The sequence below is a fragment of the Toxotes jaculatrix genome, chromosome 6 (genome assembly GCF_017976425.1).
Source record: "Toxotes jaculatrix isolate fToxJac2 chromosome 6, fToxJac2.pri, whole genome shotgun sequence".
Lineage (NCBI taxonomy): Eukaryota > Metazoa > Chordata > Actinopteri > Toxotidae > Toxotes > Toxotes jaculatrix.
Window position 1 is genome coordinate 10,435,312 of NC_054399.1, and position 121,023 is coordinate 10,556,334.

At 41.0% G+C, this 121,023-nt stretch overlaps 8 protein-coding genes across 19 annotated transcripts in view; 4 read left to right on the forward strand and 4 right to left on the reverse strand.

The window, feature by feature from the left end:
• rx1 (retinal homeobox gene 1) overlaps positions 1 to 482 on the reverse strand; it is an 8,354-nt gene extending 7,872 nt beyond the window's left edge. Inside the window, exon 1 of the mRNA XM_041040597.1 lies at positions 376 to 482. The gene's annotated coding sequence lies outside the window, so the exon portion shown is untranslated. The remainder of the gene's footprint in view (positions 1 to 375) is intronic.
• Positions 483 to 5,790: 5,308 nt separating this feature from the next.
• On the reverse strand, positions 5,791 to 23,324 carry matk (megakaryocyte-associated tyrosine kinase). Its single transcript, XM_041040648.1, has 13 exons — positions 23,054 to 23,324; positions 22,706 to 22,753; positions 21,199 to 21,312; positions 20,935 to 21,050; positions 20,400 to 20,619; positions 18,999 to 19,092; positions 18,719 to 18,784; positions 18,468 to 18,567; positions 18,211 to 18,295; positions 17,623 to 17,696; positions 17,240 to 17,435; positions 16,400 to 16,486; positions 5,791 to 8,512 (listed from the first exon to the last, which is right to left on the reverse strand). Exons 2-13 carry the CDS (start codon positions 22,712 to 22,714, stop codon positions 8,285 to 8,287), a joined length of 1,389 nt encoding a protein of 462 aa, XP_040896582.1. The 5' UTR covers positions 22,715 to 22,753; positions 23,054 to 23,324; the 3' UTR covers positions 5,791 to 8,284.
• A 1,295-nt stretch (positions 23,325 to 24,619) lies between these two features.
• On the reverse strand, positions 24,620 to 43,314 carry zfr2 (zinc finger RNA binding protein 2). Of its 6 annotated transcripts, none has more exons than XM_041040363.1 (19): positions 43,180 to 43,314; positions 39,709 to 39,949; positions 39,274 to 39,388; positions 38,058 to 38,285; positions 37,189 to 37,514; positions 36,695 to 36,883; positions 36,198 to 36,441; positions 35,567 to 35,775; positions 34,778 to 34,897; positions 33,897 to 34,042; positions 33,205 to 33,331; positions 32,846 to 33,048; positions 32,255 to 32,423; positions 30,796 to 30,970; positions 27,627 to 27,715; positions 26,557 to 26,652; positions 26,094 to 26,205; positions 25,729 to 25,826; positions 24,620 to 25,122 (listed from the first exon to the last, which is right to left on the reverse strand). In XM_041040363.1, the coding sequence occupies exons 1-19, from the start codon at positions 43,230 to 43,232 to the stop codon at positions 24,949 to 24,951; spliced, it is 3,114 nt and encodes a 1,037-aa protein (XP_040896297.1). In that variant the 5' UTR covers positions 43,233 to 43,314; the 3' UTR covers positions 24,620 to 24,948. The 6 variants fall into 6 exon arrangements, with proteins under 6 accessions (XP_040896297.1, XP_040896296.1, XP_040896295.1 ...); XM_041040362.1 differs by having other exon boundaries at positions 39,274 to 39,391; XM_041040361.1 differs by having other exon boundaries at positions 38,058 to 38,282; positions 39,694 to 39,949.
• A 2,300-nt stretch (positions 43,315 to 45,614) lies between these two features.
• Positions 45,615 to 59,665, forward strand: atcaya (ATCAY kinesin light chain interacting caytaxin a). Its single transcript, XM_041040529.1, has 13 exons — positions 45,615 to 45,744; positions 52,264 to 52,363; positions 54,561 to 54,619; positions 54,719 to 54,967; positions 55,320 to 55,493; positions 55,702 to 55,804; positions 56,070 to 56,201; positions 56,442 to 56,528; positions 56,858 to 56,956; positions 57,207 to 57,242; positions 57,447 to 57,518; positions 57,647 to 57,696; positions 59,469 to 59,665. Exons 2-12 carry the CDS (start codon positions 52,287 to 52,289, stop codon positions 57,675 to 57,677), a joined length of 1,119 nt encoding a protein of 372 aa, XP_040896463.1. The 5' UTR covers positions 45,615 to 45,744; positions 52,264 to 52,286; the 3' UTR covers positions 57,678 to 57,696; positions 59,469 to 59,665.
• Positions 59,666 to 63,543: 3,878 nt separating this feature from the next.
• Positions 63,544 to 67,300, forward strand: LOC121183780 (muscle-specific beta 1 integrin binding protein). Of its 2 annotated transcripts, XM_041041024.1 has the most exons (8): positions 63,544 to 63,738; positions 64,594 to 64,684; positions 65,262 to 65,310; positions 65,583 to 65,757; positions 66,303 to 66,374; positions 66,521 to 66,627; positions 66,743 to 66,828; positions 66,994 to 67,300. In XM_041041024.1, the coding sequence occupies exons 1-7, from the start codon at positions 63,713 to 63,715 to the stop codon at positions 66,826 to 66,828; spliced, it is 606 nt and encodes a 201-aa protein (XP_040896958.1). In that variant the 5' UTR covers positions 63,544 to 63,712; the 3' UTR covers positions 66,994 to 67,300. The 2 variants fall into 2 exon arrangements, with proteins under 2 accessions (XP_040896958.1, XP_040896959.1); XM_041041025.1 differs by lacking the exon at positions 65,262 to 65,310.
• Positions 67,301 to 72,705: 5,405 nt separating this feature from the next.
• Positions 72,706 to 77,450, forward strand: loxl5a (lysyl oxidase-like 5a). 4 transcript variants are annotated; one of them, XM_041040310.1, is made up of 7 exons: positions 72,706 to 73,864; positions 74,624 to 74,732; positions 75,397 to 75,534; positions 75,941 to 76,097; positions 76,266 to 76,361; positions 76,506 to 76,621; positions 76,714 to 77,450. In XM_041040310.1, the coding sequence occupies exons 1-7, from the start codon at positions 72,847 to 72,849 to the stop codon at positions 76,715 to 76,717; spliced, it is 1,638 nt and encodes a 545-aa protein (XP_040896244.1). In that variant the 5' UTR covers positions 72,706 to 72,846; the 3' UTR covers positions 76,718 to 77,450. The 4 variants fall into 4 exon arrangements, with proteins under 4 accessions (XP_040896244.1, XP_040896243.1, XP_040896245.1 ...); XM_041040309.1 differs by having other exon boundaries at positions 72,720 to 73,864; positions 76,711 to 77,447; XM_041040311.1 differs by lacking the exons at positions 72,706 to 73,864; positions 74,624 to 74,732 and adding an exon at positions 75,174 to 75,251 and having other exon boundaries at positions 76,506 to 76,619; positions 76,711 to 77,435.
• A 5,244-nt stretch (positions 77,451 to 82,694) lies between these two features.
• Positions 82,695 to 91,585, forward strand: mydgf (myeloid-derived growth factor). Of its 3 annotated transcripts, XR_005894234.1 has the most exons (7): positions 82,695 to 82,932; positions 83,945 to 83,995; positions 84,274 to 84,335; positions 84,709 to 84,790; positions 88,794 to 88,866; positions 89,519 to 89,652; positions 91,354 to 91,585. XR_005894234.1 is itself a non-coding variant. In XM_041041128.1 (6 exons), the coding sequence occupies exons 1-6, from the start codon at positions 82,771 to 82,773 to the stop codon at positions 89,596 to 89,598; spliced, it is 510 nt and encodes a 169-aa protein (XP_040897062.1). In that variant the 5' UTR covers positions 82,695 to 82,770; the 3' UTR covers positions 89,599 to 91,585. The 3 variants fall into 3 exon arrangements, 2 of the variants coding, with proteins under 2 accessions (XP_040897062.1, XP_040897063.1); XM_041041128.1 differs by having other exon boundaries at positions 89,519 to 91,585; XM_041041129.1 differs by having other exon boundaries at positions 88,800 to 88,866; positions 89,519 to 91,585.
• A 12,978-nt stretch (positions 91,586 to 104,563) lies between these two features.
• tnfaip8l1 (tumor necrosis factor, alpha-induced protein 8-like 1) lies at positions 104,564 to 119,759 on the reverse strand. Its single transcript, XM_041040934.1, has 3 exons — positions 119,459 to 119,759; positions 107,984 to 108,263; positions 104,564 to 107,116 (listed from the first exon to the last, which is right to left on the reverse strand). Exons 2-3 carry the CDS (start codon positions 108,253 to 108,255, stop codon positions 106,828 to 106,830), a joined length of 561 nt encoding a protein of 186 aa, XP_040896868.1. The 5' UTR covers positions 108,256 to 108,263; positions 119,459 to 119,759; the 3' UTR covers positions 104,564 to 106,827.
• Between the last annotated feature and the right edge of the window lie 1,264 nt (positions 119,760 to 121,023).

Sequence of the window (121,023 nt, forward strand, 5' to 3'; positions counted from 1 at the left end):
AAATAAATAAAATAAGTAATTTACTGGATTGGAATTGGAAGTGTTGTATGCAAAACCGATTCTCTATTCTTTTATCTATTATTTATGTTCTGCTATGTAATAAAAACAAAATATCAAACTTCAAATACTCAGGGGACGAGCAGCACGAAAATGTGGTTTTAATAAAAAGATTTAAAAAAAAACGTTATTAGTTTCAAGAGTATCAGCTTTTGTTTGTTCAGTCCATCCCATGATTACCTATTGAGCCCACCACTATCTTTTTGGACCCACATTTCTCCAGTTTCAGGTACTTAGGTGACAACTAACATAGTTGAACTTCAGTGTCAGTGAAAAGTATGAAAGCCTACAGTAAACTGAAACAGTGGCAGAACCTACCTCTTTGAAGTAAATACGCTGGACTGTTGAAGCTGCTGGTGCCAGTGCTCCACCTGTTCACCCTCCAACTTCAGTCTTCTACAGATCCGCTATATGCTCCGCTCACAGTCACTCAGCTGGCTTTGGTTACCTTGCATCCCTCTAAATAATTCTCTGTGTGTGACAAGCAGTCCTGACAAAAACAGTCCAACAAAGTGCACGTAAACAAAACCACCCGCAGCAAAGAACATTCAATTCAATCAAATGAGTTGAGACGCCATGCACTCCAGCTCAGAGAGGAGAGTGGAAGAGGAGAGAGACGGACAGGGTGAGGTGGACAAAGCGGAGGGGGGCGTAGGAGGTGAAACAAGGGGATTAGGAGAGGGTTATTAATTGGAATCCTTCCCCTTTAAGAGTGATTGGCAGCTGTTTTCTGCTCAAGTAATTGTTTTAAATGTCATTTCCATTCACCCCCACAGGAGGAGGCCCAGGCTAATGAAGCCAGGACAAGACTTTCTTTCATAAATTTATTGTTTTAAAGACAAAAGAACCACTGAAAGTTTTCACCAAGCACACCCAGCTTCCCCCCAATTATTATTATCATGTGGAACTACATGAAAAAAGAAACTTTGTAATGATAATATATGAGCTAAAATCCAGTACAACAGACAGCTCATCTTCATATAACGAGATGATGATGACAAAAGACCTATTCATTTATAAGGACATTTCACAGAAATGCATCAGGTGATTTAAACAATCCACAGAATCATTTCGTTATTAGCTTTACTTCATTTACTAAAATTGTAAAAAAAAAAAAAAAAAAAAAAAAAAAAACATTACCAAAGATTGGCAGTGAGGTGAAACTTCCAAAAAAGCATTTTATTTTCTGTGACTTTCTGGGTTTAAACTCTGTCTGTTCTGACACAGCACACACTGTAACATTGACCACTTGAGTTTAGTAGTAAGTAGTAAGTGTAAACTTAAAAATAAAGTTGCCACATACATCAACTCAATTACTGATATTTTTAAAAAAGAGGAAATTATCAATATGTATTATTTAAAGTAGATCTTGCTTCACAGTTTTAAAATCAATTACATTACATACTACAGCATATATAAATAAAAAAATGTGTGAAGCCTTTTGTGGCTCCAGAGGAAGTTAGAAAGAAGTGAGCTCACACAATCTCTGTAGCCCACTCCTCACCTCTGACTGAGGCTACATTAACCGCTACTAGCACAGCTGAATCAACTGAATCTACCGGCTGAATGATAAAGAGTGAAGGATAGACTGTGATGGGTATAAAGGCAGGTTATAGGAAAAAGCTCAGTGAAATTTCAGTTTCAATGTAATACAATGCAATCAAAAGTCCAAAATATCACTTTCAAACAAAATCTAAAAATAACTGAAATGAATAACCGCCTAAATTTCAGAAAAAGAAGTATAGCATAATAAGAACATTATTTTGACCCAGCGGTCCTTCACTCCCACTAGTCACCAGTTGTTTGACAATATGACTCTCATTGTCAATGGGTTTATGGAGTAATGATCATCTAAGGTGTTCATTTATCCCCTCATGATTTTGTTAATACATTTTTGTCCTTCCACTGTTTCTGTTATCCTAATCGAGCATAAATTGGTTAAGAAGGAGCAGTGTAGTTATCAAGCTGCTTAGTTTTATCAGATGACAATGTAAGTCCCCTTGATCCTATTAGAGGCAAAAAGCAGCTAACGTGTGGATGCACAGTGTCAGCCTACTGAGGGAGGTGCAGAGGAGAGAGAGAGAGAAGGGGGGCAGAGGGAGGCAGGGAGGGAGAAAAGAAGAGCAACAAAGGAGAGAGGTAGAAAGGGGGAGAGAAAAGGTGAGGTGGAGGGAATAGTGAGGTGGTGGTGTGACAGGGAAGGTGGATTCATGTGATTCCCTAACTCTCTGTTTTGCAATGCTTTTAGGATGAGGACTAATGGGTTTGGGGAACGTAACAATGTTCCATGTAACTGGTGTCAACTGGAAAGTTCCCCAAATCCAATAAAGGGAAGGGCAGGCCTGCTAATGTAACCTAAACTCTGATAGCATCCAGGATTGGTTTCCACACAGTGGGTCTACTACAATGGATGTGAACAATGCTGTTTTTAAAATAACCTATAACCACAGAAACCTATGTAGTGAGTTAATAATATGCTCCTTCGTCTTGCAAGTAGCACTCAATTAACATTGCATGTAGTAAACTAGCTAGCCAGACATCCTGATAATTGTAGTGTATGTTAGAGCACACAAATGCACTGTTTAATCCATTCCTTACACTTTCAGAGGTTAGAAAAGAATGGTCATAATCAATGTTACAGAGGCTAAGACTGTTGACTTTAAGTTGATAAAGTTTAACTTTAATTGTGACTTTACTTTTTGATTTTAAGTTGTTCCAAAACATGTCCTTTAGTGTGACTAAACAGTGTCTTTTGTTAGACCCTTACTGCTCGTTAAACATATGTCTTTCACAGTCAACAATCAACAGATTTTGTTCCACTACACGCTAAGATAATTAGATCCACTATCATGGCTTAGAAGTCATGGTTAAAGTTGGACTCTAACATTGCAGTTAGCCCTTTAACGTTAATGGCATCTCTCAAGACCGAAGCCAAAACAACATCCTTACTCATCTGTTGAGGTGAATGTCCGGACAATTATAGGAAGGCGCGTATCAGTGCTGTAGTGGTACACGTGCCAGTCACACAGTAAGCATGGTAAATTTTCCAACACATCCCATATGATCATCTAGGTCTGTGTCTGTTCAGTATGCAGTTTTATCTATATCCAGACAGTTAGCTGACAACAGTAAACATACATACATTTAATATATTTAATTTATTTAAAATTTCAGTCACACACTGAACCCCCCCCCCCCCCCCCCCCCCCCCATTTTTATGTTCTCATCACGTAAGCACCTCTAATGTCAGACTTTGACCAAGAGACAGACGGCTGCTCTTAACCTTATTTTCATAATTGAATTAGTGCTGCCCCCCAGCAGGGTAAGCTTTCACACTGTTCCCAGTGGCAGCACGTTTAGCTTCGGGTTCATCCCATCTTGTCTTGTCTACTGATATAATGACTGACAGCAGCAAAAATATTTAATGTTGTTGATGCTGATATCTCAGTTTGAGTAGCCACTGTGTCCACAGGACCATTAGAAAGACAGGTATTCATTTGAGAAAATGTCAAGAGTTTGAAATGAAGGCAATAAAAACAGAATGTGACAAAGATGATCAAGTGAAAATTGAAAAATGAAAAGCTCATTTACTTCCTCTGTTTGGTACAATGACCAGTTAACTGTTAAACGGCCTGCCCATTACTCATACATACTGTGTATGAGCCTGACCTACTTACTGACTGTACAGCATGTTCTGGGCCAAAGATATTTCACACAGTTCTTAAGGCATTTTTAGTGGGCAATGCACTTGTTTACTTCTTCTCAGGCTATTGATCCCAATAGCATTACCAATCAGCTACTGAGCTCAGTTAAACTGACCAACTATAGAAAACTTCAGTTGTGGACAAAATGTGTGTGCGCTTACTGAAAGCAGTCAACACAACATAATAATCAGCATCACAGCATAAGTATAATCTGTATTGACTTTACTAAAGCCGCCCGGTTAGCTCAGTTGGTAGAGCATGAGACTCAATCTCTCAGGGCCGTGGGTTTGAACCACACTCCGGGCGGCACCACCTCCCATGGGCTCACCACCCGTGGGAGGTGCCATAGGACTTCGGTGCATTGTGGACTGGGCGGCAGTCGCCCCTGCAACCTGGGCCTGGACCCAGATAAGTGGCAGATGATGACTTTACTAAAGTTTTTGATCTGACTGTTTAGATAACTAACTGCAGTGCTAAACAACATAGCACAGCCATTTTAAAAATGTTGAAGAGAACTGTGTGAATGTGCACCAATACGAGATGCAGAAAAGACTGAAGTGGTTCCACAGTTAATATAGTGCATCAATAACTATGTATGCCTTTACTGACCAAGCAAAGGATAGATTCACCAACCAAATGGAACCACGCCTGCAAAATCAGCAAAATATAAGTATGGTACATCATGATAGTAGTAATAACCAAACTACTTTAAAGTGTTAAGAGAGCTTTCACAAGACTCATCATCTCAAAGCTTCCCTCCCTGCCTTCTTTGAAGCTGTCCCTGCCAAAGTCCCTGACCCTCACATCTCTACGTCAGAAGTGGTGAGTACAGTCTGGCTATACAGGGTGGGAATCTTGCTTTCAGTAGGTTACAATTAAGTTTTTGCAGTGCAGGAAAGCAGCTCTCCAGGGATGAGCAGCTTCTCAGATGATACAGTTTTCAAGGAAGAGCATATTATGTACTTACATTGGCTCAGAGAGCTGGGCCTCTGCTTTGCTCTTAACCCCAGACCTACTGAAGTGACCACAATCCACTTAACCCTAAAAAAGATAAACCCCGTAAGGTTAGTCTACACCATTCCTCTTCACACTGCTGCAGGTCCAGAGAGTGTCAGGTGCAGCACAGCCTTTCCAGTCTGGACTGGAACAGACATTATTAGCTACAGTAAACAGGAGTGTGAGTTATCATGTCATAATATGCCAGCTCAGCAAACAATTACTACATTGGTGAAAAGCAGCCAAAAGTTTACATGCATGTATTGGACTCAACACAGTTGTTGCCTGAGAAATAACCTTGCCTGTAAAGGCCCCAAAAAAGCAAGCCATCATGAGGCTGGAAAATTAGATTACATTTTTTCAGAGGCAAAGGTACAGACATCTCAGACCAGACTGGAGGCAAAACCCTCCAAAAACAAGCAAAAGAGAGTGGCTGCAGTATAGGCCTGACAAAGCTTCACCACCAGAGAATGTCGACTTGTCACAGACTTCAAGAAAAAAGAACCAAATATTAAATATGAGGACTTTAAGGTGATCTCAATTTGTCCAATTACAGTTAATAACTGGGAGACTACAGTGCATGTAAAAAGTATTAGACTTTCTACATATTAAAATCCTAAAATTAAAGCAGAAAAGTCAGCCCTTTAACCTCTTAGTGATTGTTTCATTTCATATAAAATCTGAGTTCAGGCAAAACAACAATAAATGCTCAGTGTAGCCCTTTATGCACGGCTGTGAATGTCCACCTCTGTCTTTTCTCTCTCTAGGAACAGCTGAAAGCAACAGCTGACAGCTCTTTCTCTGTCCGTCCATGCCAATACTTCAGCAGATTATCTCTTCACTAGGTATTAGTAGAAAAGCACACCTTGGAAGGCATTAGACTCTCTGAGAAAAACATCTCAGTACACCCATTAACATATGGGTACCAGGATAAAAGCTTTGCCCCAGATCCCTCCACCAGTGCTGCAAAAACACACACTAACAGACAAGCAAGCAAAAAATCCTCCATTCAATAATGTATAACTCACCCCCATCAAAGACAGCAAATCTTTTATTATCAATTTTTTTTTTTACATTTGGTTCCTTTATAAATCCTTGCGCAGAAAATTGCTGCTCATCCCATTAGAGAGCTTCAGGAAAACACAGCAGATTGAACAAATCATGGTGGACTCTCGCTCACACTGTATGATAACAAGAGATAGAGGCTCAAGCCTCAATTTGGGGTCCGTCTCCTGGGACAGAGACAAATACCAGGCTTACGTAGACTTAAATCAAATGACATCTTTAATTTAGCCTTGTGACATGACAATAATCCAAAAGGCTTCATTTGTGTTGAGTTTTGAACTTGAAAAGTGCATTACTATTGCATTTCGTTGCATTTCCATTAAAAAGCAGCAGACAATTACATACTGTGAAATGAGTGATTCATGTACTGTCAAAAATGGAATAACAATATATGGAAAATAAACAACGGTAGTCCAAAACGTTTTTCCCCCCCAAGATTAAGAAAGCATAAAACATTCCATACCTGCAAAAAGCACAAGAGATCCCAAGTGATGATGGAAGAGGACAGCGGATAACACAAAGTTGCTAGTATAATCTAAAAATCCCAATAAAGAGGGAAGAGAAAGTAATAATAAATACCGTATTTCCCTTAGATTTAGTCTCAGGAAACTAAATTTGAATGAATTGAATCAAAGTCCACCCCATGTATACTGACCAATGGAGTATGGAGGAAGGCAAAAATTGTATTAGGCTTGATTTCCTTAAAAAGTTCATTTTTTACTTCTGCTTGTCATAAAATTCAAGAAAAAAAAAAAAGAAAGAAAAGAAACCCTGTACATTAGGGGAATTAACCAAAGGCCGACAGAGGATCTGCAGCAAATCAACTGTAAAATCCTCCCAATATTCTCTGCACACAAGCTAAAAACCTAAAAAAAAAAAAAAAAAAGCCTGCAAGTAAAATTCTTTACTTTCTATATACCAGAAATAACATTAAATATTTTTCATATTAAGCCCTGAGTTCATGGCATATTGCTGAGCTTTAATACTGGGATACAAGCAGATTTTGGTGATCTGTGATTAAATCCAGGATAAACATTTTTCCTCTTTCTTCATTTCTCTGTTCCATCCTCTTTCCTACATATGTTTAATCTTTTTGTGACATCTCTCACTGACATTACATACAAATAACGTGTATTTATCCTTCATCTGAGACAATTTATTTTTGATCATACAGGTACGATACTCACATGACAACAAACTAACTCTAAATCTTTTGCTCTTTACATCACTGACTGAACTAACATGTCGTGATTCAGGAGATTCAAAATCAATGTAGAGCATTTCAAAAACATTATGGCACTCTACTGTACTCATCATCATGCTTTCCAGTATTGCTTAAGGGTAGGACGGAAGATACTCTATATTTTATTACTGTCAACAAATCCCATGAAAAGACCAAAACCTGCAATGTTCGTTCATTAATACTTTCTGGCGTTCATTAATACTTTCTGGCTTAATCCACCCATCTATAGTCCTCTGCCTCAAACACATTTGTTCTTACCGGAGACATAAGCAAAGAGTGCGGCTTTTTGACCGACCTGAGATTGGAGGGTCGCCCGTTCAACCCCAACCCCCATGGCTGTGGTGCCCCTGAGCAAGGCACCGATCCACCCCAGCTCCCTGGGTGCCTTAGTTGGCAGCCCTCTGCCCCAGCGTCTCTACTGCATGTGCATGCTTGTGTGTGTGTTTCGTTTACTTGGTGTGGGTAAAATGCAGAGAATAACTAATTTCCCCAGTTTGAGGAATCATTAAAGTAATAAACTTTAACTTAAGAGCGTGTTTTTGCCACTGGTATTGTTCCACAAGGATAGTGTCAACAAACTTCAAAAGTAATGGCTGTGAATTGTCCTGTGGGTTGATTTTTAAATATTGTTATTACAGTGAGAGATTTTACCTTTGAGTCTGACTATGCCTCACAAAAAAGAGGAAAACAAGAGTCTAAAGCTAGCTAATTAGCACTAAACAGAAAGTACAACTGAGGCTGTTGGGAATGTAATTTTGTTTTGCAGGTATTTGATCATAAACCAAAGAACTGGACAAAGTGGAATGTGACCAGATGGCGGTGCTAAAGTTTAAAAAAAGGTTTCAGGGGGAACATGAACGTGTGTACCAAATTTTACAGCAATCCATCCAATAGTAACTGTGACATCTCACAACCTGTTGGTGGCACTGGAAAGGTAAAAAAGAATCATGACAATCCATCCAGCACTTTTTGCTTTGCACCCACAAAAGCAAAGTTAGCCTATTCATGGCTCCAACCATTAAACCTTTTCTCACTGGCATTACATGATGACCAGAATCATTGTTGTGTCCCATCCACTAGGTTTCTGTAATCCAGTCGGACTCTTTAAGCGTGTTAGATCATTTACCCGGCTGGTTCGTCTTGTGTGATGCACACAAACACAAGTGTGAATTAGCTCCAAGAGGTGGCACTCTAGTGAGTTCAAGATTTACAACCAAGATCAGAATCCAGATCCGGACCCAAACCCCTCCTGACACTCTGACCCAGGGCCCAGGCTGTTTTTACTCATCTCTCTCTCAAGTTTCTCCCTCAGTTTGTGGAAAGCGGGTCTTTTGCGTGGCTCCTGCTCCCAGCAAATCATCATTACAGCATAAACACCAGGTGGACAATCCTCTGGAGCCTCCATGCGATAACCCCCCTCCACTCGCTCCTTCACCTCCTTCAGAGACTACATGAACAGCAATGAGAGAGGAAGAAGGCAGAGGGTATGAAAAGGGTGAAGTGGAAAGTGTGGTGACATTAGTTTGCAGTACAATTTGAGAAACTGTGAATACTGAAGGTGAAATAAACATTTTAAACTCATTTCATCAGACTGGTTGTGTTGCAATTACAACACTTCCTGCAAGCCTAACAAAATATTATGGGCCCTGCTGTGTGAGTGAATAAAACATTTGTGCATTGCCTTTCTTATTATATATGTTCAAAGCACAGATACTAATCATACACACTCTCTCAGTTCATTCTCTCTGCCAACATATAGCAAATTACTAGGTGCACAGTTTAATTAAGGCCAATGATGGAAAAATAATGGGATGAATATACCTTACCACTATACTTTTGTGCAGCCTGACCTACAATGCCTTGAACTACAGCGAGGGGCACACATTGTTCCTTTGAGACAGATATGGAAGCCTGTCCAGTGCATATTGTTCTTCTTACACAGATACAGAGACAGACACTCAAGGAGACCGGCTTCATGTATGCATGTTTAGACTATGACTTTGATTATCAGCTCGAAGGGGAGGTGAGCTCGTGTGTGTATAAAGAAGACACAGGGACTTCTCTCCTTGGAGTATTACAAAGACACCATTCTTGATTCATGGTTGATGTATACTCCTTCTTGCAAGAATAAATTCTAAAAGCTCTGATCGTCTCTGAGTCTTGGCTGAATATGTTAGAATTTTTCTAACATAAATTGGTCCTTCGAGCCGGATCTCAATATCTCCTCTTCTCTCTGGATTTGGACCCGACTCTGTGCACATTTGGAAAAGCCCTCCACCCTGCACCGGTTACCAGGAGCAGTTTGGATATAGGGAGGCCGGGGCCTGCTGGAGAGGCGAGGGGTGACGAGATTCAGGGAAATTGAGCAGGACCAGGACGATTCAGGTGCAGTATTGATTTAAGTAAAGTTAAAGAAAGAGAAAAGGAAAAGTTGAAAAGCTTACAGAGAAGCTTGAAAGAGTCTGTAGGAAGACCAAAAACTACCTCGCGCGTTAGAAATAAAGAAAAGCTCAAGAGGAGCTAAGAAAAAGTCAGGGACTTATAAAAATAAAAAAGAAAAGCTCAAGAGGAGCTAAGAAAAGTCAGGGACTTATAAAAATAAAGAAAAGTTCAAGAAGAGTTAAAAGAGAAACCCTGTAAAAATAAAAAAAATAGAAATAAAAATCTCTAAAAGATAAAATAAAAAAAAAATAAATAAAAAGTACATAAATACTGAGAAGTAAAGTTCTAGAGAAATAGAGTAAAGCTTGGAATGTTCTGAAGTGTCTCTGATATATTCTGACCAGTGAGTGGAAACCTGACGGTGTCAACACAAGCTCACTGCGAAGGTGTATCATAAGGACCAGTTGCTCGGGTGTTATGCCATACAAACTGGTTGGCTGACGGACATTCCGATAAAATAAGAATAAATAAGCACAATAAAATAGGATAAAAATAGGTATAAAAATCACAAAATCTCCGAAAAGAATATATGAAATAAATAAATAAATAAATAATAAGAATAAATTAAATTAAATAAATTAAATGGGGCAGAATTACAGTGTTTGTGGGAAAGAAGAATCAGAAGGGGATGCTAAACGTATGCAACAACGCAATGACCGCAATGTAAAATATCTTAAAAAGTGGAGAACAAAATATGGGTTTATGGGGAGACTGCAGGTTGAATCCTGTAAGAACCTTGTTGAGGACATAGAAAGAAAGTGTAAGGGAAGTAAGGGAAAGCTGAAAAAGGAAGGATATGAAGCAGCAAAGGAGTGGTTGGAGGAAGCTGAAAGAAGGAGACAGGGAATGATGAAGGAAAGAGAGAGATGTAAGGCACAGGAGAGGAAAGAAAAAGAAAAGCAAAACAAAGAAATCCAAGCTTTTGAACTTAACATGCGTCTTGGTGTTAATTTTATCGAGGATGACATTGACCTCGTAGCGAAGACACACACACACACACATAGCGACACACGCACACACCGTGATCACTTAACCAATGATGTTGAGAGAGTGGGATTTGAAATATTGAATTTGAAAAAAATAGATAAATATTTTGAGATGGAGGAGAGACCAGAGGTTGTTTTGAACGTGGCAGGAGAAGATTTGAAATTTCTGTGTGATTCTGGAGCATGCAGTTCTGTTATAGCCTGTTCCCAAAACATTCAAAAGTATAAAAAATCATGTAAAACTATCTTTGTCCGAGCAGCTTATGGCAAGATAAAAGAGAAGGCATTATCAGTTGGACTGCCTGTATTGGATTCTCATACAGGCGTCAGGGTGACACATTCTTTTGTGTTATCTGAATGTTGCCCTGTAAACCTGTTAGGGAGAGATTTGATGATTATTTTGGGTATAGCCATAACCCCTATAGAGAGAGGAATGTGAGCTATTTATGTAACCCTATTTGATAATTTTATTCCCGAAAATTAACTTCATTAGAGACAATATCCATTAAAACCTGAAGCTGAAGAAAGGATATCGATACTTAATTCATTGCTGAATGATGTCCATATGTGTTATTAAATGATATGAATCCAGAACAGAAATACTTCTCTGATTGATTTGGAAAATGCGTTTATTTTAGTACCTGTGGCACGAGAACATCAATTCTGGTTTGCCTTTACTTTTAAAGGAAAAATACACTTATACTAGAATACCACAGGGTTATTGGGAAAGTCCAACAATTTTTTTCACAAGCTATGTCGGCTAATCTTTCTAAATTTACTCCACCATACAGTAGTTAAATTCTTTTGTATGTTGATATTTTGTTATGTTCTGAGATTCAAGAACAATGTAAACAAGATACCCTAGCACTGCTGACATTCCTTGCGGAGCAAGGACACAAAGCGAGTAAAAATAAACTACAGCTATGGAAACCAAAGGTTAAATATTTAGGATATGACTTGTCAGGTGAAGACAGGTCATTAGATGAGACAAGAAAAACAACCATTTTAAAAGTTCCTAAACCTAAAACCAAGCGACAAATGATGTATTTTCTTGGTATGGTGAATTTTGATTTTGTTTGTGTCATTTTTTCTTTCTTTTGTTCTTCCTGTTGGTGAGGAAGGTTTATTACCTTTTGGTCAAGAATCCCTAAATTTTGCATATTTATTTTGGAATATATCTTATTTCATTTTTTGTATTACTATTTTGGGTTATTGCAACTGCTGATCGAGAAAAAGGAATAAACTAAACTAAACTAATTTCTGTAATTCCACATTATGCTGAAGAAAAAGCATCATTATCTGAATTAATTTATAGCACACCTATGGCAGCGCATGATTTTGTTACTTGGATTCCAGAAGCCAACAGAGCATTTGAAAGAATTAAACAATTAATGGTAGGGACATCTGTGTTAGGATTACCAAAAAATGTTAAAATTATTTGAACAAACTGTTGATTGTAAAAATGGATATATGACATCAGTGTTGACTCAAAAATACAGAGGTAAAGATAGACCTTTAGCTTATTACTCTTCTAAATTAGATACAGTCTCACAAGCTCTGCCTGCATGTGTTCAAGCTGTGATTGCAGCATCCATGGCAGTACAGGCCTCAGCTTCTGTAGTATTGTTCCATCCATTAATACTTAAGGTACCACACGCTGTGTCAGTAATTTTGCTACAAAATAAACTTTCCTATTTATCACCAGCACGACACCTTTCATGTATGACAGTATTACTATCACAGCTACACCTTACCATAGAGCGATGTACTACCTTAAATCATCAACACTGTTGCCTACAGCTGCAGATGGTGAACCACATGACTGTATGGCAGAGATAGAAAAAAAAGGTTTTTCCAAGAAAAGATCTGACTGACATTCCAATTGCAAATGCGGATATTACTATGTTTGTGGATGGGTCATCTAGGAAGAATTTAGATGGGACTAATGCCACTGGCTATGCTGTAGTTACACTTGATAAAACATTAAAAGCTAAACCATTGCCATCACACCTGTCAGCACAGGCAGCTGAACTAATAGCTTTAACAGAAGCTTGTAAATTAGCGAAAGGGAAAGTAGCAAATATCTATACTGACAGCCAGTATGCATTTTCTTGTATACATGTTTTTGCTCAACAATGGAAAAATAGGGGCATGATTACATCTACAGGGAAAGAAATAACACATAAAAATCTTATTTTATCTTTGTTAGATGCAGTACAGCTACCAAATTCAGTAGCCATCTGTAAATGCACCGCGCACAAAGCAGGGACAGATTTCGTTTCAGCAGGGAACCGTAAAGCTGACATGGAAGCAAAACGAGCAGCGCAAAAACGAGTAATTAATCAGTTTACTTATAAAGCAGAACACTTAGATATTGACATCCTGAGGACTGCCCAACACAACTCTCCACAACATGAGAAAGACATTTGGATTAAACATGGTACAACACTGAATACGAATGACATATATATCTGACCAGCAAATAAACCAATTTTACCACGAAGTTTACATAGATACGCAGCTATTTTGAGCCATGGTATTAATCATGTCTCAACAGGGGGGGTGGTATGTATGTATGTATGTATGTACATATGGTTTTACAAATTACTCTAGTAAGTTGGAAAGCTGCCTGGGCCGGAGCGTGCAGACACTGCGTCCTAAACAGAAAACCTACTTCTCTGTGGTAGAGCCGCTGCAAAGGGGGGTGAATCCAATAGGGGCACCCGTCTCAACCCGGTGAAGACATACATCTCACTACCCGGAGGAATTAGAGGTGGTACTGTGTTGGGAGGAGTGTACTGCAGCACTGTCCAGGGGCTTAGGTAATATGAATCATATACATTGAAACCACAACTATTACCCAAATCATATATCTGTGCAGTTAAGACACACAGATAAAGCTCATAATCATAGTAGTGCGATGTCAGCCATCTAACAATCCTGTTACACCTGAGATACCAGTTGCCCTACCTACACCACCTGCCGACCATTCAGTAGTTAAGTATGTTACTAATCTGAGTCTAAAAGACACTCTTGCCATTGAGACTCGTTTCTCTGATAATAATGTGTGGATTGATTGGATTTATTATTCTGCAAAACAACTTCATGTTTCTAACTGTATGATTTGTGCTGTTTCCAGACCTACTCTTGGTACGACCCCAGTTAGATTGGATCCTGATAATGACCCAGAAGGCTTCGTCTGTCTGTTGCAACTGTTCCTCTCCCCTACACCACCAACTAATTGCGAAAGTTTACACTACATGTTGCCACCAGTGCCTGCTCGCCGACTTCCACCACATTTCACACCTTACAAAGCAAATTACACACGTTTTCTTAGATACATGCACAATGGCCTTTCTGTAGGTCACCTCTAGTGGTGTAACTCCACCTACAACATCACAGAAAATGGCACGGGCTCTTTGATCCTATCTGGTTTAACAGCCAGACCACGGCCAGGGCGGATGTGTGGTGGTATTGTGGCGGGAGATGCCTGCTGTCCATACTTCCAAATACCTGGACCGGTACCTGTGTACCTGTGCAACTTGTGATGCCTTTCTATGTACTTCCTATTGAGGCTATGGCTTTGAGTGATGCTAAGGTTTCTACTATGCATTGTATTAAACGAGAGGTGATTCCTGGCAGTCACAATCCTTCTGTGTACATAGATGCTATAGGAGTCCCCAGAGGTGTTCCTGATGAGTACAAGGCCAGAAATCAAATAGCAGCAGGTTTTGAGTCTGTATTTTTCTGGTGGGCAATGGTTAACAAGAATGTTGATTGGATTAACTACATTTATTATAACGAACAGCGATACATGAATCACACTTGGAATGGGATAAGAGGACTCAGTAAGCAATTAGACAAAACAAGCCTGATGACCTGGCAAAATCGTATGGGCCTAGACATGGTATTTGCAGAGAGAGGGGGTGTTTGTAAAATGTTTGGGGCTACCTGTTGCACATTCATTCCAAATAATACAGCACCTGATGGCTCTGTTACGAGGGCCCTTCAAGGTTTGGCCACTTTAAGTGAAGAACTGGCTGAAAATGCAGGTTTAGATAATCCATTTACAGATCTCCTGGGAAAATGGTTCGGTCGGTGGAAGGATGTGGCACTGTCGGTTTTTACATCATTCTGTTTCATGATATCTCTATTAGCTCTCTGTGGTTGTTGTTTCATTCCATGCTTACGAGGCCTGTTGCTAAGACTGATTGGCATTGCTCTAACAAGGAATCAGTTTGTGTTTAAGCAGGTACTTAAGGAGCTGCAGGGAGATGACCGCTACCCGGAAGGAGAATGTACATCACTACTTAACTATGACGACAACAACATCCAGGCTGATGACAGAATATGACCTAGCACTATTCATGGAAACTGAACTGTAATGCCACAATGAATCGCATATCGAAAATCGCGAGAAGTGATATGTTGATGAAAATGATGTCCCTTTCAGGCAAATAAAGACAGTTTCACTAGTGAAATTTAATTTTTTTCCATTTTGCATTTACTTTTTATATATATTCTACTTTATGTTAACATATTATAAGGGTCTATTTTAAATTCTGCAATGATTCATTTTTAAGTACTGTAAGGATTTTAATTGTAATCAGATTGATTTGATACATATACTTAATTGAATTTGATTCACTAGACACTAGAGGGGCACACATTGTTCCTTTGAGACAGATATGGAAGCCTGTCCAGTGCATATTGTTCTTCTTACACAGATACAGAGACAGACACTCAAGGAGACCGGCTTCATGTATGCATGTTTAGACTATGACTTTGATTATCAGCTCGAAGGGGAGGTGAGCTCGTGTGTGTATAAAGAAGACACAGGGACTTCTCTCCTTGGAGTATTACAAAGACACCATTCTTGATTCATGGTTGATGTATACTCCTTCTTGCAAGAATAAATTCTAAAAGCTCTGATCGTCTCTGAGTCTTGGCTGAATATGTTAGAATTTTTCTAACAGCCAATATAATCTTGACCCAGTAAATTAACCTGCATTTATGTTCAACAGGCTGTAATTAAGAGATAATCATCTACATTTAAAGGAACACCACCTTATGTAAGGTGCAAAAGAGACATTAAGGCCACATGGTGCTAACTGTCCCTTCGATTATTGCTGCCTGATCCTACTGTCCTCATTTAACCTGCCGGCCAGGATATAAATCACCTCAGCAGTCAGGGAGCAGGGATTACAAGAGAGGGACTAGTGTGACAAACTGAGCCTTGGTTAAGTAGCATAGTGTCTCTCTATTAAAGTGACAGCACAGTCAAGCCTTCGTGTGGCTCTACTCCTACTTTAACCTGTACAACACAGGTAAAGAGTAACTTCCACTTCATAAAGTAGATTATTAACTACCTGAGAAAAATAAGAATATTTCTATATGTTGTCCTGACACAATGCACAGTGACTGGAGAAAGACTTTCATCAGTGCCATCTCTCTGCTAAAGCTCTATCCTCATTGACGCAGTACTGTGATCTCAGTGACCTGAAGTTGTTCCTGCTTAGACACACTAAGTCAATCCAGTCATGACAGCCTAGTGATGAATCTGACCACTAGGTTTGGCAGCTTTTCCTCTGACACACCTACTATCTTATGAGACGTGAATCCTGACATGACATGGCACCAGACTTACGCAACATGCTTGAAACTCCTTCCTGTCGGTTTGGGTTGGGAGGGAAGTCAAGAATATGACAAAGATTTGTCAGAAGTCAAACCCTTATAGGGTGACCTTTCACTCATAAGCACAGAGAGAGATACAGACAAGACGGGGATCTACAGTTTCTCAGACAAAGAGTGGTTGTACAATTATTTGACTGCTAAAGACACAAACACACACACACACACACACACACATATATATACTAATAATGACATGTGTTGGGGCTACATACCATCTTAGGGTAAGGTAGACGGCCGTATGAGAAGATCTCCCACAGAAGAATGCCATAACTCCAGACATCTGACTTCGTGGAGAATTTCTGCATGATGGGAACAAATGTATGTACGAATAAAAACGTAGTACCATTTTCGAGTTGGAGCTACTTTGTAAAGGGGTTATAAGTTGTTATAAACCCAGTAAGTAGTGAAATTATGAAATCCTATGAAAAGAGCAAATTAAAAAGACAATGCAAGTTATAGTGGAGAATGATCTGCATTGGGTCCTTATATTAACCTGGTCCTTATTAATAGCCTTATTAAGGTGTTAATAAATGATCTGTTAGTATGATCTGTTATTAATAGGGTAATTTAAAAAAACTGATTCATAGCGACCCCTCTTTTCTGTATTCATCTTTTCCATCTTCCACTTCTACAGTGTTTCTTTTGTTGTGTTTTTGCTATTGCAGCAACATAATTCTAGGCTCATGCATGCACAATGATTGGCACTGTTCAGTGATCACAAAATGAAATAACTAATTGGCACACATTCCAACAAATGAGAAGAATAAGCTGTTGAAATTAGCTTCATTTAGTTGAAATAACCATGAACCTTGAGACCATCTTGCGATGGGGGCACAACACCAAATTGGTGTGTATGGTTCTGTGGAAAACACAACATGAGAGATGTGAGGTTGACGAAACAGGTGAACTGTGCAAGATTCATTCAGTATGCCTGACCATGTGATCCCACCGCAACATGATTTGTAGTTTTACCGAATGGATGGTTCAAACTGGGACACAAGTGATTTGCGACTTGAAGTGAATGTGGGCCAGGCGTGTTTATTCAAACCAACCTCTTTCTTCAGAGCTTCGGGGGCGGTCCATTTGATCGGCAGTTTGACATTATCTGACGCTTTAGAGTCCACCTTGGTGAGGCCAAAGTCGCTGACCTTGGCCACACTGTCGTCAGAGACCAGGATGTTACGAGCTGCCAAGTCTCTGTGAACCAGCTTCTTAGATTCCAGGTACTCCATCCCTTCACACACATCACTGCAACAAAGGCATTCAAACACACACAAACAATTTGCATTTGACTTTCATAAATCACACTGTGCAAATATACATATCCCTTGTCACAGTCTACCCTCAGCACACAGTATAATTTTTGCTGTGGACAACGTTGAAAAATGGAACGAAAATGATTAAAAGATTTTTTTTTTGGTAAGTTTGAACTCACAGTGCAAAGCGGAGCAGCTGAACTGAGTTTACAACTGAACGTCCCCTTGTCCTGAGAAAGTTAACAAGGTTTCCCTGCAACACACAATCAAATGAAAAAAGACATTAATAAGGTTCTATAAGAGGATTTCTCAGTCAGTGTCACGAGTACCACTACACTTAACAAGCTTGGGATAACTCTTTGGTGCTACAGTATATTAGCAAATAAACATAAACTAAGTTCTGAACAGAACTGAGGACGAGCCACCAGTGAACCTCTGGATTTTGGCCAGGTTGTTGAGCAGACTTGATTACGCAGAACTAAAATCTTCATAACTAACTGTGTTTTTTTTCTCACAAGATGCAGCATAAAAAAATGTTCAGAAATTAACCTGTGAATCCACTTGTTTAGATAAATTACCATGCTGCTATTTAGGAAACATTGCAGCAAGCATATTTAAACACCAATGACTCAACTTAGCACCTCAGGTTATATTGGCCAAATAAGGCAAGGCATCATGCTTTCATTTGCTTTATGGTTTTTTTATCGTTTCCTGTTGTTCTTATGAGAATATTTCCACTGAAAACTACTGATAAATGTTCCCTGTACCTTTCTCATGAGCTCTGTGACAATATGAAGCCCTTTGTGAAGAATGACGCCCAACAACCGCACCAGGTTTTTGTGCTGGAGTTTTCTGAAAGAAGTAAAGCCACATTAAACTAACGTAATTTGAGAATAAAAGCAGAAATGGAAGTATGGAGGTCATTTATCATTTATCAAACACACTGAAACTGTTACTAGCCTTTAAACTTCACAAGAATTTTCTGAGAAGTTGCAATTCAAAATGATGGTATCTTCAGACTCACGTCATAACTGCAGTCTCCTGCAAGAACGCCTGAGCCGTGACGTCACATTTAATGGTCTTTACTGCCACCCTCTGGCCCATATACTCTCCTTCATAGACAGCTGGAATTGAGAATCACACATGTGGTAGCACTTTACTCTTGTTGGTGTACGTGCTTTAAGTTTGATTAAGCTTTCTCATCATAAACCTTGTAAGGGCACAAAGATTGGTTGATAAAAAAAGAAAGGGCGTACAAAATAAAAGAAAGCTCACCACCAAACTCCCCCTCTCCAATAATCTCTCCCAGTGTGAGCTTTGCAATGTCCAGCAGCCATCCAGCTGGAGAAGAGAGAGACATGAACATCACTGTAGTTTCTTGTTTTTATAGTCATTACTATTACTATTTGATTGACTAAATAGGAGTATCAATGATTAATTTAAACCATTTTACATCAAAGCCCTCATCATGTCAAAATGTTTTTCAGTCCTACAAAAGAGAGACACAGTTGCACAAATACAATTCACTTGGGACACAAATCTCAAGACAACTTACTTTTAGACAGCTCTAACTCAGCTGACTTGGTTCCTTGTTTTCGTTTGGGCTTCAGTAGAATTGTAGAAATAGAGCCTTTGTTCTTTGAGTAGAACTGCAAAGGCAGAAACACGGAAACAGATAATCATCAAACACATTCAGTGATTTATAGCATATTTTATACTTATTTACACTATTTACACACTTTTAATAGAATATCCATTTCCTCTGGTATGTTGTGTAAACTGTATTGTACTGCACACATCACTGTTTTCTCTAGATCTGTGGAGAATAACAAGCTTATTGACACTCAAGCTTGAGCTCTGCACAAACATCTCCTTCTCTACTCAGGAAGCCGTTTGAACACTGTGGTCAATATTGTGGTGTGACTACAAAACAAAGAGTACAACTTACACCTAAATTTACCTCATCACAAAATGTGCAGAGACATTGCACATTGTCAGCGTAACTAACTAAGAAGGTGTAAGTATGAAATAGCAGCAGCAGAATTTACATATATTATAAATTATGAGCTCATCTACAGTGACACATTAAAGCCGGGTTTTGTGGTGTCTGCAGTCACTGGGACAGAGTAGTTACAGTATAACATGATTCAGCCCAAATATTAATCTGCACCGTCCTCCCTCTGTTTCCTCACAGGACTAAGTCAGCCACTCTGACTCAGGCCCTAAGCTCATCTGTAGCTCGCTGATAAGATGCTGCAGAGCGAGAGCTGCCATTTCTGTGGAGTCCTCACTGCAGCAGAGCTTTCAATGTGCCCTCACACAGACTCAGGCCAAATATGGATAAACCATAAAAGGGCAGCACTTCATGCGTTTTCCTCTCTGTGTTTTGTTGTGACACATGAATTATATTTGTACGCTGGCGGTTTTCAGAATGAAAAACACTTCGGGCATATTTATAGCAGTGGTTTTCCAACCTGCTTGGCTTGGCTGATAGTTAAGCAATAATAGAGACTCCTTGTCACGCTGTGGCCTTGGCGTGAAAGCGAGAGAGCTGCTAACACGGCTGTAGACTCTTCCCACACTGTTTCATTGAAAGGTTGGAGGGCTGAGGATGTGAAATAATTCAGTATTTTTTATGCTATTTTATGTTGCAATATCAGGCTAAATTCTGAGTGTGGAGGCCAGGCCCAAACTTCTGCAACTATAGGCCACAAGCCAAACAGCTTTGGTCTCACAACAAAAGGGGCTCTTTATGTTACAAGTGTTGGGGAAACATTTCCCTTCTCCATACACCTTAGATGTAGATGAAGCCATGCCCGAAATAACTACTCTGGGTTTGGAATATTTTTCTTTTCACCTTCACATGAACAATTTTCAGAGATGTTGTGATCACTGGAGACAGATTTTGTCCAGACTTTTTTGAACTTCCAAGAGCAGCCTGTTCATTTTCTCTTACCTCTATCATATCAATGAGGTTGTAGAAATACTGCGTGTTGTCGATGGTCAGCTTGTTGTTCTGATAAATCACTCGGTAGTGGATGACCTCTCCAGAGACACTAACACACAAGACGTAGTCGCCGGGATGGCGGATGGACTCTCGCACCAGGAATAGGCCATCCTCAGCTGGCTGCAGCTTACACACTGCCTCTGGACCAGAGATCTTCCCATGAAACCAGCTGATGAAAGACAGCACAGGGCGAACCACATGACCATAAACATAAAAAGCCCTTTGTCTCTGCAAATCATACTGACACAATATCCATTTGGGGATCCCAAAACAGTCCCATACATCTCACAGATTACAGTTTTTAACAGGCAGGAGGTGAACGCATAGAGCTAACCAACGTTCAGCAGCTCACACCCCAAAAACAGGAAGTTAGTGTGATTAATCCACAGACAGTGTAGTCACAAGATGAATTTATGTGAGCCCATGATGACACCGAATCAAGCTTTCCTGAGAACAGCTCAAGGAAGAGAGTGTCGAGACGTACGGCATGAGGCTGAGGCTGGGGTCGACACGTAGAGCCTCTCTTTCACGAACATTGGTGGAGTTGATGAGCCCCTCGTCTCCCGTGGTGTTGTGTCTGGCCTTGTAAAACCCCTTCTTCTGCAAAAGAGTGATCAAAGGCTTGATTGCCATACAGTGAATGAAAAAGATGTACGTTTAGCAGAACATATGAGCGGTGCCTCAGGACAAAAGAACAATCATTTGCTTACTAAACAAAAAACATGGCTTCATTAAAACATGACAGTACTGTGCTCGTGTCAACAATAGTGAAGATGTCGCCTTTGTGGTAAGCCAGCTCTCCAGGTTTAGGTTTTCTGTGGTCACTCTTTGCTACACACTGTGTACCAGCAGACCAGTTCATCTGCAGAGAGAGAGAGACAAGTGTGAAAAAGCATGAATTCTATAATATCTCTGGGACTGTCAGATTAATGGAGTCAGACTTTTAACTTACGGAAAGGACTAGTTGGCCATATTAAAAAATAACATTATTTTATATTTTATGTTACTGGTCTGTTATTAACTAACAATTTCTTGATTTTTCTTAAAAAGAGCAATGTAGTTTTGTACTATGTATAAAGAGAGGAGACTGAAATTTATTGTTGACGGTTACCTTATTGTTGTGTTTCATTTATTTGTTTGTTTGTTTGTTTGTTATTTCTCACCAGAGACAACTCACACTCACACCCACACTCACAGACTGTTCTCCCTTCTGGCCTCGGGAAAGAGGTACCACAGCATCAGAAGCAGAACAACCAGGTTCCGCAACTCCTTCATCCCACAGGCTATCAGACTCTTGAATGCTCTGTAGCCTTCCAACAGGACACTGACTGACCTTTTTACATTTTTTATTGCTTTTTTACTGTAATACTTATATACTAATACTTGTAATACTTCTTCATACTTATGAATATATATATATAATTATAAATGAGCAATACTTCTCTCAGGAACCATATTCCTATATTTATATTTATTTATGTCTACCCCTGCAATTATTATAACACACACACACACACACACACACACACACACACACACACACACACACACACACACACACACACACATATATACATATATACATATACATATACATATATACTTTTATACAAAATAATAATTACATAAATATGTAAATAATTCTAACTTTATTTATTTTATCCTTGTTTTACGGCAATTTATTTTATTTTATTTTTTGTACCTTATTGTGGTTTTCTTTCCAAACCTCTAAACTACTGTGATCTCTCCGAGCTGGTACAACGAAATCTCGTTCCTTTTACGTACCTGAACGTAAAAGTGAATGACAATAAATTTCTCTGAATCTCTGAATCTGAATTTTAGCTCACTGCTAGTTTCTTGGAATTAAGACCTTGGGGTGTACAACCTTCACAAACTGTTTCTATTTTACCTTGAATTACTGGCAAATTACAAAATTCTGTCCATGAAACTTTGTAGGAAATTTTTAGGTATATTCAGGGACCCCTGAAATAAAGTTACTCAAAAATGTATCTCCATCTATTAAATTTGATTCTAACAACATAATTCATCTGACTGAACTTAAATTTACATTAATCTTAGTTATGTTTTTATTTTAAATCTCTAAATGTAAATTCTGAACAGCCCGCAGTTTAACCGCAATAACACACACACACACAAAGATCATAGGGGATTTCATTCAGCCCCTCACGCTGAGCTGGATTCAGCATATACTACTGTATTTGAAGTGAACAGCTGCTGGTCTTTGCAGTTCTTACCTTTGCCATGAACAGGGCAGGAAGGTTGGATAATTCTGCGTTAAACACCTGTCAAAGAGAAAAATGTGTCTGAAACGACTGAAGAACATGAAATGCTGCCCGTAATGTGGGTATATATTATTCTATATTAGTCTATAAAGCATAAATGTCTTAATATAGGAATGGAGAGAAGCTGTTGTTGAGAAAAATAACAACGGGGGACACAATTACAACATTAAGATGTTAGGGAGCAAACAGATGTTGACAGCACTGTAACTGCATGCTGCCGTCGCATAAAGAAAAAAAACAAAAACAAAAAAAACCCGCCTCGTTCAGTCTGGTTTCTGGTCGACATGAATGTTTCAGTACCTGCGGCTCTGCGTGGACAGATGCTGACAGCCTCGTCCCCTCAGGACAGCCCGGGTCAGGAAACTGGAAGGAAACAACCACCGTGACGAGTCCAGATCCTTTTCAGATCCTTCTCTGTCTTTTCGTCTCGTTCAGCTGTGACATTTTCTGTTAGATGCCATCACTTAAAAAAAAAACAAAAAAACAACAACAACAAAGAAAGAAAAAAAAAAGCCGATGGGAACCAATTCTATCGAGTCTGCTGCCCAGACGTGCTGGTTACTGCAGCTGCGGTGTGAGAGCTGTCTGTCAAACCCACTTCCTCTACATGTAGGACAATGTAGTTCATGTTTAATGAAGCGACGCAGTAAGTGACGCGGCATGGTGAATTGCACCACGGCTTCTCCTTTTAATCTATTTAATACTTGAACAATCATACACACAAAACAAGCCCGGAGACAGCATGGCTTAGAAGTGTTTTAATATCTCCCCTTAATTTTTACGCAACACTACAAAGACATTCAAATAATAGGACAGCAACGCTCACACTTTCCGTTTGAACAATACAAAATAGATCCTTCAGAAATAAAATAAAGCAATACTCATATATATGATGCTCTTGGTAAATGAAAATCAAACTAAAACTGCACGTTAATTCTCTCACATCAAACTTTTAAGCCAAAGAGTTGTGCAACTGTCCTTTCCCCGTCCTACATCTGTGTGAAATAAGATCATTACATTATTAACTGGACAAAAACAACTCATACCTGTTCTTCTTACTCACTCTTCTGTAATACACGACATGATGCAGGCACAAGGAAGAAAGTCAAAAGGACTATAACCATTTGATCATTACAGTAGATATTCAGTCTTATTTTTCTGACTAAAGCTTCTCTGTTCTGCTAACCATACTCTGGAAGAAAAAAAGATTACTAGGCATATTATTTAAATGATAAAATTATGGCTGCATACAGTAACATTGTCATTTCTTAAGTGCTTCATTCCCTCAGCATGCTACAGACTGTGCAACGTAAGACTCGTCTAATCCAAGACAGATTTACTCTCCAGTGTGACCTCCACAGAAAGCCCCTTGGGGGATGTTGCACAAAAGCAGAGCTTCGTAAGGTTTTTGATAAAACCTTAATGATGTATTTTCAAAGGTAAGTTATTTTAGTGTAGTCTTTTTTTTTTCTTAAGCTGCGACTTGTCAGGTTCGCTCAGCAGCGTCACACTATTTCTGAACTAATGTGTCGTCTTAGGCACAACAAACATCACAGTACAAAGTCAGTCCTATCTAATCTCTCTCTCAGTTTCAAAACTTCAACAACTGAAACCCCCCAGACTGAAAGACACGTTTCAGTGTACAAATGTCATGCACCAATGTTAGTTCAGTGACTCCAGAGTCAGATGATAAAAATGGGCTGGCCTAAAGAGCGGTAGTTTAGACTCTGGAATTGAAGCTTAAGGTGCTGATGATTTAATGGTACTGGAGGCTTTAATACCATAGAAAACAATATTACTGTATGTAACAGTGGTGGTTTAACTATTGTAAATAAACAAGGGAGTAATGGTCAGTAGTTAATGTGAAATGGAATGATGCTATCAGTCATTTTCATGATTTAGGTTTTTTTTTTGTTTGTTTTTTTTTTTAATGGAGCCAATTTTCTCTGCACATTTTAGAATATACTGCATGTGCAGCAAATCACTGTACAGGAGAAGGATTTCCAGTACAGACTCTAAAACTTCAGTCCTCCTCCTCCAACATATTATTCCTCTTAATTCAAGGGCAGACATGTAACATGTAAAGTCAGTTATATTCATATGTGTATAGTTGTGTGTTAAGATTGTTTTCAAGATAAGCTGTGACATTCTACCAGTCTCTAAACTAGCAAACACCTCTGCTTCAAAGGTAGAGGTCAAGCACTCGCCGCTTCTTCCTTCTTGTCTTTTTTGCCCTCCCCCTCGCCCTCCCCAGTGTCCCCCGCGTCTCGCCGACGTTTGCGGTTGCGAGCGCTGGCCTTGGATGCCGGCAGGGACTCCATGCCCAGAACTTTGTGGATCTGACGGAAAGCAAGCAGCCGCAGAGCATGCTGAAATAAAAGCAAACAGATGAGAAATGTATGCTTGTAGAGCTGTAGGTTTTGTTTGTTTGTTTAATTCTTAATTCCCTTTTCAGTTTAAGTCACATTTCCTCTCCAGTCTTCTTTCTTTTCCCTTTCAGCTGCTCCTCGACTCAGGTTATCAGCTTCATTGTGGCTGAAGTTTTCTTTTGTTCTACCGTTATTCAATCTGAACATAGTTTAGTTGTTGTTAAATAACAACAACAAACAACAAATAACCCTAGCTCCAAGCTCTTTAGCTAAGCCTCAGCAAACAACCACCTAAATCAGAGGTGTCCAAACTGTTCCACAAAGGGCCGTGTGGCTGCAGGTTTTCGTTCCAACCAACCACCAGTACACCAGACTTGACTCATTTAATCAACTGATCTCAGTCTTCAGACAGCTGATTGGTCAAACTGTGTGCTCTTCATTGGTTGGAACAAAAACCTGCAGCCACACGGCCCTTTGTGGAACAGTTTGGACACCCCTGACCTAAATCATAGGTGCCTGGTTAAACCACCTGGTTACTAAAAGTTACTCCACACGTTCAAGCTAATCACAATAAGTGGCCATGTTATAAATGCTCTGTATAGGTACCTGTGCGCTGGCAGTTATGTCCTCTCTAGCTTGAAGCATCATGCTTTCCAAAGCATCTGTTGGCTCTTTCTCGCAGGGGTCCATCAACCCTGGTCCATCTGAGCGAGGGGAAGAGAAAACAGGTTAAAAAAAATAGAAATGTAAAAAAAGAAGTTACTTGTGGGTCCTGCACTGACCCAGTACAGTGCAGCTGACCAATAACTTATCATCGTCAAAACCAGATGTAATTTCAACAAAGCTGAAACATTTTTCCTTCTGCAAATAATATTCTGTCACAGCTCTGTTGAAATATTTGTGAAAGCTTACATTTCTTGATAAGAGGAACAAATAATCTGTGTATTCACATCTCATTAAACTTGTCTGACCTGGCAGCAGGATGCCTGTGGAGATGCACTCCAGGACTCTGCGCATGGCCTCTCCCGGGCTCAGTGGGCCTGTAGCACTGCTAATCACCTTCTCCACCAGCAGCTCCATCGCCTGGAGGGACACACACACACACACACACACACACACACACACAAAAAAAACCACACTAAAAATAAAGAAAGATGCCCAGATAGCATTCAAGATCCCCTATAAAAAAGGTGCAAGCCTCTACCTTTCCATGTCTTAATTCTTGTTTTTGTGAGGAAGACATTTGGTATATGCAAGATATGAGTATTGGTGTATGCACAGAATGAGCTGTGTCAGTATCATATCATATATCAGTGTTAAAAAAAATAATTCTCACAATATTTAGCCTCATTAACGGTAAACAGAGCACACAGGTTCACAACTAAAAAAGAATATTAAAAAGTTAAAACACAACACGCGGATAAAGCCACTTACCCAGCTGGGCATCTTTCCCCAGGTGGGCACCCGCTGACATAAATCTCTCAGCACCCGAATGATGATCACACACGACTGCAGCCCGTTGGCGCGAGCCTTCAGAAATGAAGAAACATAAACACGTCAATGAAAACAATAACTAATAATATAAGAATTTCTGTCTTGTGACTGTCGCCAACTTGTAGCCAAGTTGAGATTTACATCCAGCGAAGGCTTGTGCCAAATTTTTGTAGAAATACTCTCCACACCGCATAAAAATGCATTTGTTCTGGATAGAATAAACATTTAGAACTTCTCAAAATACCATTGTAAATATAACTGGTCAGTGTAAATGTGCAAACTGGAAAAATGATGTAAGATTCAACTCCACACTACAAACTACTACTGTATAAGTAGAGATTTAAAACAAAAACAAACTTGGTCCCACAGGGAATTTTAATGTAGTCGTGTGGTGTTTTTGGACACTGCAGAGCGACTTACACTCTGTTTTTTTATGTTATTTAATAAATAACCCCACAGCTGCCTCAGTGATACAAAAAATGTTTTCACTGTAACTTTTTAAAACATGTCTACAAGTTTCATGTAGACAAACCACAATTACTTTCACAGTAAGGTGAGAAACTCATAATGACCTGCTTTTTGCTGTAAGAGTCTCATGTACTACCACTCAGGACTAGAGGTTCAGAAGCTCTCATGAGACATGACAGAGCAGTCAGCCGTCAAAGAAAAAGAGGGAAATGGGAATAATCTTGCATTAGTAGTAACCAAAAACAAATGAGTAAACCAAAATCTCGCCATCTGTTTTCAGCTTAAAGGGAAGTGAGATTAGTATATTCAAATTCTTATACCTCTCCACTTCCGTAATATAATCCATGGTATTTTTTTAACAAATAAATCATGAATATCTCATCATTGCAAATTAAAGGCACTTTCAGCGCATTTAGATTTTTCAGAGCAGGATACATACAGGTGTACCTAATAACAGTGATGTTGGTTCCACTGATCTCTGATGTACCAGTAAGCACAATGCCAGAGCTCTTCAAAGCATCAAAGCATGGTGATGCATTTACCTGAAACCATTTGGCGTGACGGAGAGCAGCCAGGTACTCCAGACATTTCCTCTTATTCAGAAGATCAGGAGGGTCCTTCTCAGCCACACCTAGTGGAGATAACATGTACTGGCTCATGACTTATGGTCAAAATAAATCAAAACCCAAATGACGACTGCAATTCATAGTAAGTGTTGTTAATGTTGATGCGCTGTTGCTGATCGGGGGTGAGATTATGAAAGCCACTGGACGCTCGTGTTTCTCTGATGTAACCAGACATTTCCTTGAATCCCTAAAAATTTTCTGGTTTGTTTCAGTTTGTTTGGTGAGAAAAACAAAGAGGGGAAGATATGAGAGAAGAGGCAAGTATCTGACCATCAGATAGGTAAGATTAGGGTCTCCTTAAGTTTTACAGATATATTCTGAGTGGGGGAAAAAAGCAAGTAAAAGAAAGTGAAATAGCGAAATAGCACAAGTGTGTGGAGTTTTTTTGCGTGGAAGGTTACTGGTACATGCAAAACAGAGGGAAATCCAAGTCATTCAGAGGAAAGACTGGTGGAGTTTTTTTGTTTTGTTTTGGTTTGGTTTTTTTTACACATTTTAACTTGTCAAACACAGGTGTAACAAGTAACTTTAATAATGCCCACGTTCCATTTATGTGTTTTATTGTCAGAGCTATGGTACTGAGCACGTTTGCTCATGGTCATGTCTTACTGAGGAACTTAAAATGGAACAGAGCCATTGTTAATGTTATTAGTCACATCTGTTGTGTTTTTCTACTTTAGCAAATCAGAAAATCTTTTATGAGAATGGTGCATCAAAGATATTTTATGTCACCAAGATAATTTTGTTTTACTAAACACATTTCTCCACTCTCATCAAGTTACACTGCTCTTAAATCTCCACATTTCGGCATTTTTCCCCCACTACATCTAATACTGAAAAACCAAATGTCCAAATTCAGTATCTATCATACCACAATGTGGAATATTTACAATTATTTTTGAGCAATTTTTACAGTAAGCCTGTTGGAACTTCCCTTCACTAAACCCCAGCTCTGAGTGTTTTGGATTTTCTCCATTTTGCATTTGATCCTCTGCTTTGCATGAGCAACTTTCACAGACATGTTACAGTAGATCCAAAAACGTCTCATCTGCCACTTGGGAGCATTTAACAGCTGAAACATGTACTTTATCTCTTTGGAGAATACACATCAAATTTGAGTTTTGGAATTGAGACAAGGTGTTGCTTTCTCTTTATATTAAAAGTAAATTTCTCAAGCAGATAAAGGCACAACAGTAAGGACATCTCTCTCCCTCCATGCCTCTGTATCTTAAAGGATAGGTTTACAACTTTTCCAAGTTTGTCTTTAAACTATAGAGGCCATTAAAAGATCCCTTCCTGATGTGCTTTCAATGTAAATGATGGGGGACGGAATCCACAGTCCTTGTTCTGTGCAAAAATGTATGTAATGTAAACTTTTGAATGTATGTCTGCACAGAACGAGGACTGTGGATTGTCACTTACACTGAAATCACATAAAGGAAATCACTCAATGACCGGAATGAACAGGAGGAATAATTACAGCAAGCAAACCCTGTTTCAATGATTACTGAAACTGACTAGTGTTTTAAGACGGAATTGAAAAATTTCTAACCTATCTTTTAAAGCAAAAAAAAGCAAACCAATTACAGTGAAGTCAAATCTATTCAACACAGTGTGACAAAGCCAAGCTTAACTTAATAGTACTATATAAATGCAGGATGCAAAGTTATGCTTGCGTGCCTGCTGGATTTAGATATTTGTAAAATAATAAAGTCCGTGGACAGATTTAAGACACAAGTACATGACAAGGCACCTAAAAATGACAAATGACAGGTTTGTCCAAAAACATTCAGTGTGGTTACTGACGACTGCATTGAGGCAAAATTTCACAATATCAGCCTTGGGGCTTTCCACACTTCCATTCTCACTAAAACTGCAGCAAGAACAAAGGACATTAGCTTTCTTACAGGGGAAATGCATAACAAAAACAAAGCCACTTGTTTGAAGTCTACACTACCATACCACTTAGAATCAAAGACCCATATTTATCATGCCTCTTAGAGCTGGGATTTTTCATTTAGCAGCAGCTGAGCCCCTCTTTATGATAGTGAACAAGAGGGTTTTCCTACTCTGGAAAGCTTAATAAACATGGGCAACCTGGTTGCTTTAACTTTTCTATTCTTAGTGGTATGTGTTCAAGTGTGGTCTTCAGATTAGCCTTTGGCTTGCCTAGGTCTGCTGATACAGAATTAGGGGCACTGATCAACAAACCCAAACAAAATTTAAAAATGTAAAAGACAACGGCCACAGAAAACATTTCTACCATGTTTTCCAAATGGGAAGAAACACATTAAAATGCTGACAGTTGTTGAAGCAGGCGGAGGAGTGTTTGCAACACAATGATCTTAAAAATTACCTGCACTGTTGAATGGGGTGGGGGGTAAAGACAATGGATTCACTAATGTCATCTTACTGTTATTTCAGTACTGATCATTGTGGGGCGATAAAATGACACTCCAACACCTCATCACTGATAATGCCACACTATGATGCAGGGATGAGAGAAAAGGGAATGGGAAGTCACTGGACCTCAAAATCCCCTCGTTAGGTATCATCGCCAATATGCAACAGGAAGAGAACGTTTCTCAAGTCTAAAAATATTTATTTTATTTGTAAAATAGTTCACCATTTGAATCATTTTCATCCCTGGGCATTATCTGAACACTGACCATCATTTCAATTTAATTTTATTGTTTTCCAAAGGTTTTATCTGAGCATGTGTTCATGAAATAAACACACACCCTAGTGGCATAGAAAGGTCGGAGAGCCCGGCTTTTGATTCCCATGTTGTGGAAAAGAAAGAAATTGGGAACTAGTGTAACTGCAAAAAATGGGGGAAATGAAAAGAGTGGGACAAATGAATATGTGAGTTCATTCTTATTTTAGGGGTTGAAGAAAAAAAAAAAATCTTAAATGTGGGCTTAGTTAAAGTCCCACCTCTCATTCTGTGTAATTTTCAGCCTAAAATTTAGGCTGCTAATGGGTGGAAGGGTGGAGCAAGGGTTATATATAAATATATATATAGTGTATTACACACATATCTAACATTTGGTTGTCTGGTACTGAAAGCTTTGGCTTCTCTAACCTTTCTCAGCCGCTTTTCCTCCTGCCTGCTTGTCCTTCTCAGCAGCAGGGTCCTCCCTCATCAGCGGCGAGGTGAGAGAAATGGTCACCTGCATTTTGGGCTCCTTGCTTGAAAATATCACGATGTTCGCCTCCTCGGGGTGAGCCTGCACCTCATACTGATCTTCAGAAAATGTCTGCCGGTTAAAAGGACACTTGGGATTACTCACTACAGAGGAGGAGGGGTGTAGGGGCAAATAATAGCCTTGTTTGGCAAGGTTACAGGGCAAATCTGTTATATTTTAAACCCTGGGTTTGTTCTCTCGAGGTTATTGGGGGTTTTAATTCCTTTGTTTAAGGGTAAGTGACGAGAACAAAAGCATTTCTCAACAATGTCTTTGCAATAGTTAGGTTTAAGAGAGAAAAGGGGGCATTTAAGGAAAAAAAAGCCCCATCTCACTCTGTAGGATTCAGGTGTCATAACCAGGCAGTAAATCTAAAGATCAGTGAAAAGCACCTTTAATGAAACACTCATTACAGCTAAAGCAGGAGGGAGGAAGAGTGAGGAATTACAACACATGACAGCCTTTTATTTGGTACCAAACTTCTGTTTTGTGGTTCTTAAATGGAAATTCACATGGGTTTTTCTCTTTACCCTGGGGGCAGCTTAGTCATTTGTGAACGTGCAAAAAAAATCTCCCAAACCAAGAATCCACACAGTTTGTCTAAGACGTAATGTCCTCGGGATGAACCCCAGAAATCTTCTAACAATACTGAATGGGGTGTTTAAAAGCTAGCTTTACTGTGTCTCTGAGATGTCAATACCAGCACACATGTAGTATGTCCACAGAAAATTGAAATACCAAGAGTCAGCTCTAGATATTTCACTCTCACAGTGAAGATGTTTATAATCATAATCATTAAAACACATGTGGAGGACAAAGAGCCCTTATATCTGGTTGTGGGGGACAGTTGTACATGTTCACAAATGGGAAGTGAGCTGCTCTTTGAGATAAACCCAACTAACATGAAATGAATCTTTTTCTGGTTTTGTCCTGATTGATAAAACGTGCGATATAATTCTCTATACTTCTCTATAATAAACGCTTTTAGAGTAAAAAATTGTGGATCCCATTGTTTGTTATGAAACTCTTTCAGTACCTCAGTATCCTGCTCTTATGACACAAGTCATAAGGCAGCGAATGACACAGAATACGTTCCTCTTTCTAAATATCTACTGTCCCTGACAAGATGATATTCTGGTAAAGATGTTCAGTTATTCTATATGATCCCACAAACAGTAAATGGCAAAAAAAAAAATTATTACAATTTACGATAAAACTTTCAATGTGAGAGTGTGAAGTGTTGTGAATTCCCCATAAACCACAATCCCTCCCTCCCAAAACCTCACACACAGCATGGAAAGGACAGAACAGTTCCGATATTCACAGTCTCTTAGTTTACTTGTGGAGTTTTCTTACCGCCAGTTCCTTGGGCAGCTGCTTGGCAATGCTCTTCAGTAAAGAGATGGTGGGTTTCTTAGCAGTCAGCAGGATGAGCTCCACATTTCTGTCCCCACGAAGCAGCAGGCCTTTGGCCAGGATGCCCACCCTCATCACACCTTTCAGCAGCCGGCCTGAGTTCTCAGTACTGTCAGAGATGAAAATAAAAGACTTCAAGATAAAGACTTGTTTTAAAATTTAGTAGCATCTTGAGGCAACAATTAAGCAAGTCCCCTGTGGATCCCTGTTCTGTTTGTCGAAACTTATCCATACTCAACTTACTCAGCCAGCTACAGCGTCTGCATTTGTCGCAACTTGATGGATCTTCAACAGAGACACAGTCATAATGAACATTTTATTTATGAATGGCTTCTACTTTTGCCAGACCGTGCATGTGTAGCTCCGCATTTATATTTGATACGCCTGCATTTCTGTGTAGCTCTTTGGTCATGTCAAAACAATGCAAGTGCTTTTAGGCTTCAGCTACCTTAATCCTTTTTTTTAGCAACATGCCCAGATAAAAATGTGAATAGTCTTGCCAATAGTCTTTTTTTTTTATTTTTTTTTTACCCTTTCTCGTCTCCTTCAGTAGCAGCAGTAGCAACAGCTGGTGTCTCCTTCTCAAGCAGGGAGTCAGACACCAGTTTCAGGGCTCTCTCAGAGTGGGAGACGATCCTCTGGACAGCCTGCAGCTCCTCTTCCACTGGATAAATGGCAGAGTGCTTGGCCATGATGTGACGGTCATCAGGAGAGTCGGGCCGACGCACACACGTCTTGACAGAGAGAGAGAGAGAGAGAGAGAGAGAGAGAGAGAGAGAGAGAGAGAGAGAGAGAGAGAGAGAGGAGAACCATGCTATCACAACTGGAATAAACTTTATTATTTTAATAGTCTACAAATTAAATAAAAGAAATGAAGTAGTGAAACTCACCAGTAGAGGGGGCACTGGCATACCAGGGCGACTCATTAGTGGCGGAGGAGCCATCCTGCGTCTCTGCTCCCCCCAGTACATCTGCTCCTCCTCCATCCTCCTCCAGTACATGTCCTCCTCGTATCGCCTGAAGAAAAGGGAGATGTTTTTAATGTCATTCATTAAAAGTCATTTATTCCCACGGGGAAATATTATGTTCATCATTAAAAGTACTTAGCAGTCCATAAAAAAAGCACTCCACTAAAATAAATACTCTGTACTATGTATAATTGTCAGAAGCACTGTGTTAGTTGAAGAGCGATTAAAGTGGGAAAATGTGCATTTCCTCCTGTAATAGAGGAATTCCATCACAGGCCAGGTATGACAAAAACTTCACTGTACGTACAGGACAGTTACTGGTGATGCCCTAATCTGGCTATACAGTATTTATGGTAAAATTTCCTTATGAAATTCAATTAATAACTTTCCTCTGATGGTTGAAAGACTGTATTTTACTGTACAATCCAGAAAGACTGTGTGGTTGAGCTGATGAATTTTAGGTCTTCCCCTTTACTAATGTCACCTGTTTGAGTGCATCTTCCTCATCTTTTCCTTTTAAGTCTGTTTTGTGTCAGCCACGGAAACTCGCAAACCTACGTCAGAGTGGGAACCAGTTAGGTTTTCTGACTAAGAGCTTTGGCAACAAATCTGACCTCATCTCCATGTGCCAGCGCTGCTCATCGTCTCTCTGTCTCTTTAGCACCGCCTTCTGCTTCTGCTTCTTCAGCTTGCTCTCCTGAAGCTTCCTGGCCCGGTTACTGGGCTTGATTTCCACAGGAAGCTCTGGGTTCACTTTCTTCTATAGAGACACAGAGAGGAGGACAGAACAAACCTAAGAGCAATGTAACATGAATTTGATGAGAGAGTCGGTGGAGATGTGATCTTGTACTTTGTCCTGCCAATTCCACACTAGTACAGATGTAATGAGAAACAGTCTTTTTCTGTCCATTCCAGGCTTTTATTCACCCGATTCGCTGAATGGCATCTTGTCAAGGACGAGTACAAGTCGAGTACTTCCACAGATCAGCTAAGGGAAGAAACAAACCTTCTGAAGCTTCTAAATCTCTCTGTTTGCTCATTTTGTGCATCAATACTGCCGATCACACCATACTGGTGCCATCCCTTAATGTTTGTGCAGTGATTTAATTGACTGAAGAGGTCCGGGAATGGCTTAGTCATGGTAAAAAGCTAGCAATGTAAGACATGCTATAAACTCATCATTCAAAGCAAGAGCAAATATAACTTAAGAAATCTGCACTATGCATTTGGCCCCAGTAAAGATATTTAATGAAGTGATCACAAAAAGAGTTTGAGGCAAAAAAAAAAAAAGCTGCAGTGATCAAGCGAAGTATCAAGACATCGCTGTCCAAACCAGACAAACCAGTCCATTCTTTCAGCCCTGCTCCTTATCAGATAGTAGCTGAATTGTCTTGTTTTGCTGCTTTGCAACCAAAGCAGGGGAACAGACTCAGTATGCCTCTCTGGGTAACAAGTCAGACAGGAAGCCAGCTCAGTGATGCTTTAACCTTCTCACCTTGTACTGCAGTCTGTGCCGCCTTCCCTTCAGGTGCATGTCTTTAGCGTTGGGGTCATTGAAGCTACACTCACAGAGTTTACAGTGAAATCGAATCACTTTGCCGTCATCGTTACGGACCTGAAAAAGACATGACAGTTCGGGTGAATTCAGAATGAACGCTAGTAAAGCACAACAAATACATGATGCATAAACTCTGCAGGGTCAGATGCACTGATGGAATTGCAGTGTCTCTACCAGCAGTTACTGGATCTGCAGAAGAGGCTGAAATTACAATAAAATTTAATACAACTTATGTCATTGTGAAGGCTCACAAGTGTGGAGCCCTGCCTTTCACTAAATTCAAATTTCAAGTGAATCTGACAACACGGCAACGACACAGCATGTCCATTCACTGGAGTTATCACAGATTCACTGAAAAAGAAGAAAGAGCAGCAGTGAAAAGATAAAGGATTCCACTTATCTGTCCAATGATTGGTGGTGAAACAGATGTGTCAGCCAAGGAATGCAAGAGAGTCTAAGCACATATCCTGAATTAATGGAGGCCGGCAAATATTTTGATTGGCCATGTTGAAGTCTAGCATGCGAATGCTCAAGATATGTTAATTTACAGTATCAGGCTATTGAACATACGTTTTTAATTAAATAGAGAGTAGAGGTGGAACGTGTTGCATTTCATGTCGATTTAAGTGGTGCTCCTGAAGGGAAAAAGTTAGAGTGGAGCCCTGCTGATATATCTAAGTTTATACTGGATACCATGATCAGTTTTATTCCAACAATCGTGCCCACCTCCTCTACATAGTCGTGTCCCACCGGCTGGATGTCTCCCTGGCCGCCTGCTCTGTCGCCATCCTCATCCTCACTCTGAGGCTCCATCTTCTGAACTGACTGTAGCACTGGCCCCTCCACCTTGGCAGCCACCACTGCTGATGGTGTTGCTGTTGCTGTTGTTGCTGCTGCTGCTGCTGTCACTGCTGGAGTGCTGGGAGGCTTATTGGCTATAAGGCAGGCAAGACATTGTAGACAGAAGAGTTAATTTTCAGGAATACTATATGCCCAAACAAAATATCTAATCTAATTTCTAATTTCAAATTCTAGTCCTGTTCCAAAGGTTGATAAATAAGTTTCAGAAATTAAAAAATAAACTTTCAGTGCAGATTCACCATTGGAGGTCTTACAGTTAAAGAAATACTTTACTTGTAAGAAATCCGTGACACTTCATTTTGTTAATTACATTTTCCTTTGACACTAATAAGAACAGATGCACTACATCTGTGGAGCAGAGTGATTTTATGTTTTCAAGTGAGCCATATCATTGGTTGGTAAAACTGAAGCTAAAGCTTTCAAAATAAAACCATGTATTTGATGACACAAGACAGCAAATGCAAAAATACTCTACACAACATATTAACAAACTTACAAATGACAGTTATTTTGGAAGGAGCTGATTTCTTGACTGGCAGTGTTGTTTTAGCTGTGGCATTTACAGCCACCTGTTTGGGTGTCGCGGTGGGAGTTGAAGTAGTGGTTGAGACTGAGGCAGGAGCAGAGGTGGAGACTGGAGGTTTCCCAGCTGTCGAGGTTGTGACCACTGGAGTGGAATTCACCAACACCGGCTCAGTGGAAGGTATAGGTTTGCCCAGCTTGGTGTGAAGTTTCACCACCTATCCAAGGTTGATAAAGAGAGACAGAGTGAGATACAACCATTTAAGGCTCCTGATACTTAATCCCAACCCAAATCCCTCAGGGAGGTTTTGTTCCAACACTTGGCAGCTCAGTTGGAACATCACATGAGTACACCACAGCCATGTCCACTCACAAAAGAATGTCAGTTTCTTCTGTGCCTGTATTTTCTTCAGCAACCACAAAGGTTCAAGGACTTGAAGATAAAGACAAAAGCATCACAGCTGTGCTAACCTTCTGGTGTTTGGCCCCACGGATATGGGCGGCGTAGGCATCCACTCCAGTGCAGGAGACGTCGCATAACTCACAGCGTAGCTGAGTCTGGACCCCTCTGGGCCCGTTGCTGGTCCCCGTCTGTCCTCCAGACTTCAGAGCTGACTCCTTTTTCTTATGTTTCTGGCCCTCAAGGTGCTCCCGGTATGTCTGGTGAAGTTAATCAAACCAGTTAGCAAAATGGAGCTGTCAAACATCTAACAGAATAAACAGAAATAATCCTATCGTTGTATAGTTTTGTTTTTATTCTAATCGTGAAATAAATTTCATAGAAATATATTCCTATCAGACAACTCGTGACACACTTAAACTGTGTACTCTGTTCTCAAATGTTAGTATTTGATTTGTTGGTGTCTTCTGGTGGTCTGTGATGCATAAGACAAAGGCATCATTATTTTAAAACAAACAAAAAAAATTCTTTTTGATTTAACCTCCAGTCATTTCTAATCTCCTACCTGAGGGCCTGCACAGCTGATCTTGCAAATGTCACAGTAGTGGAGCTGTGGTTGTTTTGGAGGCCCTTTGGGCTTCTGCAGCTTGCTCTGGTGAAATGTTGGCTTTTTGTAAGTGTTTCCAGCCGGAGCTGTCACCATGTTGCTCCCTGAGTTGCTCCAGGACGAGCTTGTCAGTTGCTTGGGCGGTGCCTGGATGGGGGGCTGCGGCTGTTGGGGCTGCTGAGGTGGAGGCTGCGGCTGGGCGAGAGTCTGCTGGGCCGGCTGGTAATAGGAAGGGGTGGATGTGGAGGTGTAGCCAGTTGAGTCATAACTGGAGTAGTTAATGCCTGAGGGTGAGAGAGCAGAGGAACAGAGTGAGGACAAAGAGTTATTAGGGATAAGCATCAAGATATGGGTCAGATATTAACACTCAGCAGTCATGCAAGTAAAACGCTGCACTTCATTCTCACCAGTGGCAGCATCTGGACTGGAGGAAAAAAAAAACAATCTAACAATTCAGCTTAACAGTAAATTACATGAAAAGATAATAATTTCAAGAATGAACTGGCACTTACTTACTTACTTATTCAAGCCAAATTTACAGTCATCCGCTAAAGGCCTGCTCACACCAGCATTTAATACACCAAAATTTTACATAAAAATACATATTTTCAAAAAAAGAACTTACTGTCCCTTTCAAAAACCAAGCCAACAACATTGCTAATTGACATTTAGCAAGCTATGAATGAAATGTATGTATCTTTCTTTGTATTCATACATAGTACATTTATGCTGTTGTAAATATATTAATTTCGCTAAGTATATCAAGCATCTGGTGCACAAAAATTGATGAAGGAAGTTTTATTTTACACCTTAATCTTTAATCTTACCTGAGTAGGAGGTGGCTGCAACAGTGGAGCTGAAGGAGGAGCCAAGGGTGTAGGATGAAATGGGCGTTGGGGGCTGTTGGACACTGGTGGACACTGGGTAGATGTTGTAGCTGGTGGACACAGAGCTGGAGGGGGCCAGAGGTTTCAGGGCCGTTACCTGCCTTTGGGGAGGAGGAGGTTGGCTGTATATAGTGGAGGGCGCGGGACTGTAAGCGCTCTTCACTCCTACTGATAGACAGAAGAGATGGAGGGGGCACAGAGGAGAGAGGTAAGTAAAGGTGGAGAGGAAGGGCATCAGAGGGAGGAGAGAGGACAGCGAAAGAGATCGGAAATGTCTGTCGCATCCTCTGGGACAGCACAGCAGAGTTTTTGGCAGGGCAAGCAGGATCCTCATTTCACTAGTGAATGAGCTGCAGACACATTTCACATGTATCATGTGACCATTCAAAAGTGCAAAGTAAATAATACCAAGACCGATGACTGACAAATACCCCAGCAGGACTGAGGTGTGTGTGTGTGTGGTGGTATACACTGTTAATTAGATGTGAAACACTAGTTATATAGGAGTCAACAATAACTTTTGTGGAACTGATACGAACTGTCAGTATGCAAAATTCACACACATGGTAGTGTAGTGAGAAAATGCTCTCAATAAGTCTGTTTTAATGCCTCATTTGGGTTCAGTGTGAACAAAACTGAGAAACATTTTCTCTCAAGACTGGCCTGTGTATTCTGCATCATTTTAAGCCATTTCTGAATTTTTTCTAGGAAGTTTTTCACATGACCGTTAACTTAGGTCACGAACAGTCCAAAATCGCACAGTGTAAAAGGCCTTCAGTTAGCCCTAAAAGTGTTTAGGAGGCCCCAGTTCAACCCATAGACGTTTCTGAGGGATCACATACTGTGTTTTACCACCACAGAGGAGATAAAGGCCTGAGAAGTGAAAACAAGTTGATAAGGAGGTCAGAAAGATCGTCTGAAAAATTCTGTCAGAGAAAAATGGTAATGGTAACAACATATATTTGGTGTTTCTGTACCACAATTTCTTGTTACTTTCAGCCCATTTAAAATTCAACAATAAGCTAAAATCAGCTCACAATATCTGATATGATATCATTTGTGCTCTACACTGGAGACAAAACAATCTTGAATTATCAGCTGTAACACTGACTGAAGCTTTGGACACAGCATGATAATAAAAAATAAACTGACTCACCAGTCTGGTAGTAATTCTCTGTAGGTGTCCTCTGAGCTGAGGCTATACTCGTCTGGTAGTACTGTTTATTGTCATAGGTAGTCACAGCGGCAGGGCGTCCATAGCTGTAGCTGTCCTGCTGGTGTTTACAAGAGAGAATTCAATCCAGTGGGAAAGCAGCATATTAAAGTAGATAACTGCAGCAAGTTTTTATAAAAATGCACGGATATTTCTGCATTAAACCATTTTTTAAATAGCAGTTTTTCATTTGTGAAAAATTTAATAGTGATGAAGACCGGTGCAGAAGCTGCATGCACTGCTGTCTCTCTTTAAATAATGCCGTACAAAAGCATATAATATGACTCAAAACAAAAGCTATGACAAAACATGCAATAAGAAAGTGCAGAGTAGAAATCATAAAGGAAGCAGAAAGAGACTGACCGTGTCTGGGTATACCTGGTACGTCTGTGGGGTGGTGGTGGGCTGCGGGGGGGCCGGGGGATCTGGCTGCCTGTAGGTGTAGTCTGGAGGAGCCTGGTGGCTCTGATAAGCGGGGTAAGGGGCTGAGGCCACAGGCCGCGCTGCCTGCACTGGAGCTGGAGAGTAGGACGCAGTCACTGCATGAGCCACAGCTGGAGCTTGCTGGACACTGTAACTGGCTGTGGAGGGGTGGGAGTAGGCCGGGGGAGGCTGGGTACTAAAAGGGAGTAGAGGGACAGAAATTAAGCGAAGCAAGAAGATAAACTTCAAATTACTTTTTTGAGGAACATCAAACTTTAGAAATCATTCACTACAAATTCTATCCAGGGGGAAAACCCTGAACCAGTACAAGTAAACTTTTTTCTGCTGTAACAGTCAAACAGGATAAAGGCTTTTTAAAAACATTTTGCTGTTTCTAACTGTGCTGTTGGACTTTTATCATCGCAATCTGAAAAACCAAGACAGCCTTCACAGCATCACATGTAATGTGTGGTGCCCAAATATATTTTTGCTTGCCTCTTTAATGAGCACAGAAAAGGCAATCTGTGATCAGGTTACCTACATTAATACCAAGCGCTAAAACGATAGATGATATCTCAGTTATTTAAACCACAGCCAGCCCTGATGCCCAATTAACAGCAGGGCTGGTCTACAATGTACCCTGCAGGTATTCAGAGTAATTTTACTCAGTTTATTCTGATTATTTATCTTTAATCTTTCATCAAGTAGTTTCTGCTCTTGACTGTGTTGTTCAAATCACACTTGCTTAAGAGTAAGGCTGCAACTACTCGATTATTTTCATTACTGATTAATCTGCTGATTCTTATCTCAATTATTTGTTTTGTCTACAATAGAAAAAAAGAAAATAATGAAAAATGTCCACCCCACTTTCTCAAGGTCAAAAGTGATGTCTTGTCTAATCAACTGTCTAAAACCCCAAAATCACTTTAATATCACAGAAGTGAAAGAAAAGAAGGAAATCAACACAGCTGAGGCACTGGGAATAGGTCATTTCTTGGCATTTATGCTTAAAAATGACTCAGAGTATTTGCTGAATAATTGTTAACTAGTAAATCAACTACTGATAATTACAGCTCTGCTTCAGAAAAAAATAGAACTTGCTTCAAATGTACAAATATAAAAAACTACACTGCAAATGGGCAGGGACACTAAATGAAACATGTCAACATCACACCAGTTTGAGATTGATTAAATACAGAAAGCTAAAACTGTGATTACATTTACTAATGTAATGCGACTGACTGAGCAGCCCTGCACTGACCTCTCTCTAATCTCTTACATCTGTTAGAAAACACAGAAATACGACAGCAGCCTTGTCATTGCTGTGCTTTGAGATGCAGGCGGCAGTTACTGGCAATGCGTGATGCTATCGGCATCTTCATTATGTTTTCAGTGTCAGAACAGACAAGAACATGAGAGGGCTAAAATTACATGACGCCTTAAGGTCACTGAAAAGATCACACATGTTGAAAGAGTGATAAGGACACTCCTTTATCTTATAAAAAAAATATAATGGATCCGATGCAAACACAAAACAGGTGAACAGTAACAGCAGGTGTATACAGGAAACGGACAAATGCACGCAAACAGACAGCTCAGAAGAAATTTGAAAAAAAAAAAAAAAAAATTCCAACGTTGACTAGTCTGTGCATTGTCCATTGAGTAGCTTAATAGTTCTCCTCTAATTTCATTAACTCATACTGTGGACAAGCCTGAGAATACTGAAGGGGCATTAACTGAATTTCCAAGATCTGATTATTAGGTTATGTAAGTGCCACATACCACGCAGTGACTCATTTCTGAACACTGGGGTCTGACCCCATCCCAGATTATACACCAGTAAAAATAAACAGGAAAACTAATCAATAAATTCAGTCAAACACTAGGTCGTTGGCCTACTTGTCAGCTCCCGTTCTCTGGGACCAGGAGGCCTCGACGATGTGTTAAGTTTTGCACCAGCGATGCCTGTGATTTCATAAAACTAAACCAAGAAAAAACCTTGATACTCACTCATTTCTAATTAAACCGCTAAGAGATATAAGAGTTGGGCGATATGAAAGTATTTACTGAGAGACAATACAAATTACTCATCTGTCATGGTTTACTATTGTATTGTATTGTATAGACCACTGTAGCTATCCCCTAATACCTGTGGGTGTGTGAAATTTTGCAATTCATGAGCAGGCCTGCTCTAAGGCAATAAGTTATTAATGCATCAAAATGATCAAGTACATTAATTTCTCAGATATTTTATTCACTTTGCCATTCTCCTCGTACACAACATATACTCTAACAGAAGAGACTTTACCCATATTGCCCACATATAAATACAGATACTGTAACCCTACACTTAGACAGCATTGCATGAAGACTAAAACTACAGCTGCAGCAATTCCTCGATTAATCAATTATTCAACAGACAGAAAAACAAAGGGCAACTATTTTTTTTTAATTTTCCAAGCAAATATGCCAAGAAATTGCTGTCCTCAGCCTCTTGCATATAAAAGGTTTGGGATTGGACAGTCAAAACAAGACACTTGAAGATGCTGCCGTGAACAGTGATGGACATTTTCCCACTGTTTTCTGACATTTTACAGACTGAACGATTATTCGATGAACTAAGGAGACCATCTGCACTAAAATCTCCCTCTTCTACAGCTCCAACACACTGACATGTTTGAGGATTTAGAAGTTTATGTTCAATGAAGACCAGGGATTGAAACTTTAAAGTCAATGAATTCAAATCAGGGGAAGAGCTTGGGGAATAAACCAGTAAAAAAAAAAACAAACGAGCAGAGAAATATGTGCGGAAACTTTCCCTAACTTAACTCATAGTTTACTAAATGATGATTATACGACACGCTAATTATATCTAATCACCTGTCAAACTCACAAGTTAGATGATTATTTATGTGACACACAAACTTGCCAAACACGCACCCACGCATGCTAGTTTTACTGGTGTTTACCTAGTTTTTTTTCCCGTGGAGCAGCGCATCATTATTAAACAATCAACCACAACAAATACACTTGTTTGTGACACACGGGACCTTAAGTACTGCTGAACCAGGGTTAGCCCTCCCCTCTTAATCCCAAACCCGTCGCTACTGCAGCCAGCTCCGCTGACAAAACCAAACAGCCTGACATTTGCTGTGACTGACTTTTTGTCAACGTGCCACGAAGTGGTGAAGAGCTTGAAGCATCAGCTGCAGCTTTACCGCACTGGGGTTCACCTAATGTCAGGCGGCATGTCGCTGAGGCGCCGGCCTGCGGACTCAGCGAGCTAACCTGGAGCTAACAAAGCTAGCTGTCCCTCCGCGCAGTGAAGTACCACCGCTTACCACCGTGTCTCCGCTCATATACGCCCGCGACTGACAACCGAGACTCCGCAGACATACTGACAACAGCCTGCTTCCCTTGAATTACCTGTACTGCGGACCGGCACCATGTGTGAAGCCGAAATAATTGCTTGCAGCCATCTTGGCATCTCCAGTACAGTAGCGGCAGGCAGGCAGCAGTGGGGCTCACACTGACCGTCAAGATAGTTCACCCCCCTCAACCCTCTGATAGACCGGAACTGCGTAATCCCCCCCCCCCCCCCCCCCCCCCCCACACACACACACACACACACACCTACACCTAAAAGGAACAAGTCATTTCTACCAAACTGACAGAAACATTTTCTTATTTAAAATAAATAAATAAATTTAAAAAAAAAAAATATATATATATATATATATATATATAAAAATATATATATACATATATATATATATATATATATATATATATATATATATATATATAAATCCACCTTACACAAAAACTGATGAAAAGCTTTAAAAAGCATCATGAGGTTCCTAAATTCCCTCTTTATACAAAGGACATTTACTCTGTGAGCAAAAGATGCACCAACAGATACATTTTAGATTCTGCATTACAAAGTTAGATACACACCTGAAATATTACATAAAAAATATCAAACTAACGTACATTTCAAAACTTCTAGATACTGATAACAAATGATCTTTCTGCATGACTGAACAAGAAAGTATAATTCACTTGTTCTATGGTGTTACATCTTGGAAAGACTTTGAAAACTATAGCCTATATTGGCTAAACAACACGTGATTAACTAACGTACATTTCAAAACTTCTAGATACTGATAACAAATGATTTTTCTGCATGACTGAACAAGAAAGTATAATTCACTTGTTCTATGGTGTTACATCTTGGAAAGACTTTGAAAACTATAGCCTATATTGGCTAAACAACACGTGATTATCGCTGAGGGGAAAATAGGAAAATTTCATGTTCATAAATTGAAATTTCTTAATTTGATCTCATCCCTTAAGTTGTTTCTGGTTGAAGTTGGATGTTTGTAAGAAAAGCTTGTCAGTGGTTAAAATGCACTCAGAAATGTTTGTCTGAAGTATAAAACGGCCTGAAAAGTAAATATTCAAGTTAAGTATATGTACCTCAGATCTGTACTAAAGAACAGCTCTTGGACAAATGTATTCCACCACGGCAGTGTGAAGGTTATTAAGAAATACACAGTGAGAAAATGTGTTGGCTTTGTGTCATCTCAGTTCTGTGACAAACTTCTTTCATAAAACTACATGTACATAATACTACAATGTTTATTAAACTTCTGGTCAGCAAATGAATTTGCAATGCTCAAATGCTTGAACTCTCCTTTAGTACTGTCTTGGGGGAACAAGCGGAGGCGGAAGTAAGTGGAAGCGAATCCTCTCGCTTCGCTTGTACATTTCCCTGTGGTACGTGCTGAATGTCGGTCACGCTTACACCGACGAGAGAGAGACGATAAAATGTAAGCCAACTTAGCAGGCAGTGAGTCAGTTGCCAAAAAATATTTTAGCACAACGTCATATTCATATTCATCCTCTGTCAGTGTTACAATTAACTGCCTGCCAATCGAAATCTTACAAGTGGATATTAAAGGTTTTTTTTTTTTGTTTTTTTTTAATGACCTTGGTTTTTAAAAAATCTGCACCTCGGAAACAGCACAAAATTAAAGAGAGACGAGATGGAAATGATGCTTAGATAAAAACAATAACCACTATATAATTACTACCGGGGCTTATAGGATTACTATAACCAGAGGTGCAAAAAGCCTAAATTAAAAAGAGACATGCAGAGTAAGACAGTGTACTAATCATGGAAACTGAAGGGGTGATATGATTGGTTAGTTGGAAGTGAAGTAAGGGGCTGAATAATTAATATGTGTGGGGAGAGATGGGATATAGTAGGAATGAAAGAGACTGGGGTGAGGAGACAGAGAGGGAGGGGAGATGCTAGGGATGGAGAGAGATGCTGTTGCCAGGGAACAGCAACCACATAGAGGACCACTGAAAATAGGAGCAGGTTTATCTAATGGAGTAAAGGGACACAGAGACAGGTGATCATTTTTCCCCAAGTCACTGTAGGGATGAATAAGCTGCTTCCATGGAGGGATCAGGATGCAGATGAGACCCAAAGAAGGGTTTGAACTGATTTTGAGGCAAGGGGGGAAAAGGATAGTCCAACCACAAGCAGAGAAAGGGGTTTGATAGAAAGTGAGATCATGATGCCAGAGCAGATGTAGTCTCATTTAAAGAATTTTGTGTCTTGGTGGCGCGGCTGTAGGAGCTGAGAGGCAGGTTGTCGGCTCACTCTTCACGGCCAGTCTTTCCCCAACAAAGGTGGCCAGAGGCTGAGGAGAGAAGGGGGGGAATCCAGCACAGAGGTGCCCCCTGTCTTCAGACACCTGCTGCTGGCTAGTGGCTGACATCGAAGACACTGTACGGCTGTGTCTGTGCATGAGTGTGTGTGTGCATGTGAATTAGTCAAAGACAGAGAGGGTCGAGCAAAGATTTCTGCCGGGGTTCAGGACTTTCCCTCCTCGTATCTTTGCAACTGTGACTGAGGAGAAGGAAGGACACACAGGCACGGACCAGCAAGAGGTTTTGAGAGGATCTCTCACTGCCCATGTGAGTATAACCACTGACTTAATGACCTTGTGCTTCTAATCTGCCTGCACTGCTCACACTTTGCACTGACTAAACATCAGCATGAAATCCATTTGTTTTGTTTTTTTTCTGTTTGGGATGACATAGAAAGGCTGTAGACCATTTTACCCTGTGGTGTTACTGAGCTGCACATTTGGTTGCAGTTCATTTTGTAGATTTTTGGGGGGGGGTTTTTGCAGCACTTTCATGCAGAATGAGGGGGTTGATGGTGGACGATACTTGCACAGGAACAGGGTCCTTAAATGAAGTGTCATGGGTTATAGACACGCATATAAATATAATCCATATTTTCCTGTCTTTTAAGGAAAAGGTCACTTTGTACACACAACAATTTTGAAGAAATCTTAAATGGGTAATGGAACATTTTCATTTACATAAACAATTTCACAATGTTTTCATTTATCAAAATGGGGGGTGTTGTCACATTTGACAACAGATTATTTTGACCTGCTAGATTGTGTGGTGCAATGGTTTGTTCCTCATTTGTAATGTAAGACCTTTGGAAATGATTTATTTCCTCTGTGCAAGACATGGCTGCCTTCCAGTTTATACACAGCCACGAGTGCCGCTGCCAAAACCACTCCACTCCCTCTAGTAATTATATCATAGAAATCCACTCCATGTTGCGATATTTCTCACTGTTATAATCATGCTCAGTTGGCTGTACCACATTTTCCCATTAGCCTATAGTAATTTGCAGCTATGTAGCCCGCGACAAGGGATCAGGTGGAGAATCCTCTGTCGCTCAACAGAACCTTCTCAGACAAAATATCATATCAAACAGTAGAAAACGTATCAGTCTCAGTTAGGGCATGAAAATTGTTATGTGGTTGCTATGGACGCTGCCACATATGAAACCAAGTGGCGTGCTTGTTATTGTATATATTCGTTACGTTGTGAGCTGTTGAAATATTTCTGTAACTGTTGATGATATCTGTTGATGATATCCGTTCAATAAACATTTTACAATTTTCAGGCCCTAATTGTGAGACTGATATGTTTTGTACTGTGGACAAACGTAGCTATTTCACATTTTGATATGAGACCGGGTTCTCAAAATAAAAGCATGGCGGCCATTCCTTTCATTCTCAGTGGGAAATACATTATTTCAAGATAGTTTGGACATAAAAAAGCATTTTGATGATAGTTCTAGTGAGAAATATACAGTAAAATTCACTTCAGTTCAGTTCTTGTAAATTATCTTTGGTTTGTTATTATAGATAATTTAAAAGAGGCTCTATCGTGCCCAGTAGCTGGACTGTCTGACAGGCCGGCCACTGTCAGACAAGCCAGCCATACAGGTAGGCTTGATCTCGCCCATCGGCTGGCCTGTCAGACAGGCCAACTGTGCAAGCAGTCCCTCCGGCCAACAATTTTCAATCAAGGGCTTGATCGTACCAGACAAGTAGTGATGGTCCTTTGACACCCGAGGCTCCGACACATGCGCGGTAGCTCGTGAAGCAGTTGTCTCGAACCACTGTGCCGAGGTGTGGTTTGGTCACGTGAGTACTGGTGTTAGAAGCACTGGAGTGACGTTTGAAGCAGGTGAGTGCTTCAGACGTCATACGAATCGCCTGATTAGTTCGGTTTGTTGATATGTGAATCACGTGGCGGGATCGAGTGTGTTCAGAGATAGGATAGCTCTATATAGTGGCGGTCATTTGAATTTTTCTTTGCAGAGTAGGTCAGTTTGTTGCGGTTGTTAGGTGTTAGTAGTATTGGGCAATCAGTGTACATAGAGCAATAGATATATAATATATAAATTAGGTAGATAGATATAGATAGAGAGTTATATAGATATATAGCCCTACGGATTTTTTCCAAGGCTGGGGAAATAGTTTGTAAAAGAAGAAACCGATTGAGTCAAAAAACTGTAGAAAAATTTCTTAATAAAAACAGTTACACGAGCACACCCACTGCCCTGTTCTTTGAGCAAAGTGCCCTGTTTCAAGCACACCCTCTTTACCCACGTATGCATAAACCTCTTTACCAATGAAGCCCAAAACATACCATGACATAATCTGTATTTATTGTGTCAGCTTGAAACCATACAAACATGTAAGTGTACTCGAACAAGAATGTACATGCCGAATCAAATGCTAAGCAATCCATGAACCAATAAATGACACATCTTCATTGCATTTCGTTGTACTACGCCACCATGCCCCCAGGGTCACGGGGCGCTGCCTTGTACAGCCATACAATACGCCACCATGCCCCCAGGGTCACGGGGCGCTGCCTTGTACAGCCATACAATACGCCACCATGCCCCCAGGGTCACGGGGCGCTGCCTTGTACAGCCATACAATACGCCACCATGCCCCCAGGGTCACGGGGCGCTGCCTTGTACAGCCATACAATACGCCACCATGCCCCCAGGGTCACGGGGCGCTGCCTTGTACAGCCATACAATACGCCACCATGCCCCCAGGGTCACGGGGCGCTGCCTTGTACAGCCATACAATACGCCACCATGCCCCCAGGGTCACGGGGCGCTGCCTTGTACAGCCATACAATACGCCACCATGCCCCCAGGGTCACGGGGCGCTGCCTTGTACAGCCATACAATACGCCACCATGCCCCCAGGGTCACGGGGCGCTGCCTTGTACAGCCATACAATACGCCACCATGCCCCCAGGGTCACGGGGCGCTGCCTTGTACAGCCATACAATACGCCACCATGCCCCCAGGGTCACGGGGCGCTGCCTTGTACAGCCATACAATACGCCACCATGCCCCCAGGGTCACGGGGCGCTGCCTTGTACAGCCATACAATACGCCACCATGCCCCCAGGGTCACGGGGCGCTGCCTTGTACAGCCATACAATACGCCACCATGCCCCCAGGGTCACGGGGCGCTGCCTTGTACAGCCATACAATACGCCACCATGCCCCCAGGGTCACGGGGCGCTGCCTTGTACAGCCATACAATACGCCACCATGCCCCCAGGGTCACGGGGCGCTGCCTTGTACAGCCATACAATACGCCACCATGCCCCCAGGGTCACGGGGCGCTGCCTTGTACAGCCATACAATACGCCACCATGCCCCCAGGGTCACGGGGCGCTGCCTTGTACAGCCATACAATACGCCACCATGCCCCCAGGGTCACGGGGCGCTGCCTTGTACAGCCATACAATACGCCACCATGCCCCCAGGGTCACGGGGCGCTGCCTTGTACAGCCATACAATACGCCACCATGCCCCCCCGCCCCGAGGTTCCGACACATGCGCCGTAGCTCATGAAACAGTTGTATCGAACCACTGTGCCGAGGTGTGGTTTGGTCACGTGAGTACTGACGTTTGAAGCAGGTGAGTGCTTCGGACGTCATACGAATCACCTGATTGGTTCGGTTTGTCATGTATCACGTAACGGGATCGAGTGTGTTCAGAGATAGGATAGCTCTGTATAGTCGCGGTCATTTGAATTTTTCTTTGCAGATTATGTTGGTTTGTTGCGGTTGTTAAGTGTTTTGAGAGTTAGTAGTGTTGATAGCGTATTTTTGGAGAATCAGTGTAGATAGAGCAATAGATATAATAATATATAACTTAGATATCTAAAGAGTTATATAGATAGGTATATAGATATATAGTCCTAAATAACACACACCCTCTTTACCCACGTACACATAAACCTCTTTACCAACGAAGCACTGTGTCATTGAAGTCTCGGGTGATAAACCATTTTTTTTTAAATCAGGCGTCAAAGTCTCAACAAAGGCTCGTTCAGCCATCATTACAAACAAGCCAGTCACGCAAGTAGATTTGATTATACCCACTTACTAGCTGATCTGTCAGAAAGACCAGCCAACCATACTTCGTCGTACAGACGAACTCAAGGTTATCTCTCGGCCGGCCTGCCATATAAGCCAGCCAGCCAGACCTCCTGGCTGACGGTTTCAATTTCTACATTTAGACAGGAGCTCACGCCAATCGACCAGCCTGTCAGACAAGCCATCAAAATGTGAAATAGCTACGTTTGTCCACAGTACAAAACGTATCAGTCTCAAAACTAGGGCCTGAAAAGTGTGAAATTGTCGCTTTTTTTGTCCCATTCTTTTCTATTGGCCTGCCGACGGGTCATATGACTGATTGCAGGTCTTCTCAAAATAAAAGCATGGCGGCCATTCCTTTCATTCTCAGTGTAAAATGCATTATTTCAAGATTGTTTGGACATAAAAAAAAGCCTTTTGATGATAGTTCTAGTGAGAAATATACATTAAAATTTCACAATATTCATTCAGTTCTTGCAAATTATCTTTGTTTGTTATTACGATAACAAACCAAACCATTGTTATGTGGTTGCTACGGACACTGCCACAGAGGAAACCAAGTGGCCTGTTTGTGATTGTATATATTCGTTACATTGTGAGCTGTTGAAATATTTCTGTAACTGTTGATGACATCCGTTCAATATAAAAAAAAACAACATATAACGGATTTTAGTGCCCCGGGGATTGCATATTTATTTATTTATTGTTTTATGTTTTATTGAACTAAAAGATAGTCCTTTCCGGGTTGACGTACCTGACATCATGTGACAAGAAAGTGAGCTAGCCAGGTCTCCTAGGTTTCAATTGTACAGTTACATAATTTAACAGGGATTCAATCGTACTCAGCCACTGTTAGACAAACCAACCGTACGAGTAGGTTTTATCATACCCATTGGCTGATAGATCTGCTAGCCAAACCTACCGGTCAGGCATACCTCATCTTACAGACGGGCTCCTGCCATATAAGCCAGCCAGCCAGGAGCCCTGGCTGACGGTTTCAATTTCTACACTTAGACAGGAGCTCACGCCAATCGGCCAGCCTGTCAGACAAGCCATCAAAATGTGAAACAGCTACGTTTGTCCACAGTACAAAACGTATCAGTCTCACAATTAGGGCCTGGAAACTGTGACATTGTCACTTTTTTTGTCCCATTCTTTTCTATTGGCCTGCCGACAGGTCACGTGACTGATTGCAGGTCTTCATAACAAATATACAATAACAAACACGTTTCGTCTGTGGCAGCGTCCATAGCAACCACATAACAACGGCAGAAAACGTAACACAAACGATTTTATGACGAGACGTGAAATATTCATCGTAATAATAAACGAACCAAAGATAATTTACAAGAACTGAACGAATTCTTAGTATTGTGATATTTTAATGTATATTTCTCGCTAGAACTGTCATCAAAATGGTTTTTTATGTCTAAACTATCTTGAAATAATGCATTTTCCACTGAGAGTGAAAGGAATGGCCGCAATGTTTTTATTTTGAGACCGCTGCAAGCAGTCATATGACCCGTCGGCAGGCCAATAGAAAAGAATGGGACAAAAAAAAGTGAACATTTCACACTTTTCAGGCCCTAATCATGAGACTGATACGTTTTGTACTGTGGACAAACGTAGCTATTTCACATTTTGATATGAGAACAGTGGATTTCATATAGGAGTGGAGAACACAGAAGACAGCAGGACTTCAGGTCTGATCGAACAGCCACAGTGTTCCTCTCATGCAGTTAACCAGCCAAAGCAGACCAATGCTGCTGTCATTAATGTGTCACCATTGCATTGTGATAATGCATCTGGATTTCAGCATTAAATCCTGTAATTTAGAGGAGAGGTGTCATGTCCTGGCAACACTACTGATTATGAAATCAGTGTGTAGTGTGTAGACAGTTAACTGTCTTTGTATATATTCTGTATACACTGTATATTTCTATCCTGGATATATTTATTTTATTTTATTTTATTTTATTTTATTTTATTTTATTTTATGTTATTTTATTCTACTTTTTTATTTTTTGCTGTACTGTGATTCTTTTGCACTGATGTGGTACCTCAATTCTGTGATACTTTTGTACAAAGTATGATTGTGCAATGACAATAAAGATTTATCTGATCTTGTTTAGTCACTTTATTGTCCAAAGCATCCATTACTATGTGAATTCTCTTCAAACTCCCGAGCACAAAATGAGAAAACCTATGCTTTTAATACTATTGATGACATAAAGCCTCAGTGTGACTGGAGATCAAAAAGGCAGCAGTCACATCAGTGAGGTAGGATTAAGGAGCAGTGAGGAAGGATTAGGTCTGAAAGTTGTCCTCCATATTAGCCGCTTGAATTCCACTCTGTAGCAGATTCATTTGTAACACTTGACTCGACTTGAGGAGAGAGAAACTCAGAAAATGGGCTCTGTCCAAGTCGGTCACATGCCTCTCACATGTACTCCTGTGGGAAGGGGGATAAAAACCATGTGACAAACAGCGGTTTCAGCCCCTAAATTCTAATGAAAGAGAGAAACAAAGTAACAAAAATCCTCCTACAATGCTGACTTTTGCTCTTTGCCATTTAAGTCAAACACGTGTACCCTGCTGTGCAGCCATTGATCTCTCTGTCGAGTCAGTACACTCATTTCAACTGACAGTTTTCCTCTGTTGTCGTAAACGGTGTTCATTAATAAATATTTCTCTTCACACCTGCAGGCCCCTGCTCTCCTCTCTGAGGAATGGGCACCACAGAGGCAACTCTACGAATGGAGAACATGGAAGTGAAAGACGAGTGGCAGGATGAAGACTTCCCAAGGTGGGATCCTTTCACTGTCAAAAATTGGCAAATATGGTTGATATGATTGATGGTTGAAAGAATGCTGAGTTAGAATATCATCATTAAAGTATCTCTTACAGTTATCGGTTCTTATAGCTACATGAACATCCTTATGAACGTGTGTTTGTATGAATGTACAGTACATTTATTTTAAAGGAGAATATAACATTATTTAGGATTAATTATGCAATTAATTTCTGATTAATGGCTAATTACCTTAATGAGCCAGTGGCATCATAGTATTTTCAGTTCAGTTTACTCTATGCTGACTTATTTTATAAAAACTTGATAGCCTTATCTTGTCTATATTCTGCTTTCTAAGCATTAATGGAACAATCAGTGTAAATTGTAGCTGACGGTTTTAATAAGAATTTTCTTGATGTGAAATGATCTGTGCAGCAAGCAGATTAAGCACAGTGTGACATTAAACTTCATGTTCAGAGTGAAAGGCTCTGAAATAAGACAGCTGATCGATGACCTTCCACAGCAGGATAGAAAGATAAATGAAGGAAAACGAAAAGTTGTTCTCTGTGCACTGTAAAGATGGCTGCAGAAGGATTTAGAAAGTGTAGGAGAGGAATTTGATGTCCAGTGGTGTAAATGCAAAGATTGATGGGCAGAAAAAGAGCAGAAGAGAAGTGTGAAGACGGTTATTGCAGGTCTGTGTCCTCCCTCCTCCCTCCTCCCTCCTCCGTCCTCCCTCATCCCTCAGCCCTCATCCCTCCTCCCTCCTCCGTCAGATGGGGAAGTAGGAAGCCAGGGAGCAGGTGCAGCGTCTATCTGTAAATGGTCTCAGGCTACGTCATGTGATGCAATAGCAGTCACCGATCAACAACACAGCATCGCCAGGAAAATGGTGGCAGGTTTTGGTTAAAGACAGACAGAGACGGAGGAATAGCCAGCAGCAAATGGATTTTTTAGGTGTCCTCTGAGAGATGCTCTGCTCTACACTGTCTCTTAACAGCTATGAAGACAGGGCATGATCAAGCAAACCAGATATAAAGGTGTGTGAGGTTAAAAAGCTAATTTGAATCGGTTTTGACAAAAAAGCAGCCCCCCCCCTCGTACTCTCTCCAGAAGGTAAGCCTCATCAGTTCATCCTGATATTGATCTTTGTAGCTGAAGGACAATGCAGCCATAGACAGGAACAAAAGAGATTATCTTGCCTTTGTTGAAAGAAGAAATCCCCATCAGTCTGTTATGTTTAGAGAAAGGGCTTCATTTCTGACAAAGGAAGCGTTGGACTATAAATCACTGTAGGGACCCATGGGGCATCGATTCAGACTGTTCATCAGTGCCTGTTTCTTTGGACTAAAGCCAGTGTTGTTGTCACACACTGTCCTCCTGCGGATGGGTGCATGAAGCAGTTGGCTTTTGCAGGAATCCAGCTAAAACCCCCTCTGGTGAAAAACACTGTGCTGTAGCTCCCATTTAGCTGCATGACTCTGTTTTCAGTCCCTTGTTGCATTTGGTGTTGTTGCTGATGGGCATAGAGCCCCACCTGCATATGTTAGCACTTCTGATGTGCTTACATATGCATGTGCGCAGTTTGCTTACTTACAAATAAACACACTTGTGAGCACTTACACTCACACACAAGTATATGCAGAGCAAGATTTTGACCTCCTTTCTGCTCCTCCTTCTGTGCAGGCTATCAACAGTAAATAACACACAGTGTAAAAGGAACCAGAGCTGCACAACTTTGTCTGTATGGAGAGACACACAGAAGGGCTCTTCTTTCATTTTTCCTCCTTTCCACTCATCCCTTGTCTCTTATTCCTCCCCTTTTCTCCTACCCTCCCTCTCTGCTCTGCCTCACACCCTGCCCGGCAGCCCTGTAATCTTCATCCCTCCCCAGAGAGATGTTAATTACCATCTCTATCCTCTTCTTCTTGCTACTCTTTTTAGTGCTCATCCAGATCAGTGACAACACCCACACCCTGACTGGCCCACTGAACACCATGCTAATCATAATGTTACATTTTATTATGAGGCCAAAAACATAGACAATTGCATGACAGAGAACAGAGATAAAAAAAAATTGAAATGAAATGAATTGTATTAGCCAAAAGTTGGGGTTGCTTTTATTTTAGGACCCAGTAAGTGGGCCAAGTGGCAGTTGTGATTATTTTGCTGAACCTTGACTGTTAAACTCAACATGTATGTTTCCCTCCAGACCACTACCAGAGTACGGAGACATGGATTCCTCCTGTGGTCTCACAGATGACAGAGCCTGTAAGTAACACTGATGACTGGATGATCACTGGTTTGGAGGTCCTGCTTCATGATGTCAGTTACAGTCTCTCCTCTCCTCTCCTACTCTTGCTGCTGTAGCTCCCCCTAACTCCCTGAATGTGAACCCACCTGGAGGAGGCGGCGGTGTGTCCTCATCCCACCGTAAACGTCGAACATTGCTTGCCCCGGATATGAACCTCTCCCTGGATCACAGTGAGGGTTCTCTGTTGTCTGATGACTTCCTGGACACACCGGACGACCTGGACATTAATGTCGATGACATTGATACTCCAGACGAGACAGACTCCCTGGAGTTCATCACCAATGGCAACGAACTGGAATGGGAAGGTCAGGGGTTAGAAATACACATTCATGCCTATTTTCCGTCCACTGTTTTAACCCCTCTCATGATGCCTATACATATACAAGTGGGGCCCAAAACTCTGAGACCACTTTCCTATTCACTAGAATGGGAAAGAACACTGACCCATTCAACTATCATAGCAATGACCTTCCATTTCCAAAGACAGCTGTAAGATTATGTTGTAAAGTTTAATCTGAATCAAATTCTAATGTTAAATGGACTGTAATGTACTGTATATGAATCTTCATGTAACATCTTTGAGTCTACATACTGAGGCTTGCAGAATCAGCACCATATAATATCTTTAAAGAACTGACTCTGACTGTGTCTGTTCAGATGACACCCCGGTGGCCTCAGCCAAAGCAGGTCCCACTGACGGTTCAGGAGAAGTGGATGAAGACGGGAATGCCATCAACGGACGCCTCTGGAGAACAGTGATCATTGGAGAACAGGAGCATCGTATTGACATGCAGGTCATCAAACCTTACCTCCGGGTCATCACACATGGAGGTCAGTGAAAGGGCAGAAATCAATCTGATAACTCAAGGAAAGCTGTGGTTCCTAGTAAGAATCAAACATAAAATATGAAACCTTTAACCCTTCTGATGTTTAAAGATAAACACCAGACCAGGTTTTATGTCACTGTTATGCACCATACCTCAGCTAACTGTTTCTGTTGAAACACTGTTTGTGATTTATTGAAACTCTCTCTCATCAGGTTATTATGGAGAAGGCCTCAATGCCATAATCGTGTTCTCTGCCTGTTACCTGCCTGACAGCAGCTGTCCAGACTATCACTACATCATGGAAAACCTCTTCCTGTGAGTTTGGCATGGCTGACTTAGTTGGTTTTTTGTTTGTTTGTTTGTTTTTAAACTACAGGGTTTGATATTTGTGCATCTATGGATTACTGAAGGGCTAAGTGAGTATAGGCTCCCAAATCAGAAATGACTGACGTTATTGGAAATAGACAGAGGGTGGATAAACATATGCATGTCCCACTTTTCTTTGTCCTTTGTTTTTGGGCTCATAAATGTCTTAAAGTCAGAGTTTCTGGTAATGAAACATGTCTCGTCTCTTCTCCAGATATGTTGTGAGCAGTCTGGAGATGCTTGTGGCTGAAGATTACCTCATCATCTACATGAATGGAGCCACTCCTCGGAGTAAGATGCCTGGGATCAGCTGGCTCAAGAAATGTTACCAGATGATTGACAGAAGGTGAGAAAAATCTCTGTGTTTAAAACTTTTCTTGAAAGTTACATCAAAATTACCAGTTCAGTGTTTCTGAACTGGAATATAATTAACACCACCCTGCTGTTTGTAACTACTGAGCACTGTACACCGCAACATACAGACAGACTAATGAAATGTTGTGTCGTTCTATAACTATATGTTCATTTTGTAAACACGGACCAAAATCTCTGTTACCTGAATTTAATTTTTGTGTTGTGATGGCAGATTGAGGAAGAACCTGAAGTCTCTGGTCATCGCTCATCCCACATGGTTCATACGCACTGTCCTGGCCATATCAAGGCCCTTTATCAGGTGACACACACAGAAACCAGCAACTGAATGATTAACTGAGAAATCCACAAAACCTGGTGTACATGTCAAAGTGCTTTTTGTAGTACTCATCACAACTAACTGAGGCTTTCAGGACAAGTTTTTAAAATATCCCTACCATACATATTTTGACCACATGTTTCTGGTCAGCTGTTCATTAAATCCAAAGAGCAACTGTGCCTTTTACACTAAGAATCAAGTAGAGCCATCATAGAAACTTTTTTCTTTAATTTTGTAGCCATAATCAATCAATCAGTAATGTAACCACTGTAACTCTACTTACGTTGTTGTTGTCTCATTGTCATCTACAGCGTGAAGTTCATGAATAAAATCCAGTACGTCCACAGTCTGGATGAACTGGCAGAGATGGTCCCAATGGAGCATGTCCATGTCCCAGAGTGTGTGGTGCAGTAAGTATCTCTGGCCACTAGATGGAGAAAATGAGCTGCAGGAGTGAATCTCAACTTGCAGGCAGCAGTTACTCCTGCTGAATGTCTGACTGCAAAATTATTATTCATGTAAATCTAACAGAGAACAAGTCTACTGTGACCTTATTTGAATAAATGTAAAATAAGATTATGACTCTAGTTTCCTGAAAGGAGCTTAGATGGCAGGATTTACTGTGTGAACCAAGGATATTACAGTGTTACTCATTTTCAGATTTGACGAGGAGAGGATTAAAGCTCGGAAAGAAAGGTAAAATAAACCCATCATTTATTATGAAACTTTGATAATATTACTCATTTACACAAATACATTACTTATACAGAACTGCACACAAACTGTGCAATTCTATGGTTTAAGCACTAAATCTAAACTGTCTACACAAGAGTATCTTTAGAGTGTCCACCAAATAGGCATCAGCCTAACTGCCTACAATAACTGTGTGTGTGTGTGTAGGATGGAGCAGGAGCAGAGACAGCAGGAGCAGCAGCATTCAGCCCCACAGGAGCCAATTAAAAAGTCTGAGAGGTACTGGTCCTCACTGAATCTAAAACCTGTCTTCATTTCGCTGGGACATTCAACAGTATTTGGTTCACTGTCATCCTTCCAACTTTTAAGAAAATTCTCAGTGCAGTTGTTTTTTCTCTCATTTCCAGGCCAAAGTCAGTGATAGATCAAGGTTTATGAGAAGGACAACGCTTTGCAGGTGAGGATAATAAACTCCTGTATTTCTTGCATTAGCCACAAGGGGGCTCTGTGCTTTGAAATGGATCCACCGCATCACCCATTACATTACCAACTAAATAGTCAGTAGCTACACAGTACAAAGCGTATCAGTCTCACAATTAGGGCCTGAAAATTGTGAAATGTTCACGTTTTTTGTCCCATTCTTTTCTCTTGGCCTGCCGACAGGTCATGTGACTGCTTGCAGCAATCTTCTCAAAATAAAAAAAATGGCGGCCATTCCTTTCATTCTCAGTGGATAATGCTTTATTTCAACATACAGTGGTGGAAAAAAGTTTTCGGACACCCTTAAAATTTTACACAATCTCAAATATTATCATGTAATATTTGCAGAAAAATCTTTTTTGTATTTCACAAGGTGTGGCTGCATCAGACAGACACAAACAAAACAAATGATTTCTTTTGTTTATCAAGAAAAAAATAGCAAAACGAAATTCTTCATGATGTCAACATGTCAGTTCTCAACATTGGCATGTTCTCCATGAGCCTTTCACACTGTTGAGGGGTAATCCTCTCCCATTCTTCTTGAATTACTGTTTTCCAAATTCTTTGGTTTCCTGAATTAAAACAGACCTTTTGATAATCCACCAAAGATTTTCAATGGGGCTCATGTCTGGGGATTCAGCTGGCCACTCTAAGACCTGGATATTGTGCTCCTGCAGCTAAGTTCTACTTGACCTGGATGCGTGGCAAGAGGCATTATCTTGCTGAAACGTCCTCGACCTCAACAGAACAGTGCAGGATGATCTTCATTAGTGGGTCAGTGGTACCACAATTCTCAAAATTTCTTAAGTATTTTTATGGAGCTAAAATAACTATGGAGTTTTTAATGGCTGATTTTAGGATTGGTTTAGTATTGTGGCTGTGACTGGACAAAAAGAAATTGCACTTGGAAACTTAAGAGTGATTGTTAATGCAAAATATCACAAATGCATGAAGTGTCCGAAAACTTTTTTCCACCGCTGTATTTCATCTGCGCAGGGCCTCACCACACCCACAAGGCTCCCAGCCCAGCACCCCTGCATCGCGGTTTCATTTATTTCATCTGAGTGAAGGCCTCACCACACCCAAAAGGCACCCAGCCCAGCACCCATACATCGCGGTTTCATGGGCTGGTTAAAATGCTGGGTGGGCAACAAATTTAATCTGAAAAGTCACAAATGATAAAGAAAACAACAAATCTTTCTTAATCCACTTAAAAACCCTAAACAAACATAACAAAATCAGAACATATATTTGTTGAATTTTTTTTTCTTTTTGTTGTGTATTTTTTTGTGCATTTTTATTATAATGTTTTGTTGTAGATCCAATAGCAAGAATCTACAGGATATCAGACAATCTACAACATCAGTCACCTGCATTTTTGTGGCAACAATTCTTACAAACTAATCCATGTTCTAAGTATCGAATAAAAACATTCCTATCATTCTCAGGGGAAAATGAATTATTTCAAGATAGTTTGGACATAAAAAAGCATTTGTTCAGTTCTTGTAAATTATCTTTGTTATAACAAAAAAAGAAAAAAGTAAAATATTTTCTACAATGTTATGATTTTGTTATGTTGCTTTAGGGTTTTAAGTGGATAAAGATTTGGTGTTTTCTTTGTCATTTGTGACTTTTCAAATTTGTGGCATCCTATGACGCGGCGCCTCTCTCAGAGCGATATAAATGAAACCGCGGCGCAGGGAGGTGGGCCCTGGTCAGCATCACAAACATTTTCATGTTCTCATGCAGGGTGTGACAGACGAGTGGAGCATGAATCCTTTCGTTTATCCCCAGGAGAAACAGACATCCAAATACTCTACATATGCTTTCTTGTTTCCTCAACATACACCTGAAGACTTGTCAAAATGGTCAATACTTCAACTCTATTTGCTTTTTCTTGTACCACCTCTTTCTTCCTCCTGGAGAGATTTATATCGCAACTTGAAAATGTGTGAAGGAAAAGCATTGCTCTATTGGACTTAACTAGTTTCCAAGAACTGTTTCTTAATGGAAATTGTTGCAGAATCCATCCATTCATCACTCTGCTGTGAGGTATGACCTTATGAGTAGCTCATATTGAAATGTTGCCTCTGGTCTTACAGACCAGATCATGGACAGAAATTCTCACTCTAATATGTAACACAAAATTAACTAGAACACAAAGAAAGACAATACAGTTTTGCAAGGTCAGGTGAAACACTTGGAGACCACTGTGGTCACACACATTTATATTCATGCTGGTTTGTGTCAGTGCAATGTGTATATAATAATGATGGTATTCCAATTGATTAGATGCCTTCATCTTTATTTTTTGCCTCATAACTGCTGTATCATAAGGCCTTCTCAGACTTTCTCTTATGCTGTACTGACATTTAAATGTACTAACATTCACTGACATAGGGATCCCTTGATGTTGTTCTTCCTGATACCATCTGCTGTGTCATAGTTTCCTCTGTGCCCTTCCATCTCTACTGTATTTTGTGTTATGATGTGCCTCAGTCTTCTTGTGTGTAAAAAGAGGACACATACTTTCCATTTGCTGAGAAACCCATGTGTGAAAACCTATAAGAATTGTGTATGATGTAACATATTTGTAAATGGACAAGCAATATCTGTCCATTTTCTATCACGTGACTGTGGCCATATAGATTTCATACATTACAATCCTTTGTATGTGATATTTTGGTATCCGATATTAAGCATCCATTCTAGATATGAAAAATACTAACCCACAAAATACAAAACATACAGAATATTTTTTGAGAACTGTTGGAAAGTACTACAATCAAGGAAAAATACAGAAATACTGCACCTATGATTCTCTCACAAGTTTCAAAAGTGTACATTTTTAAAAACAAAGTGTTGAAATTATTTACAATAAACTCTGCGAGCAGGATTTCAACATCTATGCACCTGTAAACCAGGTGTGCGTTAGACAACATTAAGTTTAAAATGTACATTTACACTTTAATCCTTACAGATCATTTTCATGTGGGAAAATTTCATGTGCTCAGATCGTGTAAAGGTGTTATCACAGATGACATAAGACATTAAGAGGCCTTTAAAAATTAAAGGTCACAACTAAGTTTTATTTTAATACAGATGGATGATGGTCATGTAGCATGGGTCAAGTCTTATTTTGTAATTTATGACCTCGGCCAAGGAGGTTTCGTTTTCACCCTTGTCTGTTTGTTGGTTTGTGAGCAAGATTTTGCAAAAAATACTGAACTGATTTGTTCTGAACTGGAGGGATGGGGCATGGACCAGGGAAGCCCCCATTAAATTTGGGGGCAGATCTGGATCATTTACTATGAATATTAATTGTTATGTCAGAAGTCTGGTTTATGTTGTTTGACACTGGCCTTGGCAGAGGTCTGCACTCTGAGTGCCCTTTGAGTATTTGTTTGCATGCATAATGCAATATGGATCAGACATATCTGGGGATTCTTTTATTTTTTCTCGTCTTCCATTTGTTCACCGGTCAGTCAACTTATTGTAGCAGGCAAGCAGAGGAGTAAGAAATTTTATTTTTGTATAGAACTGCATACTTGTATTGCCTGTATAGTGTTGATATCGTTTTGCACTGTTGGATTTGGTTGTCTCATAACATGACTGTCATAGAGTAATGTTTAGGAGGTGATGAGTCCTCTTAAAATGTTTTCTGTTTTGTTGTAAAGGAGCATGACTGATTTCATGCAGTTGTATAACTGTTAGTACAGTATGGACATGTTTATGCATTTTTGGTAAAAAAAAAAAAATATATATAATAATAAGACTCATGAAATGTCTGTTTCTGAAGTGCCATCTCAATTCCGATTTTCCTCTTGTTCTATTGCCTTTCTGGTGCAGGAATGTAAGAGAATAGGTTAAACTTTTCACTGCTTTTCAGTTCTTTTAGGGAATTATGACACCAGTAAACGTGAGCAGTCACATTAAATATTTATCATCCATGACGGAGCAGTCTCAGCACAGCAACCACAGCTTGTCATTCTTTGAGTTTGATGGCTGAACTGAGTGCCTAGTTTTGATCCAAATGTTTCAAAGAAATCCAGAATACATGAAGGAATGTAGAAAGTGTAGTCTTTCAGTTATATTAAAAGCAAGGTTTACATGTAAATGGCTGATGTGACCTTTCCAAAATCAAAATATTCATTTTGACTATAAAAGCACAATATCTAGATTATACCATTTGTCTGCTGTAAAATATTTGCTCAGATTTAAGTGGGAAAGACGATCTATCATTCATGGTTCTGAAGTTCTTTCTAGATTGCCATGACTGTCTATGCCATGTAAATATAAAAGAATAAATTGTTCCTCCCAAGTACTGTTGTTTGTTTTCATACTTTGTTTACTCACAGTAATTATTTGTTATTTAACACAGATTTTAAAAACACAATCATCAACATTAACATTCCTTGACATCATGACTCCCAATTTATCAATTAAGAAGTGAAATCCTATGACTGAAGACAGGAGAAATAAAATTGCAGATAATGTAAGCTACATACAAACACACGCTGTACTTTAAAACTGAAGACAAAAAGTACAACCAGTGGTTGGAGCTGGCTAACCACACTGAGTTAAAGTACTGATGTCTTGTGGTTCACTGTGGTGACTGGAGTCCACCTGTTCAAAAAGACATCCATTTCCATTCGTAAACTTGTGTGTATGCATTCCATACACTTGTATGAGTCTTTCCTTGTGTTTAGCCTTGTCCTTTTTTGTGTAAAATCTCTGACAATACACATCATAAGCTAATGTGTGGAGAAAAAAGTTTGTGCTCTTGATCATGTTATTCCTCTACAATTCTAAACTACTGAGTTGAAAAAAATGCAATCAATTTCTGCATGACACATGAGATGCATGCATGAGAGAGCTCATGACTGTTGACCCTTGACAGCTATGACAGGATTCACGTTGCATATGGACACGGACACACAAATAGAAACATCCATGTCACAAATGTAGACTGGGAAAGGCTGTGAAAAGGGGGCAGCACTTTAAGAAGACTCTGTATAGAAGCTGATCTACAGCCAGACACTCACAGTGTATAACCCACAGTATACGACCCAAAAGTGATGCATTGTACGCATCTCTCTCCAACTATTCAATCAGATTTTGACCTTATTCATAATTGCTATCCCAGGTGGAACACTTATGGCAGAAAATAAAACACTGGGCCTTCTTTTTATCTTTCTGATTCACATCTGATGGCATCTGTCCCCATTAGCCTGATTCCCTTCAAAGTTAGGCCTCTGCTTTCTGACTCACAGTGCCCTCAGTGGAGCTCACACTCCTGACACACTTTACCTAACACATATCAGGAATGTGAGTATTTTTATAAAATTATCAAAATTAGCACAAATAGAATGAAAAATCTAAGATGGAATGTACTAATGCAGTATAACATGACATAGAGTCAGGTACAGAAATACATTATTAGATCGTATATTAATTAATCATCGGTTTACTGGAAAACACCACTCCAAACAGGTGGAGCTGTTATTTTAATGTATGGTTATGCTACGATCAGCGGTAGTTTTCCACAGCAGCTGGATCATCAGGTGGATTACCTGCTGATCCTCCGTCTCTGTGACACCCACAGACCGCTGTTGACTATTATGGTCATGTGTGAGAGGTCGCGGGCCGTGAGTGGCTGGCGGCCGGAGCTTTTAAGGTTTCTGATTGGCTGACGCGAGGAGGCACGTAGCACGAATGGAAAAAAAAAAAGCGCGAGCTTGCCCGACCACGAGAACGCCCAGTGCCCCGCGTGAGTGGTGACGCAAGAGGATGCAAGTTTGGTATAAATAGCGGTGCCTCGCGCGCACTGTCAATGGAGACGTAGTAAGAGAAGTAGATAAACTGAGACTTTAACGTTTATTCCAGAACCGCTTAAATTGTGGGATTTTTTTAATCGTCGACTTTTGGTTAAAAGTACTCAAGACTGTTACTTCAGCTGACTTTCAGCAGCACTGTCGAGAAGTGACGAAAAGATGAAATACATTATAGGAATTGGCGGGTGAGTATGCTATTTTTAAATATCACATAGGAAGTCATTTGTTAACGTTTTTTAAGATTCGTAAACGTCTGTTTTGTCTAAAACACTGCAGTGTTATCGTGTCTGATTAATAGTGGAGTGGAGTTAACGTGGTTTGTATTAGACAGTGGACTAAAACGATCATGGGTATCTTTTTTGTTTCTGTGGCAATTTTAAGGTAAACATTGTTTTGGGTAAACGTATTAATTTATGTAATAGTGAGTCGCGACTTATTGATAGTTATTTCCCTCTGACCACATCCGTTATCAGCTGCCCGCCAGAAAGTCAGGCAGCTGGGCTGTTACACGGGTTTGAAGTCGTGTCCGGTTTAACCGGTTTGTTGTCATAAATCGAGCGGGACATTTGAAAATTCACCGCCTGACACTGTTCAAAAGTGGAGGGAGAGTTAACCTTAATGTTGTCTCAAACGAGAAACAGCCTAAAGTTATCATTAGAATTCATGCATAAACTTAGATGATAAAAAAAGTTTTTTTTTCATTATGTTTCAACAAACACATTTCTCTGTTGAAAACAGCAATGTGCTTTTTATTCATTGGTCTTGTACAACGGTGCAACTTTTAATCAGACATCACACCAACTTTTCTTATTATGTAACCATGTTTTATGTGATTGTATTTTAATTAAACGTAACATTTTGTCACGTTTGCCAAAATAACTAACAAAATATAAAATGTAAACAAAGGGTGCCACATATCTTTTGGCGGAAAGGTTGCACAGCTGCTTTACTTCTATGCAAAATAAATACTTTTGAAAGTAGTAGTTGCTGGCAGCAGATAATTAATGTTAATTTGATCACTTTTTGTCTTTTCTGGACAGAGTCACTAATGGTGGCAAAACCACCCTGACCAATAACTTGATCAAGACTTTGCCCAATTGCTGTGTTGTGCACCAAGATGACTTTTTCAAGGTGAGTTTTAGCAGATGGGTAGTTAGTTTTATTTTTGTCATAGCTTGCCTCCCTTTTTAATTAGCACTGCATGAGCTTTGCATGCGAGGAAAGTAGTGGGCACTCTCATGAGTAACCCACATCCCCACCCCCACTGTGATTTCTGCTTTAGATATGGAAATCATTTTGATGTCTATGCAGAGTAGTTTCTTTCACCTGGTTGTCTGCTTAGTACTTCTTTAGTCTTGTTTTTTTCTCCTCTGTCCTCTGAATGCCTCAGTATTTTTCCTTATATACACATCTTGTGTTGAACATCCCTCAAATCAGTTAACTTAGTCTTACTTCATCCTGCACCTCTCTTTCAATCATCCTTCATCTTCTTAAGGAACTTTCACATTATATCATTTTTCCAATTTTACTGGAGCAGTATACTTTGTAAATTGCTTGCTTTATTTTGTGCATGCCCTTCTCTGTACGCCCTTTGCCTTGTGTGTGAGTGTGTGCACTCGTTTGGCCGAACTCTGGCATGTGAGTGGGATCTGCAAGTGTTCAGAGCCGTGAGGTTGCAGCAATGTTTTATTGGTGACTGTTATTTCAGAAACCCGATCAGATAGAAGTCGGGGAGGACGGCTTTAGACAATGGGATGGTAAGACTTCACTGAAGACTGCCAGTAACTCATTGTTTACCATGTATTCACACATCTGTCCCTTTTAATGTAATATACCCCCATCCTCCAAGATTATATACATCACAGTTTAACAATCACACTGTAATATCAACATTAAACTGATAGCAACCTCTGGTAACTTGGAGGGACAACGAAGACATTCCCCGTATTTTACATTCTTTGCTTGTGCCAGTTCTGATCTTCTACCTGTTCTTTCTGCCGTATTCCTATCTGTCAATTTTGCTCTACAGTGATCACAGCTTTGGATATGGAGGCCATGACCAACACCATAAAAGGCTGGATGGAGAACCCTGTGAAGTTTGCCCGTTCTCATGGTGTCACTCTGTCCTCTGCCTCTGATGAGGTCAACCCTGATGAGCAGATCCATATCCTGATTGTGGAGGGCTTCCTGCTCTACAACTACCCGTAAGTTCCTTTTTTTTAAAATTGTTTAATCAGCTGCAAGTCTGAAAGCAGATTGCATAATTTTTTGGATGAAGCAGAATTAATAATTATGTCCTTGTTTTTTCCTATCTTCCTAATCTGGCTCTAAAAATGAACTTAACCGCTGAAGCCCAGAATTGTCAGTGAAGGGGAACAGGCTGTCTTATCGCAAATTCTGAGAAATTCACCACAACATATATTTGATGGGTGGTGGCATTTCTGTAGTGTCACGTGGTAATTTTGCATGCTTGGCACTGGCACATGTGCATGGAACCCTGCATGTAGACCTGCAGGCAGGTCCTGCAGTGAGAGATAAGGGATTCAGAAGGAAGAGGCTCTCTGAGAGGTCCTTTAAAGCTGGGTGCTGAGCGATTGGTACTCTGTGTGCTAGGGGTGAATGTCGAGTACACTGCAGAGATCTAGATAAGAGACAGCTGGAACAGTTGCATAACTATGCTCTTTTTTACTCTGGTTTGGTTGAAGACATTATGTATCATCACTGATGACCCTGTGCATCTCCCCTGTAGGCCCCTGCTGGAAGTTTTCGACAAGTGCTATTACATCACGATTCCCTATGATGAGTGCAAGAGAAGGAGAAGGTGAGTGGTTTAAAAAAGATTTTAAGTTTCATCAAACATGTTTTGTTGTTGTTGTTTTTTTTTCTTGTTTTTTGTTGTAATCACCCCTCGATGATCCTGTCATGGAATGTGTTCTTTCTCTAACTGACTGTATATATTATTTTCAGTACAAGGCAGTACACTGTCCCCGACCCTCCTGGCCTGTTTGATGGCCATGTGTGGCCCATGTACCAGAAGCACAGGAAACAGATGGAGGACAGTGGCTTAAATATTGGTATGTTGGCTCATATTTTCATTTGGAAATTCATTGTAATCTGTTGGTTGTGAACGGTTCTGGTGGTTTTTGTTGTAATGAGGGTTCTCGACTGATCACCTCTTGTGTGTTGCAGAGTACCTGGATGGTTTGAAAACCAAACAGGACATGTACAACCAGGTGTATGAGGACATTCAGAACAACCTGCTCAATCGTTTATAGGTGAGAAGCCTCCTACTGTTATTGTTCTACTGTTTTTTTTTCTAGAATATATAAAATCATATAGTTAAGGAACAGAGTAGTGAACTTTTTTTTTAAATTAAAAATCTTTAGGGTCACTGGTGCACATCCTTATTTAACTCTATTTTGTTTTTCTGATTCTTACAGCAGGAAGACTCCTCTCCATCCCTGTACAGACTTTGTAAATAGCCCCAAGGATTCTTTTTTTAATGAAGTTTTTCTAATTTTATTCCTTTTTTTGTACATAGAATAATGCAATGTTAAATTATCATTGTCTTTTTTATCATCTTCAGATGATCAATATTTTTGTTTTTCTTTAAAAAGTGATTGTTGCACTGATCTATGTCACTATGTTACAGTTATCTTAAACCACTGATTTGTACTGGACCATTTGTCTGCCAATTGCATTATACAAATAAATGTATTAGTTGCTGTTTAAGATACAGTACATCAAGCATTTGTGTTTGTCATTTTTTTATGTCACTTATGTAAAATAGTTGCAGCTCACATAAGGTTAGTGTTTAATTTGCCTTTATCTAACTTTATTAAGCCAGCTTACCTTTTTTTTTTTAACCTATAACACTGTCACACCTATTGCAGGTGTTGTGACTTTCATGTCATTTTGCAAATAGCCAAAATATTGCATTGTGTACTGTAGTTTATCTACCTATTCACTTTCCTTACATCAGTTATTCTGTTGTTAAATCAATAACATTGCCGGATTCCTAGTTGAATTAATTTTTTTTTCTCAAAATACTCAATAGATTTTCCTCTTCAGCCCTTTCAAGACGGTTTAATAAAGGGGAGCATCACTCTTGAGTTAAACTAGACCCTTTGTGCACCCTTTTGTTAAACTTTAAAGAGGTGCCAACTAAAAAGAAAGTTGGGGACCACTGATGAAGAAGATGACCAGTCTTGTCAGGGACAATATAGATTAAGAAAGTGGGTCAGTTCCAAGTATATCAAGTATCCAAGTGTGAAATTGAAGTCATTTTCTGGACACCTGAATTACAGTGTATAAACAATCCATATGAACTACATCCAGGTTGAGCCAGTTTTGCTCGCATCTATTTTAGAAACAGGAAAGGCTCGGTCAAACACTTATATCTGTTCGCCTGAGGGTTTTCAGCTCTGAAATAGCTGTCCCCACTAGCCTCAAGTAGATGCCTGAGTAGGTCATAGACTAACCAAAAGATTTAGGTTATTAGCGCTGGATTTACAGCACATGAGGCCCACAGCACGTGCTGATATCACCTATGTTCCCACAACATATAAATAGGCCAGAATAATTTCTCATTTCCACCCTGAGGGAATACCTCATCCTTTCACAGAGTATACAGTGTGAATTTGAGCTTATCACAACACAACTAAATAAAGAACAGGTCAGGTAGGTGCCTGTATTTTAAGGGTCTTCATCTCCAGGCTTTCATTTGAGGAACAAAGGAGCATTTGTATGTCAAAGTCAGTCTAGGCTTAATGCGTGTTTGCATAGCTGTCAGGAAGTGACTGCTCAGTCAGAAAGCAGAAGTGATTTCGGTCATTTTGAGTCCCAGCACAGGAAATCTAAATTTAGAAGCTATTACACAGCAACAGTTGACTTCAGGAACCTGTCAGTTTGATTTGATTATATAAAAAAAATCAAGTATGAGCTTTCATTTAGAGCTCTGGTGGTTAAATCTAATAACCTCACTCTACCCCATATTTTCTTGACACCTGTTACAGTAACATTAACCAGTGTTTTAGCTCCTCATGACATCAGGTGTGGGTACATGTAATCTGTCATGTGCGTGTCATGTGGAAATGGGGTGACGAGGTGATTTCTGTGACGCTCTAACAGGTGGACGTCGACTAAACCACTCTGGCCTGGACTCCTGGTGCTAAAAATGACAGCAGCATGTGTGATGACTGTGAAACCACATACTCAGGTGGATCCGTTCACCAAGGGCACACATAAATCAGAGAACACAATCCAGAGAATGCAAAATGTCAAAATCTGATTTTTGTGTTTTGGATAAACAAACATTTTGATGGTGATCTTTTCTTACCCAAAAAAGGTTTACATCACCTAAAGCATGTTTCACCACATGCAAAAGGCAAGTGTGAAACAGTGGCGTTATTATATCAAGCAGCTTTGCAGTAAAGAGGAACATTCAGAAAAAACATCCAGTCTAGACATTTTCCTGGACAAACCTGACCTCATTACTCACAGTCTGTGTGATCCATGTGCCTGAAGTACATCCACCAAGCAGTGTGGCCATGGTCGAAGGCAGCAATATCAGCATTCTGCCTGGGAGCAGAGCATAACACTGAGGCTATTTTCTGTTTTTATGATGTTAGTGTTTAGTTGAACCTTTGCACACAGCATCTGTGCACACATACAGAACATTGCAGTGTAGGTGCATGTGTTAGGAGTCATCCCCTTCTTGCTTTTATATCTCTTAAATAACTTTTTGGGATAGGGTGCATTGATGGAAGGCTTTTATCACATGGTCACAATCAGGAAATGTGCACAACGTGTTTCAACACTGTACTCAAATATTGTAACATCATGTAAGGTGCACCTTTTTTTCATTATTTTTTGTTTGTTTGTTTTAGATGCTGTTCCCAAGGTCAAGAACAACCCCCAAATTGTGATTTGGGTTCACGCCTTCAATACACGAGTAAATCTGACATTTGATTTGGATTCACCAGCCTGTTCTCAGTGTGCGTCATGGGACACTGAGTTTTATTACCTACTTGGAAAAACTTTGATTCACTGTTGTAACATGTAAACTCAAGTTTACTATCCACATGCTCACAGTCAGATACAGTGATGGAATATAACTAAGTACGAGTATTTACAAGTATTGTACAGAAGTACAGCTGAGAGGTAACTGAACTTTGCTTGAGTTGTTCTGTTTTATGTAACTTCATACCTGTTCTAGCCTACCCCATTTCAGAAGGAAATATTTTACTTTTTACTTAACTGCATTTGCATCTGACAGCTATGGACTTTATTGTGAAGTAGTAAGAGACAACATGTATCCATGTAAATTATGTAACTTGACTTGTTTGTGAAAACAAAATCACGTGAGACACAAATGATCATTCTAAACAAAGTATTTTTACAGGCTGCAATACGCATCTGTGGGGGATCTTGGCAATTCAAGAGTATTTTAGCATGGTGGTTCTGTTACTTTAACTGAAGTATGTAAGTACTTCTTCCCCCAGTGTTTACAGTATTTAATACACAACAATGCATCATATTTTGCAAACTTTGAGGGAAATATTTCCCTCTGAAAAGTAGCAGAGAAGTCTGTTCTGCTGACCTGCCAAGTAATACTGAGCAGCAGTTAGAGTTGAGTGCCTTGCTCAAGAGTCTGTATTACAGGCATTTGCATATGCAGGGTGACGTTTCCTTCCCATTTCCTTCCACATTTCGAGGTTAATCTGGTAATTGTGACAGTAGACAAACAGGTCTTGTGTAAAAAAACAAAAAAAAAAAAAACAACCCCTGCCTCTTAAATCCAATGAAATTTTACTGATGGTGTCAGACACCACATGTGGGACGTCAGAGCCAGGAGAGGAAGAGGTTTAAATCATGTGTGACAACGAGTTAGGGACAGACAAGTGTCAGTGACTGGGAGATCTTACGTGCTTACACAGTGAGAGACCATCCGACACGCCGGAGGAATGACACCCACCCGTTACTGCCTGCCTGATTTAACTAGACCTGGACCCTGTGATTGTATACCACGACTTACACATACACACATACAAGTACATGTTCACACTCCCCGTCTCCTGTTTCTCACACTCACTCATGGATTTATGCTCGCACAGATTGCTGAAAGTCTCTGAGTGCCTGCCCGGGTGTGTGGGTATATTTAGAGGGGGGAGGTGCGGGGTGGGTTCTTGTAGGAGCAGATACAGGAGGTTTTATATGGTCCAGCCTACTCTAATTCTCTGTATGCTTGCGGTCGTCGTCACCATGCACTCAGGACTGGCACCACATTACTGGCTACCAGTCTGCTGGCACGTCTCCGCAGCCACAAATACAGTCACAGAGGATACGTGGGACAAAAGAGGGCAAAGGTCAGGGCCTCTCACCTACTTCTGGTGAATGCAGTGTTCTGTGGTTTGGTCTGATCCTGTATACATGTTATGCAGGATTCCTTCAGGCTTGGAAAAATCCTGAAAGTGTATACAGATTTAAGGAGACTAGGCTGAACCACATATACAAGGCAGGATGGATCCATGTTTCCATGCTATTTACACCAAATTCTGACCCTATCATCTGAATGTCACAGCACAGGCATTTTCGCCCAGAGAACTGCTGCTCACCGGATATTTTCTCTTTTTCAGACCTCTCTGTAAACCCTAGAGATGGTTGTGTGTGAAATACAGTGATCACCGTCAAGCCGCATTGAGGCTAAGACCAGCCTCTTGACAAGGAATATCTCCCCTCACTGCCTACCCCAAACTGGCTAAATCTCAACCCTAGTCTTCGTGTGATACTTGTGGTGGGTATTTACGCACTGCATTGCCGGCAATAATCATGCAGGCAACGACTCAACCCGACAGCCCGGTAAAGCAACCATGAACTGGCTACCCACCTGCAGCAGCGGATGTGCCCCCGAGACAACTGCTCTTGCCACGTTCTCACCGCACTATCCCCCCAAAAAAAACAAACGGACCCAATCCCTAAAGGAAAGTGCCCCACAACCTGCTGGAGAATTCCCTGTCCAAAAGTGCAACTAGACGGTGACACCAATTTCCTGATCAGTATACAAATCACACAAAATGGCTGCCAGAAAGCACATGGTGTAGCTCCCCCAATGAACACAAAGCCAACAGATCAAAATATCCACACAAACTGCCCAAAATACAAAGCACAACCAAAACCAGCATATAGCCAAAAACCGTGGTGTGCCTGTGTACAGAGAAAAGGAGAGAGTAAGCAATCAATTGCAGGGGCTTAAATAGACTCTTCACCAGAGCCCAGGTGTGTTGAGCCACTCAAGACACCTGCAACCAGGAGAAACAGACACACCCAGAAGATGACACTCATGGGGCATCACAGTACAGTTGTCAGCATTTCTGAGCTCCCTGAACCTCTTTCTGTCCAAGATGATCCACATTTGACATCTTGATATAAAAACAGCACTTGCGATATGAGTTATGGTTCACAGGTGTTGTATGGTATTTGTTGAAAAAAAAAATATTTTGAAATTTCTGTAAATGGACAGTGAAAAATTATGATGAATTCTGTAATGTGTATATATGTTTGTTTAAATTACAAGTACTTTGTTGAAGAGTGATTTATATAAATGAACTGTAGCCTAATGTATGAAGGATGTCCCTTTAAAACTTTACATAGGTGTCAAGGGGTCTAAATAAAAACCTGACCTGACCTTGAGGTGTATCGCACAGAACAGGTCCTGATAATGAAGCGTGTTCAAAGCTAAAGAAAAAAAAAAAGTAGTGACTTCCGCAAAAAGTCACGAGACTAAAAATGGCAGATCTCTGACAGTCTGTGAGGATCCACTGCCATCATGTGGTGAAGAGGGTGACCTGGGATCTGTGTGGAGATTCAACAGACATAGTAGTCCAGTACGGTTACTAATGCACTAAAAAAAGGAAAACAGATCCAGACTCTTTCCCGGGACACTTTCGGGTTCTGCTGACTGGGACTGCTCCTGAGTTTCTGAGGGATACGGATGGCTTCTGTAGTGAAGCCCACACAGTTATATGTGACAGGAGGGAGTGAGCGCAGGCCCTTGCTGCAGATGGGTGGGTAAACGCACTTTTCTGAGAGTACCTCACATTACAGACACTAGAAGACGTCTCAAACCAAACTCTCGTCGGTGATGCTGTGCGCAACTGCGTGACGGTGTCAAGTGCATGGAAAACACCACCTCATCAGAAAACACCAGCCCATCACACCTGTCAGACTCAAATGTTCGTCGTTACTGTCTCAGTCCTGGAAATCTTCAGACAGAGACACCGTCACACTGAGCCATGGAGAATTTTGCGTTTTTACTGATTTTCCTACTTGATGTTTTGGTGTGTTTGGGAACTGGTCAACAACATTTACGCGCACGTGTAGGACCGTGGAGACACCAGATTCAGTGGGAGAATAACGGTCAGCTGTACAGTCTACTCAGCACCGGGACTCAATACCGCTCCCCCGCGCAGGCTAGAAGACGCACCCAGCTTTTACTAACTTCTAAAAACAGTTTTAACCAAGTTAACCCTCCTGTTGCTTCAGTTAGATCCACCAGAAGCAGATCTGGAGACCTCCAGGACGCAGCCGGGGCTCGGTCTCAACAAAACGACCTCAGTCAAACGGATGCATCGGTTCTCGGTGCTGATGCAGGTCAGTATTTACTCGCCTCAGGGCGACCAGGGGAACAGAGTCAGTCCGCACCGCGCATGGCCTCTGCCGGGGAGGCTGTGGCTTTGGGATACCGTTCACACCAGGCTCCATCAAATAGCAGCGCTGCCGCTTTCACTTCCATCCAGGAGTTCTCCGGCAGCGGAGTCCTACGAGGTGGCCGGAGTACAGCTGGAGATGACGCTGGTGCACAACAGGTAGCTGCGTCACCGGTAAGATCACCGGGCTTTACGCACAACCGAGGCGGTCGGATAACATCTGAGAACTCGGATTCAAGTGCACGATCACCTTCCCCATCTGGATGGGTCACCATGGCTGAGGATAGTGGGAATGCACGTCGCTTCCCCCAGCAAACCAGTCTGGGTGATGCTCGCAGCTCGCAAAGAGCGCACACGCTGACCAGGGTCACACCGGAGCCAAATGTTTCTCCCACAGCGATGTCCAGCAACGCCGTAGAAATACACTTTACCCGACCAAGGCCGGATGCAATACGAACTACAGACACCAGTGACCCACGAGATCCACACAGTATTCACCACAGGAACTCGGTTTTCTATAATGTTTACCCGGCGGACCGCAGAAACAGGGTCACTGCGCGCCTTCCACCAGGAACCGGCTATGGCACCAGATTCTTCCACAATGGTGAGGCAGGCAAAGACGTCAGACACCAAAGAGTAGTTAGGACGAGATACGGAGTTTGAACACAGTAATCAAAAAGACATTTCTCAACTGATAATATCCTAAAATCATCTAAAGTCAGACTAATCAAGTCCAACTCATTTTGTTGAAGCACTGAGGCTCAAATGCCCCATGATCATTTTCACATTCAAAATTCATATCCACCTCTTTTAATGCACGTTCAAACGTATTTTTAATGAGAGTCAGGGTTAATGGCCCCTTATGAGGAAAGTAATGTCTCCAGAACTCTGAGCAAAGTTAAAGTTAAATGGCTGATTGTTTGACTGGGAGTGAGTCATTATTACTTAGCCAGCAGTGATGGAGAAATTACCTCTATAAGTTATGACAGTATAAAGTACCCATACTTCCCTATTAAATATTCTGCTCCACTAGGTAGATTATCCTATTAAAGTATCTAGTATTGAAAGTAGTCAGCTGTGAAGAAATAAAATTACTTGTTAAACATAATGGATTCATGGTTCAGTAACAACATAAACAATGCAATTGTTTTTTATTAGCTAAAATTTGTTTTATTTTCTGTATCCGTTTATCAGAGATACAAGATACATGCATCTTGTATCTCCTCCCCATCACTATTTTTAATGTCCCATCTTCCTTGGACTCTTTTAATTAAAAAAAGCTGTTGTCCCTGTGTCTGTAGCTGAGTCCTAGCCGTGCAGGGATTTAATTTTGGATTTATGGATTGATTTTTTTTTTCTGCAGGTCTCCCAGACTTGGTTCCTGACCCCTATTACATCCAAGCTGCCTCTTACATCCAGAGAGTGCAGATGTATGCACTTCGCTGTGCTGCTGAAGAGAACTGTCTATCCAGGTGCACTTCTTTTATTTGGCATCACATCGCATTAATCTGTCAGTAAACCCAGTTAATTACATCATTCAATCAAGATTTCTACAAGTAACGGTTAATGAATCCTTGACTGACATTTTGAAATGCTGCAGCTCTTTACTGTGTAAAGTTGACATTTTTAGACACAAAAATCAATGGGGTTCATTTGTATGAATAAAAAAAAAAACAAAAACAAGATGGCCATTTAGAATTCCTTTGAGGTCGACATATTAGGATGTGTGCTGGCCTCCGTCCCGTTTGGAAGCTACAGCTGAGTGACAGAGCGGCTGGACACAAATCTGGCAACCGCCCGAGATTCTCTCCTCTGATCCGAGCAGCCACTTTGCCAAGTAAAATAAGCCCTGAAATGAAAGGCAAAGGATTCCTGAGGTGAATGCAAAAACCTGTTAGGCAAGACCAGAAACCGCCTCTTTCACTTTGACAGTGGATCAACTTTTGGCTAATGGTCAGTGAAGGACAAGAAGGAGCTCAGCATGCAGCAAGGTATATACTGTAAAGATGCCACAAACAAAAAGGTGACAGAAGTCAACCCCAGCTGTGCACTCGGTGGTACAGGTCATTTCAGCTCATTGTGAAGACTCTTGAAGTAACTTCGGCTCATTCCTTTCCTGTTTCCCTTTTCCCTAAGGTCTGCGTATCATCCGAGTGTGAGCGACCTCGACTACAGAGTGCTGCTGCGGTTCCCACAGCGAGTGAAGAATCAAGGAACAGCAGATTTCCTCCCAGTGAGGCCCCGACATGAGTGGGAATGGCACAGCTGTCACCAGTGAGTTCACTTTTAGGACAATTATACGTATATATAAACACACTGCCCAATCAGCGGTGTGGACACTGGATTTTGACCCAACAGATTTAACTAAATCAAATATTTTTAAGTCTTTAAAGTAAGTTAATGATGGGAAACTACACTTTAAAATATTCCAATGTTACTTCTTTTACTTGCTATTTTTAATAATAGAATCTCCACAAGATGCCCCGACACTGAGATGCAGTCTACCCCATGTCTCCACAGATGTGAATAAAATAAAAACATCTTGCCATTTCAAAATAACTTTAATCATTTTGGGCTCTAAACCATCAGTATGAGTAGACGAAGACAACAAAAGAAAGACAGTTTCCAGAATATAGCTGCGGTGTAGCTGCCATTTGGATCTAACACTGTCTCTCTCCAGACATTACCACAGTATGGAGGCCTTCAGTAACTATGACCTGCTGGACGTCTCCACTGGACAGAAGGTGGCTGAGGGACACAAGGCCAGTTTCTGTCTGGAGGACACATCATGTGACCCGGGAATACGACGGCGCTTTGCCTGCACCGCTCACACACAGGTTGGTCTTCACAGTCCACACATCCATTATTTTAATTAATTCATCTTTTATATTATGCTATTATGTTTGGTTGTTTCATGTTTTTTTTTTTTTTAATGTGACTGGATGATTCATGAGATAGAAAGATAGAATAGATAGAAAGGTAACGTAAGTCTACATTCTTCTCAGGGGCTTGGTCCCGGTTGCTACGATACATATCACGCAAACATCGACTGCCAGTGGATCGACATCACTGATGTACCACCTGGAAACTACATACTCAAGGTGGGGGTGTAGAGCTGCCTCATGAACAGGACATAAATTACAGAAATAATAAATCAGATCAGTAGTTAACTTGTCGGTATGTTTTCATATAACTGGAATCATATGAAATATCTTCATTTCATGGCCATTTCCCCCATGTTTCAGGTGACAGTGAATCCTTCTCAGCTGGTCCAGGAGTCTGACTTTTCCAACAATGAGGTTCGCTGTGACATCAGGTACACAGGAATCTACGTCCAGGCAAGAAACTGCAGGATTACTGTGTGAGTAAAAGACTTACGGAGTTCTCACCCCATAATCAGAGAGAGCAGAGGCACAAATAAAAGCTAATGTCTGTTCTTTGTTTTGACAGAAGCTGACCTGATTGAAGACAAACATTTTCCTACAGAAATATGTATTTAATACCTTACTGTTGCTCTCAGCATACAGTTGCTACTCTGTTGTGCCGCTGTTTTACACTTGTTTACTTTTCTCCTAGATTTGTCTTTTTGTATTTATGACATTTAATATATTGTAGCTGCAGCCATGGTGGCTAGATGTTATCTTTTTTGTAAGAATATTAATTTTCACTGGATTTTTAAGCAATGTAAGACTTCAGGACCTTAAATTCTTTCTTTTCTACTATGTGACTGAATAGGTGCTTATTGGTGCTATGGTGCTCTTCCGTCCCTACAGCTTTTGGTTGCATTAGATAAAAGTTCCCCTGTTTAATAGTGATCAAATAGGTATTGTGAACGATATCTACAAGTGCTATTACAATATAGAAAAAAAACCCTTCTGTATCTATATTCTAATGTTTGAGTTTGTGCATTTCTGTGTAGATTACCCTGTCATACTGTCAGTGACAATATATAATTTTTTTCCAATCTAGTGGAAGGATTTTGAATGCTTGAAAGGTTTTCTGCATTTTTTTAAAATCATGTTTTATAATAAAGTTTGTTTTTACTTTTTGGAAACAAAAGTGCCCTTGAAAATGGATGCCTTACTTTTTTTCTGTTGACAACCTGGTGATCAAAACATAGGTTTAAATACTCACTACAGACTAGGGATGGGGTAATTTGAACAAATATTTAAAAACATGAGGTCATTCCACTTCCCTTTTACCGTTAACAGCCTGTTTATTAAAAATAACCTGAGCTGAGGGCCATTAGAGTGTGAAGTGGTAAATTTCTCAAATGCTTTTGGAATAACACACCTTGGAGAAATATGTGAAAATGATTCCACTGTGCATGTTTATGTCTCTCAGAAAATAGCAACAAAAGACATACAGCTTCACACCATGAACCTGTTGTTATTGCGTGTTTGTCATGTAGTGTTACAGCAGATGAGTGATTGGGAAAACATTTATTCACCTGGCAGTGAGGTGTCTGGGAATGTCTCACTTTATTTACACTGTCAACGGATTCATTAGGAACACTGTGTGAGTGGTACGTGGAAATTTATAAATAATCACCACAGCTATTTTTTATTTTAACACAATTGATTCTTTTTGCTCTTTTTCAATAGTGCTGTTTGCTGTCCAGCACAAATACACTGCCTCACAGTCTTCCAATGTCAAATATGCACCACAAAAGTAAGAGGTTTTACTGTTTTTGACAGTTTGGAGGAGTTCCTGCCACAAAGTAAACCTACAAGGCCATCATGGTTGTTGAAATTAAACATACGGCAACAACTGGAGAGATTTGTGCCTCAACAGAAACCTTTTTTTGGTCTTTTTAAAGTGGAAGATTTCAGCAACTTTTATGCAAAGCCTTGATGAAAGAGAGAACAGTTTCTGGGTGTTTATGAGCTGAATATGCAGGCAGGTGGGAGCTGAGGTCATGAGTCTCTTCTCTTCTGTTCTCTCTATTACTCTACAGCATCTGTTACTGTGCTCTGAGCACAGTGACTGTGCATGACCATGATGCCACTTTCTTATTTTGTCAATGCAAGCCTCTCAATCTGTTTATTGTGAGTTTCTCAAATGCTGTTATATGCCTGTTTATTGTAAATAGTTATTGGTGTTGACTATCTGGGCTTTAACTAGACAACTTTTTTTTTTTTTTAACTAGAGGCCTCAAGCCAAAAAATTTGGGAACCACTTGCTTAATCTCAAACAACGTGTGGTATTTTATAAGCCTATTATATAGATTTTAAGAAAAATGTTGATCTAAAATGCACTGAGCGACTTTATCTGTCAGATAAAGGTGAAAGTGGAGTGAAAAGTAAAATATTTCCCCTGAAAAGTAGTGGAGTGGAAATACAATGTACTTAGTTACTACATTGATAAAAGGACATGGATGCAAAAGATGAAAAAGCATCAGAAATTACATTAAAATCTCAGTGGACCACATGTTGTGTATCCACTTCACACTGGGTTTGAACCCATTTTACAAATCCCCCGATTTCACTCATCCTCTTTTCCAAACATGGCCTCTCTGTTGAGCCCACACCATCTTTGGTCAGAGCCCTCGAGGTGAGACCCCTGATGTGAATTTGAGTGTGACAGAGGGTCAGGACAGAGCCGCCTCCGCCGCTCCAGGTGCTGTTTGCTCAGGGCAGGCCGACGTGCTAAGCCTGCAGGGCGTGCGGGATGGGCAGAGCTGCCGGGTCGCCCCTGCCTGCCCCCGCTGGAGATGACAGGGAGGAGAGAAATTCCACAGATCCGCAGACGGCCAGGAAAACCTGACTGCAAACTGCTGACATCAGCAGCACCACGGCTAAACCACCCCTTATCATGGGCTGACTGTCTGTGAGGCTGTAGCCAAAAGGCCTGACTGTCTGAGACTCCCAGTCAACAAGTGTCAGAGCCAACCGGCTAGACTGCAGTGACACATGATGGAAGTCAGTTTTCTCCTTGTACAGACACAAACTGTCAAGGCTTCTGATATTTCTCTTTAATTAGTGCTCTTGGGTAGAATCGAAGATTTTTTTCTGTTTTTCTGGAGCTGATACAGAGCAACATTAGCATGTTTAGCATTCTGAGTAATGTTTCTCTTTAGCTGCTCAATCCTCCACTATGTTCACGAGCTAGTCACCAACTTTATCTGTTTGGTGAAAGTTTGCTCACATAATATGATGCAGAAAAGTCTGTAGGACTGAAAAAGTTTTTAAAAATTTTATGTAACACTTTTGGATCAGTAAGAACTCATCAGCTTCATTAGTGGATAAAAATACAATCAATATTTGTCAGCCATGCCTAATCAGCCAATGATGTGAAATCATGTTGTTAATGAGCCAAACAATTGGGTAGAGAGTGATTTTCCAGTGCTGAGTTTTCATCCGAGTTTTATTTTCAGTTGACAAGAACAGATTGGAAAGTTTGTTTTTCTTCCCACTGGGCTGATTCAGTTCTGTAGCAGCTGTTCAGGAAGAAGTGTTAAATTAACTCTGATGTGTATAAATCTGCACATATATAACTCCTGACAAACTGAAGTGTTGATTTTTAACGCTCCCCGCGGTGTGTGTAAAGTCTGGAACATGAGCTTGCATCATTAGTGAAATGATTTGACGCCACCTCTGTGTCTGTGTCTCTGTCTGGATATATGGTCTGTGTTTACTTTTTTGGAGAATTGTTTGTTTATAGCAAAGAGAAGAAGCTATTTGTGTGAGCACAGTGGAAATGACTGAATATTTTTCTCTCCTCCTGGTATTACACTGCCGAACATCTGACATCCTGAAACAGGAAACAATGTTTACATGGGCAGGACAAGGACTCCCTGAGTCTGACCATTTACACATCATTACAGATTTAACAGCTTTCCCTGTTTGAAATAGAAGAATGTGTGTCTAACGACCCCTGTACTTTCCCTGCTGGAGCTGCTGTGTAAATATTAAAACACTCAACAGGCTGTGTGAGCGAATGCATGCTGTTATTAATCCTGTTATTGTATTATTTTTGGGCTGGGAAGTGGGATTGGGCAGGGAGGCAGTTCGGATGAGACTGCAAACAGGGGAGGAGAAGGGTGAAGAGAAGGGCGATGGGGGCGGACAGGTTATTCAACTGAAACCCTTCAGTTATTTTTGGTCTGAATTTGGTTCTAAATGCCTGTATTGTTTTACGCTTTCTTGCACATGAGTGTCTGACAATGTTAAAGGGTATCCTCTTGTACCAAAATATGTGTTCATCTGTCATGCTTTACGAGGAGGATGAACAGGAGGATGCTTTATGGCTCCAGATATATAAAAACCCATGTACACACACATGCAGACATGCAGCAGCAGACGTGAGACTTTGTGTCTCCTGTAACACAAAATGTTGTTCTACTGTGAAATCAAGAGGAATGTACATGTGCAGCATATGTTACTAACATGTGTGTTAGCAGGCTGATGTCTAGTTTTTGTAGAAATTGCATAAGAGAATGATACCCGCACTCACAGTTTACTGGATCATGCATAACAGACCTGGATACAGGCACTGCAAGGGACAAGCATCAAGAACTACCCATTTCTTCAAGGCTCATCACAGGGGTATTTCACTCATCAGAGAATACAAAGCCTGGTATTTTGGTAGCAAAAACAGTTTGGTTAAAGAAATTTTAATCATCTCAAAGACATCAGCAAAGATGTTTTCTTCACAGTTGCTGGGGTGGCTAATTATGTTTTAATTTGAGTCAAAATACCAGCTAACCAGCACTGTTTCACTGTTACTGGTATGGACTGGTTACTGTTATATATTTTCTGTTCATTTACAATGAATGAATGCATGCCATTTACTTAAAGTAGGTTATTATACACAGTGTTTATTTCAGTTCTTTGTACTTGTATATTAAAACTTATACATATTATTTACCCAAAAAACGCCAGTGACGTTAATGCATCTCATAAATTTAGGGTGACAAGATGTGTACTCTGCCCTCTACCCTTTACACCTGCATATGACATCCTGGGCTGCAGCCAGGCAGTAAAAAAAGATATAACAACAAAGAGGTGTGTTTGTGTCTGTGTACAACTGACAGTCTTTTGCCTGAAGGGGGGAGTTCTCATACACAGATTAGATCCAAAATACTATGATAATCAATCTATCTCCCTTACAATCTATCTATGTACAAGTACCTCAAAGCTGTGTTTGAAGTACAGTACATGAGTAAATGAAAGCAGTTAATTTCCATGACTGTTGATTTCTGACAATCAGATTAAATATTATGACACTTTCGAGGAGTGTGGGTTTACTGAAGAGCAAATCCAAATATTGATGTTTCATTATTAGTCATACCTTTCCTGTTAAAGGTATAAATGTCCATGGCATAGAATTGGTTGAAATGTGGTGACATCGTGTGGCCAAAAGTGGGAACGTCACAATCATGTAAAAATAAATTTTATAATTATAAATTTGAATTTGAAGTTGCTATGAACAGCGGTGCATTTGTTATTAATTAGTTTTTATGACCTGTGCGGTTAAGATTCATTACATATAAATATAAATACACACACACACACACACACACACACACACACACACACACACACACCAGCCTCATCTGTGCCGTCTGAACGGGTTTTTTCCAAGGCTGGGGAAATAGTTTGTAAAAGACTTATTATTAATCCACTTGAAACCATGTTATCATCTGGTGCAGTCAAACAGAAAAGTACTATTTATCTAGCTCCATGACAGTCAGACTCCCCATCTCCCAGCATATGCATCACCTATTAACCTGTCCATAATTGTTTGCTGTGTGCATTGTTCTGTTTGAGTGTCAGCCACCATGGAGAAGTTGCTTAAGTCCCCTGAGTGAAGCTGCAGCTCATCAACAGTAGTCTAATGGAATTAGTGGGCTAAAGTCACCTCGACTTTCTTCCAAATATTGCACATTTCATTCATATTATAAATACAGGCCTATAATTCCATATAGGGGAGCAGGTTTCATATGATGACATTATTGATGATTTTGCATCAAGGAAGGCCAGAAAGGTCAGGTTTTAGTTTTAGTTTTTGTTTGTGAGTTAGTTTTTGTTAATAGTGTTATAATTAGATTTCTTTTAGTGTGTTTTCATTTGTGTGATAAAGGATTTGTGCTATTCAGAATATTTATTCTATATTTTATTTGTATATTATTCTTTTATTTTCTTTATTATTCTAAAATAATAAAATTATATTGTTTTTATTTTATATCATTGTCATTCTCTGCTGTTGTTCTGTGTGATTGTGTATATTTTTGCCACTTTTATGTATATAGAGTATATTTATTTAATTTCTTATAACTTTAATTTCTAAACTGTTTTGGCAATGTTGGAGATGGAGATTGTTATAAATAGGGAATAATTCAATGTACAACCGCCACTGGATACAGGTATTTTTTTGTTCTTTTTGTTTATCTTTCGCTTTTGTTTGGTATGTAAGTCAAAGTGTGACGACATTCACAGTCGACGGGGCACCTAATAATCCGGGCTGGCACTCTCAGCGGTACACCAGCACACATCAGAGCAGGAAGAGATGGCGACTGAAATTAACTTCTGTGTGGTGAACTTGGCGTTTCTGCTTGTGTTCTTGTCGGTCTCTGCATTTGTCCCGGCTGAGGCTTCTCCTGAGCGGACGAAGACCGTGGAGTTCAACGTTAAACCGGGAGGAGTGATGCACACTTTCACCGAGGGAATTGTATGTGACCCTATTAACTATCCTCTTTATTTTACAGTTAGCTTACGTCTTTCAACGCCACTTTACACATAACTGCAGCGATGCTCAATCTAAATATTTACCGTCCTTTGCAAGTTTGAATGTAGTCCAGCTCACCGTGTACGTTATTGTATTCGCTCCATTGTTGCTGATTAGTCAGTGATTAAAAGATTAATACCATTAGCAAACAAATTACGAATTGTGTTGTGTTTAAAGGGCGCGTTTCAGTCATTAAACTGCCGCGCATTTGATAAATTTCACATTTTTAACCACATAAGTAGAAAAACTACATTCAGCTGTGGTCGCAGTCCGATGACGACACAGCCCGTGAGAGGCTGACACGTCGCTGCCACAGGGGCTCCGCTCATTGGCTCACTGCTTTAATGAATGAGAGCTTCTGTTTCACTTTAGTTAGAAATGAAGGGTTGATGTGATGTCTGTGCTGTAAGCCTCTGATTTATTACTTGTTTCTTTTACATTAAAAATTTCGATTTTATTTTGTTCTATTAATTACTCAGGCACTAGTCCAGAAAATAGGCTAAAATAATAACTAATGTGCACCACAACAGGCCACTTTTCACAGCAGACATTTTCACTTGTCATAGCAGGAAGAGCACAGGTGTTACTAATAACATTAATGATGGCTCTGGGTAGGACTGCAGACTATGGTGTAAGCCATTATTATCATTTATGCATAGTTTTTTAAGGCGCTGGGAAGGTATTTTGTTCCAAGCATCTCGGAGAACTAGCAACAGTTCTTCTGTGGTTATGTTATTAATCTAATCTAAACAAAGTGTCTAATAGTGCTGCTGATACTGAGCAGCAATCTGCATATTCCATCCTGTTCAGATTTACCGGTTGGCACAAATAAATAGTAGATTAGTGGAAATGGTTATTGAATATCATGTCAAAGTAATTAACAGATTAATAATGAATGTAAAATGCGGGTTTAACTATGCACTAACTACCACTGTGTTACACCTTTTTATTGCAGAGGGAGTATGAATGCTCATTCACTTATGCTTCACAAGGGGGAACCAATGAGGCGAGTCTCTCTCTCTCTCTCTCCCTCTCTCCCTCTCTCCCTCTCTCCCTCTCTCCCTCTCCCTCTAACTCTCCCTCTCTCTCTCTCTCTCTCTCTCTCTCTCTCTCTCTCTCTCTCTCTCTCTCTCTCTCTCTCTCTCTCTCTCTCTCTCTCTCTCTCTCTCTCTCTCTCTCTCCCTCCCTCCCCCTCTCCTCGCATATTACTGATTCATCATATTATTGATTTTTAATTACAGCAGGTTTTAAGCATAAACATTCATCTCTTTTTGTGCCAAACAGCAATGGCTGATGAGTGTGGGCCTGAGTGACGATGACAGGCTGTTTTCCTGTTCTGTGTGGAGGTGATAAACACACACACACACACACACACACACACACACACACACACACACACACACACACACACACACACACACACACACACACACACACACACACAGTGACACACTCAGTAGATGCAGAGCTGTCTGTGGTGAGACTCTTCTTCAGTTCAGTGTCCCTGATGCTCAGTGTGTCTTCAGTGAGAATCTGTCCCATCTGTCTCTGTTTACTCTGAGTCGTTCTTTGATTTTTAGCTAATTGTGAAAGTCACAGAAGTTATAAAAAGAGAAATAATAATAATGTGAAATGTATTCGTGCTGGCTTTAATAAGTGAATGGATGTATGCAAATGACTTAAAGCTGATACCAAGCATTTCTTTTTCACTTCTGCCAGGCCTCAGGGGAAATCGTACCTGTTTTTCACTCAGTTCAAAGCTGAACTGAAGGGAACCAAAATCGAATATGCCAACGCATATGTAAGTATAAAGAAACACTGTCACACACTTATATATTATATGCAAGCACTGTTTGTCCTGTTCACTTGTTTTTATGGTGTCAGCTGGTCCTGGTTCCCAACAGCCAGTTTGACCATCAGCAACTAAAGACTTAGTTTCACTCACAGATTTTTCTTCAACTGCTGCTGAGTTTAATTTCATCAAAAAAAACTGCCAATAACAGCATCGAGCCGTTCAGTATAGTACTTAAGATAAGCACATGCAACATGGCTTTTTAGTGAGAGCACCACTGTAAGTCTCATTCTGTTACGACACAAAGTAATAAAAGTAAACTTTTACTAAACTTAAACATGACAGCAACAGAAATCTTTGACACATCTCTGTTTCTTTCTCTAACAAAAGAAAGTTAAGCATGTGTCAAACTTAAAACCCCAGTTTCAATGCAGGTTCTTCGTGTGAAATACTGGGCTACCCCAGGAAGCAGTACATTGTTTATCTTTAAAAAAAAAAACTGCACATCCCTAATCCTCAGTGTTGCAATTTGTTTAAAGCCAAATTGCACCACAACCTGCACAGTCTAGTTACATACTGTCGGTGCAGCACATGACAAAACCTCTCCGGCGTTTTTGCTCCTCAGCTTTTCTCCAACTGAGTGATTAGTTGAAGTGGAGCTTGCATTGGACAGCAAAGAGCTCACAGGACTTTACTACCTAACAAAGACGAAGTGTAGCGAAGAGTTTCTCCTTGATATTTCCTCGCTGTTTCAGGCAGCCTGTCAGTGTAGAGATTAAAGCTTCTCCTTCTGAGCCCAAATAATTTTAGAGGGTAGAATTTAAAGTGTAGGCACAAATGTCAGAAAATCAAGGTAAAATGTTGTTGGCGAAACATTTTTGCATAGCCTGCAACTAATAAACCATCCACCTATGTACCAGCAATACAGCATTTCATTTATTTCTCAGGGTAAGGGGTAAAATTCAAGGCAGATTTGCTTGTCCTGCAGTTTCCTAACTTGGTGGTAAACAGATGGACACAGCTGTGCCCGTGTCTGCTATGACTTATTATCACATTGCTTATATTCTGATTAAGCAGTGATTAGTTTAGTTTATAAAATGTCACTAAAAATTGGAAAATGTGCATCTCAGTTTCCTAAAAGCCAAGTAGTCATCTAATATTTTCTTGTTTTGTGTTCAGTCCACAACCCAGTGATATTCAGTTTACGATCATATAGAACAAAGAAAAGCAGCAAATACTTGCATATGAGAAGCTGGAATCATGTAATGTTTCACACTTTTGCTTGATAAATTCCTTAAATGATCAATCACTTACCAAAATTCTTGCACATTAATACCTGATTAATTGCTTCAAACTCTATATTTAAGTTCAGGTTGGAAAAAGGTGGCGAGAGTTGGCAGTTCTAATACTGAAAAAATGATCAAACTCATAGCCAGTGAAAAAGTGTCTGCTTCTAAAAGTTTAGATTTTCCCAAATTATTGCGAATAAATTTTCTCCAGACGTCTCTTGGCCTGATGATTCAGTGCAACGTTAGATGTCTCCTCACATCATCATCTGTGAGACAGAGTGGTGCAGACTGTAGCTGACTGCACTGGAAAAGTCCTGAGCAGAACTGAATAAAACATGCTGTCACTTACACTTTGAACCTGTCTCTTGCTTTACTACACGTAAAGCCCCCTCCTATCATACTTACAGTGGGTACGGAAAGTATTCAGACCCCCTTAAATGTTTCACTCTTTGTTATATTGCAGCCATTTGCTAAAATCATTTAAGTTCATTTTGTTTCCTCATTAATGTACACACAGCACCCCATATTGACAGAGAAACTCAAAATTGCTGAAATTTTTGCAGAGTTATTAAAAAAGAAAAACTGAAATATCACACGGCCATAAGTATTCAGACCCTTTGCTCAGTATTTAGTAGAAGCTCCCTTTTGAGCTAATACTGCCATGAGTCTTTTTGGGAATGATGCAACAAGTTGTTCATACCTGGATTTGGGGATCCTCTGCCATTCCTCCTTACAAACCCTCTCCAGTTCTGTCAGGTTGGATGGTGAATGTTGGTGGACAGCCATTTTCAGGTCTCTACAGAAATGCTCAACTGGGTTTAAGTCAGGGCTCTGGCTGGGCTCATTCAAGAACAGTCACAGAGTTGTCCTGAAGCCACTCCTTTGTTATTTTAGCTGTGTGCTTAGGGTCATTGTCTTGTTGGAAGGTGAACCTTCGGCCCAGTCTGAGGTCATGAGCACTCTGGAGAAGGTTTTCGTCCAGGATATCCCTGTACTTGGCCACATTCATCTTTCCTTCAATTGCAACCAGCCGTCCTGTCCCTGCAGCTGAAAAACACCCCCACAGCATGATGCTGCCACCATCATGCTTCACTGTTGGGACTGTATTGGACAGGTGATGAGCAGTGCCTGGTTTTCTCCACACATACTGCTTAGAATTAAGGCCAAAAAGTTCTATCTTGGTCTCACCAGACCAGAGAATCTTATTTCTCACCATCTTGGAGTCCTTCAGGTGTTTTTTTAGCAAACTCCATGCAGGCTTTCATGTGTCTTGCACTGAGGAGAGGCTTCCGTCTGGCCACTCTGCCATAAAGCCCCAACTGTTGGAGGGCTGCAGTGATGGTTGACTTTCTAGAACTTTCTCCAATCTCCCGACTGCATCTCTGGAGCTCAGCCACAGTGATCTTTGGGTTCTTCTTTACCTCTCTCACCAAGGCTCTTCTCCCCCGACTGCTCAGTTTGGCCAGACGGCCAGCTCTAGGAAGGGTTCTGGTCGTCCCAAATGTCTTTCATTTAAGGATTATGGGGGCCACTGTGCTCTTAGGAACCTTAAGTGCAGCAGAAATTTTTTTGTAACCTTGGCCAGATCTGTGCTTTGCCACAATTCTGTCTCTGAGCTCTTCAGGCAGTTCCTTTGACCTCATGATTCTCATTTGCTCTGACATGCACTGTGAGCTGTAAGGTCTTATATGGACAGGTGTGTGGCATTCCTAATCAAGTCCAATCAGTATAATCAAACACAGCTGGACTCCAATGAAGGTGTAGAACCATCTCAAGGATGATCAGAAGAAATGGACAGCACCCGAGTTAAATATATGAGGGTCACAGCAAAGGGTCTGAATACTTATGGCTGTGTGATATTTCAGTTTTTCTTTTTTAATAAATCTGCAAAAATGTCAACAATTTCGTGTTTCTCTGTCAATATGGGGTGCTGTGTGTACATTAATGAGGAAAAAAAATGAACTTAGATGATTTTAGAAAATGGCTGCAATATAACAAAGAGTGAAAAATTTAAGGGAGTCTGAATACTTTCCGTACCCACTGTATGTCTCCATGGAAACCCATCATGTGCTGCACATGTCCCTGATGGATTTCCATGGAAACCCATCATTGCTCCGCATGTCGCCGTACATTTGGATGGGTTGAGCTACATCCCGGCTCATACCAACGTTGAGAAAGCAACAGAAACAGAGACGGTCAAAGTAACATAAAAACTTTATTTGTCCTGGAAGTCATCCCCAGAATTGTCCTGTCTTTGCTCATAATGTTTCATGGAAGGTTAATGTCCGGACTGAACTCAGTCACTTAGTGGAGGTCTGCCGTGTCTGATGTGGTCGTTGGTGAAGTGAAGCACACCGTGACACGCCTCCTTCCCTCAGCAAGGACAGTCCTGACACTCCGTCATTAGTGAGAGCACGTTTCCTCCTCCTGCTCTGGCTCCGTGCCCTGCAAGTAGAAGACAAACACACAGAAAATAGCTTCACTAAATGATGGGACAGGAATAACCTCACATACACAAACAAACACACCTGCCACCCCCACACAGCATCTCCTTGACCTTGTCGTCACATCCTCCAACTTTCCCGGCCCGTCTGTTGCAAAAAAAAAAAAAAAAAAATTGTCATCTGCTGTGCCGCCTTTCATCCTGTTTATTTTTCTGTCTTTCTCCTTGTTCCTTTTCCTCTCATCCCCGTCTTCATCACTGTTGCTGTATGTGTCTCCAGTCGCAGGCTGAGGCATCAGGACACCGTGACGTGCCTTTGAAGCCGGAGGAATTTACCGTAGGAGACTCAACAGGTGAGAAATTGATTGTATTTTCAAGTATTCAATCAGCTCCGTCTTCTTGTCATGTCAATCTTTCAGTCTCTCTCTCTCTGCCTCTCTCCTCCTCTCTATCACTCTGCTGCGGGTTCCCTGCTGATTTCTCTCTAAAGCATATGCTCCAGCTGTGAGTGGGTTGCCACTTGTCCCTGTAGCATTATTTGTTGTTATTCAGTTTCTGCAGAAAATCCCCACTGTGTGGCTTCAGTTCCAGACTGTGATTAGCAACGTTTGACAACTCACACCGAAAAGAAATTTACTGTAACTGCCATTTTCAGCAGATTAGACACTACAGTGCAGAGGCTTACAGACTCAAAAACTCACCACCTATCCCAGACTTAAGGATTATCCCATCTCCTGGAAAACTATCTCAGTCATAATTTTCAGGGACAGACTCCTTTACAGTAGTGCAGTAGGTAAGCTGCCCTTTTAGATGCCATAGAAGTACGATAGTGAACTGGAACATAGTTACACCACGTAATGGATCTGCAGGTCTGAAACTGCTGCCTCTGCGGTCAGATGATGCTGGCAGGGTTCAGCTGCTTTGCGTCGCCAACACTGTGTGTCTTTATTTTTTGTGAACGTATTGTCTGTGACAGCAATTTTGTTTTCCCTTCCTGACCTCTAGTGACCCACACCGATGGAAAGTTCAGCGCTCAACTCTCCAAACTGACCGCCATCGGACGGACACGACACGATGAGCTGTAACTGGTCAGAAGTCTGACTGGCGTTGGTCATGTTCTGACCAATCAGAGCATCTTGGTGAGCTCTGAGTCAGGCGTCTGTGTTTCAGCTCAGTAGTCAATGAAGGATGAAGGATGGATTTTTTCTGAGTTCTTTCCAAGTGACAACCAAAATTTGAAGTGGGATTGATACTGATAATGACTTCACAGCACTTTGTGTGTCAGTACATTAAATACCTGGTATTTTCTTACCTCACTGGATTTATGCTACTTTGGACAAAAAGAAACAGTGAAAAGCATAAGTTGAGTATCCTGATTTCTTTTTCTTTTTTTTTTTTACATAATATCCAGGTTAAAATCCTGCCATAAGATAAAGTGCTTCCAGTGTTTCTTAGTTTCTGAAGCTCTGAGATTTACAGAGAATAAATCTACCCTGATCCACTGGGAACGTATGTGAATGTATAGAGGATTGGTGTCTGGGGGTTTGAAAAGTATAGATAACATATTTAGAGTAGGGAGGGATTTATCCATCTTGTGTAATCCTGAGAGGAAAGTGAGTAATCCTCAATATCATCATCAAACACACATAAACAATTACATTTTCCTCAATCTCATCCTGTTCTGAGCTGCAGTTGAGACGAAGCCTCTGTCTCTTTATCTTCGTCTGTTCCAGATAACTGAGAGCACCACATTTGATCCCCCTAAATCACAAATCACTGTTATTTGTGATAAGTATTTGTTTTCTGCTTGTTTTTGGCCACTTGCAATACAGCAGATAGCAGCTTTTTCATATGGTTATATATACGGTTTACACTGAGGATCATGCTTTTGAACACACTGAATCACATTTTAGGTCAATCCTCCAACAATATAAACATAGCTTAATTATAAACACCCTCCAGTTAGAAAATATAAGAAGGAATTGAGCCTCCCAAGTCCTGAAAGATGATTTTTTTTTTATCTTGAGCAGACAAGATAACGAATTGAGCATAGTTCATAAACACCAGAAAGTCTTATTGATCGACATGTCAGATCAAAAACTCTAACTGTGCAAGAACCAAGAAATCAGGCACACTGTTGATCACTAATACTCATTTTACAATGTTTTGATCCTTGGATCTTTATCAGGCGATATGTAAAATTTACATGAAGATCTCAGAACCTAAAAGTCATAAATAAAGTGAGGACAAGAGATCAACAGTGTGTCTGATTTCCTGCTTCTTGCACATGAGAGAGAAATACCTCTGTAAAGAGAAATAACTTGTTCAATTTAATTACAAATACCATCATTCTTTTTACACACCTGTAGCTGGCAATGCAGCAGAGGCCATAAAATCCCTCATTTCTCTTATTTTTAATGTACTTCTTTCTAATTTTAGGTTATTTTAGTCAATCTTCAGTTACGTCATGGAAAATGGAACGAAAAAGCTGAAACTGTGTGTGTGTGTGTGTGTGTGTGCACACTGAGATTTGGCTCTTGAACCCTTTGCTTTCATCCTTCAGTGTCACATGTGTGGATCAGCGAGGATATTGTGCATCTTTCAGAAGTACATCATTATTATAGGTCCCTCTCCTCGCCCTGCTCTTGAGTAGCGAGCACAATTGCCTTTATCTTCCTTACACTGATCCAGCCATCTTAGATCTACACAAGAGTCCAGAGGATGAGTTCAAGGGATTGATTTTATATATGGGGATTGTGTTGATTTGATTCTGTGGTGAGATTACTTTCCAAGGGTTCATACCTTGTTTGGTCTTGGTTTGGTTTCTCTCGTCTGTCTAGAGGTGATCCTCTGGCGTTGAGGAAATGCTCAGCAGGGATGTTTGCGTGTCCCTTTTGTCATCATTGAGGCTCCCTCTGAGGTCACAACAGGAAATATCCACGTCCAGATCCTGACCCAGAATAGAGATGTTACTTATTGGGTAGATGTTTTCTTTTTCTATTTCTTGATTGTTCTGATACATGATGAAATGCGATGGATGTTTCAATAAAGACATGTTGTCACTGTTCTGGAGATAAGCCAGTGTTTTTTGTCTTGTTATGTCAGTCTTGATCTGATTGAACCACCCACAGTCTCGTTAAAGGGTAAACATGAAAAGAAAGGAGAAATCTGAGTGCCAGCCCAGAGGCATTAAATATTCTGAGCACTGTCAGAGCCGGGCCAGAGCGCACATGAACATTTTTATGCCCCCGACATATCTGTCCAAAATAACTGTAGTTTTAGTACCAACACTAATGTATTCCTAATTTAAACTCAGCTTGTGTGCAGCAAAGAAGAAAGCCAGGTTTGCAGCATACAAATGAGACTTCATATGAAACTTTATATTAAAACAAGCATTACGAAGAATTTGCTTTAAAATGTATTCTGTAAGCGTACGCAATTAACATATATTGTCCTCGGATAAACGTTTGCATGAGATAAAGCGCTTCCATTGTTTCTTCTTAATTTCTGGGGGAAAAAGGCTTTGCAGGGAGGATCTACTAAATCCAGAGGCACATATGGGAATGTATAGAGCGGTGATCTTTGTGGGCTTATAGAGATACAGAGTCAGGAGGGATTTATCCATCTTATGTTAATCCAAGAGAAAATCAGTAGTCTTGATTGTCCTCAGATTGGCATCAGTGGTTTGAAATATAGTATACAACGACACGCCGTTTAGCAGCTTTTCAATGTAAAAGATAGCCATGGTAACTGTAACTATGAAAAATTGTGAATTTCATTTAGAGAAAATCTGTTGTGCAGTAGCACTTTGATAGAGATCACAAAAAGCTGTGCCAAGAAACTCCTACAGAGTCCCCCTACTTGTAATTAAAGTGTCTTATAGCAAAGCTGTGACTATTTCAGACTCTCATTTCCACTTTTGTGGCCTTATGGAAAGAAAACTTGACTCTTTGTTCTCAAGATGGTTGTTCCATTGAGTAACAAATCTCTGCAGAACAACAGCTCTTTGTTTACCATCAGTTCAGTCTGTCTCTGAGACTCAGAGCTGCCTCTATGCCGTCATCCAAACCCTAAACACATATCACTACTGTTTACCATCTGGTTCCAGTAGAGTTGAGTTAGTACCAAATACATCCTCCTGCTACCAGAAATACTCACAAGAATACCAAACGTGTGTTAATCCACAGTTGAAAATAGTCCCCGCTAATGCAGTATTAACTCCTGTTTGAGTAACGTTTGCTAAAAACTAAAGTGGGGAGCTGTTTAAGGAAATAACTTAGCATTTTAAAAACTATATGTTCATGAGCATGTTCTTTTAAGATTTACTTCTTCAGTAGGAACAAATGAACATGAGACTGAGTTCCACAGACAAGAGCAGAGAAGTCAGAAATTAATGAGAGATGGACTAAAACATTGTTGGTTTTGGTCCTATCATTTGATTAATTTACATTGAGGAACATATGAAATAACAACAGCTTTAGCCTTGAAGAAAGAGACAAAAGAAGGCACAGAAATAGACTTCAGTAACATTTCAGAGAGGGGACATCAGACGACCTAAATGAATGAGCCATCGATTTGCTGTGCTGTATTTATGTAATCAATCCGGCTGGCATTCCAGTGTCTTTTTTTTCTCTCGTTCCTCTCACACACCTGCCCCCTATTTCTCTCTCTTTGCATCTCCTGACATTTGGAGGGGAACAGATGGAGATTGTGGCCAGGTCGGTCAAGCCAGAGGCAGCAAAGGAGATGGGATTTTTGTAACACCAGGGGCCCGGTGAAGGGTACAACGAATGGCCAGCTGCCCCCTGTCTCCCCTGACGTGCACCCCGATGCCGGGCTGGTGACCCAGTCAGCACAGAGCCTCCCGGCCTGTTTACTTCTTATCTGGCCTGGCTAAGTTTCCTATATTATGAGACCTTTTTTGTCTCCAGGTCTATCACAGATCTGCAGCATTTCTGCCCTCATGTGTGCCTTTCACACCACTGAGTCAGAGTAGCCTGAGCTGCACTGAATTCTCGTTATGCCATCTCGACTCCTGACAGCAATTATCTGACCCAGGCGATACTGATACATGTGAGTGGAAGTGTCTGGCTGCATGGGTTGAAGTGCACAAAAGTAATCAGTCCTTACTTTGTCTTGTCATTTTGCAATAATTGCAATTTCCCCCATATTTCTATCTAATTAGGCCTTCTCCTTTGCCCTTTAACTGTGCAATCTGTGGGAGTCTGAGAGCTGGAGTGCAAAGTGAGCATCTGTATAGAGGCTCTTGTTACCAGAGCAGTAACCCAGACAGATGTTATGATGCCCTGTATATGTTCAGCGTATGTGCTCAAGAGATTTGTCTAGAAGGAGAGAGGGAAAAGGACGCAGTGCCAAGCTGTTCCTCCTGACATACTCACCCAAAGTTGCGTCTGTGTCCTGTCACCTTGGAAACTTGGTCTCAGCTCTACTTGGCGAGCCTTAGATCACTCTCCACTCTTGCGGACTCTTGGCTGGTGCTGTGAATATGGCTCTGTTCGATCAGCCTCCCCCTTCTGCTGCACTGTCTCATACTGTAGTTGAGAGCAGCTTTTTTTTCTCTGGATATGGAGGAGCTTTGCGAGGCTCCTTGACTTTCTTTTTGTGTTCAGAGAGTCTGTGGTGGGGGTAAGGTGGAGGTTTGCGACCTCTGCGACCTTGTGCTATTGGTGGTTTGATTGCAGGGGCGGCACACATCTGTGAAGCTGTGCAAACAGGCCCTGCTGAAGATGCTTGCCTCTCTCTGTCAGCATTGGACACAGTTGGAGTTTCTGAATCAGTGGGTGGGCAGCTGGCAGACGGAGGCTGGGCTGATGGAGAGAGTGAGCCAGCAGATGGGTGGTCGCTTTGTGGGGTCTGATAAGACCCTACTTTGGTCTCTATGATGACAGACGGGCTAAGGGTGGGGGGTGGGTGAGGCTTCGGAGAGAGAGGGGAGGGAGAGGAGACAGGGCTGACTCCAATGGAAGAGGAGGGACCAGGGGAGTTAGGCTGAGAAAGAGGGCTTCTGGGGGCATTAGGATTTACTGTCAAAGGGGAGAGACCAGGAGTGGGAGGCCGAACAGGGAGGCTTTTTGGAGGAGGCAGTGTAAGGTCATGGGGGGTGAGGTTTTGAAGTTGAGGTTGACTGGATGAAGGGAGATTGTTGTTGTGCGGCAGCAGCCCACCTTGTCTTGACCCAAGACTACAGGTGAACCGAAGAGTTCGACTCCCCTCTGATGAAACCCCAGCGGACACCGGGCACAGCTGCACACTTGGCGGAGACTGGCTCCTGCTATGATGATCCCTCCTAAGGGTGCCAGATGAGACTGTAGTTCCTGGCTGGTCCTCAGGCTCTGAGGGCCTCTGATGGGTGCTGACTAACGTCACCTCGCTGGAGCTGGAACCTGAACTGGAGCTGATATTGCTGGGAGGCTTGGCACTGTCGCCCCCTTTAGTCCCCTGCTGCTCCTCCTCCTCCAAATTAATGGACGAGGTTAGATAGTCAATCTGCTGCACCACCTAGAAAATATGAACAACAATGGATAAATAAATACTGTATGATGATGAATAAAAAAGACTGGTGACTGGAAATGGGAACACCGCAGATTTCACACATGAAGATCAGTGAGGAGCTCTGTTCAGCCTGTGAAAACAGTTGTTCTGAATGGAGCTTTCTAGTCCCAATCTTACTTTACAAACCGCAGAGTGTGAAAGATGTGGGCATTCACCAGGCAAAGAGGGTTTAATTGCTGAGTTGTGTTATGGGTAGTGTGGGATCCAGTTTTTCTGGAGCTTGACCCATGCTAGCGACTAAATGTCAGGACATTTCAACCTCTGCTGATTTGATTTTGTCTCTTGTGAGTCCCTCAACTTTATGAAGGTACAAAATTACTTCTGGGGCACAGTAGTCAATCAAGATATTCACTTTACAGTCATGTTAAAAAGCAACACATATTTGTGCAAAGGAACTAGCACTGTAGAATCTAGATAGTAATGAATATCTTAAATCTATCTTAAATGGAGTTTTGGGTAATTAATTTTTCTGCATCAGGCTCCATTTATAATTTAGAGCAGTTTAGCAGTGGACTCTCGCCAGATGTATAGCTGTAATCTGTAAGTATGTCACATAAAGCTTGTACTACTCAGAGGAAAAACATTTACCGCAGTCTAGAAAGGATGAGATTACCATTACAGGATATGTGTAAGCTAAATTTAGGTTGGTTTCCTTTCTAATACCTCTCACTGGATAGTGAAAAGCACACTATGTAATACATCATGCACACACATACATGTCTGCATGCATTTATTCAAATGAGTGCAGAGCATGAGTGTGTGCACAGCACACATACACAGACAATTTCTGAACAAAAAGACACAGTCAGGATGTTGGACACACGCACACTCGCGTAAAATGACAAAGGCTGAAGAGATTGGAGAAAATTACACTGGGGAAAACGTTTGACCTATCTCTCCACCTGCTCTATGTGCACAGATAAATCCTCAGCCCCTGGTAGAACAGATGAATTATTGTTTTGTTCTCTATGTTCAACAGCATCCTTGCTGATGACAAAAGATGACCTGGTTTATCTTTTTTTTCCAATACTGTAGCTTTTTGGGCAAGCTATTTCATATTACTTTGAAGTACAGTGTGTATATGCACATCAAGTGACTCTGGGCAGGTGCCGCTTGTTAATGTCAGAAATCAGAGGAGATAAAAGAGCAGAGGACCCTGGTTTTCATCTGCTGCTCCCGAGAGTGTTTATTAAAAACAGTGTTTTTTGACCCCTCAGGTCTTCCCATATAGTGCTGAATAGTGCTGAGGGATGTTTTTTTGAAGAGCTCACTCATTTATGTTTCATTTAACTCTCATTTTAACTCTGTTGTTGTTTGCCTTGAAGTTCTGAGTCATAATGCAGCTTTTGATCTGCCAAAACGCCTTAGCTCTCACTACTGAAAGTAACTACACAGGCAGGGAAGACCCAAATGGAGACACGTAGGCAGGTTCAGGGAAGGAACTTAAATTGATGAACTGAAGAAAACCAGGTTCACAGACAGAAAACAAGATACTACACACTGGTAGCAGACACATGGCGAAGCAGACGATCTGGCAAAGAGCTGCTGGAAATGGCTGGCTTAAATCCTGGAAGAGAAAATGAGGAAAGTGGGAACAGGCTTGTGAGTGGGCAGGGAAGCTCAGGTGATTGCAAATAGGAGACAGGTGAGAGAGGTGGATCTGGCAGTGCCTAGGATGGGGAGAGAAGTCTGAGGACATCTGGTGGACAGATGGAGGGTGGCAGGAGACAGAAGCCAAAATAAACGACAGGTATAGTCAGAGTACAGACTGTAAGTCCAGAAGAACAAACAAGTGAACTCAAAGAGAAGAATCGTGACATTAACAGAAGATCACTGTTGTATTCATATGTGAGCTTTGCTTTTGTGGTGTTTTTTTCTCTTGCTGTATCTGAGTCTTTATTGTTGGTTTAATATTTGTATAGTTTCTGTCTAAAAAGCATTAAAGGCTCACTCCATTTCCTTTTCATAACAGCAACTGATTATTAAATAAAACTGAGGGTTGCTGCTCATGCAGCAGAATGATAAAACAGGGCTTTGAAATAAATATGCGACCAAAGTCTTCTCCGGTGCCTTATCTGCCTTTGATCTGTCATGTCTGTTGTGAAAATTTGGGAGTTTCTATCACTGTGCCTGCTCGCTCCCCCTCCTCCTACTCCTCTTTTTGTGTGGCCTATATGCTCTTTCATCAGTGTTATATTAATACTGTCACACAAAACCTCGCAGCCAGGATGATGAGGTTAGTACCTCGGGTTTAGCTGCGACCCCCGTAGATGCAGATCAAATGCCAAGAGGCAAGATTTTCATGTCACTTTTACTGGATGTGGAACACGAGGCAGAGACACTCAGACATAAATGGATTATAAAAAGCGTCGGACTCTATCCAGCTGTGCCTGGAGCAGCATCTGTCCATATAGAGGGAGAGTGGAGGAAGAGATGAGAGGGGATGTTAGAGGAGGAAAGACAGAAAGAGAGATGAGGAGAGAGGAAAGCTTTGCCTAATGTCACACAGCATCAACTCAGCAGTCTGTGAATGCATCAGGCAAATGAAGCAAAGCTACGGTCTCATTCACCTCTATGAAAATGTACGCATGATTTGAGCACGAGTGCTACATATCTGTTTGGAGACAAATGACAGAGGAGAGTTGGAGAAATAGTTTGCAGACTGTGGTGGATCCATGCAACCCTGCTGCTGACTTTTTAATGCATGTTAAATTCTGCTGAGGATGTGCATTTGCAGCCTGCATTGTTATCTGTAAGAGTACAAGCCCTCCAGCTTTTTTTTTTTGCATAAGCTTGAACATTTCTTGCATGAAAAAAATTTCTGAATTAATGTGAAAAGATGCAGTAACACCTATTCTGAACTGATTTGTTTCTGTTTTTCTTGTCAATCCTGGAAAGAAATGTGATGATTTACTAGTTGAAATGGTTTAGTATGGGACACTTTAGCTTTTGTCATGTTGTGTCCTTCTCATTCTTTCTTATGAGCTCTGCAGGGTCAACAAAAATCTGTCATCTTACCTCTTTCATTTCCTGGTGAACATCCCTCAGCGCTGTAAGCACCTGTTCCAGGTTGTCCATGACTCGTTTAATCTGGTTTCGAACCACCTTCCTGCTGCATCCAGCTGCTTTCTTCTTTGACTCCCCTTCACTCTTTGGTCTGTGCTGAACCCACGTCTGGTTCTGGCCAAGGACTGCAATGCGCTCTGAGCTTGGTCTCGGTTTCCTGGGGCCGCGTAGAGTTGTTGTACAGCCCAGAGCTCTCTGAGGAACCTCAGTGGAGAAGATGACTCCATTGAGGGGCCCGTTGAAACCCTCCACAGGTGGTTCCCTCAGTGCTGTCAGGTCTCTCTGGCTCTGGGAGTTCCTGCTCTGTTGTTTGATGTAGCTGAAGCTGGAACCGAACCCATGCTGCCTCTCTACCGGTCCCTGAGTGTCTGGGCTAAGCCAGCTGGATGAAAGGAGGTCTCTCTGGCGGTTGGTGGTATGACTGGTGTAGTCCCACACCTTCCCCCTCCTGTCCTCCATGCACACCACAACAGGCACCTTACAGTTTGGCTCCTCAGCAAGCAGTGCAGAAACAGGAACAGGAGGGGGTCCCACTACTAGATCATATTTCCTCACTGAGGTGCTAGTCTTGTCATTCTGAGAGTGAAGGGGGCTCAGGTGGCTGCTCTGGTCCCTAACAACAGTGTGGTTGTCCTGGGCAGAGGTGGAGCTGTTGACCAGACCCTGTAGCCTGTCCCCTGGGCTCTTCTGTGTGTTGATGTCTGGCTCTAACTCCGGAGACTGGTTCCACCTAACAGGACTGCCCTCACTCTGCTTCCCCAGACCCCCCGGCAGGATGTGAGGCCCCCTCAGCACCACCGGCAGCATCCTCGCCATCCCCACGCCATTACACCGAAGGTCACCCTTCTTCGCCCGGCCCTTTCCCTGGATGGAGAAGAACCCGATCCCTTTGGCTCTCTCCAGCGGGGTCAGGTTGTTTCGGGCCTCAGAGTTGGATTTGCACGGTCCATTGAGCCCCAGGTCACTGCTGTGGTGGGACTTCAGACTATTGCGCAGCCACGGGATGAAGTGAGGGGCGTGGGGCTTGAAGCCTTTCTGCTCCCCAGGTGCTGGAGCCCTGCTGTCGGAGAACATGGTGATGGATGATGTCCAGCAGCCTCACAGAAAAACGAAGAAGCGGAAGAGGAACAGGAGGACTCCTGAGACACAGAGAGCTTCCTCCTCTTTTTCCATGAATCTCCTCCTACCTTTGCCATTAACATAGACTCTATCCTCTCTGTCTTTAGTCTCTTTTCTCCTTCCCTCTCCCTCTGTTACTCTTTCTCCAAAACTTTTATCTGCTTTTTCCCTCCTCAGCTCAGATCCCACCCTCCCACTCCCTTTTTCCTGCTGAAGCCTGTTTCTGATTTAATCTCCTGGCTTTTTTCCCTCTTCGTTTCCCTCTGCTTCTGCTTCTCCTCCCACTACCCTCTTCGTTGTAGTGCTCTTGAGCCCCTCACCCCCTCATTGGGCCGGCCTTGGAGATGCCGAGGCCCTCTCTCTCTCTCTCCGTCTTCTCTCTCTGCCTGCCTGCGTCTCACTGGCTCAGTAGCACTGGAGGCTTTCTGTCTCTACATCTCTCTCACTCTCTCTCCCTCCCTCTCTCCCTTCCTGCCTCTCTCTCCCCCCCGCACTGCGCTGCACTGCCTCCTATCCTCGCTCTTTCTTCCTCCCACTCCCTCTCACTGCTCTAACTCCCTTTCTCTATTTCCCTCTTCTCTCCCCATCTCTCTCTTCTCCCTGTTACTTTCTGCTCTCATCTGAGAACCCCTTATCGTCCTCTGTCTTTGCAAATCTCTCCTCCTTCTGCTCCCCTCTCTGTCAGTCTCTTTCTCCCCCTCTATCCTCACCTCCTATTTGCCGGAGAGAGCAGCTGAACTTCAATCAAGACACCAGTATTATTAATCCGCTGTTAACCGGTGTATACCCACGTGATCCCCCCTGCCACTGTTCTCATCTGATTACTCCTTCCCCGGCTCAGCCCTTCACAATTAAATGGTGCTTAGGATACCAGAGGGGGTTTAAAGGAGTAGGGGAGGATGGCAGCAGGAAGGGATGGAGGAGGAATAGTAAGGGGGCATGGGGGCACATAATTGCGACCTACAAGATCAGAGATCAGCACCAGTTTGACAGAAACTATAAGCTGCCCGGCTACAAACAACAGCCTGCCTGTGGCACCGGCTCTCCCCAGCTTATTGTAACTGTCAGCAAATAGTGTCACGTTACATCCCAGTTGTTTTCTTGTTTTATTTTCTGCCGCATATCCAACTTCCATTTGTTCCAATTATGCAGAGACAGCTGCTATTTTCGGGTTTCTCATTCAAATTCCAATTCTTGGCTGTCTGGATTAGATTTCTCGTGTCTGACAAGCCCAGAGATGCCTCCTAGGTGCCTTTTCACTCAGCTGCGGCTGCACGGATGAGTCCCTCCCTCTCTGGCAGCATCCGAAATGAAAAGACGGCAGCAGAGCCACACAAAAGCCCTGACAGTTTGCTGTCACTCAGCAGCGAGACACTCAAGGCATCTGTCTTGCTGTTAGTCAGCATGGCAATCTATTCCTCTGGTGGCGCCCTGTTAAAATATGACTTCATTCACTGACAAATTCTACTGTACAGGTGCGTGAGGGGAGAGAAAACAGACACAGGCCTGGTGTAATCTGCAGGCTAAGAAGATTCCTGCCTACATGTCGACAGACTGCTCTCAGCCTGTAATGACCACTAGCCTGGATAAAAAAACAATAAAGAGTGGAAGTAATGGAGCAGCCACTATTAATCCTTTAGATCTTGCTTGTTCCTCACAACATACTGGTGCACACAATCAAAGTCTCTTTTCTGTGTAATAGTGAGAGCTTTCTCTTGTAATTAAAGCTGTAACTCTGGACGTGCCATATATCTACTTGTCTGCATGTTAATGTTTAAAAGGTTTCGCATAATGAGAACTTCAAACATCATTCAAGTTCGTTTATTTGACGAGCACAGTACGATGAAAAAGTAATTCAAAGTGTTGTACAGGGCGATAAAAAATAAATAAGATTAAAACATAGATACAGAAATACAGCGCGTGTGTGTGTGTGTGTGTGTGTGTGTCTCAAAGACCCTGAATTCACGACTCTTTAAAGACTTAGTTTTGCTCCAATCAGCCTCCTGCTTCGTGAGGTCCATAAATAACATGGCAGCAAAATACACAATCATTGCTCATTTCAAAGTCAATGTGGAATAATAAGTAGCCGTCACAGTTGCTGTCCATTTAAGGCTGACTGGGCAGCCTCTTGAGTCTGGTTGATTTTACTCCATCCATTATATTAATGTGCTGAATATGTGTGTGAGTGACTGAAGGACAAAAACAGACAGGAAGGGGTCTGAAGCAGGAGGGAGAAAAATTCCTTTTCAGTGTCTCTTACATGTCTTGTGCAAACTTTGCTTTTTGTCACCATCATGTAGTTTTCATTGGAGACAGAACCGTCGGGTTTCGGGGGGAAGACAGACAGAACATATGGCCTCCTTGTAACCTTGTCCACTGCCTCCTGTAAACGCTCCCTTGCTTTGCTTTCAGTCGTGTAACTGCCCATTGAGAAGCAGCAGAGCGTGTGTGCCGGGGACACTTCAGATGCATGCATGTGTGTGTTTTCTGAACTTTACTGCCATGGCAGATACAGTTTCCCGGTTGAGTTTCTTCGAGCAGACACAGACAGAAAGAGTGAGAGAGAGCGAGAGAGGGAGAGAGAGAGAGAAAGAGAGAGAGAGAGAGCGAGAGAACACACCGCTGAACACCTTACATAACTCGGTGGAAAAGAGAGATGTAAAAGCAGAGCTTTGAAAAGCAAAAGGCCTCATGTCTGTCAAAATTTCCTGTGCAAAATGGCTTTTAGTCACAGTGCGAATGCCTCAGGGCACTTGGGGAACTTTCTATAGTCACCTGGACAGAAGAAATGTGCAGTTTGGAAGGTATTATGTGTGTTCACACGATTGCATTTGATGTTGTATTTATACAAAGTGAAAATGAGAAGTTTCCTAGGAGCACAATGTTCTTTTTTTGCGGCATTAAATATGGAAGTGAGCAGATGCTGTCTTCCCTGAAGTGTCCAGTGTCATGCTGGCGATAATCCTCAGGGCTTCTGTGTGTGTATGTGTGTGTGTAAAGCACTCTTTTCCAGCCTCTCATGTATATTTTTGTGTTGTTTGCTTTTGGATTCCCCTCCGCCGTGCTTTTCATCCTTGAATAACACGTCAGTCAGGTGCTCTCTGAGGATTTGAGTGATTGAGGAAGAGAGAGACGTGGGGACACCAAGAAAGAGTAAAAGAGAGACAGAGAAAAGGGGAGGAAGACAGGGGGAGAAAAAAAGAGTTTTGAAAGACGTCTAACTTCGAAGCTGACTGTCATAGTTGTGCTTGCCAGAGGGGAGAGCACCTTTAAGCATACTGGATGAGTAACCATGTACAAGGACTACAAAAGCGAAGTAATACATAATAAGCAGCGCTCACTCTGCTCTGCTCTGCCAGCTAACGTACATGAGACCGGTGTTGAAAAAAAAAAGAAAAAATTTGGAAGTGCTCAAAAAGGTCAGCAAAGGTCTCGTGTAAAAAGGCTCTTCTTCTTTAACAGTCTGCACGCACTGTAATAAGATTTAGAAAGTATGGACGTCACTGTTAGACTGGGATGTCAACCTCAACACATGGATTTCCATAGAAATGAGGAACAAAAACATGACTATGTGGTGACTAAACTAAAACATGACAGAAGGTTTTACATACTGTATGTACCCACAGTTACATTCAGACAATAATTTACCTGTCTAGGTATCTGCAGCTGGGGAAATAAACCTGCCTCTCATTTATGCTGCAGCATAAATCAACAAACATATATTTCACCACTGGATTTTCTTTGAAAAGTACAATAAAGATCTCATCATAGAAATAGCTGCCATTTTTGTGCCTTTTCTTCTTTAGTGCCACTCATCTTTTGACAGCAATCCCGGTCCTGTTTCACTCATTAGGCCTAAAAGACATTTTCTCTGGCATCCGTGAAAAACGAAAATCTAGAAATACAGCTGTGTGGTGTTGTACGAGTGCAGAGCACTGCCTACTGTTTGAACACAATGCCCTGTGGTTTGTTTTGTTGCACCACCCAGAACTCAAACATGAGGGTGTTTGGGCCCATATTGACAGGCAGCCAGACTTTGCTGTGTTATGCCAAAACTAACTGCCTGTATCCTTGCAGGGATGGACCGTGATAATCAGGCTTGGTTTGTCCTTTCTAGCAGGGTTGTACGTGTGTACAGCCAAAAAAGCAAGAGACACATCCATTTGTTATATTTGATCCAAGAGAAAAGTGCGCTACAAAAGCTCTACTCAACTTTGTTTAGGTTCAGGTTAGGAAGTCTGTACCGCAAATCATAACTCAGTAATCTGTGCTTGAACACGAGTGGAAAGAGTAATGGGTCCTCTGCACGCTTCATCTTTTCAGCTCCCTCCTTCTTAGGATGCAGGACAGCTCCTTTGTAGTCACTTCATTATGTAGAAATGATAATTATGCCCCAGTGGAAGCTAGCTTCACCAAAATGTATTAGAGCCCTCGTTCACATCCACTGATAATCAAGTCGTGACTGTCATTTTGAAATTTTAATTTTCTGAAAGTGTTTGAGTGAGACACACAGACAGAGAAGAAAGTAATCAAAAATAATAAAACTCAACTTTTATCCGCCCGCAAAAATACTTTTACCACTTACACAACTACCCTAAAATAGAAGACGGCACAAATGAATCATTCAAGCTGATGTCAGGATGTTTTTTACTTTCTTTGGCATCACGGTTAAGTCAAATAAGAAGATAAGGAAATAGCGAGAAAACAAGATGTGAAAGTGCTGTACTCACATCAGTTAGTCATAGCTCTCTGAACTCGAGGGTGCATTTACTTGTTTAAAAAAAAATAAATAAAAATTGCATGTTGAGATAATGACCATTAGAGGATAATTGGGCACTTGGTACTGCAGTAGCCTTTCAAGTGTGCTGCAGGGAGGATCTGCAGACATGCTACAGGACAAAATTATCATTCCAAAGTCAAAGATTAAACTCAAACTGAATTCACACTGTTACTCATCCTGCTCTTGAAATTAAGCTGTAGCTGAGTTGAATGTTTAAGTTTAGAAAAACAGAAGCAAGAAGTCTTTCCGTCTTACTGATTTCCTGTTCTACCTTTGACCGCTGTGTGGGCTTGTGGAAAAAAATGACCCACACTTGAATTGTTTGTCAGTCAGATGGGTTTGTGTTTGCTTTCATGGCTTCCTAACAATGCCGGGAGCAGGAGGAAGGGATTTGGCCGGCTAAATCCAGGTCAGACATAGTCAGATTACCCTCCTGATCTGGCCAGAAAATTCCAACATCCAACATCCAAATGGGAAGACATTAATCAAGTGAGACAGAAAGACAAGAAATGTATTGTTTTAAAAAAGTAAACTGTATTATATTTGTTGCCTGGATACATTGCAGAGACACAAAAACAATCATATGTGCATAAGTGAAAATAAAAACATTCCACAATTCACAACAGTAAAAATGCAATGTGAAAAGTATGTTTCATTTGAGAGCTTTAGTAAAATAAGTGAGGCTGTTGCAGAGGTTTTTAATCTTTCTATTGTCATGGATTTTAAAACGAGGGAGATTTAAACTAACCCTGAGATGAGGAGGGATTGAAGAAAATGGCATCCAAAGACAATTAAAGTCAACTGTTTCGACGGACTTAAGGAAAAGGATTTACTTGAAAGCCTCCTGAAATGATGCGGTCAGAGTCAAATGGGAATAACAAACAAGAATCTGCTCAGGGAAGTCATCGAAGATTTAAAAAAGGGTGAAAATAAAAGGTGAATAAACCACAACAGCCACCACCTTTGTCTTAATTTTCACCATTAGCAAGGCTGCAATTATCAAGTGCATAACGTTTTCCTCCGGAAAAAGACTGCATTCTGAGCAACATCTTCTCTTTGGCAGAGCTGCTGTGGATGAAGTTAAAGTTTCAGCAATCCTATCTGGAAAAGCACAGCGCTTATTACACGGCTCAATTTCCAATTCTCTCACAGGTACGCACACAAACACACACACACACCACACACACACACACACACACACAGAGAATACAAAATGAGGCCGCAGCACAAAACAATCTCCCAGACAGGCTCAGTGATACAAAAAACACATATACAAAAAGGAAAGACAGCTATTATGTGAGGTTGGAGAGGGATAGTAGTAAGTATTCATATGCTCCTTTATAAGGAAGAAACACAACAACATCTTTCACTCCATTAAAGGACTTGCATCGCGCAAACAGAGATGGTTATCTCCATCACATTACATGAAGCTGCTGTGTGGTGGAGTGGCTGCTCGACAGAGGCAGGCTCCAGGCCATTATACCACCCCAGAGCGGGGAGCCATAATTGCAGTGGGAGAGTACAATCAGGTACTGTGTTTGTCTCTGCTCTAATCTCTATACCCTGCCTGGCCCTTTTCATAGACACCGAGCAGCAGTTTTCGTCCAGCCTTTCATCTGACTGCTCATGGGGAGTCTTTTTAGTTCAGATCTGTCAGAATTCAAACCAGAGTTTTAGTACTTTTAGGATAAACCTGAGGCAATGCTGATAAATCTGAAACACAGCTGACCCTGGGCTCCAACATTATGATGAGTGGTTTTCCAGCTCTTGTGCTTTATTCCCATCTGATAAAATGTCAGAGCAACCTTTGTACCTGGTGCCACATTGTGCAGCTTCTCTCTTGATGTGATTTTGACATTTATAGACACAAACTAGAAGTTTTTCTGAACAGATGAGTGTACAGTCAGTGAGATATTCGAGCCAGCGCAGAGACAATCAACAATACACAGCACAATCAAATTCCTTCACGTTTATGGTCCCCCTATGACCCAAATACTTCATCTTTGTTGTGGTGACTATAAAACAGACCATTAAAAGGAAAACTGGGTTTATAGGTGCCTTCTAAATAAAAGCCTGGCCTCCCGACAAAGTGGAAGTTTAGTGCATGATGGTGAGAGCTGTAAAATGCAGGCTAAGCAGGATTATTCGACTGCCATGCTTCACATGGTTTCACTGTTGTAGGGAAGTACAGTACAGCGCTTGATCAGGATTGAGTGCAATACTACTTTTAGAATAAACAAACAAACAAAAAAAATGCTTATTTATGTCCTTGGGTATTTGGAAAAGTTGGAAATTCACTTTCTTTCCTCTCCTGGTGCTCCCAGAAACATTTTCGTCCATTTAAAGGCACCTAACAGAGATATAACTCAAGGCCTGTGCCTGGATTCATGTCTTTTTGATTAAGTAAGAGTGTAAGCATAGTGCCCTTGGAATGGAGAAAAAAAATGTTTTTTTTTCCCCCAAGGCACAGTTGTCAAGGCTCCTACACCTGAATATACTGATAAGAGCATGAAGTTTTACATTCATTTAAGAAAAAAACTGCTAGGTTTTATTTATGTGAAATAACAGAAAATCAGGCTAGAGAAGAAACAGACTTTGGACTAACTAGCCAAGAGAATTTCAGTGTTACAGTAATATCTGAAAGGCACACGTGAACACAAACCAACAAATGAAAAATAAAAATGTTCCTGATTGTCACCTTAAAAAATAAATCCTACAAGATGGTACGTGAAGGGTGACTAGAGGTAAAGGCGCCTGATGACGGGGCAAGCAGAGGTCAGAGGTTCCCATCATCGAGCATCTTGTTGAGACCGTTGCAGATCCTCTGCAGGTGGGCGCGATAAACCTCCGAGGGCCCGTAGAGGGCGGCAAGGAAGTCACAGTCGGCAAAATGATTGAAGACGTGGTTGACTCTGGAGTGGCTCTTGGCTGTCAGGTGGCGTTTGATGGCCTGGTGCAGCAGTTCACGACACTCGTTCAAAATGGCGCTCATGACGCGGCGGTCAAAGGTGAATTCAATCTGGTGGAAACTGACTGCCGTCATGGCCAGAGTGTGGACTTTCTTTCTGTAAGATGACAAGAGAGAGGGAGGAGAGGCTGTCAGTTTCAAATTCTGACTGGAGCAGCAGAAGCAAGTAAAAATAGAAACTGCTGTCTTATGATTTTCTTTAGAAAAGTTTTACAACCCCCATATATCAGTTATAGTATTGTCCTTCGCAGCAATACATCTCCATGCTAATATAATCACCATTCTCCACGCTGTGCACTTATGTCATCTTCACATGCCTTCAAGCTGAGTTTTACTATTTTAATGGAAAATATATAAACTGATGTAAAAGTCAATTTCCTTAATTTGCTTCCATCAGCAGGCAAAAATGTTCCTGAACTGCAGTACTCCCCACTTGAAGCTTTTAAACAGGCTTGCATCCTTTTTGTTTCTCGAGAATTTTCACCTTCTGACACAAAATTTAACATTATTTTATTATATGGTAGGAGCTCTTCATTTAAGGCATTTTGGAAAATGCACTTATGTGCCTCCTTCCTGAGAGTTTGAGGTGAAGCTCCCTTATGTCTGTGTGTTAAATATGGAGTTGGAGGCAGGAGGCCAAGCTTAGTATAAAGGCTGAGAGGAGGGGAAACAGCTAATCCTAACACCTCTAAAGCTCACGCCTAACTCTTCTAAAGTACGTCTTAAGAACAGGACAGTCAAAAGTTGACCTGCTAGTGGCGCTATGGGGAAAGTCAGGGGATCAGCAAAGGTCAGTAGGTGCAGCTGGGTGCAGTGACTTCCTGAAGCCTTATTGACATGTTACTGAGCTTTACAGGTGCTGGCAGGTGGACTCTGGAACTTTGAACAGAGTCTGGCTAGCTGTTTCCTTCTGCTTTGTTTTCCACACTGTTAGACTATTCCTTCAACGACTCTTGCTGCCTACCTGAAGTTGTCCACTAGGATCAGCTCCTCGCTGCTGAACTGGTTGTTTCTATAGAGCACTCCCAGTTTCACCACCATCTTGATCAAGTTCTTGATGATCTTCTGGGACTCTTTGCGGTTGCGGGTGTACTCTTTGGTGACGCGGTACAGGTCGTCCAGCACTTCGCTGCTGGTGTCGTCGATGAAGAGGTTGGCCACGCTCTTGGTGGCCATCTTGCTCATCAGCTTCTTCTGCGCCTGCAGGGCTAAGCTCTTGGTGCTGAAGGAGTCCATGGTCAAGTCTAAGTTTAGATGAGATAGAGAAGGAGAGAAAAAAAGAGGAAGACGATCAAGTTAAATGGTTATACACGACAGTAGAAACATTTCCTTCCTGCAGAAACCTTTTTGAAATGCTATGTGACAACATTTCTGTTTGCTGGTGTTCTACATTTGACATGAAACTAGAAATGAAAGGAGAGGACCCTTTCCTTCGATTTTTGCTAACATTTTCTCATCTTGAAAGCAAAAAGGGTCAAACATATTACTCTGAATAGTGTGAGGTTATTGCAAATAACATCTACACTAATGCTGTATAAACGGCAGGGCCAAGAACTGTCCCCTTTATCAGATAATGAGCCATGGCAGCTGTCAAATTAGTCTCAGCAACCCTCTGGCTCAGAGCCTACAGGGTAGTTAGCAAAGAATGTGTCATTACGTGTGTAGGAGTAAAGTCAGTTACAGCATGATCATGCAAAGCAGACGGTGTAACCTGGACATCTCACCTCCTGAATACATCCAGGGAACAAGGTGTGGATGTGTGTGTGTGTGAATGTAAGCAGTAGACAGAAAGTGGCAACTCATTCACTGCACGCGTGCGGCTTGATTTATGTATGATGCTGTTTCAGTGCGTGTTTTTGTTTGTGTGTTGATGTTTGTGTGGCAAAGTGGGGTGACTCAGTTAAAAGCTGCACCCATGCTGGAGGCTCATAAATAGCAGGGGTCAGGTCTGCAGAACAACACATCATTTCAGTTTCAGCAGTCGTGTCTCAATGTGTTCTGCGGGTCACTTCCACAGGTTTGTACTTTCTGTTTTTGAAAAATAAAACATATCTATTTTCTCGTGCACCCCCCCCCATAACCTTCACAGATCTCCAAGGATAGCCTGGGAGTAGAGGAAAGTTAACAGGCAACAAAAAGCAATAAAATTTGCTACAGATTTTCAAGGTCTCTGCAGGATAAATTCTAATGATCATGGTGTTCCCCTGACTTTCCCTCTAGTGAAAGTGCCACAATCAGGTCAAAGTTTTCACTTATCTAGTGATAAGTGAAAACTTTGATCTCAACATTTACTGGATGGATTGGTAAGTGTGGTACAGATATTCATGGTGACTATACTCTGGGTCCTATTTACCTTAGTAATCTGGTAAAAACTTCTACGCTAACACCACCATGAGGTTGAAACTTCTTGCTTTTTTATTGAAATATCTCTATATATTGGATAGATTGCTATGAAATTTTTTACAGACATTCATGATCTCCAGAGGTTGAACCATTTTATCTCATGCTGCAATCAGGACAAAATTTTACTTTGTCTTGTACTTTGGTTTATTTAGACCAAATTCCAGCAAAACGTATGACTTTCCCATCATCCTCTGGTGTAATTATAATAATTATACTTGCTGGCATTATCATTATGAACATGCAAGCATTTAGCTGAAGTTGAAGTCAGCTGCAGAAAATTAGTCTTGTTGTCTGATAACGACATTAACTGAATATCAAAACTGATTCACATTTATTTTCAATCAACTAATCAACTTATAGTTCCAGTTATACATTACAACAATAATTTATTCCCAATATTGTCTGCAGAAGTTTAGAAAACTACACGTAAACAGTCTCCTTCAGTACAGAGTTTAGATTCAGCTTCTTCTAGTATGTAAAATGATACTGTGAGGCCAGTGAACAAGGCAAAACCACACTAACACACATGCACGTGTTAACAGTAACTGACTATTCCACAAAGAGGAAGCTGGAGAGAGGTCTAGTATGAGGAAGGACTTTTCACTCTTTCCGATTTACATAAATGCAGTATATATTATGATTTATCGGATATTGAGCCTCAAAATGCAGCATGTATTGAAAACTGCAATACCCAAAAGCTGGCACTGAATATATGCAGCAATTTGTATTCTTGTTCTTTCTTCTTTACAATTTCTGATTTAAATGATAATTTTGCTAGTTTTAAACTACTTTATTTGCTCTGGCATGACTGCTTCTGTTTAGAAAAGATTTAATATCTGAGAAGTTCCGTTTCATTTGTTAGATGAAAAACAAATTTTATATGAAAAACACGTTTGCATTTCTCAAAATAAGGTATTAAAGTTATCTTTTGGTGTCTGTACCCACCGGTATGAAAACGATGCCTTACACATGGAAATACACATGCAAATAAGTAAAGACATTTCTTCACCTCAGGAGAAAAAAATAAACATAAACAGGCTCGACAGTCAGGCCCTATTTACCTGATATATCTTCCTGTCACTGACATGCTAAATGTAGCTTAATAGGTGTCTGCCACAGTGAAAACAAAATAATTATATTTAAGCAAAATGTCCCATTCAGATCACAATAAGGGATTAATCCTCCACATGAAAGTAACCCTAAAGCTTGACTGAAAAGCTGTATGATTGGCAAATTGCCTATCCACGTGCTGGAGAATAATAAAAATCCAAAGCAGGAGAGATGCTATTAGTGCAGCAGACAGAATGAATGGTGACATATCCCTGCTGGGCGACTTGTGATTTTTACTGTTGTTGTTACTAGAAGGCAGTGCGTCTGCAGCTACAGTGTGTGACTTTCATTCCTCTCTTTCTCTCTCTCACTGCAACGCCTCTCCAAGAATATCAATAAGACTCCTTGGAGAGAGAGTCAGCAGGATGCTTCCCAGGGAGGAGACACATGAAGACAGGGAGAGCAAAGATAGAGGCAGAGAGATATAAAGAGAAAAAAGGGACGGGGTGTGTGTCATACATCAATTCTGAAACATCGGGGAAATGTAGGTGCTGAATGAGAGGTCATTTATATACTGTCTCATGCTGAATCTAGTTCTACTCCCTCTCTTGTTGCAGGTGCTGGACGTTTACTCGGGCCTCTCGCTGTGCTGATCAAGGATCACTGGCAGATCCCCATCGAACGTTTCACCATGATTGTAACTCTAAAGTTGCCAAGCAGCACTTGATACTGAAAATCCTACTCTGATGCAACGTGTGTGAAATAGGTAACAAGGAGAAAGACACTAATGATCAAACTCTGAAAAAAATAAAATCAAATAAAACAAACAGAACTTGAGAACTTTATTTCCATGTGAAGGGCAACTAAAAACAATCACTTAGCCCTGCTGACACCCTCTAATCACAGAAGTCCACGAGAGGAGAATTGCTTATAGCAACACGAGCAACACAAGCCTGCATTTACCCCTCTCTCTTCCTCTCTGCGCCTCTGCTGATGGATGTACAAGAATTTAGAAGAGTGTGAATGGATAATGGGCACACTAAGAAAAGCAACCTCTTTCTCTGATTCGAGGGCGATTTCATAGTGCTCGTTAAAATCCACTCTCGCCAGGGACCAGAGCCATCATAGCTGTCAACTCTGTATGACCAACAAAAAAAAAAGGGGGAGGGGGGGAGAGGAGGGGAAATGAATGAAAAAGGAAGGAGCGAGTGAGAAGGAGTCTTTTATATCCACGGAAACAAACACTTTAAACGTGGTTGCACTATGGACTGTTTGTTTGATATTTCACTTAGAGCTGAAAACAATACAGACCCTGGGTACTCTTATCTTCAGGATGGAGGGAGATCTTCATTGTGGCTCTTGCCTCCTCCCTTCCATCTCCCCAAGGCAAGACAACTAAAGGCCTCATGAAAAAAGGTCCTCAAGGGACAAGAGCTCAGAGCGATGAAAAGGTTTTTGATCAGGGAATCTTTTTTATTTCAGTGACTTTGCAGCATGAGAGTGGTTGGTGCCAAATCTAAGTGGCCTGTGAAGTCCAGTGCCCATGGACAGCCTGGCCAACCCTGACACAGCGCCTCCGTAGTATATATATATAGATTTTAACAGATTTAAGGCAGAACAAGACGTGACAGCAGCAAACACTGTGGTGTGTTGTTGCAAAATATACAAGCCACAGTCATCACAGTACACAAAAAACACACAAACCAACATCTGCACACTCACACGTATGCATGCTCATGACTACTCATGGGCCCGGCATGCTGAGCAACTGAAAATGAAATGAAAAACAAAGACAGACTGCAGCAGCCAACAGCTCCTCAGCATAATTACGGCAGTTAGACGAGCTACAAACTCATCAACTCGCTCACAACAAGCCAGCATACATTCACTCACAATGACAACTGTGCAAAAGCTCAGCAAACATGACGCGTGGAAATGAAACCGGATCCTACACAGTGCTGGATAGATGTCTTGTGACACTGAGGGAGCCTGGGTAATATACCCAGGGACTCTCTCGCCCTCCTATAGGTGCAGACAGCGCTGTCAAACCTGTGTGACAGCCTGGCTGAGGTAAAAAAAAAAAAAAAAAAAAGAGGCAGTGGTCACAAAGAAATAACCTACACGTCCTCTCTAGTCCTTTGAGGATTATTGAGGCAGGGTCAGATGAAGCTGGATAGGCCCTTTATTATCCATGTTTCATTTGCTTTGCTTCTTTGGGCCTCAGGGAAGGAAAGGCTGGTGTCTGCGTTGGGGACGCTTCAGCCAAAAGCTTTTCCCAATTCATTTGAGGAAAAAGTGGGATGAATATTCCTACTGTGTGTCATTTTCATTTAGTGTCTCTGTAATGTGGCTGTTGTCAAGACCTTTGAGAGTGATGCGGTGAATAAGGTCTGCAAATAACTGACTTTTATATCTTACAGCCTACAACCGAGACACATGGTGCAACTAATTCGAATGTCACTATATAAGTTAGATTTACTCATGAACCAACCATCAATAAACACTTAATTGCTTTCTTCTCAAATGTTAGAGGAAAATATTGATAGCATTCTTGAATCCATCCATTAAATATAAGGCTATAGCCAGCAGCCAGTTAGACTGAAGACAGAGGGGAAACAGCTAGACTGGCTCTGTCCAAAGGAATCAAAATCCAACTACCACCACCTCTAAAGCTCACTAACTGAAATGTTATATCTCGTTTATTTAGCCCGCACAAAAACCGTTGTGGTTTAACAGGAGGTAATGTGCTGGATTTCTTGCCTGGGAGCAATGACTTTGAAGAAACAGTCAAGCACAAAAGCTAAGCTAACCAGATGCTGACTGTAGCCTTATTTTTACCAGACAAATGTGATAGTGGTATATATCTGACAAGGAAAAATCAATCTTTGGCTGGACTGTTCACAACTCATGTCCTCCACACTAAAACTATACACTGTGAGTAAACACTGTTTCTTTTTAAGTATTTGAATACAAAAAATAGTTGAGAACCACTGGTTCACCCTTTAAAATGTCAGAGGGTGTAGTGAAAATACATCGTCACAATTTCAAAGACAACTTGAGCTTATTCTGTCCTGGCAACAGTCCAGATCCCAAAGACATGCAAATTACAATTTAACAATGTAAAACAGGGAAAAGCTAAAATTCACATTGGAGAAGCTGAAAACGGCAAATGTTTTGCATTTTCCTTGACTAACAACTTAAATAGCATTGATTACTATTTGATTTTGATTGATTTATGTGTTTCAGTACTATTTGATATTTTCTGAACACCTGAAATTGAACTTCCTGTGGTACTCGTCACCTGTATTGGCTCATCAATTCATAAAGCCAAAAAGGAAATACAGGAGTCAACACAGACATTCCACACATGCAACCTGACATAAACATGTATTTGCCTCCTGGATGCTCATATTTAGGGTTAATCCAACCTGCAGTTTGAATTTTGACCATACCACGCTGACCATTAGAGCCCTGACAGATCTAAAGTCTGGTGTCACTAGGGACACTGAGCAGGATCGAGGATGCAGCCTCTGTGTTGACTGTACTCACTTGTCAGTCAAACTAAAGCTGAGGTGTGACAGGTGAGAAGGGCCAGAAATTAGATACACCTGTAGCTTCCACCCACTCTAAACCATACCATCATGCCTCATGAGGAAGAAGAGGCCATAGCACCCAAAATATCACCACTCTAATACCTGCTGCCAATTTAGACAGCTTGGTGGATTCTGATAACAGCCAGCACAAAAAAACCCAATAAAGAATGTGTTTCTACAGTGCTTGGACACCACAAGTTGCTAAAAAAGCTCTGGCAGAAATCGCAGAACTTTCCATGACACTTCGTATTACCAGTGATTGGTTGATGGAAGCAGAAAATGTCACGACTTTTATGCTCTTCAGGGATCACTAGTCACATGGATTGGGGCACTGTGACCCTGAAAGAGACTTCTCCATCTGCACAGAAAATCTTCACTGCTATAGGGACAAAACGATCACTGAGAGCAGATCTGTATTCTGCTGTGTACTCTAAATACCACGTCAATATTTATTATTTACTTAAGTATCCTTTTCTTATTTCTTCCTTGATTTTATTCCATTTTCAAATGCATAAACCTTGTCGAGCCAAATGTCCGAGACACATACCATGTAACTGAGACGTCCCTGGTTTGAGTCCAGCCAATGACCTTTACCATATGTCCTTCCACCCCTCTATCCCACCCCTTTCTTATCTCCCACTGTTTCCTGCTGCTGTTGACTGTCCAATCAATGCAAAACACCATAAGTAGAATATTTTAAAAGCTCAAAACAGGTCAAAAAGAAACTTCAACAATTTATCTATTATAAAAGCAAATCATCCCATTTGAGAGGCTTGGATGTAGGAAATGTTCAGCAATGGATTTTCAAAATACTTTAGTTGCCTTTTTTTTGTCCATGGACTATTGTTTCAGCTCTGACACATAAAACAATTAACCCACAGAGCAATAACATATAGAGCTGAATCAACACCTCTCTGTCACTGTGCCAACACAGACTAAACATAATAAATGTCACAAAGGTAGTATTCATTGCAGGGCTGTTGAACTGGATTGGGCGATGATGTATTGTGTACACACACTCTGGACACTCTGTATTTGCTTTGTTGCCTTGTGGTAGAACTCCCACAAATAGAATGCAAATAAAAAACAGCTAATGTGTGAAAAGGTACAGTCTACGGTACCACTGTCCTCCTACCTTTTCAAATGCCAATTACAATAAAAGCCTGACAGCACTGCACAGATGCCTGAAAAACGACAAGAAAATTGTGGTTTGTTAAGAGAAAGTTTAAAAAAACAAAAAATAAATTAAAAAAAATAAAAAAACAAAAGCTTCTTGATCATGACCAAAAGCATCACGGATGTCATTTTAACGAATTCTTATCAGGAAATCTTGAATGAATGAGAAAACTTCTTTCTCCACCGGTTCTCCCCAGCTGTATGATATAATCCGTCTCTGATTTGAGAAACAATAGAGAGTCCTGGTTGTTATATAAGGTACATCCGTGCTTTGTGTTCAGAGAGGACGAGCAACCACTCAAATGAGCTGTACTACTGGAACCACTCCACTGTTAGGGAATCAACGGCAGGATTTCAGGACAACTGAACGCTGCAATTTCATCTTTCATCAAGTTGTGTAGTGTTTGTCTCACACTTCTCTTGAGATGTTGCATAACAGAGGAGGTGCTGACTGCTAATAACAGAGCCAGAGCGGGGAACGTTGTGCGTGTTAACAATTGTATATGGCAGCAGTATGAGTCTGTGTAATGGTCTCTTTGTACACACACATCACACTCATCTAGTCCAGTAGCTCTGACATGAGAGCCATAATTGCGCCCCCAAACAGATGCAACGCACATATGGGCACATACTACCAACATGCTTTGGATGCAGTGAATTTTTGCATGATGGTTCTGTGCTATCATGTTCTCATCTTCCCACACAGTCATCATCTGTGAAGACGTGTGCAGATCTGCTGAGAAAGGAGGCAATCAGTGCCTTTCGCTGCACCATGCCCCATCCTACCCTTTTTTAACAGTTTTCTCAGATCTGCCAGAGCCTGCTGAACAATTAATAATTAACACATCGGCATATAATGGATCGGGGATAAATAATTCAGCCTGCCGATTTGGACTAAAATAGACCCGAGGCTAGGAGGACTCAGCTACAGTGCAACAGGTTGGGGCAGAGATGTGGGACAGGGATAAAGGGTGGGCTATCAGCACATACAGTAAGAGACAGTGGCTGCTGATAATGTTAATTTAGGAACATCAGTCAGTGTTACGCATGTATAATAAGGCTGGGAATACAGTAACTGCTGTGCTGCCTGGGGGCCAACACAACACTCACTGACAACATTTGTTCTAGCATTAAAATTCATAAGTGGGTAGTTATTTTATGGTTACAACTGAGCTGGTTTTGAATAACACATCTGTGAATAGAGAAAGAATAATAATTAAAAAAAAAGAAGAATATAAAGGCCAATCCACTCTCAAGTGCCTGCACTTCAATTGCCACATCTAAGTTTTAATTACATATTATTTACAATATAATTAGCATCTTAACAGCGATGCAAATAATGCAAGACAAGAATCAAGGTGCTAACTGGCGCTTGAGCTATGACTGATGTCTGGGCCTATGACATTTTAATTAAGGCCACCATAAGAGCAGGGCACATTATGACTAATTTTCCTCACCTCAAGCCCAGAGAGCATAATTTGTTAACTCAGTATGTTAATGGAGTGGCAAATACCAGTGTGCTTGGCTGCAAGAACAGCAGTGGAGGGATGGAGATCAGTGAAAACAGAGGGGTACCGATATGAGAGGACATGACTGTGACTAATACATGACTCAAGTGGGATCTGAAATGAGACTAGTCTATTGGCAGATAACACCATCCCTCACTCTCTCTATTTCAAACAATGCCATGATATTTGCAGGTCATGCGGCTCTGCTCTTTCAGACAAGGCCACATGCTCCGAGTGTTTCAGGTTTCCAGGGAAACTGGAGGCCACCTGCGTGTACGGCTGAACTTTACAGCCTTGTAAAAGCAGGTCAAACACCTCTCTTGTCTTGTCAATGAGTTACCATGGATTCTCCTCAGCAGGAACAACAGTGTCTCTAGCACCACTGCTGCAATTTCAAGCTCTGCCCTTAATAACACTGCATGGGGAATTGTCTGGCAACATGACTGTATTGTCCTATTCTAAAAGACACTCAGAGGAGGGGATCAGCACATATACAGTTACACTGAAATGTACATAGATGAGGCTCAACGGCCTCTGCTTAATCCTTCTGGGAAGTTGTTGTATATTATTATTTATTGTCAGTCAGAATCATATTGTGCTGAAACAATGATAAAGCCGTTGTACTCATTAAAACCAGTCATGGATGAAATCTAAAACAAATGGACTTTAGTTGTACTTCTATTGCACTCCCACTATCCTTCCATGCTGCCCAAGGCAATGGGCGCCATTTCGATCATTTTAGGGCTGTAAATGACCATTACTATTATCAGTTTGATTGACAGACCAACCGCCCCAAACCCAGAGATACTCAATTAGAAATGAAGACTCTTTTTCTTTTTAAAAAAGGTCACATGCCAGAAAGGTAGGGAACCACTGCTTTAGCCTATAAAATGCCATTTAAGAAGACTTCAAATGGCCAATTATCCAACCAGCAGTTCAAAACCAAAAGATATGCAATTTACAAGGTTATAAAACAGAGAAAAGCAGCACACTCACAACTGAGAATTTGTGACTGTTTTGTTTTTTTAAACAATTAACCAATTATCAAATTAGAAGGCCATTAATTTTCTGTCAACGGTTTCAGCTCTAAATAACTGATCCTGTACCTTAATATATAATATTAGTAGATGATTATGTATGCACAGTATATGTTGAGATGAAGTCCTGCCATTATTCTATATTAATTTTGACCTTGCTTCGGCTCACTGGTCCTCAGCTGATGCTACCAACAACAAGCACACAAAGGAAAGGTCTGGCAACTAAAACAGAATAGGTTGAAAAACAGCACTTTACTTCACCACTGACACAGCTAATGCAAGGAGAGAGGCAACTCCAAGTCCTAATCCAAAGCCATAATTCATTTGACATGTCTGTTGAGGCTATGCATGATAATGTGCGCTACTACCTGCCAGAGCCCTGGCTACACAGTGAAGCTATTCATCCACACTCAAGCCTTGTTCTGGAGAGGAGCTTTACAATGTAAACACGGCAATGTGTTACAAAACATATCACTGTTTGCAAAACATATGCCTTCACCTTTTTTTCCGTCTTGATTTGCAGTGCATTACAATGCTTAATAGGTTTTTAAAAAAGCAGGGACAAATCAGTTTCTTTATCTATCCTTTTTCCTTGTTCCTCCACATTTCCTCAGTTTCTTGTTAGATGGTAAACAGGAAAGGCATTGTAAATTCCTGATAAATGCAAATATACTGTTCTTTAGAAATACTGCCTCTGCTGACCACATGATATGCACATTCTCTGGATGGTCTACAAATTGTTTTAACTCTGATCCAATTTCCGTAAAGCTTAGATGACAGAAATGTGTAATGGTAAACAAAAAAACAAAGTATGTTCACATTTTTCATTGCAGTTCCTCATGTCACGCAACAAACATGGTCCAAATCCCCTGAACTTAAAGTTGGATGATAATGGTGCAAGTGGGTGTGCCGCCTGACAAACTACTCCATTTTCCAACCACTGGTTGCACATAACACTATCCATTGTTAGCCACACTGCAGTGTTTCTCAAAACTTATCAATGACTAACAAACCTATGTGGTAATCCTAACTGCTGTGGTCACCCACACGATTTGAGAAACTTAAAACTCTTTGTTCAATTCATGACCACAGTGCTCTTTTCATGTTCTTATCATTTGTGTTCAGTTGCTGAACGCCAGTCTGTTGAACTGTGACCAACTAAAGTGTCAGCCAGTGAATTCTAACACTGCCAGCGTCTGTCACATTACGTCTATATCTGATTAATCATTTTTATTATTAAAATAATCACCCACTGTTGCCTGCAATGCCCTTGTTCACCGTACGTGTTGAAACCATGTTTGTTGCCAGCCGTTGCTAGCTTTATCATCAAAATGCTATATTTGAATCTCATCCGAACCGACGTGCCCCGAAAAGATTGACCGTTACTTCCGCTAACTTAGTACTGAAAATACAACCCCGTGAAAGAAAGACAAGCAGCCAAAACAAACAAAACCGAGTCTTTATAACTTCATCTTTGTCCACTGACAAGAAGAAAGCTTCTCTAAAATTAACTTAAGCATAGTTTTAGCCGTCAAAATGACTCGGGAGTGATTTGACCACAGGCCTCCTGATAAAAGATGTGAGCGTTGCCGTGGCCGTTATTGGCACTTGATGAGATGTTTCATTAAAAACTGGTCGCCCGTTAATATCACCAGCGACATGTTGGACTCACCTTCCTCTGAGCTCAGTGTGGACACGGGAGGGTTCAGCCAACAAGATGACAAGTTAATCTGCACAAAATCTCTCAAGTCTTCATCCTGGCAGCGCAGGGAAAAGTCGCATGTTTTTGTTTTGTTTGTTGCGCTTGTTTTGTTGGATCTCCTCGATGTATAAAAAAAAGCACACGTCCTCCTCGCGCAGCTCCTTTTTTTGTTCTGTAACCGTGTATCAGGCACAGATGTGTAAATTATTGAAAGAGTGTTTTCTTCTCTCTACTGCTGTGAGATCGGTTACAAGAGTTTGTTGTAACACGATTCCCCTCCTTGTAAAAAAAAAAAAAAAAAAAAAAAAAAAAGTTTCAAACTTGAGGGGGACCTGGAAATCAACGGATTGATGGTGGATTGGACCAATGAAGGAGCAACAAGGGGGAGGGCAACAGCCTAATCAAGCCAAAAGAAAGGACCGTTTTACAGCCAGCACATTCCCTGCCCCCATTAGGGTTTCCAGTAATTATCCTTGTCCAGTTCACAGTCCCAAGGCTGAAAATTTCCCAGAGGAAATCGTGTTAAGGGAACAATGAGCAGGAACTGTGGAGAGCAGTTTTTCTGTCACGGACAGAATGATATGTTGGCTTGTTAAATTACACACTTATGAAATACATGTTTTGTTTTGTTTTGTTCTTGTTTTTTTTGTTTGTTTTTATTTATTTTACTTTATCACCATTTGCAAGACACTAAGTTTTGTATTTCGAATTCTATTTTTTAATTCGTTTTGAGTGCAACTGTGCAACACTGTGTGTGTGTGAGAGAGAGATTTTGTCAGCGGATGTTTTTAGGACGGGGGAAGTTTTTCCTCATCTGTCTAACGGGGAAACAGGAATTCCCAGGGTCAAAATAGCCTTGTCGCAATGCATTGTTATTTTCACCGGAGTTTTCTTTTTCTTTTCTTTCTTTTTTTTTTTTTTAACCATATTTATATTGCGCACAACGCGTTTTTAGTCTTACACTACCAGAAATATCAGAAAAGCTACTGTGATACTATGCTATAAACTAAGCCTATCATCATGTACATCTTGTATAGCAAATCTAAGTACAGTGCTGCTGCAAGTCTCTCTCATAATAAAACACAGGCTGCTGTGAAACACTTGTAGTGGTGAAATGGATCTAGCGCGCCCTCTAGTGGTTTAACATGAAGAGTGGGGAAATATGCGTACTTGTGTAAAGGGGAGATGAGATGCGTAAAAAGTCAGTATGCCTTTATCAGAAACAGAAATACAGATATAGACTAGTATTATCAAATACACAATAACACTTAACAAGTAATAACATGATTATTGTTTTTAGAAGATTGTTGTATATAAATAATTTCCTTTTTTTTAGAATTGGTTTGATTCCACAATGGTAATTTTCTTACTAGTGATACGCTATTTTTAAAGATTAGAAGAAGTATATTTAGGTCTGCAATTATATATATATATGCAACAAATATATGGACAAATGCCCAGTCATGGCTGCAGCAAACAAAGGAGCCCAACTGCTGTCTAAAATGGCCAGGAGGAGAGAGAGCGAGGCAAGCCTG

What these genes read in the sequence shown, in the direction of transcription:
- matk (XM_041040648.1), bottom strand. An exon ending in CAGCTGCTCCGCTTTGCACT is followed by an intron (nt 17,436 to 17,622) that starts GTGAGTTCAAAC and finishes CCTTTGTTGCAG; the next exon opens with TGATGTGTGTGAAGGGATGG. An exon ending in GTCTACCTTACCCTAAGATG is followed by an intron (nt 8,513 to 16,399) that starts GTATGTAGCCCC and finishes CTGTTCATGTAG; the next exon opens with TCTCTGAAGGAGGTGAAGGA.
- zfr2 (XM_041040357.1), bottom strand. Translation starts at nt 43,232, where the DNA reads ATGGCTGCAAGCAATTATTTCGGCTTCACACATGGTGCCGGTCCGCAG. An exon ending in GGCACAGACTGCAGTACAAG is followed by an intron (nt 34,043 to 34,777) that starts GTGAGAAGGTTA and finishes GTGTCTCTATAG; the next exon opens with AAGAAAGTGAACCCAGAGCT. An exon ending in ACATAACTGCCAGCGCACAG is followed by an intron (nt 25,123 to 25,728) that starts GTACCTATACAG and finishes CTTTTATTTCAG; the next exon opens with CATGCTCTGCGGCTGCTTGC.
- atcaya (XM_041040529.1), top strand. Translation starts at nt 52,287, where the DNA reads ATGGGCACCACAGAGGCAACTCTACGAATGGAGAACATGGAAGTGAAA. An exon ending in TCTCACAGATGACAGAGCCT is followed by an intron (nt 54,620 to 54,718) that starts GTAAGTAACACT and finishes TTGCTGCTGTAG; the next exon opens with CTCCCCCTAACTCCCTGAAT. An exon ending in CCAATTAAAAAGTCTGAGAG is followed by an intron (nt 57,519 to 57,646) that starts GTACTGGTCCTC and finishes TCTCATTTCCAG; the next exon opens with GCCAAAGTCAGTGATAGATC.
- LOC121183780 (XM_041041024.1), top strand. Translation starts at nt 63,713, where the DNA reads ATGAAATACATTATAGGAATTGGCGG. An exon ending in TACATTATAGGAATTGGCGG is followed by an intron (nt 63,739 to 64,593) that starts GTGAGTATGCTA and finishes TTTTCTGGACAG; the next exon opens with AGTCACTAATGGTGGCAAAA. An exon ending in CGGCTTTAGACAATGGGATG is followed by an intron (nt 65,311 to 65,582) that starts GTAAGACTTCAC and finishes TTTGCTCTACAG; the next exon opens with TGATCACAGCTTTGGATATG.
- loxl5a (XM_041040309.1), top strand. Translation starts at nt 72,847, where the DNA reads ATGGAGAATTTTGCGTTTTTACTGATTTTCCTACTTGATGTTTTGGTG. An exon ending in GAATGGCACAGCTGTCACCA is followed by an intron (nt 75,535 to 75,940) that starts GTGAGTTCACTT and finishes GTCTCTCTCCAG; the next exon opens with ACATTACCACAGTATGGAGG. An exon ending in CCTGCACCGCTCACACACAG is followed by an intron (nt 76,098 to 76,265) that starts GTTGGTCTTCAC and finishes CATTCTTCTCAG; the next exon opens with GGGCTTGGTCCCGGTTGCTA.
- mydgf (XM_041041128.1), top strand. Translation starts at nt 82,771, where the DNA reads ATGGCGACTGAAATTAACTTCTGTGTGGTGAACTTGGCGTTTCTGCTT. An exon ending in TTTTCCTGTTCTGTGTGGAG is followed by an intron (nt 84,336 to 84,708) that starts GTGATAAACACA and finishes CACTTCTGCCAG; the next exon opens with GCCTCAGGGGAAATCGTACC. An exon ending in TCGAATATGCCAACGCATAT is followed by an intron (nt 84,791 to 88,793) that starts GTAAGTATAAAG and finishes ATGTGTCTCCAG; the next exon opens with TCGCAGGCTGAGGCATCAGG.
- tnfaip8l1 (XM_041040934.1), bottom strand. Translation starts at nt 108,255, where the DNA reads ATGGACTCCTTCAGCACCAAGAGCTTAGCCCTGCAGGCGCAGAAGAAG. An exon ending in ATCCTAGTGGACAACTTCAG is followed by an intron (nt 107,117 to 107,983) that starts GTAGGCAGCAAG and finishes GTCATCTTACAG; the next exon opens with AAAGAAAGTCCACACTCTGG.